At 41.1% G+C, this 144179-nt stretch overlaps 4 protein-coding genes across 16 annotated transcripts; 2 read left to right on the forward strand and 2 right to left on the reverse strand.

The window, feature by feature from the left end:
- Window positions 1-14130: 14130 nt before the first annotated feature.
- On the reverse strand, window positions 14131-30777 carry MLC1 (modulator of VRAC current 1). 4 transcript variants are annotated; one of them, XM_069850062.1, is made up of 12 exons: window positions 30640-30777; window positions 29785-29968; window positions 27504-27593; window positions 25398-25451; window positions 25201-25302; window positions 21490-21591; window positions 20491-20562; window positions 19908-20024; window positions 18935-18991; window positions 17954-18076; window positions 16351-16518; window positions 14131-14704 (listed from the first exon to the last, which is right to left on the reverse strand). In XM_069850062.1, the coding sequence occupies exons 2-12, from the start codon at window positions 29962-29964 to the stop codon at window positions 14630-14632; spliced, it is 1140 nt and encodes a 379-aa protein (XP_069706163.1). In that variant the 5' UTR covers window positions 29965-29968; window positions 30640-30777; the 3' UTR covers window positions 14131-14629. The 4 variants fall into 4 exon arrangements, with proteins under 4 accessions (XP_069706163.1, XP_069706164.1, XP_069706165.1 ...); XM_069850063.1 differs by lacking the exon at window positions 25398-25451 and having other exon boundaries at window positions 25201-25287; XM_069850064.1 differs by lacking the exon at window positions 25201-25302.
- An 8033-nt stretch (window positions 30778-38810) lies between these two features.
- On the forward strand, window positions 38811-69378 carry MOV10L1 (Mov10 like RNA helicase 1). Of its 4 annotated transcripts, XM_069850085.1 has the most exons (25): window positions 38811-38978; window positions 43247-43403; window positions 43807-43919; window positions 44703-44893; window positions 46327-46467; window positions 47355-47596; window positions 47727-47922; window positions 49754-49954; window positions 50647-50761; window positions 52148-52325; window positions 52914-52984; window positions 53560-53651; window positions 54369-54427; window positions 54960-55072; window positions 58459-58555; window positions 59584-59762; window positions 60323-60469; window positions 61125-61246; window positions 62063-62162; window positions 62607-62771; window positions 64281-64454; window positions 65194-65343; window positions 66650-66757; window positions 68315-68452; window positions 68759-68854. In XM_069850085.1, the coding sequence occupies exons 1-25, from the start codon at window positions 38814-38816 to the stop codon at window positions 68852-68854; spliced, it is 3510 nt and encodes a 1169-aa protein (XP_069706186.1). In that variant the 5' UTR covers window positions 38811-38813. The 4 variants fall into 4 exon arrangements, with proteins under 4 accessions (XP_069706186.1, XP_069706168.1, XP_069706167.1 ...); XM_069850067.1 differs by lacking the exons at window positions 38811-38978; window positions 43247-43403; window positions 43807-43919; ... (9 more) ...; window positions 54369-54427; window positions 58459-58555 and adding an exon at window positions 69342-69378 and having other exon boundaries at window positions 54609-55072; window positions 68759-68850; XM_069850066.1 differs by lacking the exons at window positions 38811-38978; window positions 43247-43403; window positions 43807-43919; ... (10 more) ...; window positions 54960-55072; window positions 58459-58555 and adding an exon at window positions 69342-69378 and having other exon boundaries at window positions 59542-59762; window positions 68759-68850.
- A 23030-nt stretch (window positions 69379-92408) lies between these two features.
- PANX2 (pannexin 2) lies at window positions 92409-115126 on the forward strand. 7 transcript variants are annotated; one of them, XM_069850132.1, is made up of 5 exons: window positions 92409-92481; window positions 92571-92824; window positions 110032-111483; window positions 112429-112502; window positions 113269-113402. In XM_069850132.1, the coding sequence occupies exons 2-4, from the start codon at window positions 92599-92601 to the stop codon at window positions 112458-112460; spliced, it is 1710 nt and encodes a 569-aa protein (XP_069706233.1). In that variant the 5' UTR covers window positions 92409-92481; window positions 92571-92598; the 3' UTR covers window positions 112461-112502; window positions 113269-113402. The 7 variants fall into 7 exon arrangements, 5 of the variants coding, with proteins under 5 accessions (XP_069706233.1, XP_069706200.1, XP_069706216.1 ...); XM_069850099.1 differs by lacking the exon at window positions 112429-112502 and having other exon boundaries at window positions 113269-115126; XR_011336798.1 differs by lacking the exons at window positions 92409-92481; window positions 110032-111483; window positions 112429-112502; window positions 113269-113402 and adding exons at window positions 100088-100178; window positions 103446-103578; window positions 104021-104108 and having other exon boundaries at window positions 92690-92824.
- Window positions 115127-140623: 25497 nt separating this feature from the next.
- LOC138716584 (tetraspanin-7-like) lies at window positions 140624-141535 on the reverse strand. The gene has a single exon (XM_069849749.1). It carries the CDS (start codon window positions 141507-141509, stop codon window positions 140793-140795), a length of 717 nt encoding a protein of 238 aa, XP_069705850.1. The 5' UTR covers window positions 141510-141535; the 3' UTR covers window positions 140624-140792.
- Between the last annotated feature and the right edge of the window lie 2644 nt (window positions 141536-144179).

Consider the following 144179-nt stretch of genomic DNA (forward strand, 5'->3'; position numbering starts at 1 on the left):
AGAAACATGTGCTTTGATGTTATTTCACTACTTTTTCAATTGTATCAACAGAAGCCTATCTCCAGGTTCTGGACTTTCTACTCACTTGGGAAGCAGGCATGCTTTGCCAAAAAAAGCTGAACACCACCACCTCTGACAGCAGGATAAAAGTGAGCCACAACACTTCAATATGTTTTTTTTTGCATAATAAAATGCCAGGGATGCCTTTCTGGGTGCTACCTTGCCTATTCCCACTACCCATCATGAAGAACAAGTATTCTAGAAAACACATTCTGGCTCACATGTGGGCTATATGTGCTGTGTTATGCCCATAGGCGGAACAGGGAGTCCTTCCTCTAAAGAGAGGTATCTTTCAGCAGGACAGTGTCAGAACACAAGTTCTCAGTGCCCTTGCAAAATCTTTCACGTCACGTAAAGTAGGGAATACACAATTAATACCATCTGGTAGGATCTGGCTTTATCAATATTTTTTTTAACAAACAACTAAAAGAAAATGTCTACTCTGCCAATGTATCTGCTATTCTTGTATTTTAGATACTTCTGTGTGAGTCTGGTTTGTCAATTTTCAAAGAAGCCTTTATTTTTGGAAAATAAAGAGCAGTACCAATCATAGTACTGAACAAATTGTTATTTAATTACTTTGGTGAAAAAAAAAAAACAATTAATTATTGCCATCTATACATAAAAATACACCAGATCAAAGATCTGAACAGTCCACTCTCCTGTGCCTTGCAGGATCAGTAGTAGATGCTTAGGAAAAATAAGAAAGAAGTTAAATATGCTATTTCCGTGGATTATTTTAACCTATATGCAGCCAAGTTCAAAATACCTGGATCTTACAGATTTCTTGGATTGAAAGCCATGTGCACATCACCATTTTTAATAGGGCTTTCTGAATCTTTCTTACATTAATTTGTACGACAACTCTTTGCATCTATTCATTGTTTTGGCTTACAAAAGTTCTTGTGGCAATAAATTACACAGTTAAAGGATTTTTATTTGCTCTGTTTTGATTTTAAAAGTTTTTCCATAGTTCAGCTGGGTTCCCCCCTTGTTCTTGCTTTAGAAGAAACAGAGAATATGCATTTTCATCTCACTTCTGCCAAAACAGTCACTATTTTATTGATTTCTAGTATATCTCCCCCATTTTTTCTAAGATTAATAAAGTATCGCCTCACCATTTTTACTGTACCCTTTTATAAGACAGGGGGTCCCACACACAATATTCAGAGGTGAGCAGATTAAGGATCATTTTACACAATAGCATAGTGATGTTGACTGAATCAGCAGAAGCATGATGTCCCTCTACCAAAAAAACTTTCTGATTCTCCTTAGTGTATCATTTACCCATATGTCTACTGCAAGCAAGGCAGTTCAGCACACACTACAGTTAGCAGCTTTGCAACTTCAATTTCAATCGTAGTTTATGGGACCCTGCAGAATTCTGTTTCATTCATTAGTCTTATTCTTTTGGATTATTTGTTTTAAACTTAGATCTGAGACAATTCCTCCAACTTACCCTTCGTTAGGTTCCCCTGTAATGGACTCCACTGCAAGCAAGCAAAGACTTAATTTTTTTACTGTGTCATTAGATTCCTTGAGCAAAAGATGCCCTTTCGTATCTCTATTACCAGTCAGCTTCATAGACTTCTTAGAAGGCTTCCTCCTCATCTTCGGTTAAAAAGATGGCATTGACCTTTCTTAAAAATACTGTGTCAGGAGCTCCAAAAAGATGGTTTCATACAGGTGGCATTTTTGGGGATATTTTATACATGCATTGTTCTGAGTTCTTCCTACATTACTTTTAAGGGAGCTCCTTGTGCCCGGAAAGTTTCTGCCCTTTCAAGTGCTCTCTTTAATTTCCTTTTGGAGACTTATTCATTTTATAGAGTTCCTTTCTTACTTATACATTAGCAGAGCACTTTTTTTAGATCTTGAACTTGTGCCACTATTGAAGAGCAGCTTTTTGAGTGGCAACTTGGAAAGGGACCAAGAGTTCTGTCTGCTCCTATGGGGTCTGTGATTACTTGCTCCAAGCCACAGTTATTTGTAGCGCTTACAAATATAGTTTCTGCATGAAGCCCTAAGGTGACACCCCCCACAGTTTCCACAGAAATTACTAATGTCACTTACTTACTATGTTTTCTTCTCTTTTACTGTTTCTGGTATTTCTTAGCACATCTCTGTCACCATCCAAATAAAGTGATTAGTAGCAGTGCTCTAACAGTACACCCTTTCTATGCAGGAACGGTGTTTCAGTCCAGTTTCTGCAATACCTATTAAGTTCAGTAGGCAACAGCCTTATTGTTGTTTATTTCTTATTGTTACTTTATTTGACAGTAAGCTAGTACAATCTACTTTATCAGTCCTACATAATCTGTACAGGATCCCCATTAGGCTAACATTTCTGCTAAAAGCTGGGCAGCACAATAGACCCACGCCACGTTTCTTGAAAACTATCATGTATGCAGAAGCATTTATACTTGTGAAATTTATATGAGCACTATCTTGTAGGCTCCTTGCTCAAATGGGACTCTAATTATTAACAATAATTCTTTAAAATAATTTCTTGATGTCAGATTTCTAATATTCCTTGTTCCTCTCTGTACCTTAACTATATTTTAATCAACATTTGCCTTTTGTTTGGCATTTTTATTACTGCATCCCTGAAGAACACATGATAGCAAATTATATACTATCCTGCTTTTACTAATATTCCTCCATCTTAAGAATAAGACTCTCAAGAAAAACTTTAATAGGAAGTGCCTCCTTTTGCACCTTGGTAATACAGATACATGATGCCCTAAAGCTTTATTACAGCACTGATCAAGGATATAGAGAAGTCAAAATCCAAATATTTCTCAGTCCAAGAAGGTTTGAGTCCAAATCTTGGACATTTCAGGGTGGTAGCATGGCTGCACAGGATTTTTTAATAAAATGCAGAGGTAGTCCCTTGAGTACAGAGAAAAATCTAGTATTTCCCATACTCCGTTTTCTCTTGTGTCAAGTCTGATCTCTGGACCATCAGCCCAGATCCCTTCTTTTTACTTGTTCTCTGGCTTCACAAATTTTGCATGCCCGGCTACACACTTAGCCCATTTCAAGAGAGACCACTAATAGAATTCCACTGTTGCTCAAGTGTGGTCAAGGAGCATTACATGGAAATAAAAGTTAGGACAGGTGTATCACCAGACACACCTAAGCAGCTAGACAGATTTTATGGCTCGTTGCCTAGGAGTTTAGGCACAGAACTCCACAGAGTTTTCTATCTTGACTACATATTTAGTGACTTTGTTGAGATGAACACGTCAATGCCTAGGCTGGAAGGCATGTCCCTGTCACATCCATGCTAGAGAAGTCCCAGCCTTCTTGGGAGCACAATAGCCACATTCACACTACATTTTGCAAGAGTATCCCATGGTACAGCACTACATGCTCTCATGTCTCACATACAGAGGCACACATTTATTATTACTATTCCAACTGTCTTGAGGTGAAGGGCCACGGCCAGCATAGTCCCACGGCCCCTCTTTTAACTTAGTGTGCAGTCATACTGCCAGCGCCAGGCAACAGACATCTTGCCTTAGGGCCTCTCACATCAACCACAGGACAGCTGAGTGTTCATAACTTAACAGCTTCTTGCCGTGTTTGGCAAGCTGTGCAGCAGAGCCCTGCAGGGCGCTACTGTCATTACAACAAAATATTCACAACTATGCAGGACTACTCTAGAGCCGCAGTTTTTCAGGAGTGTGTCTACATCTCCTGTCCAGAGGGAGCCTGCACAACCAGGGCAGGTAATCAGCAGAGGGTACCAGCAGGGCACGTAAGTCTCACAGAGCCACAAGACAGGCTGGTGAAACGGGAACTGCCCAAGTGCCCCTGTATCCAGTGGTTTACTGCTTCATTGTCTATAAACCATCACTCCTTCTTTCATCTACGCTATCCAAGGGGACACTCACTTTCTTCCCTCATGTCTTCCCTTTCCTACAAAAGTGACAAGCATTCAGCAAGGATGGCAAATGTTACAACAGGTAGCACCTTGAGAGCATTGCCTACAACCTGTACAAGCCATCAAAACAAGGCCAGAACTGCAGGTAGAGGATGGAAATGTCATTCCTGCACAAGTCTGCAGCACAAGGGGCAAATTAAATGCTCTGTGGAATTCAAGAAGACTGCAATTTCACCTGGCTCGTGCTGTACCATAAACAGGTACCTACAGGTAGGCCCGATGTTGATGAGATCACACAGTTTTTGCAGTTATCCTGTATTTGGGTCCCTTTGGAAAATGCAACTGGCAAAATCTAACCTAAAGCAGAGGCAGGTCAGGTGCACCAGACACTTAGGAATTTTGTGCTTTATATGCAGCTACTATTAAAATCATGCATACTGTATCTGGGTGGCAATGTCTAGTTAAGAAATGCTTTACTTCCAGGTGGTAAGACTAGCCATAGTATTGTATCTAGCGTTCCTGTAAGGAATCAAGAATCCCTCCTTGAATCTATTTCTTCTCTTACCACCCACAGTGCCAAGACAAGACAGGAAAAGATAAAGCATTGCTGGAAGATTGTCCCTGCCCTCACCCTTTTCCCTGCACTGGCAAATACTCATATTAACACCCTTGTCTCCTGAGTATTCTCAGTGGAGTGCACCAACCTGAACAGACTCACTGTTGCTCCTCTGAGCTGGTATCAGCAATGTTATATTCACTAACACGCTTTTTACGCAGTACAATCAACCAGGATCATTCTCAAAGTTGATGATCTCTTATCACCATGGGTTTTTCCTGTATCTGATTAATTTTCCCCTGTCCCAGTTGTTCTGCTTCTTTTTGGATATTTGTTTAAATATCAAAACAGCATTTAGTTTATGCTTTTCCTTTACATTTTTTCTGAATCTTCCCTGGTCTGTGTGTGGCTGGCTGGTTTCTGTTTGCCAGCAATCCTTAGCTTGTCAGCGGGCTTTCTTCACTTGTGATTGCCCTGCAGCCGATCCTGCCGCAGGGGGAAAAGAGGCTCCTGGGAGAGAGCTGGTGGCTTGAAGGAAAGGTGCCAAGTCCAAAGCTACCTTACTTCCACAACATTCTTGCACAGCATTAATTCCCTATCAGCTGAAGAAGCGGAATGCAAGAAAGCCAAATCTTCTGGTAGGCTCTTCAGCACAAGAGGAAATATCCATTTCCTCACCCCTCTGCATCCAACTTGTTCACCGTATCAGGGTCCAGCAGCTCCACAGACATGTTTGTCTGCACAGAGGCCAGATCCTGCACTGGAGTGGTGTTCCTTAGTCTCCCTGTCCTGCTGCCTTTGCTCAGACAGCCAGCAGCTGGCTGGGGAGGAGGCACAGACGCAGCTTGGGAAGGTGCTCACCTGCCTACAAGACAGCAGGGAAGGGCCATGAAGTCCCAGCAGCACAGAGGGTCCCTACAAGCCCCATCTCAAATAGAGATACACTAGGCAGCTCCGAAGCTGTGCACGTGGAGCCTCTGTCTTGGAGACTAAGACACAGGTCTTTCCCATGGTGAAGTCCCGTGCTTCTAGTGAAGCTTGCCCAGAACCAAGGGCTGAAGCCAGGCCGGCGCTCCCTGTGCCATGCTTGAGTTCCTCTTTCTTGTACCTTTAAGGTGTCTGCGGCCAGCCATTCTCTGCCCCAGCTGGCACAGGGCACCTGTGTTAGGTCCCTTTAAAAGGTCCTAATAGGTTCATAAGTCCCGTTTGATCCAGGGTAAGATGATAACACCACCAGGGATCCTTTTCAATAACTGATTTTATCTGACATTTATAGTTCTAGGCTGCTACTGTGACTATTAGAAAATGTGTTGGTATGTAGGAGAAAAGAGGCAAGAGAGAGAAAAGAGAGAGAGGGGTCACCACCTTTCATTCCCACACCAGTCATCTGAGATGTCCATCTGTCATCGAGGTTTCCAGGGTGGTGGATATCTGTGACAGGTCACCTGGGGAGACACCTTTTATGCAGCACCGCTCCAAGCCCCATGCTCCCCACTAGCATCTGAGGCAATAAGAGGCGTGAACTCCCTGTGCATGTCAGGCAAGGGTCTCTGAATGTCCATGAGGGCTTTTTCATTAGTTACCCCAAAATGCTAGGCAAAGCATTCATGAATTGGTCAAGTGCAGCCTCTCTTCTGCTCTGATTGACTGGTTTTCAGGAACTCAGTTCTGAGAACAAACCCAACTTCCATCATTCTCAGGTGCACTTCCAATTGTCACAGCAACCAAATGGCAGAACATGATGTTTGGAACACCCTAGCTATCCGAGCCAAAAATGTTTGGGACTTTATAAGCAACATAGTGCATTACTACCTGCACCAGGCAAGTTTCTGTCCCTGTCAGTCACATCTGGAGACAGGGACTTACCTATTGGGCCACTACTTACCTACCTGTGGCTTCACACTGTCATCACAGCAGTGGCAGCCCCAGAGGTGCACTGGAAATACTCTCGTCAGGAGGAGCACCGGTATTTCACCTGCAGGAATAATGTCTGGAGTGACTCTGCTTAAATTCATTAGGGTGAAGTAGCCCAACCAAACCCAGCAGCAGCAGAGCACCTGCAGCAGCCTAACAACTTGCTGAACACTGAACAGAGCCCTAATGAGGAGGGTTTCCATAAGGAAGCAGAGGATTTTGGTGCAGAGCCCCAGGCTGGTCCTCACTGATATTATGAAGTACAACCCAGCACTAGAGCAGCCTTTGAGGCTCCAGAACAACTGGTTTTCTGCAAGGGCAGCTCACTGCAAAGTTAGCTCAGACTTTGGGGAGCGGGGCTAAGGCTGCCAAAGGCCAAGGTGTAGCCTCTACCAGGCCACTATTAGTGAGAGCACCGGATGGCATCTTGGCTTGTATCAGAAATGGCATGGCCAGCAGGTCTAGGGAGGTTATTCTCCTTTTGTACTCAGCACTGGCGAGACCACATCTCGAATCCTGTGTTCAGTTCTGGGCCCCTCACCACAAGAAGGATGTTGAGGCTCTGGAGCGAGTCCAGAGAAGAGCAACAAAGCTGGTGAAGGGGCTGGAGAACAGGCCTTATGAGGAGCGGCTGAGGGAGCTGGGGTTGTTTAGACTTAAGGAGGCTGAGGGGAGACCTCATTGCTCTCTACAACTACCTGAAAGGAGGTTGTAGAGAGGAGGGAGCTGGCCTCTTCTCCCAAGTGACAGGGGACAGGACCAGAGGGTGGCCTCAAGCTCCACCAGGGGAGGTTCAGGGTAGACATCAGAAAAAAAAAAAATTCACAGAAAGGGTCACAGGGCACTGGAAGAGGCTGCCCAAGGAGGTGGTTGAGTCACCATCCCTGGAGGTGTTTAAAAGATGGGTGGGTGAGGTGCTGAGGGACATGGTTTAGTAGTTGATAGGAATGGTTGGACTCGATGATCCTGGAGATCTTTTCCAGCCTAGTGATTCTGTGATAACCAGGAAGAGAATCACAGCGAACCCAGCACATGCTGGGAGAAGCTGACACGCGGGAAGAACTCTGTAACTCAGGAAGTACTCAGGGTGTTTTATTTTGATGCATCAGCTGCAAGGGGGATAGCTCCACCTAGCTTGTGCACCGAGAAACAAAACAGTCACTTATTTATTACATTAAAGCACGCATATTTGTTAAATTTCCTGGAACAGCTGTGTCTATTATAATCATTCCCCAGAATTTATTTACTTAAGTTCCCTCCCCTCGGTGCACGCACTCTGCCCTCTGGGGGGCTTGGGCTGGGTGCTTTTGGAGGAAGGCTCCCACTCTTCATGGTGAGCTTCTCAACTCTCCTTGCGCACGCTCTCAGGCAGCTGGGGCACCTCTTCAGGGTCGCATCCGGCCCTAGCTGGTTCTTCTTCCTCTTATCCTGGTCCTAACGGGTTCTTTTTTCTCTTATCATCGCACTAGTCCTTATTATCTGGCTTAACTGGCCAGGCACGGGCAGCAGAAGTTCATTATCAAGAACAAAATACGGTTGTGTAAGCGAAGTAGCCACCTTAAAACTTAAACAATCAAAACACTGTTATAATGCAAGTGAAACAGACACTTTAAAACTTAAACTAGCACGGCACAGCTAAAACATGTTATAAGCTAAATCCTTTAAAGGTGAACAAACACGGCGCAGCTAACCACGTCCGCGCTCCCCTCCGGGGCTGCCGCCGGGCAGCCTCAGCTGAAGAAGATCTCCCGGGCGTCTCCGAGGGCGTCGTGCGGCCCCGGGGCGGCGCGGGTCCCCGCCGGGTCGCTGCCTCCGGGGCCCCGCGGCGGCGCCGGCCCCCGCCGCCCCGCGCCCGCCTCGGCCTGCGCGGCCAGCGCCGCCCGCAGCAGCTCGGCCTCGCTCATGCAATGCAGCACAGAGCGGCTCTGCTCCGGCTCCGGCCCCGCCGCCGCCGCCATCCAGCCCGGCAGCCGCCGCCGCCGCCCGCCCGCCGCCATCCCCCGCCGAGCGGGGGGAGGAGAGGGGCGGGGAAGGGGAAGGGGAAGGGGAAGGGGAAGGGGAAGGGGAAGGGGAAGGGGAAGGGGCGGCGCCAGCCCCGGCTCGGGCCCGGGGGCAGCTCGGCACGGGGCTTGTCTGGCCAGCGGGCCGGTGGCCGGGGCTCTCAATCACAGAATGCCCAGGCTGGAAAAGACCTCCGGCATCATCGAGCCCAGCCGTTCCACTAAATCTCCTATTAAACCTTGTCCCTGAGCACCTCATCTACGCGTCTTTTAAACACCCGCAGGGATGGGGACTCAACCACCTCCCTGGGCAGCCTCTGGCACTGCCCGATGACCCTTTCTGTGAAAAATTTTCTCCAGGTGTCCAGTCCCCTGGCGGAGCTTGAGGCCATTGACCCTTGTCCTGTCCCCTGTCACTTGGGAGAAGAGGCCAGCTCCCTCCTCTCTACAACCTCCTTTCAGGTGTAGAGAGCAATAAGGTTTCTACAACTACCTACACTAAGAGCTCTACAATAAGGTCTCTAATGCGACCATCCAACCAGTTTCTTATCCACCAAATCATCCACCCATCAAATCCATACCTGTTCATTCTAGAGACCATGTCAAAGGCTTTACAGAAGTGCAGATAGATCACATCCATTTGTTTTCCCGTGTTGACTGATGCGGTTACCCCACCATAGAAAAAGCAAATACCTGCTCTTTGTCATGTGTCTCATTCTCAGCAGTGTTTGGCCTATTGTGACTGCTTAGCAAAAAAAATAACTTTTTTTCTGTTTTGGTGGGGAAATACAGGAAGACGATAAGGGCAACCCCAGAGGATTAAGAAACAGGCAAGAGATTGACATTTCCTAAGACTCTGTACAACAGCAATATATCCCAGGCTAGTTCAAAGTATCCCAGAGCACAGACAAAACTGATTTTGCCACCCTGAGTACAAGGAACCACGCTGCTCTTATCATAGAGATGGGATGGTTATGCCAAAGCCTTAGCCAGACTGGTTTGTAACTCTTCATCTGCTAGACAGCAAAGAAAATAATCACTGCTGTTGAAGGAACTACCATCATCTGTAAGCAAGCATCCCAAATACATCAGATCATTTAAAGGGCAAAGATGGCATTCTGTGGCTCTGGAAGAAACCCACAGGCCATGAGGTCAGTTGCCACTCAGGTCTACTGCTCTATATCTCTCTGACTGTTGTGCCTGTAATTAGAACTAGCACTATTTTGCTTTGAAAGAGATACTTTGTATTTTATTTTATTTAAGACTCTTTCTCTCCACATCCAAATACAAAAGTTATACTGAAGGAAGAGACTGAGTTCTTTAACTTTTGAGGCTGAAGTTGCAATGTTTTACTTCAAAATCAAGCTGGGAATAATATATTTTACACACGCAGTGTTCAGCCCCACAGTCTCCTGACAGAAAAGTATGCAGAGGGATTTCTTTGCACAGAACAAATAACAAGAAATTGTCTCTAAGGAAGGCAGTTGTTTAAAACAACACTCATTTATTACCACTCACTTTTCCAGACACCTTTCCAATCTGCAGTCCCATGCTGCAACATCTCAATCCTTCAGTTGAACTGAGGACACACTGTGAACTGAGGACATGTTGTAAACTTAATAAAGAAACCAATGCAGCTTTAAAACTTCTTCAGATCAAAGAGTTTTTCTGTGATTTGAGTGATTTGGGGGTTTTTAAGCAGGTCAGTTTGAAGTATCATGAGAATCCTGCTAGAACTCAGCATAGCTGCAGATAGTGTGAAGTAGGTTGTAGTGTTAATGCTATCTTTTTTCCTTCCCATTTCAGTCTTGAACTTCATTTTTTTATATAATGCAGATAAAATTCTGATTTTGTTTAACTTCTTATATAAATCAGATGTTGGAAAGAACACAGAAATAATTGCAAAAATTCCAAGATGAACCATATTGAAATAAATTAGACTCTTTCCATATACTTCAATGGAAATGGGTAAATGAGCAGCAGAACACAAATAATTTAAACCAGGATTGCTGGCAAAGAGAACATATCTTCAGAATTGAGCCTGAATGAGTCAAGGCCCCTGTCTAGAAAAAAGTCTCCACAGTAGATGATATTAATCTTGATTATTTGTTAAAGGGCAAGCCTGGGAACAACCAAGAACCAGTCATGATCCCTGCATTGTCAATAGGGGCCAGTAGGAAAGACAGGCTGCACCCCACACAGATAGTGTAGAGGTAATAAGGTCGGAGATAGGTAGCTAGGACCCCCTCCACCAGCATCTGCCCTTTGGTGGCAGTTCTAAAACCAAGCAATGTTGGGGCAACTGGAAGCAACTCAGCCCCTGCAGAAGCACTTAACACCTCTTGTGGCTGCTGGAAAGCAGAGCCAGCAATACAGGAACACATTTCCTAATTCCTTCTGGATGTCCAAACTCTGATGGCATAAAGCACAAAACCATACAATACAAATCAGCAAAACTTTGTATGTTTTAACACTCTTGTTTTCCCTTTCCGGAACATAGAGGTGGTAAGAATCCCTGTAAACTCTGGCTATCTGGATTTCAGCCTCCATTGTTAACAATAAGTAGAGGGGAAAAAAACAGGCCCTGTGTAAATCCAAACTCTCTGCACTCTTTTTTTGAGCAAATTGCCACTACCAAGCATCTGTAGAAAACATGTTTCTTGGATTAGGATCTATGTTGGATTTTTAAAAGAGAGCCAGCTGGGGGAAAAAAAATCATCCCCCCCAAAAAATCAGTATTGGTTTTATATTTTTCTTCAGAAACAGTTTATATTTATAGGACAGAACAGAATAATTATAACCTGTTCTCTAAAGAGGTGATACCTTTTGAACAAATGAAAAAGGAAGTTAAGGAGGAAATAAAAGTTTAAAAACATACTCTGAGGAAAACTCCAGTAAGCATTACGTAAGGACATTTTCTACCTGTAGGGCTCTCCTGTCCTGAAAAAGGCAATATGAAAAGCAATTCTTGCTGATATTTGATAATCATAATTAGACATTAACAAAATGCTGATTAGAAAGTAATTGGCTAATACTAACTGTATTCATGGGCATTTCTTCATTGCTTAAAGCTAGCAGGCATCGTTTTCCTTTCACATGAACCTGATTAATTGTAACACATTCAGCTTTACCACTGTAATTTCATTCCTTGGCTGTTTTCCCTATAAACATACAGGCAGAAAAACAGTTTACTGTGAAATACCTCATATTAGCATTAGACAGGTAACACCAGATAAGGGGGGAAAATAATCCAAAGCTCATCTTTGGAAGATACTTTATCTGGGATACTACTACTCGTGTAATGGATGATACTAACATTTTCTTCTGATTGTCAGTTTCACACTTGGGGACTTCCCACTCAGTAACAAACAAAAGTACTTCTAGCATTTGAAGAAAACAGGAACTTATTATAAAGCCACATCAGTTGTCAGGGAAGCCTGACTACCTCAGTTTCTGAAACTAGTTTTGATCTTATTATTTTGATCTCATGGATTCTCTTCAGAAACACAAGACCCAGATCACAAAACATGCAATTTTTAAGAAATCCCTTTAACTCCAACCTTAATTGACAATGATCTACACACAGACCAACTGACTACATGGTCAGTCTAAAGTTGTAATTCCTGGTACGGATCATGTACAAGTCTACTCTCTCAAACAGGGAGTGGAGAAGAAAAGGGATGTATGACCAAGGCAAAACATAAGCAAGGAAAGTGATGAGAAGAGGCAAAGGAAGTACTAACTAAAGACAAATACTGTGTTGATCTACCTTCAATGAGGTAGAAGTCCAGTTCTCCCTCTAGTTGGTATGAAGTCATATCCAAGATCTTAAAGAGGGCGACTATGAGTTTGCATTGTGCTAAGCTGGCTAACTCAGTCAGTGGGAAACTATTCATTTTTTTTAATCAATGCATTTTCTGCCAGTTAAATCAGACACTAGCCATGGCTAGCACAAAGGAAGGGGCCAGAGAAGCAACTCCTTTCTGCACTGAGTTAGATTAGTTCATTTGCCTTGTCAAAATCTCCCCTTTCAGATGCTGGAAATGAATGAACCTATAAAAATCCTATCAACCCAAAACTATCCACATGTAACATATGTGGACATGTGAAACCACTTATTCACAGTCAATTTGACACAGGCATTTTTGGATACAAAAAGAGGTCTGAATTCCTATTAAGTGGGAAAAGGCAGCGTACAACTTCTTCCAGATCTCTCAATAGAGTTGAGCATTTTAAGCCCAGGTTCACAACAGGACCTTAGGTCCAACCGAACTACAAACATACTGCTTTCATAACCATAACTAGGCACATGTCATAACAGAAAAACAATAGATAGAAGCACCAAAGGTGAGATTTGATAAATTGGATCCAAGTGCAGTTTCCTTCCTCACCTGTCTGTTGTTATAATGCAGGCTACTACCAAAAACAGAAACAAAAACCCTACCAATAACTCAACTGTGTTTTCTCGTTTCTTGTGAGATGCTATAAGAAATTTGCCTGCAGGTGTGGAGGATTTAAAAAAATGCTCTTACAGCTGCAATTTTCCCCTTAGGCTTTCCTAGCTTTTTTCTAGCTAAATCAGTAGCTGACAAAGGATCCATGCACCAGCTGCACACGATTTTACTTTTTCAGAAGATGCTTCAGTCAGATTTGTTTGCTCATTTTACCTAGGGCTATTTCTTTTTCTTATAAGCTAGGACCATAACTCATGGTATAAACTAAGCATAGCCCATGAATTGTACCATAGCCCACAGTATAAACTAAGCATAGCCCAGTGATTCATGAAGAACTCCTACACTAGCTACAGTCCTTGTTGAATTTCAATCCACATGTGATGTTTAGAAACTTGTTTGGACATTCATTTTTAGGTAGAACTGTCGCTATTTCTTTGCAACTTTCAAAAAAATAGTGTACAGTGGAAAACTAAATTTTCTGTTTGTAATAAGGGTAAGACCGTGGCAACATTTAAAGAAACAACAGTTGCATCCCCTGGTTGTTGATGTATTAGTCAGGACCAAAAACACACACAGTTTTAGGTGAATGGACTGTTAGGCTGCTGTATACATGCTCTTAAGAAGCACTGCTGTAAACTTGAGGGAGAATTCTCTATGTACTGAAGTGCCATAATAACTGTCAGCTTTCCCAAAACCAAAAGAAAATATGCTAGCATACCTGAAGGGCTCACAGTGTATGTACCATCCTCTCTTTATTTCCCCTTCCCAAAAGCAAAGAGGTAAGCTTTGCAGCATGCTCTGAACAAATTACTTGGGTTATTTCAGATTAAAAAAGAATGAACTTCAAAGTCTAGAACCTTTCAAAAGCCAACAACAAAGCAATAAAAGGAAAAAAAAAATAACCCCCACTACCATGTCAGCATCCATCTCCCTAGTTACACCAAAAAGACTATAAACATGGACATTCTTACAGTGTTCAAAATATACAGGATCATACACATAATTCAGCTAGGAGGAAAAGAGGCAGCTAGGTTCTGTGAGTTCTAAATATAGTTAGGAAAATAAATACATGAAAATGAAAATATCTAAAAATACCTTTTCATATGTTGCTTCTGTTATTTTTTTTTTTGCTTTGGCCAGTAGATTTTGTGACTGGCCACTCAGAAAAGCCCCTTCCCCCATTTATAGCCCAGAAATGGAAGCTTAATGGGAAAAAATATTCTGGTTTCACCTCTCCAATTAGAATGTCAATCCACATTGTTGAGTTTCCACATAATAAAGACTTGTATTTACATAAAAGCAATGAGATGCAAAATAACTTTACAACTCCTACAAAAGTGAAGTATAAGCAAAAATATCAATTATGACTTGTACTCATAACTTTACAAAAGCATTTATCAGTTACACTGCGAAACTGCAGTTATAACAATCTCTTGCAAATATATGTAGCCTATCACATCTTGCCATATTTTACTTTGCCATCAGCATAAATCCATGACTCGTTACTTTTTTACTAAAGGTTATCTTCTAAAGCAACACTAGAATACACTTAACATCAGAAAAGATGAACATGTTAACAGTATTACCAATATATTTCAAAATTATTAGGAAGACATAAATACACATTTACTGTGTTATTCCTTGGCTCCTACTGCTGTAAATATATTGCATTTATAAACTGGAAAATTTTGAAGCTTTAATTCAAACAGTTGATTTACTGTACTGTACTGAGTTGGCTGCATTTGCACAATGCAAACTACTGAGCCATCTGCACCACAACTGCTTTCCAGGCTTTGTCTTTGTCAAAATCCTTTAAGGTATTATTGGAAACCTAAAAGTAAACAAATTCAGACAAATGGAAATATTAAACAGTGCTTTAGTTAAAAACTGAAGTCCAAGCAAATAAATATCTCAGAGAATCTAGAATGTAAACATGAATAGTTACAGTCTGAGCTATTAAAATATTCTATACATTGTAAACTGTATAGTTTTGTATATTTTATAGTATACATTTATGATATAACAGTGTAAATTGTATAATACTGGAGATGCTTGGGTCAAAGAAACTTGGCCAAATTCCTATTTGAAACATGTTACCTGGGACATTTTTTAAGATTTTTTCAAAATGTGACCACATATTTATACAAATAATCCCCAGATGAGACCTGTTTAGCCATGCCACAAGCTATGCCCCAGGGTCTCTCTTGCAGCAGTGGAAGGGCTGCTGTGCATCATCTTTTATGTGGAATGTAACTCTCAGGACACACATCCAGAAATAAGCAACTTACACTAAATGCCCTCAGCAGCCTGAGAAGACATAAATCCACTACCAGCTGTATAACAATGTGACTAAATTTCAGTCCCTCCTCCAGTTGCTTTCTATCCAATGCTGTTTCCACGCATATGCTCACTCTAGAGCAGGGACTGAATACAGCACCCTCTCTTTGGTGCATCCTGCAGTAAACATCCAGCTAAGGTGGGTTTTTAAGGATATAGTGCTTTGCCCTGTAAAGAAGAGGTGAGGAAAGCCTAAGGGCTACAGTGGTTTGCTAGGAGATGGATATGGCTAACCTATACGGGGCCGAAGAAAGAGAGGTTCCCGCAATCCCTGAAATAGCAGTCTAGTCATGAGTGACTATATGAAAAGTGACAACAGTAATACTGGCACTAGAATGCTCTAAAAAAAGTATTTGCCAAACCTTTATCTGAAAGGATGGCTTGAACATTTAAGTGCAAGAAGGGAATGGAGGGAAATATCAATTCTGGTCTTTAATCACCAACTTTGGTAGTGTAGTTAGGACATGGAGAGACCTGGGGTTCCAGGCACCCTCCTCTGCACACCTCTTCGTACTGTCCAGCACAGGTAGCCATTCATTCAGCTTGTCCATTGTCGTTCCTGTGCTCCAGGCTTTTAACTCTTCCCATCTGAAGTTTAGGGAACTTAAGACAGCTAACTCAGCTTAGCAAATTCACTCCACCACAGCAGATCTTGGTAAAGTACAATTATATCAAGTACTCTCATTCCATAGCCAAAAATTCCTTCTCACATTGAAAGGGTTCAATCTATTCCTTTGTTAATTATCAGAAAATGGTTATCCAAGGCCCATTACCTTTTCTGCAACTTCATTCTGACACATAAATAGTGATTATGGATCTGCATCCTGTGGAGCAGAGCTGCCATTTTTTCTTAGTACAATGATGAGCCTTGTCTGTAGTTGTAAGCCCATACTACTAATAACAAAAAAAAAAGGGGCTTTAACCTTACAACTATTTTTTCTCTTAACAGGAATTGTCACAGATATATTGTTTGTCATGCCCCAGTTATCATTTAAACAGCAAAATACTATCTCTTTATTACAAAATTCACCACTGCATTGACATCTTCACAGTTTTACAAAGCAGCTTTGATTTAAGTAACATGAAAAAAAGTCTTTTTAAGTACAGACTTTAAATTTTATAATGGGTATAAATATGTACCTCTGTTGTTCTGTATTCCTGTTTTTTAACCTGTGATGCTGTCCATGATAAATCATGTAGTTTCATTTTTGTCTTGTAATTTACACACTGTATTACAGTTCCAAGAGTAAGGCATGCTTGAATTAGCAGCATCAACATCAGAAGTAACAGGAGTACATCATAAGATTGCTGAAAATAGAGACATGAATATGTTGTTAGCTGCCTGAATAAAATATTTTCTACTGCTCCCACTCATATTCTTGAGATTTCTGTCTAGATTTCATTTTTTTAGCTCAAAATATAATTTATATTTTATTTCAGCATGAAGCTTCAGTTGAAATTTGAGTGCCAGAGTTTGCTCAGAGTAGAAGAGATTGATAATTTTTAATAAAATGTTCATTTCCCAAATGATCTTTCCCTCTAGAAACAGAACAGAATTGACAAAACAGCCCTCTAAAATACAGAGCCTCACCACTGGTTCTGACCTGAGGAACGTCACACCTCTGCCTGGCCCCGGCCCTGTGCCTTGCTGGCTCTGACCTTGCCCTGCTGACCTGAATTTCTGGCTGACCTTGGATCTGAGTCACTACTATGGACTTGTCTGGCAATCACTGAACTATTGGCTGAACCTGGTTACCATGGCGGGACCTGCCTCATTTTTCTTTTTTTCAGTACTGTAGGAACAGAGTCCTTGACAATAAGGTCAATGCCGCTGTCTGCCTTGCTGTCACCTTCCACTGCATTGTCTGCCCTCCTTTGCAGAGCAGCCCACTCTTCCTGCAACCAGACACAAAGCAGCATAGGAATGTAGGAAATGCTCTGCAGAGTCACACCAACTGTCTGGACATGTCCAGTCTTCTGCCTCCGATATGTGCCACAGGAGAAGCTACTTCAAGAAAGCATGTTAGCTAGGCCCACTTCCTGAGGTCCAACAACACACTATGCTCCTCCAGTATCAGAACAGGATCACATATTCAAAAGCTGGTTTCCCAGTCCCTAAGATCTGTTTAACAAATATTTTCCCTCTCTTCTAAAATTATAAGACTACTCAAAGACTAGTGGGTACTAAGAGTCAAGACTCTTATTGACACTATTTTAATCTCTAAAAATGGTTCTTTGAATATCATCATGTAAGCATAGTAAAGCCATAGAAAGCTCTTCAGCAGTGCACTGCTAACACTTTATACTGAAATGCTTTAAGATACACAAAATTTTTCTTCTCTGCCCCAGTCCAGGCTTTCAATGAATCCAGGTGTAAACTTATAATCCCAACTGTTGGTAGACATCCTAAGAAACAAAAAAAATGTATTCTTCAAGTAAACCTAGAATTTTTAATTTATATACTATAAATTTATAAAAACGTCAAGGAATCCAGCATATTACATATTATTTTAACTTATTCTTTAGAACAATATCCCCTGGTTTTGAAAATATAATTCCAGGGTATGGACACATTTAACATACTTAAAATTATATCATTACTTAAACAAGAGGTTTCGAATAATTTCTGTAACAATTTATTCAATCTTTATAATGTGGTAGCTCATCTTCTTATACTCACTAACTAGTTTTTGTGTTGCTACTGTAATAGATGCTAATTTTTCAGTTGCATAAAAATACATACTTTAACAGCAGGTGGATAAATTTTAAAGATGTCAACCACTTGCATGATACTGAAGGATAAGTATGCAGAAGCAGTGAACAATAATGGAGAGGTAACACTGCTAATGGCAATCAGGACCTCAACCTAAAAAATAAAATAATAAATGTTAAATAAGACTATAAACAAGTTAACACTTTTGTGTCTGAACTATACCTCCCTGAAGCAAGCGTAACTAAAGTGTGTACATATGAGACAAATGTTGTCATACACATTGCACAGAGATACAGAAGTAAGCTTTGAATAAATTAAGTTTCCTAGCCAAAGCACTATTGTCTTGTAATTCATTCTCCACTTGTATGGATGATGGATTTTTGGTTTGATTTTAAAAGTGCATTTTATATGCAGAAAGAGGAAACAGTACCTAATTTAGAGAGCCAATATAGTTTGTACAAAATAATGAGAATTAACAGCAGATACTGCAGACTGACAACCTAAAATGACACTGCACGTAAGTTAGTGTTTTGAGGCAAATTTATTGCAATACAATAGCAGCTGAGTTTTCATTCAGATATCCCTATAGGATCAAATTCTGACTTCAGTTATGGTCACACATCATTGTTGACTTAAATATGGTTAACTAGAACTTAGAAGAGGTGATTTAAAGAAGTCACTGCAAACTTGCTGAGGGTGCACTCGATCTCACTGTCTATATAACTGATAAAAATCTTAAACAGCACCGGTCCAAGTATGGACCCCTGAGGAACACCACTTGTCACGGATCTCCATCAGGACATCAAGCTGTTAACCACTATTCTCTGGATGCAACCATGCAACCAATTCCTGATCCACCAAACAGCCCATCCATCAAATCCATACCTCTCTGGTTTAGAGAGAAGGATGTTGTGGGGGACCATGTAGTCTTCACAGAACTCCAGACAGATTACATCCATTCTTAGCATTATTCCACCCCAATGGCAAAATCCAAGAATTGTACACACTTACCAGACATTTACTTGGATATTCAGCAGCTACATGACTTGCAATAGCACTTGGAAAGCACTGAACAAAAAAATGTTACAAAGTAAATATTTACCTTCTTGAAAATATCAAAAATTGCGAACATTAGAACTGAGTTACAGTGATTCCTAGTAATCACAGGTAACATCCTTATCCTGAAAAGGTAAAACCCTATCAACTAACGGCAGTATTAGGAATCAGTTAGTCAAATGGAGATAAAACTAATCTTCATTTAACTTGCATTTAATGATTATCATCTATTAAACCTACACATATGGAAATATGATTAACCTCATAGCTTGCCGCTTCTGCCTAAAAACCTAACAAACTTTACTGGACTTTATGAATTCTGAATACTGAAACCCTTCTTTGTGAGCTTTTTACACTTCATGCTAAGGGATCTTCCAGACACAGGAGCCATACATAAGTCTAATATTAATTGTTCTCTTTCTCAAGTATTTCACTTTGTGGCAAGCAGTAGCACAGTGTCTTTTATGAATCTGCTACTTCTAGGCAAAGGCTGCTATTAGTGACAAGGGTTATCAATCATAGTCTCAGGCTTTTAAGATAGTTAAGGCTGACTGGTTAAAGGTGATGTTCCAAGGATTCTACCATGCTGAAATTAAATTCAATTTTTAATTTTGCAGCCTGAAATATTCTAAAACCTAGGACTTGTTTGACAAAACAGTTTATGTATTTCAGTTTTACTGAACTGAGGACTGAAAATGTATCAGAACATTTTATATGAACCAAAGTATTGTAAATCAAAATGAAGCAAGCATATTGCGTAAGTATATTAATTACATTCAAGCATTAATTTATTTGCTAAGCAGCAATTTCCAGTTAGTATTAGGGCCAAATAAAAATTTCAGTGGGGAGCTGAAAATTCAAAAACAAAATAAAATTTAAAAATCAAAGACATTGTTTTAAAAGAGTACCTTCATCTTGCACTACTTACAGCAACTAAGATCCAAAAGAACGTTACTGAAAGATATGGACCTGAGACCAGAACATCCATATTCAAAGCAATTATCCCACCAAATACTGATGAAATTCCAATAATCACCTCAATTACCTAAAACAAAGAAGAGCACACAAATTATTAACAGTGCATTTGAACACAAAATTTCCTATTTGCATATAGAAAGGAACTTGCTGGCAAGAAAAAAATGCATTTACGCTATTAGCTACGCATGAAATCAATGTTTTTCAGATCTAAAATATGGCAAAACTCCAGCTGGCTTAAATGAAAGCAAGACCAACCTCATTATACATATTTATGCTCTCCTTTATTAGCTCCACTGAACAGCAGTTCAGTTTACACTATTTATCCATAAGTCATTAAGTAGTCTCCTTCTTTGTACATTGCAGTTATTTATCTTGCAATATTCTAAAAGGAAACATTTTGAGATACATCGTTCATTACTGTCTTTACTCTTTCTGCTCTTACCTACACTAGTCTCCTGGCTCTAAAGAAGCTTAGCACTTAGATAGATGAAAGAACAGATTGATTTAATGAAAGAAAATAATGCTTTTCTTACTGAGTATGACTTCAGAATTCGAGTAGGAAAGCTGACATTGCTCAAAATAGCAGTACTGTCATATGCAGTATTCTAGAGAGGAATGAAAAGTCATGATCAAAAAAACTCACAAAGCAATACATTTCTTTCTAATATCATGTACAACCTGTTACAGATTGTAACAGTGGCATGTAATGTCTGGTTGGCCCATCAGAGCTGACAGGGGCACACCACGGAGTTCACCAGTGTCAGACCACATCAGTCACATTAAAAATAAATGAGGCAGTCCCAGATTAGCTGCTATACAACCACCATTCAGCAATGAAATACAGTCATCTCCCCTTTCCACCTTCAAAATATATACTTTCTTCCTGAGCCTTCAGATGTTAGTGATGTGGATAGAGAGCAAATGAAGGACAGTAGTACTACACAACTGTACCTAGCAAGCAATACTTTCTCTGAAACACAAAGTGGCACAGCATGTTTGTTCCATTATTATGTAAAAGCAGTACAGTTTTAAAAAAATGAGGATGGGATTTGGAAGAGCACCTGTGACTAAAGAAAATTTCACCAATAGCCCCAAATCCTGAAACCAATATTTATTGTCCAAATACCACCAAATCAGCATACATGACAAATACTTTCTGCATCTCAGGCTTCAAAAAGGCATTGCTTGCATACATACAAGTCACAGTATTCTAATGTTTCACACACCATTAAGTTTTATTCTACAAAACTGAAGTAAGACATTTGCCATGTCTGTTAATAAGCTATTCAACAACCCTGTGCTGTATAAATGCAACATGTCATTTTGCAGAGGTCCTACTGCGCTCTTAAAGATAGAAGAGGCTATTAATGATTAGTACAGTATTTTTATTTATTGTTCAAATCTAGTTTTACCATGTGATATGAAGTTACATACTGGAGTCACCAGTAACTTGTCCTGCATGTAATCTAGGAAAAAAGTCAATATTTGTTAACATAAAAGAAAAGGCATTTTTAATCCTTAGGGGTACCTACTTTCTTTCTTGCACAGCAGTCTTCAGTAGACCTAGCGGAAATGATCACAGTAGTTGCCATGAAGATTTCCAGCAGAATAAGCAGAATCAAGTTGAAATTTATCTGTCAGTAAAATCCCAGACATAAATGAGTTACACCTTCCATACTAAATATAAAGGAGGAGGAGGGATCTACCAGAATCGATCAGGCTATCTATTTTCTGTGTCGTTTAGATGTATCTATTAATTAGATGCCTTGTTAATAATTTTGGGGGGGTTGATTAATTTCTAAGACAACACAGCTATCTACATAATACTCTGAATACCTAACCTAAGAGAAAAACATTTATTTCATTTATGGGAATATTCTGCCTTATGATTTTATCACTGTCTTCCAGAAGAGCACTTAATGGCAAGGGAGTGATTGTTGGGTATGTCTGCATTTTGCAGGACCTCCCATATGAAACCAGAATGCTGCTGCAAATCATGGGAGATTCACAGGAACAGAAAAAGGACAAACAAGAGCAAGCCTGACTAGCCCAGGGGCTAAGGCAATCCACTGTGGGGCAGAAGGAGGGCCACAGGCTCCCAGCCCCTAAGCTGCAATCAAAATGTCACAATACAATGCCTAATGCTGAATGAAAACACAAACCAAAGAACTGGGCCAAGAATGCCACCTCTGTGCTCTACCTAGTGCTAGTAAAGCATTGATGAACACTCTTTGTGTTTTTATAATTCTTGAAGGTCTAACAGACCACATTATTGTGCAAAAATATGGATGCTGTCATTCCTTCTGTCATTACTCATCTCCAAGAGACAACTGTAATGCATAACATTCCTCTTTGTTTCCTCATTACCTTATGAAAATATGTAGATAAGGTAGTTGCCTACTCTACAGGGGCTGAATAGTTTTCTAGAGGCACAAAAATTATGCAGGGTGGATCTCCCTCTTGTCTTCAAAAGCACTGTGTTTTTGTACTGGTAGCCCAAGAAAATATTTGGTGGTTAGGTCCTTTGGGCAAAGCACTAAAACTTAAGGGAGAAGTGGCTCCATTCAGAACTGATACAATTATAGCAAACCGTTATTAAATGACTTAGAACAGAATTATATTGTTCCCTCACATCAGACCTGGTTTGCAGATTATTAAATCTCAGTTTTTCTCTGACACGTATCTTGCAGCACACATCTTTTGAAAAAGATCGTAAGTGGCAGATTTGAGAGACTTTTCTGAGTACTGAAATTCATTCTTCTCAGGAAATCATAATTGGAACTATGTGCCTTGCATTACACAACAGACTGTAAAGTTATACTAGAGCCACAAACAGCAATAAATGTCACAGTGGTAAGCTTCTAGGGAAAGTGCTAGCATGAAGAATAAAAACATTATTTGGCAAAAGAAGAGGTATCAAACATGTGGCCTGCAGAACAATTTAATCCAGCCTGCAAATTACCATGATTTGATCATGTTTTGACGTGCAGTGCTGGTAGTGATGTGGGCTGGCATGGCCACACTACACAGTGCGGTGCCAAGTAGCCATACCAGTTTGAATCCTGAAGCACTATAACTACGTTGATGGACTAGCTGATTTAGTTCTGGCTATAAGAAGTAAATAACAGGAATTGAAAAAGTAACAGTAAATAAATAACATTTTAAATTTTATCTTTCCAGTGTTTTTTTCTGATACAACACATCTAGAATATCATGCAGAGCCTTCTACTTATAAGATCAGTTCAATGCCCCTAGGCCAAAGTAAAAATAACTCATCTCCAGTGTTGGAGTTTGGGTGGGTTTGCTGTTTTCATTTTTTTTAAACAGAAATACAGCTAAAGATAGAAGTACCTCTTTATACCATCTGTAATGACAGGAAATTCAATATTAGATTTCTAAGCACTAAAGAATATTATCTCTACAACTACCACTATAGATAAAATCTACCACTTGATGCAGAGAACCAAGTAGGATGTGTCCCTAGTCCTCTTTTATGACTAATATGCAAGTGCAGCTGGGTAAAAAGTGCTAGATTAGCACAACCTTAATGCAAATTGCTCTGATCCTGCACCGGGTATTAAAAATGTGGTTCACTGAAACAGGACTGATGGGAGACTCTCACTTATCCAGAGTGGAAGCAGCAGTCAGCCAGAGTATCTCACAGCACATTTAAAATAAGAGATGTCTGTTCAGGCCACAGAATCCTGACTTAACTATCTACACTGAGGCAAACAAGATTGATTTGCAGGGTTACAGTCACTGGATCATCTCAACTATAACAGACGTACAGCCAACTCAACAGAAAATAAAAGCATGTACTCGATTTGGAGTTAATTAGAATGCTGTTCAAGATCTGCACCCTTTCAGTTGCAGCGTTCAGCATGCATGAAGTTCCACTCATTTTTGTCCATCAGGCTTCTTACTCTGAGAGCTAGGAAGGAACACAGTGGCAGCAGTGGCAGTTTACACCTTTTACACATTGCATCCTTCATGTTGATGGCATACCAGCTACAGAACTGCACACTGGAGTGGTGTCACACAATCACAGTCTGGGACATGGCTTGTATCTTGCATTCCATTTATCTCTCTAAAGTAATTTTGTAGAGTTATCCATCAACACGAGTAACGCTAATGAAGAATTACCCAGGTCTTTTATAAGTAGGGGTGGGAGGGTGGTTAAACATTGTCTTACTTGGATAACTTATCCTTTTTATGAATATTAGTGCTCTTAAACCACTGGCAGCAATTTCAAATCAGACCTATTATTATTTTCTTGTGCAGTTTCCCATGGGAAGCAAAAATAAATATGATGATGAAAGAACAGTTAGAGAGATGGTATTCTACATTTCCTTTGTACCACAAGCGCAATGGAAAACAGCTGCCAGTGAGCTGCCAAGCAGTGAGACTGTCTCACAGAAACAGTATCCTTAAAAGAGGACAGCAAGCAAGCAAGCACCGTGTCTTAAGACAGAAAGGTTCAAAAAAGCCTCAGAGCCAACTTTGGACTTCCAGTTATCCTGAATTATCTTTATTCAGTGATCAACAACAAAGTATGGAAATGCAATAGGCAAGTGACAAGAATTTAACCACATAGAATCATAGAATAGTTTGGGTTGGAAGGGACCTTAATCATCTAATTCCAACCCCCCTGCAATGGGCAAGGACACGTCCCACTAGATCAGGCTGCTCAAGGCCCCATCCAACCTGGCTTTGACCACTTCCACGGATGGGGCATCCACAATTTCCCTGGGCAACATGCTCCAGTGTCTCACCGTGAAGAAATTCCTCCTTATGTCTAGTCTAAATCTGCCTCTCTCTGATTTATAGCCATTCCCCCTAGTCTTATCACTACAGCTCTTTGTAAAGACTCCCTCCTGAGCTTTCTTGTAGCCCCCTTCAGGTACTGGAAGGTCACTATAAGATCTCCTTGGAGCCTTCTCTTCTCCAGGCTGAACAAGCCCAGCTCTCTTAGCCAGCCCTTGTATGGAAGGTGCTCCAGCCTTCTGATCTTCCTTGTAGCCCTCCTCTGGACCCATTCCAGCAGTTCCATATCCTTCTTATGTTGAGGATTCCAGAACTGGACACAATAGTCCAGATAAGGTCTCACAAGAGAGGAACAGAGGGGTGGAATACTTGGGTACTGACCACACCATAATTACATGTGACCTCCACCCACCTCATCTCCCCACCATTTTTAAACAAAGATAAATGTAGCATTAATTAGTAACTGTCTAGTAACTTACATTTATAGCTGATGGATTGAGGACAAGTTTGCATCCAAACCAAATTAAACATGTTGTTGTAACAGCAAATGTAGAGACAAACAGAATCTGAAAATTTGGTATCTGAAAAACAGATTCAGAATTGGTTTCTCTCTAATTTTAAGCGGGGAGGGTGGGGAGAGGGAATATTCAACTGTGAATAAAAATCTTATACTTACCACATTAATTTTATTCCTTGCTATAGCAAAGCTCACAACTGCTGAAGGAATACACTGGAAAATTAAAAGAGAAGACTAGTGGGATATTCTGCACAAAGAATTGTGTACTTATATGTCTATACATCCATTTTATTTGGTCTGAATTAATATTTCAGTTAACTTAGACAAACAGAATATCAGAAAATCTGAGGGAAGTCTGTCTCTTTTGCCTGAGCTTATTAGTTGCAATCAGTATCTGAGGATTACAAGAGGTTTAAATATGCCTTCCATACCCCTGTTTTGACTGGGTACCCAGCAAAATGTGACAAGTAAAGGAGAGAAAGAGTTTCATGAGGCATTTCACGCCTTTGTTAGCTTAAATTAACTCTAGAAGGCCTGAGATGCTTGAGCAGGAAAAGAAAAACGCTGCTACTCCAAAACTGGGCCTCCACATTACATCTGGCCAGCTGTAACACAGTTCTGAAGATCTTTGTAAAAATTGATCTGTTGAGTCAAACTACACTTTCAGAATTGCGCCTGGATTCTCTGTTATGTTCACTAGGGACCAGTGCTTCTATACTTCAGGACAGAGCTAAATGGAAAATCATGCATAAGTGAAAATTTTCATAAAGCAATTCCTCTATCCCTTAGCTGTTCCCCACCACAATGGGCATCATATCATTACAGATCCAACTCTATTTTACACAAATACATAATGTTACAACATACTAATGAGCAAAATAAAAATATACTCAACTAAAGTAATTAAAAATTATTTTATGTTGAGTCATGAATCATGTAAAAAATTGTGCATTTCTTACTAATGTTTTGACACATCTGAGCACTGATGTTTTAACAAGGGAACCACTGTAACTAAATTAATACTGACATTTAAAATTCTTGGCAGATCTTTCTTAACACCTAAATGAAGTGTACTTAACATAATTAAAACATCCCTTTATGTGCAAGATACCCTACAGTCTCTAGAACAGTACCTGACTATGTTTAGGCAACTGAATCCTGTTATTAGTCAGGAAGATCAAAGAAGTCTAGAGAGCAATTCAGTTCATGCTAAACCAGACACTTATTGGTCAGCTGGCTATACAGCTCTCTAGGCTCTTCCAACTATATTGACTTTGTTATATATAACTGTAACGCCTCGCTCACATACAGACACAAATGTGCACATCCTTACCCCCAGCAACGTATCCAAACGCAATGTGATAACCTTCTGCACCTATCAGATCTTTGAAAATTCTGAATAAATACAAAGTTCAAACAGACAAGATCTGAGGCAGAAAAGACAGTAACACTAATGCTGCAGAGAATAACACATCAGTGAAGATATTAACTTCAAAAACTGCTTCAACTTTATTTTAACTCCTCTAGCAGAAAAGTTAAGAAGTGGCAACTCATCCACAAAGCAGCTCCTGGGACTTGTTTGCTTGAAGTAAAGCATTAGCCCTGCACCTAACTTAAACCAAATCTGCAAGGTAAGTTGCAAAATAACAATGACAGTACAGAATCCTGTCATGAACAAAGCAAGTACATCAGACTCATCTTATGCAGGAGGATCTAAAGTGTAGATTAAGTATATATAATAGAGCAAAACAAATACAAGTCCCTAAAAATACAGTAAAAAAATACTGGACCTTGGGAAACATCAGAGATCTTTAATATATACTTACTAATAAAATAATAATATTCAAGAGAACTTGTTAGTCTGCTTCAGTACTTGCATATTATGATAAAATACCCTAAAAATGTAATGCTTTGAAATATCATCTGAAATAGATCCTGACAGCATTTAGCCATGAGATTCCTCAAATACATAAAAACGCAAATTTTCTTAAAATTAAGCACAGAAAAACTGTTCATGTGGGTAACTACTACATGCCAGTAGTGAGCTGGTTAAGGAAAGATAGTAGCATAAACATGTCTTCAGGACAACTGTTATTCCCTTAATCATGGTATGAACACCCATTTAATGAATTGTTAAACAAAATTAAATCTTCCATGAAAAAAGTTAGTAAAAAACACAGAATAAAAAGATAATAAACCCATAAAAGCTATTTACTATTGATTTTGCTGTCAAAAAAGCCACAGCAAATAATTAAGAATGCTTACTGAACCTGCTGCACAACGTAAATAATCCATTTCAGATGGAAAAATATTTCCCAGATATAGTGAAAAGCCAGAAGTAATAAGGAGACAAGTCTGAAAAGCAAGAAATAAGATAAGTTAATAGAATAAAACTATATTTTAAAAAAGCAACTGATCAGAAAGAAATCAGTAATTCCTTTCAAATTAAGCTACCGATGAACATTTAAAAATGCAGTCTTTGTGTGAATGACTTTGAAGCAAAATATGAAAACATGCTGAGTTCTGAAGAAGATGTTTTCCTGGTTACCAAGACTTACTAATCAACGACATAGTCATGTTTGATTCAAGCTTTGATTGTGCTTTGAATTGGCCTTGAATCATGTTTGAATTGTGCCCTAACTTGGCAAATATCTAATAAAACGCTCATAAGGTAACTGCAGTGTTTAGTGGCAAAAAAGTTTCAGAAACCTCAGCTAAGCCTCTACTTTGCATTCCCAAATGCTTGGGTCAACCAATATTCATTATGCATATGGGCAGCTGGGCAATTACTAAGTAGTACGCATCAACAAAAATAATGTTAGGATAAATTGATGAAGACTCTTCCACCTATATTCCTGTCTTTCTCCAAACTCTCTTCCTGCTTTGGTCTAGTGGCACACCCATTAAAGCTCAAGTCCTTTGTCGCTCCCTTGCTAACTATTCCATTTATTTCATAATTATCAGTTACACTCTCAGCAATAAATGATTAGTGTATTTCACTAACAGTTTTTCTCTTAGCTTGTTGTTTCTCTGAGTAGGCATTTCTTTGAAGAGGCTTGAGAAGATGAGAGACAGAATGGCTCCTTTGTTTTATTTGTTTTCTTCTCATATTACAAAATTACAGGGGTCTATAAGAGGTCCTTGTCAAAAAATGACAGAAAACAAGGATAGTGTATGTGTGTGTGCAAGCACACCCAGAGAGAATTCTGGCAGGCTGGAAAAACAGTATTTATAGAACACAACTTGAAATTGTGCTTGAAGCATATTGAATTGCTCCTGCACAAGAACAGCCCATACTAACAGCCACTTTGATGTCACCCTATGGCTTGCAGCTGCTTCCTGAAGCGGCTGGTCTGGTTCACTGTGACTTCTGTTGCTGAGCATACAGACTCTCCTCTCTGCACACTGTCTTTAAGAAGAGTTGAGACAGATTCATGACTATAATACTTAGGAGAAAAATCTAATTTGAATTTATTGGATTAGTTTATTAATAAAATTGCCCATTCATATCCATATTACATCCATAAAATTCATGCATCTTGATAATGACTTCAGCAAAAGATCATTAAACATTAGTACCTCCCATCACTCACAACAACTCAGTAGAAAAGTAAAATCTAAAGACAGCTGCCCTTTCTGACAATTAAGTTTGAGGAAAAAATAATGCAAAGAGAGCCAGCTCTACTTTTCCTCTCTTTTATGTAAAATTACATCTGAAAGGAAATCCAATTCTTGCAGATTGTCAGGAAAAAAAAGTTCAGCTGCTTCCATAAAAATATGACAATACTTTCATTTCCTGTGAAAAAATAAGTACTTAACACATTAACAGTGTAACATTTTTAGCTCTTAACAGAAATTACTCCTCAAAACACGTGAGTTGACAGAAAAAGAAAAGATCAAATTCTAATTGCTATAGTAAATTTCAGTCAACTTGGCTCAGAACATGAAGCAGCACATGTTGTACATGCAAGATCAGCATACTATGATTCTGGCAGTGACACAAAAATTCGCATCCCTTGTGATGTTGCTATAAGAAATAGAAGTATATACCTCAAGACATGAAGATTCTGCCAAATAACTACTGAACGCTGAAAGATGAATGGGGCACTTATGTACCGTACATATTTTTAATGCCAAAATGCTATCATGGCAAGTGGAGTACTTTCAACAGTTAAAAATATGTTAAGAGTACATATGATCAGGATACTTTTCATCCTTTACCAAAAGGCACTGCTCATACATACATAAGGGTTGATATTTACACCTACTGCACTTATTCACTGATGATGTTATATGATTAATATTAAAGATAAAAACCAGCCTTCATAGAGCATTTTTCACTAGCACACAGTTATCCAAAGAATACCATTAATCACTTAAGTGTTAATTCTAAATTTGCTAAGTATGTTCCTTTCTGGACAAATATTTATATTCAACAATATCAGCAACAAAATTGTGAGTCCCCAGATGATATGAAACAGAGCAGATTACTGGGCACTGAGATCTCAACTACATTTTTAAATTTTGTATCATTTCAAGTACTTACGCCCATCAGCAAAGAAAAGATCCATGTTCTGTAACTAAAGCAAGGATGCAGCCTCTTTGACAGCTGAAGATCACTGGATTTAGTATCTGGTACATAATTTCCATTCTCCTGTTTTCCCCGCTCCAAAGTTGGCATCCTGTCATAGCTAAATTCTTCTCTGTAACCTTCTTCCCTGGTCATAACACTTCACAAAGGCGATTAAAAAATAATAATGGAAATGCAAATGACAAAGACCAAAAATACAATTTAGATCCTTCACATACTCAGATCAGAGCTCAACTAGGTTTCTATTTAAGATAAAATAAATATAAGCAGTATTTAGCAAAGAACTGTATTTATATTTCAGAATAAGCAAGCATTCTAACAACTTACTTGCATGAAATAAGTAAATTACATCCTATAGCCACAGTTCATAATAATACAGTATATATACCAACAAAAGGAATGTGTGTATCCATGACACCTTTACAGACTTCTATTTCAAGCTCTAAGAACAATTTTTGGAGGTGTTTAGTTTGAGGGTAAGTCTATAGCCAAAGCTTTTTTCTTTTTAACTCTAGGACAGAAGAGATGTTTAAACATATTTAGATATTAAATTCCATTTGATTTTTACACTTCTTATCAGGTGTCTAAAATGACAGGCTTCACTAAAAGTCTGACGAACTCATACACTTACAATAACTCAGCTACAGCAAACTTTTTCTAATTTACCCAGTATTAACCATTTTTCTTATTCACTTAGCCCTTTTTTGTTCATATCACTGCTAGCCAATCTGTTTAAATATCTTGAGGAGTATCTTATATCAGAATAAAGTTATTGCAGATTTTTCAACAATTAAAAACCTGCGGGCTTACCTTCAACTGAAAAGTTAACTGTCAGTTTAAAACAGTCTTGTGAACACAGCTGCCTGTACACTTTGTGATATTCTCACTGTTCAGTGAGTCATGACGTCTTTGAAAAGTTCTCCCTTACACTTTGGCTTTCAACAACATCTATTCAGATATGGAACAAAAGCACAGCAAAAACTTCAGTTAAGCCAGGGAACAGGAAAATGCCTCCTGAATTTTAATTAACAGAACACACTAGAAAATGACTGTACTGCATTCTCATAGGGCTGCTTCCAAATCAGAACAACAAATTAAAAAAGTTTCAAGTCTCTTTTTGTTTGAGTACTACCCCTCACTTGGCATCTTAAATAAAATCTTCCTCATCAATTATCACTTTTAGTTATTATAATAGCCAGTAAAAACAACATTCAACAACCTAGTTCTTGTTTCAAAAGGGTAGAATCTACTTACAATACAGTATTCTCCTGTAACAAATACAGATAAAAACTCAAGGATTCACATATTAAAATATCCCAACAAGCTGAGAAGGTAGAAAGTTAGAGGTTAGAAAACTATCATGAACATTACCTTCACCATAGAATACTTCTTTATCTACTAACCCTAGAGTGTTCAGATAAACCCTGCACACTTCAATTGTGCTGGCATTCTTACTTACAGAACATTATGCTGACTAAACAACATATTTTAAATCTAGCAGGCAGCAGTGACATGCAATGGCCAGCGTACATTGGATCCAGTCCTCCTGCTTATTATGCAATTAAAAAAAAATAAAAGGAATGCTTTTATCTTGAAGATGCTGGCACTTTGACAGCTACAGCAATGACAGGGTCTTTTGTATACACTTTAAACACTGTTGTAACCAAGACACAATTAAATCTTCAGTTCTCTGAAGGGCATCACCTTTAAAGCACGCTAGAAAAACTTTAGAAGCAAGCACTACTTCTCAATTTGAAGGGACTCTAGATTTTGCTATTTGCACAGTGTCAGCCAATACTGTTAGAATATTAAAATGTTACAGTTGTTTTAAAAGAGTGAAGCATGGAAATTAATACACAATGTACAGCACTAGACACAGCTGTAAACTGTGTTACAAAAGGGGGAAAGAAAGAGCCTGTGAAGCCAAGCAAAACCGTTTTAATTAATTAACCCCTTCTTTTCTCCATTCAAGGAAGAAACACTATGTAAATATTTCCATTAACTGCAACTTTTCAAATACTATGTTTATTGGAAAATGAGTAATCATAGAATCATAGAATGGTTTGGGTTGGAAGGGACCTTAAAGATTATCCAGTTCCAACCCCCGTGCCATAGGCAGGGACACCTTCCACTAGATCAGTTGCTCAAAGCCTCATCCAGCTTGGCCTTGAACAATTCAAGGGAGTGGAAGTGTAATTATTGCTTCCACAACTTCACTGGACAATGCCTCACCAGTCTCACTGGACAAAAATTCTTCTTTATATGTAATCTAAATCCATCTTCTTTCAGTTTGAAGTCATTCCCCCTTCTTCTATCACTACATGCCCTTATAAAAAGTCCCTCACAGCTTTCAGGTAACCCCCTTCAGGTACTGGAAGGCTGTTGTAAAGTCTTCCCAGAGCCTTGCCTTCTCCAGGCTGAACAAGACAAACTCTTTCAGCATGTCGTCATAGGTGAGGTGTTCCATCCCTCGTGGCCACATCCTTCTTGTGTTGGGGGCCCCAGAGTTGAACTCCAGGTGGGGTCTCATGAAAGCAGAGTAGAGGGAGGGGAATCGCCTCCCTAGACCTGATGCAGCCCAGGATACAGTTGGCCTAAGTTGTGAGGGCACATTGCCAAGTCATGTTGAGCTTCTCATTAATCAACACCCCCAAGTCCGCCTCAGGGCTGTTCTCAATGCATTCCCCGCCCAGCCTGTATTTGTGTTTGGGATTACTTCACATCTTTTCCAATCAATACTAGGTAATGGTTTGCTCCAAGAAATTACAATAGCTAGTATATAAAATAGGATCACATTTTATCCCTTCTGACCAATTTAGGGAGACCAGCTTAGTTTTTACGCACATTTGGTAAGATATTCAGGTATTTACTCAATCTAGTGCCTTTGAATAAAAAGAAATTAGGAAGTTCTCTGCCACTGAACAGAGCAGGGCTCAAACTATCAAAATTTTTGTTGCCAGTTCCAATTTTTTCAGCCAGTACTGTATCTGAAAGCTCCCTCCCTCAAGCATAGCACTGTAATGTTTTATCTTGTTATGGTGCCACACAAGTGCAGCAAGAGCCTTCACCCCAGGTGAGACAGCAGCCTGCATGTGGGTTTTGCCAGCTCTGGACTCCTTGCCTACTGAAACACTGAAAACCCGTCATACATTATGACCACAATTCCAGACAGCATCAGCAGACACCAACACGCTGCACACACTCCTTTGCTTTCAGTTTTTTGTGGTCTTGAGAGGCTAGAGAGCTGGACAGAGAGGAATCTAATGAAGTTCAACAAAGGCAAGTAAAGAGTCCTGCACCTTGGGAAGAAAAAACCCAGGCACTAGTACAGGTTAGGGGTTGACCAGCTGGAAAGTGGCTCTTTGAAGAAGGACCTGGGAATCCAGGTAGACAAACCAACCATGAGCCATCAATGTGCCCATCAATGGCTAACAAGGCAAATAGTAACCTGGGTTGCATTAAGAAAAGTGTGGCCAGCAGGTCGAGGGAGGTTCTCCTACCCCACTACTCTGCCCGAGTGAGACCACACCTGGAGTACTGCATCCAGTTCTAGGCTCTCCAATTCAAGAAATAAAAGGAACTACCACAGAGAGTCCAGCAGAGGACCACAAAGATGATGAGAGGACTGGAGTCTTATGAGGAAAGGCTGAGAGACCTGGGTCCGTTTAGCCTGGAGAAGGCTGAGAGAGTATCTTATCAATGCTTATCATGATGCCGTGAAATGTAAGACTCAATAATCAATGCCAGTTTGATTATTAAATAAGGTATCCTTTTATGCAACATCAGGCATGCAGGTGATAGCTCCACCTAATGTGCATGCGACTTCTAGCACAATTCACAAAGGCTATATCCAGCCAAAGCATACATATTCATCACTTTTCCTGGAACAGGTGTGCCTATTATCAACAGGGACAAGTGCAAGGTCTTGCACCTGGGTCAGGGCAATCCCGGTTTTCAGTACATGATGGGGTATGACGTGATTGAGAGCCGCCTTGCAGAAAGGGAGTTGCGGGTGCTAATTGATGAGAAGCTCAACATGAGCGGGCAATGTGCGCTCGCAGCCCAGAAGGTGAATCGTATCCTGGGCTGCATCAAAAGAAGCATGGCCAGCAGGTCGAGGGAAGTGATTCTGCCCTTCTACTTCTCTCCTGTGAGACGTCATCTGGAGAATTGTGTCCAGTTCTGGAACCCTCAACTTAAGAAGTATATGGAGCTGTTGGAAAGCGTCCAGAGGAGGGCTACAAGGATGATCTGAGGGCTGGAGCACCTTCCATATGAGGACAGGCTGAGAGAGTTGGACTTGTTCAGCCTGGAGAAGACTACAAGGTGATCTTATAGCGACCTTCCAGTAACTGAAGGGGGCTACAAGAAAGCTGGAGAAGGACTATTCATAGAGGCTTGTGGTGATAGGACAAGAGGGAACGGTTATAAACTGGAGGGGGGCAGATTTAGATTGGACATTAGGAGGAATTTCTTCACCATAAGAGTAGTGAGACACTGGAACAAGTTACCAAGGGAGATTGTGGCTGCCCCATCCCTGGAGGATTCTAAGGCCAAGTTGGATGGGGCCTTGGCTAACCTGATATAGTGTCCCTGCCCATGGCAGGCAGGGTGGAACTAGATGATCTTTAAGGTCCTTTCTAACCCTAACTATTCTATGATTCTAATCAGTTCCTGGAATTTATTTAAGTTCCCTCCCCTTGGTGCACGCACTCTGCCCTCTGGGGGTCTTGGGCTGGGTGCTTTTGGAGGAAGGCTCCCAGTCTTCTTCATGGTGAGCTTCTCAACTCTCCTTCTTGCGCATGCTCTTAGACAGCTGGGGCACCTTGTCAAGTTTGCATTGGTCCTAGCTGGTTCTCCTTTCTTTTATCATTGCACTAGTCCTTGTTATCTGGCTTAATTAGATACAGTCACATTCTTTCCTTTTCTTTCTAACTGCAGCCTTTTTAAAATTCCTTATGTAAGGATAAGTATCCAGGAGCAGCCTAGCTAAAAGTTATTTTTCAAGCTAATCCTATCTTTTCATTCTAAAAATCACAAAAAACTATACATAATATTCAAACAAATAATAGGTTGGTAACTTTTAACAAATAATTTCTTCCTTCAATCAGTATCTAAAGAGTGGACATCAAGAGGATGGAGCCAGACTGTTTTCAGTGGTGCCAAGAGACAGGACAAGTGGCAACAGGCACAAGTTGGAACACAGGAACTTCCACATGAACATGAGGAAAAAGGTCTTTACTGTAAGGGTGACAAAACAGGTTGCCCCGGTCAAGTCACCGCCCCTGCAGGTATTTAAAGATGTGTAAGTGAAATGCTCAGGGATATGACTTGCTAGTGGACAGGTATGGTTGGGCTCGATGATCTTAAAGGTTTCTTCCAACCTAGCGATTCTATCATTCTACGAAAACCTGCCCAGTCGTGCCCCAGTGCCACCTGCTGTAGCTGAACCTCCTTTAGCAGGGGGGCTGCATTGGAGGATCTCTAGACGTCCTTTCCAACCCCACCCCCACCGTTCTGCGGTTCCGCCTCCCCAAGCCCTGCTAGCCTAGCAAAGGGGATACTCCCACCCTCCTTCCTGCCAGCGAGGGGCCTCCCAGCCCCCGCCGTGCCCCGGGCGATGGGGCCGGGACCGAAGGCGCGAAGCCTCCGCGGGAGAGAGGGAGAGAGAGAGAGAGAGAGAGGGAGAGAGAGAGAGAGAGAGAGAGAGAGAGAGAGAGAGAGGGAGAGGGAGAGGGAGAGGGAGAGGGAGAGGGAGAGGGAGAGGGAGGGAGTAAGAGAGAGAGGGAGGGAGGAAGAGAGAGAGGGAGGGAGGGCTCGGCGTTCACGTGACCCTCACGTGACGCAGCGCGCGCTCAATCCCCCGCGCGCAGGGGAAGGAGAGGCTACACGCGTCCCCAGCCCGCCCCGCGGCGCGCGCGCTCTCGCTCACGTGACCCGGGGCGAGCGGAGCGATTGGGCGGCGGCTGAGCGGGGGCGCGAAGCGCGGCTTGGGGAGCGGCTCCCCGCGGGCGTCGGGCGCTCAGGGATGCTCAGCCTCTTTTGGAAGGTGGTCTCCTACTTTTGGAGACGCCTAGATGACGAGGAAGGAGAGGAGAGATGGGCGGCCTCAGGTAGGCGTTCCTGGGCCGGGCTGCTGGTTCGCAGCGCCAGAGGCGGTGCCTGTGTGCGGCCTCAGTGCCTCGAGGGCGGCGGTGGGCGAGCATCTGCTTCCTTAGGAAACAGAAGGCTACGTGAAGAAACGTGAGAAGGATATGGAGCTGTTGGAACAGGTCCGCGGGAGGGCTACAAGGATGATCCGAGGGCTGGAGGACCTCTGCTATGAGGACAGACTGAGAAAGAGTTGGGGTGCTTCAGCCTGGAGAAGGCTCTGGGGAAACCTTACAGTGACCTTCCAGTGTCTGAAGGGATACGTGAAAGCTGGGGACGGACTTTTTACAAGGCCATGTAGTGATAGAAGAAGGGGGAGTGGCTTTAAACTAAAAGAAGGTAGATTTAAATTAGATATAAAGAAGAAATTCCTCGTGAAGAGGATGGTGAGGCACGGGAACAGGTTGTCCAGGGAAGCTGTGGCTGCCCCATCCCTGAAGGTGTTCAAGGCCAGGTTGGATGGGACCTTGGGCAGCACGAGCTAATGGTAGGTGTCCCTGCCTATGGCAGAGGGGTTGGAATTAGAAGATGTGTATGGTTCCTTCCAACCCAAACCATTCTATGATTCTATGAAATCAGGAAAAGAAGGCAACTTTTTGACTCAGAGCACAAGGTGGTATTCCTAGCAATACTTTTTTTGCTCTCTGTTTTCTGTAGGACAGGTTACTGTTGCGGCTTACGGTATGGCATGAGCTGTAAGAGGAATATGGTGGTGACGGGTGATGGATGTTTTAAGCTTTTCCTTGCGCTACTATCTTAATAAATAAACCTCCTTCATCTTCCAAGGGGTGTGGAATAGAGATGATAATGTACCAGTGATTTTTTTTTTTAGGCTCCAAAATGGTGTATGTTTTAGGTACTTTGAGTAGCATTGTTCAGTGTAGTAAAAAGTGCTTTTCCATATTTATGAATACAGAAAGCAAAAAAGATTACTTACTGTAGTAGTAGTCTTGATTGTGAGTGTAACTAATAATGTTAATATGCTAAACTAGCATACTTAAGTCCAGCTTTGAGCCTGAAGTTGTAGTCCAGTGCTGTTCAGTGAAAGTTTGTGTGCTGTGTAAGTAGATACTACTTTTAATACAAAAGACTTGAAACTCCTAGGTCTCCAAAGAAAAAGCACCGCATCTCAGTTCAGAAGCGTAACAACTATAATATTATATAAACAAATTTGAAGAACTAATTTGTATAATTTGTTTACTTTTCTTGCTTTTTCGTCATGGAGATCTTAAATGTGTTGGATTCCTTGTGCAAACATTGTTGAGAACTTTTTTTTGGTATGGAAAACCTTGAAAATAGTTGTTGGCCCAGAGCTTTTGAGAGAAGCTGTGTAGCTTGTTGTTTGGTTATTTTTTTATATATATCTCAGGTTTTTCAAGGTATTTGAATACATGTAATACATGTATTGAAGTGCTGGATTCTGCACTTGAGAAGGGGTAATCCTTGTTGTACCTTGAAACTGGGGGATAATAGACTGGAGAGCAGCCCTGCACGGAGATCTGGGAGTTTGGGTTGATGGCAAGTTGAACATGAATCAGCAGTGTGCCCTGGCTTCCAGAAGGGCCAACCATGTCCTGGCACGCATCAAACGCAGCATAGTTAGCAGGGTGAGAGAGGTGACTGTTCTACTCTACACCACCCTGGTGCGGCCCCACCTTGAGTACTGTGTGCAGTTTTGGGCACCTCCATACAAGAAAGACATCAGACTGTTAGAGTGCATGTAGAGGAGGAATCAGAGAATCACTAAATTGGAAAAGACCTTTTGGATCATTAAGTCCAGCCATTCCTGTTTGCCACTAAACCGTGTCCCTGAGCACCTCGTCTACCCTTCTTTTAAATACTTCCAGGTATGGTGACTCAACCACCACCCTGGGCGGCCAGTTCCAGTGCCCAATGACCCTTTCTGTGAGAAATTTCTTTCTGATATCTAGTCTGAGCCTCCCTGGTGCAGCTTGAGGCCATTCCCCCTTGTCCTGTCACCTGGGAGAAGAGGCCAGCACCCTCCTCTCTACAGCCTCCTTTCAGGTAGTTGTACAGAGCAATAAGGTCACCCCTCAGCCTTCTCTTCTCCAGGCTAAACAACCCCAGTTCCCTTAGCTGCTCCTCATAAGACTTGTTCTCTAGCCTCCTTCACCAGCTTTGTTGCTCTTCTCTGGACACGCTCCAGAGCCTGAAAGGCCTTGAGGGAAGACTTAGGAGGAGCAGCTGAGGTCGCTTGGTTTGTTTAGCTTAGACAAGGCTGAGGGGTGACCTCTTTGTACTCTACAGCTTCCTCAAATTGCACATCAGAGGGGGAGGTGCTGATCTCCTCTATCTGGTGACCAGCAATAGGACACAAGGAAATTCAATGAAGCTGTATCAGGAGAGGTTCAGATTGGATGGTAGGAAAAGGTTTTTCACTGAGCACATCAGTCACTGGAATAGGCTCTCCAAGGAAGTTTTCATGGTACCAAGCCTTTCAGAGTTCAAGGAGCATCTGGTTGATGTTCTTGGTCATGTGGTTTAGTTTTAGGTGGCCTTGCAAAGAGCAGCGATTTCCACTTGATAATCTTTATGGGTCCCTTCCAACCTGAGATATTATGTGATTTTTTTTCACACAGCTTAAAAAATGTTGTTTTTACAATGTAGTTTGTATTTAACAAGCTTTCTTAATTGATTGAAAACATAACTTGCTGTAAGACTTCAAAACTTAAATGTGAAACTAATCAGTTGGCAATTTTTTGATAGAAGGTATAGCATTTCTAGTAGCATTCATTACTTGTTGCCTAGTTCTGTAAGCTTGTCTCTATGCCAGTTCTTTTCCTCTGGATGCAGGTAACAAAGAGTTAAAAACCATGCAAGGAGTGGTGACGAGATTTTGCCATGATTATGGGTTGATAGATGACATGATAATCTTCACAAGGGATGCTGTTACAAAAAATCTGCTGCTGACTGTTGGACAGGAAGTTACTTGTCTTGTTGAAGAGGATAAAATGTCAGGTGGCTTGAAGGCCATCAGGGTAAGTGGTGAAGAAAAATAGTTGTCTAACTTTTTTCTTTAAAACTCTTGAGATATTCTTTTGGAAGTAACTTTAGTTTTAGCCTCCTCAATTCTACAAAATAGGAGAAATTGCCAGTACTTCACCTAGTGTAGGTAAGTTGTTTTGGGTTTTTTATTATTTTATTCGATCTCCTTTAAAATGTTGTTCCTTTAATACTGATTCTGAATATAGGTGTAGATGTAGGGAATATGAAACTATTGTTTAAGATAATTACATCAGAATTTGTTAAATCATAGCCAGTTCTGATCTGTGTATTAATTTTTTAAAAGACAATTTTATATTATTGATATATATGGATAAGAAAATAAAAACCGTCGTAGCAAGTTTACTCTTTTTGCACAGAATTGAATAAAAAGATAAATTTTAAAAAGTCCTGTTGTAAAAAACATCGGCGACTTAATGTCATTGAAGTTTATAAAAGTGGAGATACTGATACCTTTCCTGCTTTTAACTCTTTGTTTGTAAGCCTACTTCAAGCTTGACTATGTGTTGTAACAACTTTAAACTACTGTAATTTTTCTAATTGTATAAGCTCAGTTCTCAGGTGTCTGTGATAATTAGCTAAGAAGCAGAGTTAAGTGGCTCTTCTTCGTTTAGGTATCATGTAAATATGACTGGTGCTTCAAAGACTGAAAGGAGTGCAGACGAAGTTGATAACAGGGTGGTACAGAACCCATCTTGCTGGCTTGCACCTGCTTGGCTTAGCTGCTTTCTACTCGAAGCTTAGCACTCAACTGGTGTGCTTCATCTAATAAACTCACCCTGAGCACAACTCTGAGCCAAAGCTTATGTTTTGAAGAGCTGCCCTTAAGGCAAGTAGTGTTTCTGTAGTCAATAAGCAGATAGCATCATAGTCCGCCTTGTGAGTGATCTCACAAGCAGTTTAGTACAATATGGTTCCATTTATTGTCATGGTCTTCCTTTGAGTATGACTATGTGGATGAAGGAGAAGAAAACATTTGTCTTTGCTGCCAGAAAGTTGCCTTCTGTAAAACATATGGCAGTACAGGTGGTGTTCATCTAGAAAGTTAGTTTATTACATTTCTCAGGTGTTTTGCCTTTAAAAATCTCTCTGGGATTCAAAGCTCTGACTTCATCGGCCCCTATAGCTGTTGGTCATAGGGAAAGATCTTTACATGATTAAGCTATGAATAGGAAACCAGCAAAAAGATCCTCGATGCCTGCTGAAAGCCTTTTATGTAATTATTATTTGTCAGGAATAAATATGCTTTTTATCTGAATGTGATAATAGTCCATGAGTTTGACTAATGGGGAAGACGGGTTTTCTGGCTGAAATAATGAATTGCACATAAGCTTCCTAGAGGCTGGACTAAGCTTAAAGTAAATGCATACATCTGAGAATTTTTTTTCCTTTAATGATTGAATTGGCAGTAACTGTACTATGTCTGACAAAATGAAGTTGTCTAGAAATGTGACTTCTCAAGTAGGAGTAGGTAGAAAATAAAAATACTAGAGGAGTAACTTCATATCCGTTTTACTTTGGAGGTTTAAATGCACGTTTTGATATTTGTGAAATCCATAGACTACTGAGGAAAGTAGTTGAGTTACTTGTATAGAATTTTTCAAGCTATGTTGCTCATTTGGTATTAACTAAAGATCTCATTTCTGAGATGTTTGCAGTTAATAACAATCAGCTGGATGTTTGGTTTGGTTTCTTTTTCATTTGGGTTTGTTAGGGATCTGTTTGTTGATACTTTATTTCAGGAAGATGTAAAAAGTTGCTTGCATGCTTATGTTTTTCTCTGTTCTGTCCTCCCTGAAACTCAAAATAGCAACAAGGGCAATTTCTGAAGACAAAAGTAAATAACCTGTTTCCTATTAAATTAGAACTATGTGAGAAACCAGCAGTAAGTCATAAAATGAACTCCAGTTACATACGACATTTTCAGGGGAACTTTTCTTGGCAAATCCATTTCATTTTGGAGTCAACATGGTTTCATTGATTAAATAAAACAGAGGATAGAATATTAGGGGGTAGAGTTTTATTATATGATATAAAATTAAAGCGAAAAATGTTACCAGCTCTCTTGCTATCTAAAACCCTGTTGTCTTGTAAGGTAACCTTATGTTTCTCTTTTCAAGTGGGGTGACTTCCCTACATGAAAACTAAATATTGTCAAGTCCGTCAGCGGTTTCAGTAATTACTTTACATCTTGGCTCTCCTTCTTTGTATTCCTTTTGATTGACGTCTTTCATAGTACTGTTGAAATATTGTTGTCATTCCAAAATACATAAGCCTGGTTCTGAGAAACTACATAAGGATCTCCAAAACAACTAGGATGTTTTAGCAATTGTGGGATGCTTTCCTGTATATGATGGATAATGGCCAGCGTATTTTGTAAGCCTTCTGAAATAACCCAGTCTAGACTAGAACACCTGTTGTTGAGGTTACGTTTCACTTGCTTAAACAGCAGAGTGATCTTTAAAGTGAAGAGTATAGCAGTCACTGCGATGCAGTGTGCTGGCATTAGATCACAGGTCCTGCTGGTTGCCCCGCAGCAGGTATATATGTCACCACAGCAGGTGCATAGAAGTTATCTATGTCCTAGCTAAGGTTGAGTCTCTGCATCAACACTATGTTAATTTTCAGCAAGTGCTTTTGGGTGGAAGTTTTTGCCTGTTCCTTTGCTAAACAAATCTGCATTGTAAAAGGACTTGCAGGCTAGTCGAGGTAGCTTCTTTCACCAGTTTTTATTTTGGGATAATGCCTCAGCATCTGGAGTAGGATCCATGCAGTCAAGACAGAACAGTTAATGTTCAGGCTGTTTGTTCTTGCTTTGTAGTGTACGTGTTATTTGTGAAAACTGTGCCTCCAGGAATTGCACCACACAAAGTCAGTAATAGTATTTAACAAATGTAAAATTCCTCTTGATACTTAAGAAGTGTGGCTAGTGGAGGACTGTTTTCCATATGTGCACAAGTGCTGATTTGTTAGAGAAATGACACTGTACAGAGTCTTTGATCAGTGTGTTACTTCTTTTCAGAGTGTGTGTTCTTCATGTAGAAGTGAAAACACTACAGCTTTTTTTTTCTTTTCTGAGTTATAATTTCTGTAGTTACTCCCTTATCTTCATTATTCTAGTTTTCCGCTCAGTTGCTTTATTTTGTTTGTGAATTTGTAAACACTTGGCTTTCTGAAAAAAAAGTTAATTTAATGGTCTGACTTGAATGCTTACACTACGGTTTAAGGAAAAAGTTGTCCACGGGCATATTATTCATTCCTATTTGTTTAATCACAGCAGAGATGCCTTGCACACTTTCTTCGTGCTTTCCTACATCCTTATCCTCATAAGCCTCACAGAAGAATTTGATATCACTCCTTCTCCTGCTTCACTGAACAGTGTACTTTCTCCACATACCATCTGGAGTTAGTTAGTAATTCTTGCTTGACAGTAATAGGTGCTTCTGTCCAGCGGCACTGGTGTTACTGGCCCTGACAGTCCTTGTAGAAAGCAGGTTAGCTCTGAAGAACAAGTGTTTGAACTGTGGAGTAGAGACTCCTGAACCCATGGTGGTGGTGGCCCTTTGGCAACAAGGAAGAACAACTCACAGTTGGAAGAAGTGTAGTAATTAAGAGCAGAGATGTTGTATCCTTGGCCCAACGTAGCTGTGAGGGGCAGGGGAAATGGCTTGTATACATTGATGATTCGTAGCTTGTGTTCTGCAGAGGGCTGTTTAAGCAAGGAAACTTAAGTTTGAGGTGGTGATATGGGCAGTCTGTAAGAAACAGCTCTTGGGTGGTTTTTTTTTTCAGTAAAAATATTGAAGAATAAGTGAGAGGCAGTCTGAAACATATAGTGTTTAGAAATAGCATCTCAAAACTTTTTTTTTTGCTTTCTGAAATACTGGTGTTCTAGTTTGACTTGTGTACGCTTGTCGTTGGTGGGGGGCTGTCCTCTTAGCAAATGAAGAAAATGCTTAAGCGGACTTAAGGGATGCTTGGGAAAGGTATGACAAATCGAAGTGTAATTACAGTAGTGGTCAGTGTTGCAGCACACAGCAGACTTAAAAGAGAAGTTAATTACACTTTACTAGTCATGTTTTCTGTATGCAACAATGAATAGCTATGGTGAGTAGAGAATTCTCTGATAAGGAGATTGACTTCTGTAAGCAGTTTAAATTCTGGTATTTATTATAGGAATATACATTTAACATAGAATTCTAACTATCAGTTGTTTGAATGTTGAGCTTTTCTGTATTTATAGGTAGATGCTGTCCAGGATACATGGGGAGACTTCGATTCTACTTGTAATGCTTCTGAAATAAATATGAAAACATTAATTGGCAATATTACTGCTCTTTCTAAGAATGGTGGCTATATTAATCAGAATACATTTTTTGCCATGGAGAGCGTCTGTGAAGGTGTGTAGAAGCCTTCTTGTTGGCTCTTTGATTTTTTTTTTTTTGTTCATATGTACAATGGAAATATTTTCTGATAAACTTGCTGTCCCTATCCCAAATAGTGCTAATAAAAATATATGTAATGAAACAAATGTAGGGATTTAAGAAGCTTTCTCTTCATTCTTGCTAAGTATAACTTGCATGCAGTCGCGTAAGCGTAAGTTACATGTGTATTTTTCCAGTATCATTTTACGGATTTGGTCATAATCTACTGAGGGAAGAATTGTGAAGAGAAGTTTGAGCTCAGTGGATCTGAATAATTGTTCTGGATGGTCATTTTACTTAACTTGAACTAGTTCTGTATAAGAGTAAGGCAAATACCATCAGTAGCAATTAAACTTGAGAAATGTTCTGCTTTACATAGGTTTCAAACCTCATGAAGGTGACTGGGTGCAAGCAAAATATTTTATTAACCCAACAACATGGAACAGCAAGGCAGTTGCTGTAAAGCCTTTGAGATATAAGCAAGTAGACAAGGTAAATGTTCTGCACCTTGCTTTTGGCAAGAGGAATCTTGTGTGAAGTGGGGTTTTGAAGGTGGGTTTAAGTTGCTAAACAGAAAAAGAAAACATTGATTCATCATTTTATAGGATTATTTCTAGAGTAACAAAGCTTTTTGAAAAAGTATACATATTTTGATTAGAACAGGAAGAGTAACTGACTGACTTACTAGCTGTCAATTATTGACATGGATGCTTACTGTTATTTTAGTTACATTGGTTGTTAATGAGGATGTGTGGATTTTCACACTCTTGAGGTAGTAATGAATGTGAAATTTAGTATGTTTGCTTCAATTTATCCAAGTATTTTGGCTTAAAAACAACAGAGTTTTTATTGTGATGAAAATATTTGTTCCCTCTAGGAATACATGTATTGAGTGTATTGTACTTAAGTGTATATATTGAATAATATTTGCTTGTCAAGTATAGGAAAAAAAATGTCTTCTCTTGTGGCTGCTAGTATTGAAGCATGAATGTTGGCAAGTAGCAGGGCACGCATCGTAAGTTGAATTGTAGTGTGCACTTAAGTGGAACCCAATGGTTATCTGAAGTACTTGTGTTTCTTCACGTTTCTAAATCTAAAGAGAGGCATGGTAATTCTATGTTAGAGCTCTATGTTTACCTCCCACGAATAACTGTAATGTCAGAATTCAGCTCTGTTAATGCTAGAATGACTGTTGTAGGGAAACTGTGGAGTAATAGTATGTCTACTAGCTTAAGCAGATAATATCAAGTAACACTGAATAACAAACTATTACAGGTTCGTATTTCCAGCATCTGTGGAAGAAGTGGTACAATAGATGAGAGTATATTTTTCACTTTGGATTCATTGATACTTCCTGATGGCTATTCACCTTGTCGACATGATTTAGTGAACACGATTGTGGTGGAGAGCAATCAGTCGTGTTATATTTGGAGAGCTCTCTGCTTGGTGCCAGTCAGCCAGGATGGGTAATATTCTTTAATTCTTCTTCCACTTAATAACAATCAGAGATGAATTGTAATTATGAAGCTTAAATTTTATTGCATCTGTTAAGTGAGAAATAATGTGAATGCTTCACTATTTTACTAGAAGGCATGATAGGTCATTGAGAAGATCAGTGTGATATGTTTCAGTCCTTGCTTTTTCTTCCTTTTCAGATGGTGGGAGCATCTGTGCTTAGTAGAGAAGAAAAACAAGTAGCAGCTGAGCTCAGGGATATTGTTATGCAAGGAAGGAGTTTTGCATGGTTTTGTTAGAAAAATGCCAAGCTGATGTTCTTACCTTGTGTTTTCTCTAATCTTTGTTCTTCTAGTGAGGGCTTCACTGTTCAAAAACCATTCTCTGAAAAACTGATGCAAAATGGAGGTTTCTTTAATCCATTTTGCTTAAGTTGTAGTTATTCTTCTTGTCCTTAGTGATTCTTCTAGTTATGTCCTAAACAGTTGGACCTATTTTTAATGATGGAGTTTATACAGAAAATTATTGCTAAAGTAAACCTTAGGGTTGATTTTTTCAGTTTTAGTGTATTTCCTCTTGCATCAAAAAATTAAGGCAGCTTAAGCTGCAATGGGAGACATCTAGTGGGCTTTGCTACTAAATTGATGTAGCTAATAAAGAACAGCTGCAGTAACCTTCTACTTTATTGTATTGGATAACTAGGGAATACTTACTGTATGTAAGTATTGGTGAGATTATTAAAATATTCCTGAGTGATTTTAAGGCTACTGTTTTACCAAATAGTTTCTTAATTGTAGATTAGAAGCAGTTTTTAAATGTTTCTACAGATAGCTGAGACTGAGAGGTTAGAGCTTGTCTCAGACAAGGGGGAGTGTGTGACTTGGGTTTCATAAGCATTTTTTCATTGGCACTATGTGTGCCAGTAGTTTTGGAGGGTGCTTTTTGGTTTTCAGCTTTTTAAAAAAAATTCCTCTCCAGTTTGCTACTTTCAGGTTGAAGCAGTAAGTGAGTGTTAGGGGTTCATGTTGAAATCCTTGCAGTCTAGTCATTTTACCTCTTAAGCTCCAGTGCAAATCAGGACTCTTACTAAGGACTTGCTTTGTTGTGTCTTGGTTCAGGTCCCAAAGAGATCTGTAACAGCTTCAGTCACTATTTGATTCGGCTCTTCAGCAATGATTAGCTAGCTAATAAGTTTAATCTTGTATCAAAGTTTTACGCTGGTTTATTGTGCTGATGGGAAAGGGCTTGTAGTTTTTAATTTGCTGCTTAAATTGGTAAAGGTAATCTAAATGTCTTTGAGGTATGGGTAGCTGAGAAAGTGAACCCCTTTACCTACTTCTCCCTAAATACTGTGACCATGGTTTGGTATAATGATTCTTAAACTTGTGCTGAATCAAAGTTACTTGCTGTGTTTCAAAATTGCCAGTTAAAATTATATTTACAGACAATCTCAGTTTAATGAAACCAGTCTCCATGAGACTTACGAAGACTTAACGACAGATAAAGGAGGGTTGGAAGTATCAAGAATGACTAATTTTGGAACCCTGAAGCAGAGGGATTCTAAAAGAATGATCATTTGGATAGAGTAAGCCTTTCTGACTGTTATAAGCTTTCTCCCTTTCCATTACTTGATAGTCTGTAAACCTGTATTTCTGTATGAAAGCCTATCATATTTGAATCTTGTGATTCATTGTCTTCAAGTAATCCCCAAATACTATGGATTTAAAGAGAATTTCATGTTTAATTTACTTACTTGAGGATAGTCTTTTTACAGAGCATGTCTTGCAGACAGTGCTTTGAGAGTCCCCAATCCCGTTGGGGTTTTTTTTTGGGGTTTTTTTTTTTCAATCCTAATAAAACCCTTCTTGGAATTAGGATTAAAGTAAAGGCTTTTACTTGTAAGCATGTTTAATTTAAATTGCAGATACGTTGTCATCTTTGAAATCTTAGAACAAGAGTACTGTTGCATACTCATGTATAAAAAACAGACCAGACTTTTTTTTTTTCCCTGTTTTAACTTGTATGCTGAAGAATGCCGGTGTATCCTCAAGGGTTTTGGGGTTTGTTTTGGTGGTTTTCTCTGCCCCCCCCCCCCCCCCCCCCCCCCCCGCACACATCTGGGCGTAGAGGCTCAGGTGAAGTCACACCTGGATACTCAGTTTCTTGCTATGTGTTCTTTCCAATGAGTTAGTTACATACTGGTAAATTTTAAGTTACCATAACTTCTTTTTTATACACAGTATTTTTTGCATGCTTTGTATGGTAGTTGATACTACCTACAAATACTAACATTTAACAGACATTCTGGTCCTCATTAGTTAGAAGTTGCAGTGCAGTTTCTTTCTGATAGCAGTTCTGAAATAATGAACTAGCCTGCTACAGACAGTTGTGTTAGGCTTAAGGTAAAATTAAGCTTTTCAAGAACACAAACTGTGGTTTTGATTGTGTAACTATTTATGTAATTGCTTCTAGGAATAAAGGGAGTGAACCACAGTCCTTAATCAGCTGCAGATTAGCTGGATGGGTGAAAGAGAAGCAGTTCAGTTTTCAGATTCCTCAAAAATGTGAGGACAGTCCAGAATCGTATCTGTTATCTTTTCCAATAAATCAAGAAAGGTTCTCAAAACCTGCAGTTAATTCATATAACAACAGTCAAGGAGCAACATCTGAGTCATTGGATAATGTATCCATTTTGAAGAATGGAGTCATTCCAGGTACAGTGAAATGTTAGCATTTGAATGCTGAGTGTTAACTCCTCAGGCCTGCAGGTTTGTTTGAGAAGTCTTGCCTCTGCTAGCCATAGCAGTTGTGGTAACAGAATTTATTATAATCTGTTTTCTGCAGAAGGAATTAGTTCTCAGGATACAAATTTATCAAGGGCAAAAGAAAACTCTTCTTTGGTGAAAGATAAAAATCTACACAATGGAGAACATGAGCAAAGAGAAGATGTGGAACAGTCAATAGCACATTTCAATATTACTGGAGAAATTGTCATACCACCAGGTGGAAAAATATTCATAGTGATGATATGCACAGCTATGTAAGTACTTCTTCCCATTGACCAACATAATGGAAACAAGTCATAAAAAATTGACTTAATACTACCTTTATTCTGGGCACAGTTCTCTCTGGTGTACAATAAAATAAGCAAGCACATATTAGTAAATGATGTGGAGACCTCTGTTAGATCTTGCAAGTACTTAGCCTTTTAGTGCTTGATTCTGATTTTAGCCAAAAGAAAGTGGTAGTAGTAAATGGAGAAACTTCTCTAAAAGAAGGCAGTATGGTGGAGGTAATGTTTACAGCTGGTTATATTCTTTTCAGGAAACCCATTGCTCCATAAGTGCTAGAGCTAATGTAGATTTCCTGGGAACTCTGTGATGTCTGGTATGTTTCCTCCAGTATCAGTACCCTGAGGTCATATAGATTTTGTTACACGCCTGGATTCCAAACCTCCCTGTCCTGTGATATTAAATGCAGATTATCTATATTGAAAAAAAAAAAAAAGACTTTGTTCCTTGAAGGTGAGGTTTATAGAGGAAGTGGTTTGCAGATTTTGGAAAATCAAAACAACAAACATGCTTTGCTATGCAAAATATTCCATGGATTTAGTTAAGAATCAAAAGTGTGAAGTCTTTGAGAATTCAAGTAGGAAGCTCACGCTGGCAAACTTACTTTCATATACTTTTCAGTTACTTCCACCTCTAGCCCTACAAACTTTGTGTGCCACTACCATTGATCCTGATGTTCTCAATTCAAAATCTGGATAGGGAAAACAATGTGAAATGGTTTCATTCATCAAAGTAACACTGCATTAACTTTCAGTCTACTTTTGTTATCACTGTAAGATGTGTAGAAAAAACAATTTATATTTCGCTGTAGATCTGTAAATTCCACAAAGTCTGAGATCATTCTAAAAACACAGAACAACCCACACAATTTCATGGGAGGCTGCAGCATGAAGGTTACATGTGTTTTCTGGCCACTTAAGAGACCATAGAGACTGAAAATTAAGATCACAAACCTGGATAGCTTAGTGTCTGCACAGAGGACATTTCTCAGATCAAAACAGGCTGTAGCTTTAACCGAGCAGGTGGTGTTACTTACCATGAAGAAGTGGTATTTCTGCCAAAGAGAGAGTAAGCCAGAATCCTTCTGGATGCTTTTGTTTCAAGAACATAGTAACAGTGTCAGGATGCATAATTAGTGCTGAGGAGAGAATCTGGCTCCGTTTAATGCTGGGATAATTTCAGTAAAGGTCTTCAGAGGAGATGGAGTGCACTATGGTCTTATGCCTTTAAGTTCCTTAAACTGATCTGAAGAAACTGTTCCCTCCTGTTTTTTCACCTCTGTCCCTCCCCAAGCACCAGTTACACGTATAAAGTGTGTTTTTCAGAAATGAAATAGCTTGACTACTTTCTTGTCTTGATGTGTTTTAAAGGTAGGGTTCAATTCTGAGTAGCTTTAAGCCAGGTGTAGCAAAGCTGTTGCTGCAGACAGTGAAGGGGTGTTTCAGGTTCCTCTGATGGAAATGTTTGGCTAATCTTTTTCAGTAACAGTAATTCCAACATATTCCTTATGACAGAAGAATTCTGTACCTACTATTTTGAGGAGAAGGTTTTGCTCTTTACTGAAGCTTTTGATTAAATTGGGCTTTGGGTTTTGAGCTTTCTTTTTTTTTTTTTTTTTTTTAAAGTTATCTATGATACCTGAATTGAACTTGAGGTGAGCAGTGTGTGAGGTATTACCCTATGTAAGCAGTTCTCATGTGTTACTGAAATGACAACCTAAAATCTGACTTCAAAAATATGTATGTCTGGGGAAACTAGTGTGGACATGGTTTTAAGAATATAACTTCTTCTTACTTGAAGAAATCTTGGATACAGTAAAGAACTCCTGCTGCTTGGTTTTTCTGATTTTACTATTGGACGTTATATTGAAGCCACCGTAACAAATGAAGAAGAATCACTAATAGCACCTATGGAACCGTTTTGTCCAAGAAAGCCTAAAATTGTGCCAGAATCTCAGCCAGGGAAGATAACAACAACAGTAGTTGCCTCTCTGTCCAAAAGGTACTGGTTTTTTTATAGCAAAAATTAACACTTACCTTATACTACTGTATTTGGTGTTGCTCTATCTGTTCTGTAATGTGACAAAAAAAAAAAAATATGTGAAACTAGGAGAGTCCATACGTGTTTATATATGTATGTTTTAAACAAGGTAATTCTGGACATTGCTGGTAGAAGTGGTTGTTTCAGTAATTAACTGCTTGACTTCTTTGTACATTTGTCAAACAGGAGCTCTTTCCAGCATGTGGTGTGGTGATCAACAAGATAAACACTGTTGCATAGGAATCTAAAAGCAATAATTGTGTTATTAAGAAAAAAGCTGCAAAATCAGAAATAGTTTTCTGACAATCAGCTTCTTAACCACCTTTGACATCCATATCTGATGTTTCCCATCTTTCATTTAGAACTTTTCCCTTTGCAAATAAGCTTCTGTTGTACTACAGTACTTGCTTATTTATAAAAATATCCCTGAACTGAAAAAGACGACACATGACACTTTCAAATAATCTGGAACTGGAATGCTTGTTTTTCTTCCTAGTAAAGCAAACCTCTGAACTGTTGCTTTGAAGGAATCATTGGGTCTGTCGTGTGTGTGTTTTGGCTTTATAGCCTTGATGATGTGGCATGGTAGGTATACGAATTTCAGGTATATAATTTGAGAATGCTAAATGATGTGTTGTATGTTTTTGTTTCAGAAATAACAGAAGGCAATTGCCAAGCTTTCTTCCACCTTACGTCATACCAGATGAGTTAAGAAAATGTGTGGAGCAGAAGTTAGACATACTGACCTTTCAGCCTCTCCTAGCAGAGGTATGCAAGCGTAGGTTTATATAAGAAAACACGTTTTATGCAAGTTCAAGCTGGCCTTCATTTAGCAAAAATGTGTAGCCCTTAGTAGCTTGCTTGGTAAACAGTATTACATCATAGACTTTAGCCTGTATCCTGTAACACTGGTGAGTTACAGAATGTCACAGAATCTTAGCTTACAAGACGACAAAAGGATAAATGTGAAAAACTGGAACAGGAGTAGAGGTAAACTGTGGGGCGGGGAAGGAGGGAGATATTGCAGAAGCTGAACAAGGATTTCTCTTCACCTTCTTTTTTTAGGCATTATTGGAAAGGGGTTTTGGGCTGTCAGAACAGCAGTCCAGCAGTTGCTTCGTAGCAAGTGAACACAGGAATTTTTAAGTTATTGCAATAATAGAGGATTCTCTTCTGGTTGTCAAAACAGTTTGGGGGGGCTGTTTGTTTTTTGGGGTATTTTAATGCTCAGATTTCATTATCACACATTCAAATCTTCCTTGCAAGCAGAGCGATTGCAGAGTGTGGTTAAAAAAATCAAGAACAAACCCTACAGCTGAAGTACAACAAGAACATCACAATGATTCCTCTCCAAAGTTTTGTCCTCATTTCTGGTAGAGCATTGCTGCAATTTGCTTTTTTTTTCCCACCTAGCTTTTTAATGATTTGTAAACTGGGGCTAATACTTAGTTCTTCAAAGACAGGAAAGGCTATGTTATTTGCTTCCTAAACAGCTCACATAGAACCTGAGATCACAGCATTAAAGTAACAGGTTAGTGATCCTCTCTCAAAAAGGAAATAAAACTCTCTAGTATTTGAAATAATGTTATACTGAAAGCCTGCTGTCAATTGTAACAGTTTTTAACCACAGCTTATATTCTGTCTTTTACTGATGACTATTTCGAGAAAGCACTACTCATTCGCCTGTTATTTGAGTGAGATGATATTAAATAGAAAGCATTCTGTGCTATCAGAGCTTTGGGCTGTTGGAGAATACCTCTTCAGTCAGATGTATTAAGCCCTGAGGGAGAAAGTACAGTTTCTTTCAGATTGCCCTAAGTTGTATGATCATCAGCTAGGACTGAGACTGACATGACTCTCTCCACCAATCTCTGCCCAGCATATTAGATTTTATGCTTTCTGGAATTGCTGAGCATAGAATTCGGATGTCGAAACTACCACTGTAACAGGGAGAGACTTGGTTAACTCTTTAGCTGACTGGCTGTTGTATCTGAGCTCCAAGGACTCTACTAATTCTGCTTTGACTACTATGTATAGATACGTGTATCTTGGTGCCTTAATTGCAAACCCAGTAGCTGTGCAGTCTCTTGAGAGGTGTCTGAATAACTTTAAGAATAGTGAGTTTCATATAACGTATGCTGTTCTGTTTTTCAGCATCTTAATCTAGGTAATTATAAAGCTCGGTTTTCTACTCTTCTGTGGCTTGAAGATATCCATGCAGAAATGGAGCTAAAAGACTTGAACATGTGTGGGGTTACTTTGAAAAGGAATGGGAACTTGTTAGTGTTGGAGGTGCCAGGTGTGGAAGAGGGCAGACCTCGCCTGGTTGCAGGTAGTAATTAACATGAGAAAAAGCCAAATAGTGTATTGATTAGCATTTTCAGTGCAATACAAACTCCATTGGTTATTCATTTGTTTAAAGAAGTCTTTAATAACTTTATATCTGAATACATTAATTTGGTTTACTGGACCAGCAAGCTATACTGTTAGTGTCTTGGCGTGAGTCTTACAATGCCTGCTGTCTGAAGCAACATTGCAGGTGTCTTTTCTGATGCAGGTTCCAGTATTGTAAGATTTTTCATGTACAAAAAAATGTTGGGGGTTTTAGCAAAAATAAACTGTCCAATGTAATAATAACCTAAAAGACAGCCAGTATGTGAAAAGCAAAAGCTGGCAGAGTGGTTAAAAGGGAATTCAGAATCTCAAGTTGTACAATATGAAAGAAGCAGGAGATGTTATCTGATAGTGTCCATATTAAGTGCCTTTTAAAATTTAATATACAACTGCATATGGCATTTCAGGACAGGTACTCAGGGATACAGCAACTCCTAGTTTAACCATGCAAAAGAGAAAGAAATGCGGGGAGGATTCTGCTATTCCTTATAACAATGTGTTGCTTTTTAACTTTGTCTGCAATTAGGTGACAAGGTGATACTGAAAAGTCAGGTCTACTCTGAGCATATAATAGAGTACGTTGCCTATGTTATTGAGGTAAGCAAGATGTCAAGTCGTCTTGAAATACTATGGCCCATAAGTTTCAAAGGGGAATCTGGCAATTGCATCAGGATAAAATATTTCACAGAAAGGGTCATTGGGCACTGGAACAAGCTGCCCAGGGAGGTGATTGAGTCACCTTCCCTGGAGGTGTTTAAAAGGCCGGTGGATGAGGTGCTGAGGGGCATGGTTTAGTGATTGATGGGAGTGGTTGGACTCGTTGATCCAGTGGGTCCTTTCCAACCTAGTGATTCTATGATTCTATGAATTTGTGGAGTTAAAGACTAGTTTAACCTGACTTTTGGGAAGCTAAACTTTTTATCTACGTTCTGACTCGTGATTTTATTTTTTTATTGTATTTTTGGAGGCTTTGTTTTCCCTATTCTGTAATTTTTACCTGCTCTGAAAGCATTCGTAACGTAATCTAGATATGCAGTATGTTGATGGCAGGTAAGTCTAGGTATTGTTTTTGGAGATGATGAGAGGATTTGATGCTTTGAAGGATACTTTGTTTTTAAAGAATTAAATCTGCATCAGTAAACTGAATAAACTAACTTTTTTATCTACAACAGATATGTAATGAAGATGTTGTTCTTAAACTTAATGAAGACTTTGAGCAGGCTTACAACTCAGAACCCATGGATGTGGAATTTGTTCACTCTAGGTATTTTTATAAGTTTCTAAAAAGCTGCATGCAATGGTTCCTCTAGTAAAGTAACTTTAAATATATATGACTGTCAGGTGGTTGTTTCGGTGTATGCAGGTCAGAAAAGGACGTGATTAAGATCTTTCCAATTTTTCACCTCTTTCCCCCAACACAACTTTGCTGCAACTGTAGTCACTTCCTACAAAGAATTGATGTCTTAAGCTTCACTTTTAATGTGTAAATGATTTCACCAATGCCAGGCAGTGAAATAGTAGGAGAGTGAGATGGCATGTTTTGGTTTGGGGGCTGTTTTTTTTTTTTGATTGTTTATTTGTTTAAGAGAGAAGTATACCAATATGCCTGCAAGAATATGCAAAATAAAAATTGGTGTTACTACCCATCTCTTTTTGCTTTTGTTTTATTCATGGGGAGTTATTAGCTGTATGTAGTTGCTCAGCCTTCTTCATCCTCTGCGCTTTGCAGAGGACTTCCTTGAAAGCCTAAGTCTGGAACACCAGGACATCTCTGTCTCAGTGAAGACCTAGAGAATATATATATCAACGTTATTCATACCAAAGCTGTTGATTGACACTTGTGCAACATATTTCTCAATAGGTGCTTCTCTATATAAAAATCCTACTTTTATAAGCACCAGTTCATAGTAAAAAAAATACCAGATACCTTGTAGGTGTATGCTGTTGTTAATTTAATGTCTGATTTTCATTCTGATAACAGGACTACTAGCAGACGGTGCCAGCTGGCAGTTGAGCAAGCTGCCTACATGAGTGAAAAAGGTAAGCTTCAGTTGACCTAAGATGGCCAGAGACTGGAGTTTTTTTGTGAGGAGACTTGTGTTATATATTGCTCTCACATCAAGGCATACTGGGAACAATGCATTGTAGTTTGGTCTTAGAGTTTTCTGTAATTTTTTTTTTTTTTTCAAAGGAAACAACTCTGAACCTAAAGTAGGTCTCATCAGAATTATTTCATCTGTTGGCCATCATGGGGGAGGGTAATGAAAAACTTTTGTGAAGTTTTTGAACCAATAAGAACTGTAGAAATCATACTGTTATAATAGCAAGTGAAATGACAGTGTTTTGTGTTACCTCAGGATTTATTGAAAAGCACTGATTTCCTGTTTTGTGGTTGGGTAGAACAATCCATGTGAACTTCATATCTTTATCACTTTCATGTAATTTCTAATAAATTAATTTTGGCAAATCAGAGCAAGCTGATCTATTGGCAGTAATGTAATCAGTGAAATGTGCGAAGTATTTGTGTGGCTTTCAAATTTCTCTACTTCCTGTTTCTCCTCTAAATTTGAAGTGTTATTTCCGGAAAGGCTTGTCTTGCAATCACCACAAGTTATCAAGACCCAATATACTACTGCGTGTTGTGTTGTTGATGGACTTGAACAATGTTCCCAGCAGGAAAGTAAGGTATGTATTCTGTAAACATTCCTTAAAATGTTGAATACCATTCAGGCTCGTAACAGGTACCTACTGTGCAGCTGTTCTCAGAAGGGATTTGCGTGTAGCAGTATCAAATAGTCCAAGTTGCATTCTGCTGCTTTCTGATGACAGAAGGGGATATGATAACTGATACTATTAAGCTAACACTTGCATCTCAAATGTGAAGTGTTTATGAAAAAACGTATTATAATTGGAATTGTCAGATTTGCCTTAAACTAGTTTTCATAGCTACTGCTGAGTCCTGTCTCTGTGGCCAGAAGTATTTTTTATGATACAAGGTTATAATCCTGTTCTGAGTACATTTAACCAGGTTTCTTAACTGCTAGTTAAATTAAATGGAGCAAATGTAGAAATCTTTCTTAGAAAGAACTTGAATAGGTTTCTTGGTCTTTTTGCATATTGGAAGCAGTATTGTCACCAACACAAAATAAAGTCAGCTCTGGAAGTGGGGGCAGAGGCAGTGTTTCTTTGTTTTACTCTAGAGGTTCCACAGCTTCTGCATAACCTCTTCTTCGCCAACTTTTTGCTCAAGATATTTTCCTAATTCCCTCTATGAGTTGTCCATCTGCAACTTGTGGATTTAGTCCCTCATGTTTCATGATATGATATTTGACTAGAATGAAGAGGTTTTTGTTTGTTTCGTTGGTGTGTTTTGGTTGTTTTTTTTGTAATGCTGATTTAAACCATCATAGGCTACTAGTCTGCCTCTTTTTCTCCTCATGGCCAAAGTAAAAATCCAAGTGCTCCCAGCCTCTTGAGTTAATAACAGGAACAGGATATTGACTCTTGCACAGTTGTAGTATCCACAGTAGCCCAAGATCCTGAAGCCTGAGGATTACTACTCAGTCAGCAGGTTCTCAACCTGTTTTGGTTCACAGTTATTCAGTCTTTGGTGTGGAACTTACCACTTCTTTGTACTGAGTTTCATGAGTCTTCTTTTGGCTGTGTTGCCAGGTTTCTCATGGTCCCTCTAAACTGAAGATGCATCATCAGGCATTTGAGGTGTGACTTAAGATTTTGTGTTGAAAGCATAATATAGTCTCATCCTAGTCATTGATGAAGATATTGAATAGTATTTATCCAAACAACCACCCTGGGGTTCTTAGCTTTTGACCACCTTCCAGCTGAATATCAAACTATTGATTAATATTCTTTGAGCCTAGTTGTTCAGTCAACTCATCTAACTGTCTGATCTAGTTAATATGTTCTCAGGCTACAAGTAAGAATGATGTAGTAAGTAGACCACTTTAAAAGCCTTGCTGAAATCAAGGAGTATTCCAACAAATGCTCTCTTTTGTCCATGTAACAGTCTGTCTTAGTCATTCTAGAGGAAAATTAGGTTACTTGTGAAAGATCTGCCCCTTGGTTTAGCCATGTTCACTATTCCTGGTCACCTTGTTTTCCAGTCACGGAGGATATGGAATCCGGAAGGGTGTGCTTTGTGGTATTCTGATGGATTGGAGTGATGCTGATGAGCATTCATTCCCCAGATAGTCCTTTTCTTAATTGGAGCAATATTAGCTTTTTCCTGCTGTCGGAGATATTCCGTGTTGTGTCATAATTATTTTTTATTGTAGATAGTGAGTAGCAGCATCCACAATAGCATCAGCATAGTGAATCATATCTACCCTATTCAGTGTCTCTAAGCAGTTTGTAGCATGGTCCTCCCGTTTTGTTACTTTTCCCTTTCCCCTCCAATAACGTTACTTTGCACAGGAGTCTGGAGACCTGTACATGAGGCAAAAAGGGCACAAAGTTCTGTCTGATACTATTCATCAATGAATTGTCTTCTGTCATCAGTCTATGAGCCTCCATGATCCTTGAACTGTCTTCAACCCCAACGGTTGAGAAATCTCTTCTTACTACTCTGTTCTTGCCCCCTTTTAGCTTCAGCTGTACTATAACCTTCCTGGTTTTGTCCAATTGTCCAAGCAGTAGTTTTGTATTTTGCCTGTCTTTGTTTTTGCTTGTAATGAGCTGTTTATGAATTCATGAAGATGCTACAAGCTAAGCTAAGCAAGCCTTCTGTTGAAACAGTGATTTGTTTATGCTCTCTCAATAAGCAACTTTTAGCTTTCCCAGGCACCTTCTTCCTCAGATGGTAGCTTCACAGAGGACCTTGCCTGGTGATTTCTTATAGAAACTGAGGTTTGCTCTAGAAGGGCCAACACTCTTACTCTGCTGCTTTGCCTTCTTAGACTTCCTCTAGTCTCACAATCTCTGCAACAAAAGCTGGCTTATGAACACATGCTTTTACCTGCATATGAGCAGCAAGTCTAGTAGAGTGTACTTTCTTATCAGTAAGTCAGCCAGTTATGTTAGGAAGCCATCACCAGCAGAGTCTAGAAATTTTAGATGTTTCTTGGGTGAATTGAAACAGGTATGTGAATGGTTTAAATCTCCAGGAAGCTGCATAACCTGTCATCAGGACACTGATGACAGTTATTTGTCAGAAGTCTCATCCATGTTGTCTGTCCTTCTGGCGGGGTTTGTTACAGACCACCAGACAATATTGCTACTATTCCATCCTCCTGTGGTAACAACTCAAACAGGTCTCTAGTTTTGCAATTAATAATGTGCAGTCGAGGAGCTCCTGCACATGAACCCAGAGCCACAGTGGTGAGAGCAGCGCAGCTAGTTATTGTTCTGAAGATGCTTCTACTGAGGCCTTTCTGCCTCATGAGTGGGATAGTGGAGGACATCACCTGGACCCATCATGCTTGCCCAGAACCTATATGATCCCCTCCTTGATCTGTTCAAGGTGTCACTAGTACCCACACGGCTAAGCAGCAAAAGGGATTGTCAGAAGGATTAGATGAGTCTTGCAGTCTTTCCATGACATCATGGCTCTGGGGAAGCGACAAACATCTCTGGATGATAACTTTGTCCTTTACCAGAAGCAGTAATCAACCTCTTACAGTCATCACTTCACTGGATTAGTAACAGTATTATAAAGGTGATTGAGGCATGTGGTCCAGAACCTTGCATGCATCACATTCCCTACAAGCAGGCTTTTTTTTCCCATGCTGCAGTCTGAAAAAGGTATCATCTTGCTTAGCAGTGTGGAATGTGAATGTTAGCTTTTCAAAATCCTCATCTGAGCTGGCAAAGTATTCATGAAATGAATGTTTAATGTTAACATAAGACAAACTTTTATAATCAATTAAATTTACAGTGAGAATTCCTAGCACCACCTTCTACTACTCTTTGTCTTCACAGTACACATTCTGTCTAATGGGATAGTGCCATTTAATGGGAAATATTAAAAGCTAGCAACTTAAAAAGTGTTAATTAAGTTAGTTGCCTGTCATTTAAATGTTATAAATGTATTTTTCCTCACTTTCTCTTTCCAGGTAAAAAAGCTGCAGGACAAGCAGGCAGAGTGTGTGTCATCACGGGAGGAGGACATAGCAGATGTGATGAGAGTAGCTGAGCTAACAAGCCAACTTGGTAAACTTTAATACTTTGTGTGCAAGTATAGACGGTTCATGATTGCATTAACTTCAGTAAGCCAGGGCTGAGTTAGGGTACCTGTCCTTGTGCCCTGTCTTTTGAAGACAAATTCTCAAACAATGCTGTTAGGAAGTTTCATTGGAGTCTTTCTGCAGATCGCTTAATCATCTCCAGTTCACAGAATTATAGAATGATTCTAGGTTGGAAGTGAACCTAATGATCTTTTAGATCCAACCCCCACTTCCACTAGATCAGGTTGCTCAAAGTCTCATCCAACCTGGCCTTGAACTCTTACAGGGTTCAAAGTGATATATTTTGTACTCAATAGATTATTATTTCCTGGTCATTTTCTCAAATATTTTGGTGATTTTCAAAGTTTCCAATTTGTTACTGGAATGCTGTGTTTCATCCTTGGGGTATAGCTACTTTGGCAAAGATGCTAAAGCTTTAGAAAAGTCTTCAGAAAGTCAAGATCGTTCCTCTGCTTTTCTGGAAAGCATGACTTTGGCAATTAAGTATACTGAAATTTAAACAGAAGGATTTTACTACTTTGTAGCAATAGGATGCCTAAAACAATAGGGAATGTATTACCTAGAGTGCACTTCATCCCAGGGGTAGTAAGATACTACCATGGAAAGCTAAGGCTAGGCTAATTGAAAAAGGTTTAAGAAAAAAATGCCAATAGTTCTGACTTAATACTGGTTGTCGAGTATTGGTAGTATCCCCAGAGTACCAGTTATTGAGCGGTACTGAAATTTTGCTGTTCTAGGACAAAAGGGTGAGCATGATGCGAAAATTACTAAATAGAGTTTTTACAGTTTGATTTGTGTAATCATAGTCACTTTCTGAAATATTAGTGGCTTATTTTCTACATGCTATTCTATGAAATCAGACTTTCTTAGGTGTTCATAAGTTCTTCCCAAAAAAGGAAAATGAAACTTTTTTCAAAACAATGTGAACTGGAATTGTTTTATTCTTTAAAAATAGTTATGTGGAATTATAATATATGCTTCTCTTGATTATAGCTGTTGAATCTGTGATACCTAAACAGAGAGCTGGTGAATTTTTCAATCCTATGCTGAATGAGCAACAGAAACTAGCAGTGAAAAGAATACTCAGCGGCGAATGTCGTCCAACACCTTATATTCTCTTTGGACCACCAGGAACTGGAAAAACATTAACAGTAATTGAAGCTATTTTACAGGTAATGGTGGATGACAAATCAATCGTCTCTATCTTATCATTGTTGGAACACTTACAGGAATTCTGTAAATGTTGTCGTTTTCCCCCCCTCCCAAGGAGTCTTCAAAATACTCTTTCATCATTTTTCTGTAGCTCCATGAAAGAGGGAAGGTCTTGATAGGAATTTAACAAATTCTGTTAGGTTTATTTTCAAATCTTCTTGTCTTTGACTTTAAAGCTTTAGTGAATAGTATCTAACTTGTGACTCTAGTAGTGCATAATATACTCATGAAGCAAAGGTATACATCAGTATTATATATTATATTATTATATACTGATTTATACATTAATATTATATATTAATACCATTAATAAATTTTGCTGCTGATACACTCAGTTTGAGAGTACTTAGTACTTAGTCATTACTGTCAAGGTCAGTGCTCTTGAACTGTGAAATGATGGATGAATGAATATAACGTGTGTGCGAAACTGCTCTGAATTCTGTATTCAGTGAAATCAAATGAGCGACTATTGTTACTTCTCTAAATAACCTTTCTTTAATGTCCATCTTCTTTAATGTAGATACACTATACTCTACCAGATAGTCGAATTTTGGTTTGTGCCCCATCAAATGCTGCAACAGATATGATTTGCTTGCGGCTGCATCAAAGCCATCTGTTAAAACCGGGAGCTATGGTCCGAGTTAATGCTACCTTCAGGTCAGCAGAGGTAAATATTAAAAATATCTGTTAGTTAATATTTCCAATTTAATATTTTTATATGAATATTGATTTCATAATGTGTCAGTGGTTATTAGGTTGGTTATGCTTGTTCAGGATCCAAAGTACAAACACATTACTTCAACTTTTCCAGAAGATTAACTGCAAAATGTTGATCATAGTCCTTAATTTGATTGTATGACTGCAGAGTCTTAACGTCTTTCCTGCAGTGCTTCACTCCACAGCTAGCAGATATGTATTGGTGGGATTTTTAATGTGGTAAGATGCTTTGACTTAAAAAGCAAGTCAAGCCTTTGTCTCCAAGTTAAGACTACTTGCACAGAAAAGTAAGCAAGTAGAATTGTCTTCTTTATATAGTACACACATAATGTGTGTGCACTTTATATATATTATGTAATATATGTATATGAAACATCCTTATGCTCAATTTTCATCATAACAGTAAAGGGAGCGCAGCTGTCTTGCATATGTACTGCTTTGTTTAGGCAAATTAATGAAGAATTGGTTTAGATTTAGGCTCATTCATGCACTGAAATGTTTTGCTCAGCTTATAAAATAGTTTTCAATGGGCTTTTTAATTTAAATTAAAACCTTTAATTTTAGAGCGACATTTTGTTTGACAAAAAAACTTTTTGTTTCTGCAGCATATTGATGACATGGTGAAACCTTACTGCAGAGATGGTGAAGATATTCAGAAAGCATTGTGGTTCAGGATAATAATTACCACATGCAGCAGTGCAGGAATGTTTTATCGACCAGAAGTACGGTACAGTACTATAGATAGATAGGAATATCTCTGAGATGGCTGCATGGTACAAAACCCAGAGCCTTTAGATACCTTCTGTACTGTAACTTGAGCTGTTTCAATACAGTTTGTTGCATGTGCCTCTATTTTTAAATTGTCTTCCCAGCAAACCACTTGGTTTTAGTAAAGTTTCAACAGAAGCCCTCTCCATGGTAAATTTAAGAGTTATTTTGAATAATGTTAAAAATATTTGACACAATAACATCACCTCCACTGCCGGTGGGAGTCTTGGAAATTATATTGTTGTTAGCAGTCATTCTGGCTCAAAAAGAAGTGTTGTGTTTGGTTTTGATGTCACCTTTACAAACTAACCACCCACCATGTCGAGTGCTGTTAAGTAAAGATTACTCTGATTTAGATTTTAACTTTGTAAAAGGACACTCTGAAGCCTAATTGGATGGAGTTGTTTGGTAGAAACGGGGCCTAGGGATTCCTTACTATGCCAGGTTCATTGTTCTAATTAAGTAACTGAAGGAGATTGAGAACAAGCAAAGCTTTTCTAAGTATCTTAACCTTGTTACAAACAATGCTTTAATTAAGATAAGACGTGCTTGTGTATGTCAGAATACATAAGCAAAATCAAAGATAACAAATTCAAGTCACTGGGTTGTTTTTTCTGTATTCTGTGTTGAAAATATCTTTCTTTGCTCTTTGTGTGTGCAGTTGCCTGGTACACTTGACAGGGAAGTTAACAGAATTGCTGAGGTCAACCGCAAGGTGGCGGAATGAACTCATCTGAAAACAACCCTATTTTGGGTTCATGTTATTTAATTCTAGGCTTGGACACTTCACTCATGTGATTCTGGATGAGGCAGGGCAAGCAAGTGAACCAGAGAGCCTGATTCCTATTGGATTGATTTCAGAAGCTAATGGACAGGTAGTTTTCTTAGCATCATTTACCGAAAGGAAAAAAAAATTCCTTTACTGTTTTTGTTGTTGTGAATGATGTAAAATGCAAGCAGCCATTTCCTGGAAATGAGTATGGAATTCTGAGTACTTGTAATAAATATAATTCATACACAATATCAGCTTCTCACAATTAAATTAGTTGTTTTACATCCAAAGCAAATCTACGTTAGTAGGACAGGATTCATTGTATTGAAGATGTCAAAATAAAAACATGCTTTCTAAGTTTAAGACAACAATATACTTCTGTCCTGGGCCTAACTCTTTTTCACAGATTAGATGTTTGGAGGAAAGCAGAATGCTTGAAAGCTGAATTGACCTTTGAATTCTGAAACTTGTATGTTGTTATTGAAATTATATTTTTTGATAAATGTTTTAATACAAGATGGATTTATTTCTTTAATTGCATATACAGATAATTCTTGTTGGAGATCCAAAGCAGTTAGGGCCAGTAATAAAATCTAAAATTGCAGTAGCTTTTGGATTAAGTGTGTCCTTGCTAGAAAGACTGACATCAAGAGAGATGTATCTGAGAGATGAGGATGCTTTTGGTACCTGTGGAGCATATAATCCTTTGTTGGTAAGTAAAACTGCAGTAATAACTATTTTTTTTTCATCTAAATCAAAAAAAAAAGGGAAACTGTGATTCCTACTGTTTCCTTATTACCTTTTTGTTCCCTGATGTTCAGTGATAAGTCTAGCTTAGCATTAGTACTCTAGGAAAGCTTGATTATGTTCAACATAGACTCTCAATAGCAATGGTGCTGAGCCCTACAGTATGTTAAAACCTTTGTTTGAAGGGGTTCTGTATTCTTAAGCAGAGTAAGTAAAAAATGGCGCAGAAAGCGGAATTCTGAGTAGTGGCATAGAATTGCCTTCCATCTCTGCTAACCATAAATTCATAAATTAATTTTCCATAAATGAACAAGTACAACTCTACTTTTAACATAAAAAGGCAAATAAAGTTTCCTCTTCAGTTACAGCTGTAATCTTGCAAACATCATATTTCGGGAAGGGAAGAAAGAAACTGTTCCTGTTTATCGCCCTTTCCTCTGAAGGATAGCTCACCAAAACTCTTGCATTGTGAAATACCTAAAGTCTGTGTCAAAAGGCAGCTGAGGTAGCATAGTGTATAAATGAGCACAGATGTTTTAGCTGCTTTAAATTGTTTGTGTCTGAAATACAGGGCCAAAATTAAACTTACTAAGATGCCTCCGTTCTCATGGTAATATACTGTGAAGAATTAAATTGAGTCAAATACGACTAGATGACCATGTAAGGAGAGGAGGGAGGAAGGCTGATGGCAGATTTATGGAGGAAAGCCGGGGTGTTTGATTATAGGCTTTAGATTGCATTCAACCTGCAGAAAAACTTGTCGTGCTTCCGTGTTACAGTGAACTTGCATTGTATAAGGAACACAACAATGATCAGGGATTGGTGCAGTGAGAGAGAAGGAAGGGAGAAACCTTTAAGAATTCTATTGGACTTGAGTAACATATGTTAGTCTTTTTACAGGTCATTTGGGGTTTTTTGAGGTTTTCGGTTGGTTGGGGTTTTTTTGGCGGGGGGGTGGGGCGTGATTGAGCTGGTTATTACTGGAATGTTTCTTTAAGGCTGTTCTTTCATTTAAAAAAATACATTTCTGTTTTTTAAGGCCAAGTCCTATCACCTGTTCTGATTCCCTCTTTCTGCCTGTCGAGACTCCCTCAAAAAAAACAGGTTAAATCCATGGAAACCCCATGACAAGTATCCATCTTACCTTAAAAAAAAAAAAAGAGAATATGCCTATAGATCAAATGTTTTAAGAAGCTGGAGAATGACCAATTGATCTGTCATGTGCATTCTGTTCTTTTTTTCTTTTTTCCTTCGGAGAGGGAAGAGATGGTCCTTAAAAAAATGGTTTTAGTATTTACTTATAGAAGATCACACTTGCAGTTTTTGCCTTTACTGCGTTTTTTCAATTCTTCAGTAACTTTGGTAAAGCTAAATGCTGGAGAATGGTAGGATAGTATCTACTTGAGAGCGGTATAGTGAAGTCTAATGAATAATTACCTGTTTCAGTTATGGATTTTGGTTTTTGTCTTTGCAGATCACAAAACTCGTAAAAAACTACAGGTCACATTCTGCATTGCTTGCCTTGCCATCCAAATTATTTTATCATAAGGAGCTAGAAGTTTGTGCAGACCCTTCAGTAGTAACTTCTTTGTTGCATTGGAGGAAATTGCCCAGGAAGGGGTTTCCATTAATTTTTCATGGAGTAAGGGTATGTAAAATATTGATGTAGTGAAAGTATGAATGAGGAGACCTTGATAGAAGTTTGCTGATGTTGTAAATGAGTTTTCTTTAGAGTGAACTCTAGAAGAGATATGAAAAAAGAATAAACTCTCTTTTGCAAGTAGTATGACTTCTTGACCATGTGGTTTTAGAAAAATATACTGAAGTTAAATGTTTGCTAAGAACTTAAGCAGCTGTGTATCGTGGAGACACTTTGATAGTCAGCTGCCTTTAGATTGTAGTAAACTCTCATCTAAAGTGTTAGAATGACTACAGGCCTCTAAAAGTAGAGGATTATTGAGGCTTAAGTAAGTGGGGTAGGGGGTGGGAAACAGTCCTTTGGAAAGCTTTTCTTTAGTCTTCAAAGAAGTTAGTAGAGAGTGATGATATCCACTGCTTAGAGAGGTTTGGTTTTGAACTCTTCTGGCTTGCACAAAAGCAAGATACTAACTTACTAACACACGTTATTCTGGGTTGAGATTTAACTCCTTCGCACAGTTAAAGTACTGTTGCCATAGAAATTCTCCAGCTTGAAAAAAAAAGCAGTATAAAATGTTAGGTAATGCTTGTTTATTGGAAAGGGTGTATAATGAAGAAGAAAACTTGTATATAGCATTGCATCACTTCATTCTTAGACACCCTAAATGCAAAACAAAAACCTATTAATAAAAATACAAGTCAGTTCTGTACCTGATCTTCACCTTCTCCTTTCCTTTTCCTTAATACAGGGCAGTGAAACACGTGAAAGTAGCAGTCCTTCGTGGTTTAACCCAACTGAAGCAGTTCAAGTAATGCAGTACTGTTGCCATCTTGCTAAAAATGAAAGCGCTGTAGTGTCAGTGACTGATATTGGAGTGATTACACCATATCGTAAACAGGTATAATTGATGCCTAAGAACTTTCAGCTTGCTTTATTCATCTTGTGATTTTCACATTGTGACTGTGGTTTGTTAAAGCAGGGAGGAATGTTTCTAGGGGGTCAAGGTATTGAGAGGAGTGCTGTGGAGAAGGGCTTGGGGGATACTGGTGGGTGAAAATTGAGGGAGGGGATTCTGCCCCTCTTCTTCGCTCTGGTGAAACCCCACCTGGAGTACTGTGTCCAGCTCTGGAGCCCACTGCAGAAGAAAGAATGGACCTGTTGGAGTGAGTGCAAAGAGGAGGGCCACAAAGATGATCAGATGGATGGAGCACCCCTTCTGTGAAGAAAGGGTGAGAGAGTTGGGGTTGTTCAGCCAGGAGAAGAGAAAGCTTCAGAGAGACCTTACTGCTGCCTTTCAGTACTTAAAGGATGCCTATAAGAAAGGTGGGGATAAAAAGATGGGGCTTTAAACTAAATGAGGGCAGATTTGGACTACGTAAAAAGAAAGCATTTCAGCTGTGAGGATGATGATGCACCGGAACAGGTTGCCCAGAGAGGTGGTAGGTACCACATCCTTGGGTCACATTCAAGGGTTAGATTGAATGGGGCTCTGAGCAACCTGATCTTGTTGAAGATGTCCCTGCTCATGGCCAGGAGGTTGGATGAGATGTCCTTTAAGGTCCCTTCCAACCCAAACCATTCTGTGATTCTGAAACTTTGCTGGTGCGTCGTATTACACAGTGTATTATTATCATTAGTGATGCTTCCATTTAAATCTAAACATTAGGACAGTAGTAATGCTATTCTACTTTCTTCATTTTTTAAAAAAACGAGAAATTATTAAGGAGAGATCTGTTTGCAGTTTTGGAGACAGAAGCAGATTTTTCCATTGTTGGAAGTAAAGAGTGCAAGTCAGGAATTTCACTTCTGTTTTTCACTCTGCATGATGCAGCTGAAAAGCAAAGGTGGAATCTGCTGCTTACCCTGCCATGTGTGATAAGCATGGATTTGGATATAAGGCACTTTGGAAGAAGAGGACTGTGGATCAAAGTTGTTCTCATTAAAATCTGGATTACCAAAAATCTCTTGATTTCTGTTTAAATGATGGTAGCAAGTACTTCACCTTCTATGTGTAATAAATGTGATACTTGTCAAGAGAAGTTACCATTTATTTTAAAACCTTCCTAGTGGATGATGGCTAAGCTTTGTGTAGGCATTCCCTTTGACACATTACATCACATGCTGGTATATGTAATATGTTTTCAGTTTTGAGGTAATCCACTCTCAAATGTAAAACTAAATTCCTTCAAACACTTTATTTGTAGGTGGAAAAAATTAGATTTCTTCTGACAAGTATTGATTTGGCAGACATTAAAGTTGGCACAGTAGAAGAATTTCAAGGGCAGGAGTACATGGTTATCATCTTATCAACGGTATGTGTATTTGTTGTGGTCCTGCGAAGAACTTTTCGTCTGAGTCTTTGTTTCCTTTTTTATGTTGGGCTTTTAAAAATTTTAAAGCTGTATTTCTGTTAGTCTGTCACAATATTTGAAAACAGTGCTTATTTTTAAGTGCATGGAAACAGTACACCGTCTGTGGTTTTTGAGGTGAACGTTAAACCTTTGTAGGTACTCATGTTGCATTTATTTTAGATTTCCCTGCACATAATGTACCTTTTATTTAAGTGTGCATGGAGAGAATGGAAACTGAATGCATTATAAATATTAAAGACACAATGGTGTAAGTCACAGTATTGAAAAGTAATTGCTATTTGACTTATAAGAGCTGATGTAGGTTCTTAACATTGTTTTTCACCTTCAACTTGAGAATTGTTACTTAACGACATAGAGCTGATGACTTCCCAGACACCAGTGCTGACTGTGCCTAGAAGCTGAATACCCTTCATGAGAATTTGTTTTGCATTAGTAGGAGAGAACTTAATAGTCTTTTGTGATCATCTTGGTGGTGCACTTTAAGCGCTGTGCTATCTGTTTTAACAGGGATGTTGGTAAAGGTCTTTTCTATGTGCTGGCTGAATCTGAAGTGTTCAAATGCCTTGAAGGAAGGGTCTGGGAAAGAAAATCACACTGTTTCTACTTCAGCAATGCACTAGTCACAGGCAGTGACAGTACATCACCTTGATTCAGAGTTGGGTTTGGTTGACTGGTCCATGTAAATGTGAAGGTATAGGGGCATAAGCTGCATCACTAGAAAATTTTAGATAACCATGAAAATGCTGAGGTATTTGTTTTCACTCTTTGTAATAAATGGGTCTTTCAGAGAAACGATGGCAAAAGGGAGTAAACATGGGAAGATGGAAGTGTTTGGGAAGGTGATGTCCGTGGATTTGTATTGAGCTGAACCCTTGAGTCTGACAAAGGGGGAAAATGAGATTTGTGTCACAGTACTGGGAGGGAGTTGCTGTCCTATTTATAAGAACTCTATCTAGTTCATGAAAATTTTCTTTTCTCACAGATGGGTTCAAATACAGATGAAATAGAGGTGATAATTTAATGGGCAGTAGTTATAGCACACTAGTTGCTTTGGCTGTTTTATCTAAGCTAAGTCAAAGCACCCTCAGACTACGGAAGATGGCTTGCAGTGAGACACACTATGAATTGTCATTCAGTTGTAGGAATTAGAATACTAGCAGCACTAGCATTTCTTCTACTGAAAAGATAAAATCTCTGGGTTTTAGGAAGCAGTTCTAGTGTCTTGTGTTCTGTATAGTCCTGATGCTAAAATTGGTACACCATTCTCTTGAAATTGCCAAAGCTGCATTTGCAGCCTGTTGGAAAATAGATCTTCTGTGGGAAAGCCAATGGTGGAAAATAGGTAGCTGAAATTTGTATTATGAAGCAAACTTGTGCATGGCTGACACTAAGCCACGGATTGCTGCAGTAAGTAGATAGTATGTTAAAGCTACACTGTGGGTAGGTAAGTCACTTTCTTATTATTCTATTTCTAAAATTATCCATCATTAATTTTAGGTGCGATCTTATGAAAGCCTACTTGATGATGACAGATACTGTTTGGGCTTTGTCTCTGACCCAAAGAGATTTAACGTAGCAATCACTAGAGCAAAAGCTTTGCTGATTGTCGTGGGAAATCCTCATGTTCTTGTGAGAGTAAGTTTTTGGTTTATATCTTTGAATAAGGGTTAGGGTATCTAATAAGACATTATGTCTGATTTTCCAGATAAGGAAAGTGGTATTTCAGAAATAGTGTGAATAGAAAGTTTAGTCTCCCCACATTGACATGCAACAAATGTAACTTGCAGAAGCTATAGATATTTTCTGTGTTACACCATGCTTGCACCGCTTTTTCTGGAAAAGGTCCGAATTAAATCTGCACTCATGTGCCATGTTATTTTGTTTGAAAATTCATTTCACAGAACGGCATGACTTAAATTAAATGTTAATCTTCTCTTGTAGGATCCCTGTTTTTGTGCACTGTTACAATACAGTTTAATTAATAAAGCTTATGTGGGCTGTGACCTGCCTTCAGAGCTGGAATGCCTGCAGAAGTGAGTGTCTGGTTTTCATTTTAAGCTTGATAGATATGGACTGGTTTACAATATTGGTAAAGCTAGTATCATTTGAAAGACTGATAAATACAACAACCTATGACATCATAGTAGGATTTTATTTCACATTATTAAGTACTATAAACTTAATAACGTGTAATGTAACCGTATTTTCTCACACCCTATAACAAAATTCTAAGCATGAGTAAGAGCTGTTGCTCACTTTGGCATTTTACATAACCCTAAATGGTGCATTGCATATTTGATGACTACAAAGATTCAGAGGGGGAGGAGTGCGGGAGAAATGGTTAAGATGACTTTACTGTAATTAAAGAAACTTACTTGAAGATTGGCTTAAATATGTCCTTTCCAGTAACATGTGATATGTTGCTAAATGGGTATTATCTACTAAATGAAACGTTTATTAATATCAAAATTATTAGTCGTGGAATGATAAGCAAAAATTTTATCTTATTCTCTTTAACTGGCAGGCATGACTAGTTTTTCAGAGTTCAAGATGCATTCAGACCTCATCTCCTTTGAAACAAATAATACTTAACAGAAGTTCGGTCTCGAGCAAATCCAGCACCTTTTGTACTTGGAGAAAGGCATGTGTCCTGAAATAGTTGGATGTTTTCAATACTTTTATTTTAAGAAGTTAAAAAGTTGAAATTTTACTATAAAAGAGCAGTGGCAGCTTATTTGTTTTTCTCTTTAAAATGTGTATGACTTCGACTTTGCATATTACAGTATGCCTCAGTCCTCCGGGCTTCAGAAGAAAAATGTCAATTAACTCATTAAGTTAATGTTTTGTTTTTCTGTAATTTTTTTCTTCTTCTTAATTTATTTTTTTATTGTGCCTTCTAAAACTGGCATGTCCCTAGAACATGTTTGTGTTTTGTAATTTTCTTATGGTAGTGTCACAGCAATATATCCACAGTGTGAACTGAAAAGATACATTAATGTGTCTGCTTGTCTGATGTTGAGTATCTTAATCAAGCATGCTTAAAAATCATATTTCCAGTTTTTAATGCCTCTGTTTATACACCTGAGATCACATGGTATTTTCTCAGTTTTCTACTGCTGCTTGTTGTGGTGTCAGAATAGTGCCTCAAATGGTGGGTTAAAAAAGAAAAAATTAAAGCAGTGCTTTTTCTTTTTCTACAAGTACAATATAGAATGAGGTATCTTGTTTTATTCTGACAACATTAAGAATAACTGAAGGGCTAACAGTATTGCTGCTATCATCTTCACTGGATGCTGTGCTGTCCCTTTAAACAAGTTATTTTTCGTGTACTCTTCTTGGTGGTTAAGTCTTGCCACACGGTGCTTTAGGAATAGCTGGACAGGTAGCCTCTGTGTTTAGGAACTGCCAGTACAACAAGATGGCTTTCTAGAACAGATAAATATTTTGGATAGGCCTATAGCCTACAGAGAAACAATTAAAGGGGGAAAAAGGCACAGTAAGCTTTTGTTTGCTTGTTTACAGTCTATTCATATCACACCCATTCCTGGTATGCACTGTGCTAATTTCCTCTGCAATGCAGGAATGCAATGCACAATATACTGCAACTGGTACAATGGCAAGCACAGTAAAACATCAAAGCCAGGTACTATGTAAGGGCACACTGTACTGGATTCTCTTCACTCTGTCACAAAATTAGCTCTTGCCCAACCTACATTGTGTGTATCCACTCTGAGTCACAGCTGTATTTGAGCAGCACTCTAGGCTGTTCAACCCAGCCTCTTTGGTATGGCATTATGCTGCTTAAATTGCTTTCACTCATGACAGGCCAGAATAGATGGTTGGTGTTGTTGCAGTGTGATGCTGAAAATACCATGCTGATATTCTACATCAAACAAGGGACATTGTTTAACTAAGAATCTGTCCTAATTTTTGCCTATTGAAAGGCTTTTTGCTTCAGGACTGCATTATGATGTATCACATCTCAAAAACCACTGCTTAAGCTTGCTGCTGACCTTGCTCTCCATCAGTGTGCTCCTGCTCTTTCTAGACAACAGTGGAGAGATGGTAATAGAGATGGACGACATGGCAGAGGAGTGATTGTATTGCAATACTTAATAGCTAGAAGTTAATAATCTTTTAATTGTGGTAGTTTGCATGTTGACATCAGTTTCTGCAAATATAAACTACTTATTTCTTAGTATTGTGCTTTACTCGGCAGAAGTCAAATGATAAATACCTGCTGTCATACCTGCTGTTTATTTTTCTGGAAGAGTTCTGCATTCGAAGGGCAAATATACATTTTTGAGGGGCGGGGATGGGGAGACAAACATTTCATCCAGTGGCTGCATTTTGCCAATGGACAAACTAGAAACTTAGGTTGGATTCTGCCCAGTGCCATGCTTCAAGGCTATAGTTGGGACCTGCGCTCAACACACTGTATGATCATTTTTTTTTTTTCTATAGGACCCATTATCCCAGTAAGGGCACTAGATTAATAAGGCAGGAAATAGAATTATTCAGAGTGCGCAGGCAACTGCACCTACTATTTACTGTCTTCTGCAGCCTTGATTTGTCAATGTTACGAAGTCTTAAAACTTTTCCCCTCTAAATAAAATAGCGTCAAGGTGTCAAGGAGTATTGTGCTGCACATTTTTGGAGCTCAGATACCAGAAGAATCAGTGTTCTAAATCTTAATAAAGAAACAGACTGTCTTAAAAATCAATAGTGGTTTTTTGCAACTAACTGGAGAGGACATCGGCATTCATTCACAGATTCAGAAACAATTAATTTATATCAGTTTTACCAGACTTGTTTAAAAATTTATTACTCTGATTATTTAAACAGTTGGCTTTTTTGACAGCAACAGTAAGGAAAAGCAATATGCCTCTAAGCTGTGGGGGAGGTTGTTCTTCCAGCCTGTGGAAGACTTGGAGTGTGAAATAATCCTTTTAAACTGCTTAACTTTCCTTACAACTTTTAAGTGTTGTTATGTCTCAATATTTCTTTAAAGATATTTCAGTACCAGCTTCTTGAGAAATCCTCCAGAAGAGCAAAAGGAAACTCTTCCACCGTGGTGCCTCACAGAAGTACAGTATGTGAGGTGATGTGCTGTCAGATAGAAGTCAAACTGCAGACCAAAGAACTGTATATAAAGTGCTGCTGAAAAGTTGTGTTTGGAAAGACTTGAGATTTGTTCAAAAGTCATAAATGAATAGTTTTAGTCTAGAACTAATAGTTCTTTTAAGGAATACTCATGTCAAAGAAGAAAAAATTAGAAGCCAGAAGAGAATATAGGTAATAAAAGAATACAGTAAACAAAGGGACTGTATTGGGTTTTTTAAATTAACATATACACACACACAAAACCCAAACAAACAAAAAAACCCACACCAAGAATTGGTTGCTTTTCTAACCTTTACTTGTTTCTGTTCAGTGCTCTTTGTACATGATTTCCCTTGCCTCTCTGGAAGGTGCAGATGATGTGGAAGTGCTGGAACTGAACAGTAGATTCCCCTTCATCTGGGGCACACGCAGCTGGTGGTGTAAATGGCTGAGAGTTATGTTTCATCTAGATTGTTTAGGCTCCCTCTCCAGCTGATGGAGAAAAATTACTCTAGAAGGTGGTTTGCTTCATCCTAAAATGCATCCAGAATATGTGAATAAATCCCTGAGGGTACCAGTCCCTCACCCCTGACTGGAGAGGGAGCCTAGAAACTATGACTAGGCAAGTTCCGGATAACTGAAGCTCAAGGAGGGGAAACATGCCCTAGCTGCCTGCAGCATCTTTTCCTGGGAGCGCTGGAAGCGGCTCTTTTCCTGTAACTAACTGACAAGCAGTGTAGCTAAGAGAAGATGTGACAGTGTTGGGGAAAATAAACCAACTGCAGTTTTAATTTTTTTTTCTCTTGCTGCAGAAGTAGAGGTTGCTGATGTGAAGTGGTTTACATCTGTGGAATAGAGTAGCATAAATGCTTTAGTGGTTGCTAACCTACTGAAAAGCTACATTAATAGCATAATTCTGAGTCATGATGGCAGAGCTCGGTACACCTTAATGTAACATGAGGTATTATATGCAATTGATAGTAAACTAATCTCAGTAGAAACAGTGATCACATGGAGAATACGATCTTACTAGGACTGTGAGTAAATTTCAGTTTACAAAAGCCTGGTGCTGAAGACCTCAGTTTATTGACAAGTGGGGAGAGTTATTCATCATGGCAGCACTCCTCAAATAACACACATACTGCAAGGCTAAGAGACTTGCATGGAACATCTTAGATCACTTTAAAATGTATTAATAAAAAGTTAGAAGTGTTTGTGATGTGAAGTAAACACAAGGGTTTAACAGCCCTTCAAATACATAGCCTTTTCCTAATGAGAAATAACATTCCCATGTAGTCAAGTCCAGGAAAGAACTTGGGTCCTTTTTCATTTGCTTTTGGTACACTTTCATGTGATAGAATGCAGCTACCATCCTCAAGGAAAATTCTGTTGCTTTCTTCTTACACTTTGGAGTATGCACAATGTAAAAGTATGGTTCTCTCCTTGCATAGTTCTTTCAGCTGTGGAAAAAAAGTGCAGCAAAATTGACAGAAGAAGTAGTAGAAATTCAGAATAGGAGATGAATAATAGAGATTAATGATAGAGAAGTATTTCCATGTGCCCTCTCCTTAAGAAGAGAGATCTGGCAGTAGTGTTGAATCTGCACGTGTGTCTCTGAAGGTGCAGCTGATGCTGTTCTAGATGGTGGCCAAGGGAGCTTGATGGGGAGTGCTTTGTGACTACTCAATTCTTTCATAAAAGTATGTAGGTGATAATGCAGTGGGGAGGTCCATGAAACATATCCTGTGTGTTGGGTTTTAACATGCTTGGGCAAGTCTTTAGTGGCATACAGTAATGTTAGGATACCAAAAAGTGTAGCTTCAGTAAAAACTGAGGTCTTTGGCTGCTTTTTTCGTGAATGAAAATCTCTCCCTTTATGTGCCTTTTAGTACAATGATGCTTAGCAGTACTATGTGTTTGTGCAAGAGACCCATATATTCCTAATACATCTGAAAAGCAACAAAATGTATCCCAGTATGTATATGGGGAAGATGATCCTAGTCACCATCAATATGTCAGGCAATGGCAATCACAATATTGAGTGTCTTTAGAGGGGTCATAGCAACCAGAAGAGCAGCCCTGCTTGTGTAAGAGGCACATAGGAAGTGGATTGTCCCTAACAGCAAGAATTTTCAAGCAACCACGTATACCATGTTGACTCCAAAGGAAAAGCGCTAATACTAGAGCCTCTGTTATTTCTGTTGTTCTTCAGCAGCATGGTCCTGGGGCAAGGTGGGGAAGGTAGCTGGGCTGCAGCAGCCCTGCAGAGCAACAGATGCCCGAGTGAGGTGAAGTTACTGCTGTGCTTGAGGTTCTGTTAGCACAAAGTGGAGCAGCACCCGTACAAATCCTGGGCAGCAGGGGCATTGGTGGAGGGGAGAAACACAAAAATATGTGTATTGTCAGCTCTTGGCAGCTTGCTGAAAAATATTTTTGTGAAGTCAAAGGCCTTGTGGTGGTTTCCATTCTGTTTTGTACAGCCATGCCCTGGGGCAATGAAGAGAACAAGATAGCGAGGACAGAAGGATAGTGAAAATTTCCCTTTCAGCCTCCCTTAAATTAATGAGCAAACAGCGCAGATGGGATAAGTGAGGCAGAAGAAATCCAGCATAAACATTCTCTGTAGAGTGCTTGGAATGAAGACGTTCTTTGTGTGGAACAGAACAGTGACCAACAGGCATTTTCATCTCTATCACTTCTCTTTGGGGAGAGCTCTCTGAAGACTGTTTGGGTCTTGCTATAGAAAAGGACAGTGACGCTATCTGCCCCGTACTCATCCAGATGTGTAATTTCCTCCGTGAAATAGCGTGCTGCTTTTCATAGGTGCCCTACCCCTGCTGCTAGCACAGCAGGCTGTGCTGGACAGAAAGGGATGACTGTAGGACACCTCTACACAGCCAGCTCTGTGCAGGGAACCCTGAATGCCTGACAAGGTGCTGACAACGTTCAAGGGCTTTGCAGAGTTTGGCACGCACAGGGGTGGGACAACCTTGGGCCTTTGCTGGACCAGTCACTGCCAGGTGCTCAGGGCTCCCCATGGAGCCAGCCAGGTAGAGGTGTCCCACAGAGCTGGCCATGGACCCTGTGCTGGAAGGGGTAGGTGCTGGTGTGGGCAGAGGCAGTCAGGTTCAGCGCGTGCTGTACTGTCATCATGGGTGAAACAATTCATTTGACCTGTCCAAATTTCCAGAGTCTTGAGGTTGTGCTTCAGTTACCTGGCCTAATACTTGACATTTGTCAGATGTGGTGATCTTTAACTTCAGACCTCTGAAATTGCCAATAATAGGCTAGGAAATTAAGTTTCTCATCCTGTTCGTTACTTTTACTTAAGCCACCGCTTGTTTATAAAGCAATTTGTTTGAGAGACTTCAGTCTGATTTCTTCGTGCAGTATAATACTATGAAGCTTCTATTTTAATTCTTTTGTACTAGGTACTATTAGCTAGGTAATAAGTCACTCACAATATACATTCCAGGTGAATGTTACAGCGCAAATGAGTTGGTAACATTACTCCTTTGTACATTGGTTTGTCCTGAAATTAAGTCCTAAAAATGATTGTGTGCTATAAGCCTATGTGGCCGTTATTATGGTGCCCTGCACATGAACCTCATGTGTGTGGAGTCCTTGCTGCCGCTGCAGAACAATCTAGCAAGGGAAAACTTAAAGAACGAGATTTTTTGAAGTGACTTATTGCACAAGTACACATGGAAAGAAAGAGATGACAAAAAAAAGGGGGGGGAAGAATTATTTTTTATTTAATTTAGTAGCAGAAATAAAAATAAGTTCATTACAGGCAGGTTCATTAATCCTGTCATTTGTGAATTGCTATGTAATCTTTATCCAGATTAAACTGCAGATCTGCCTGGGATTGAAGTTAACAAGATTGGGTCTGGATTCTAAAGCCAATTTTTCTCATCCTGCTGCCTGCTGGTAGAGATATCCTGAAATAAAATAAGTTAACATTGTTTCCTCTGCATGAGAAGAAGTGCTAACTGCTCAAGCTGGCTTTTCCTTCTGGTTTTCATTCTTACATCCTAGTGTTCGTACCGCTCTATGTCGTGCCAGGAAGAGCAGAGTCCCACCTTCAGTCATACCCTCCTAAGACAGGCAAACACTTAATGAACAAGCACACACCGTACATGAAGTTATGTTAGTGAACTATCAGTGACAGTGGTTGGAACTACTCATTAATGTGGTCTTAAACATCTTCCTTTTATAAATGATGTTTCAGGCATTTTAAGAGTGAATTATTCAAAACACCAGCTGGAAATCAACTTGTGCCTCACACAGCAGGTACACTTAAAAAAATCTCTTGAAGACAATGAAGTGTTTTAAAAGTACATTTTCCTCTCTTCTTCTGTTAGTCCCCAGTGCATAAGCTTGGTATTTCCTACAAAGTAAAATGATGTTTGAGATCCTGGGGCAACTGTGTTCCAAAAATGTCTATTTTAGTAATTCCTTGTCCTCCTACTGTGAAAGGAATTTGCCATTTTCAGGTTTTTATCATGGGAGGTTTTGTATTGAACTTGTGACTGGAAACCCACAGCAAGCCCCACCTTGTAATCCACAAGCCCAGGGTAGCAGGTATTTGTATCCAGACAAAATTCCAAATAAAATTTGTGTCAGCAAGCCTTCGGCTGGATGACAACACAACTCCTTAAGGGATTATTTGATGTAATCTGAAGACAGGGTCTAGAAACAAAGAAGTGAATTACTCATGTGAGCAACGCCATAGCAATTCACACGTTTTCCTAGACAGTGCTGAGCACTCCATGCTGGAAGGTAAATGTAATTTAAGCTTGTGAGTGACCTGATGGGCTACACAGACTATTTGAACATGCTCTGCGAAGCAAAGGGAAACTGTAAATCTATTCAAGAGTTCCAATCTTTTATTCCCCACATCTCTTTTTTTGTGCAGTAGGTTAGGGATGTATGTAGAAAGCCTCACAATGTCTGAGGAAGATGCCGACTCAGTGTCTCAGGTGTCTGAATGTAGACAACTACTAGTCTGTCAAAATTGTGAACAAACCCACAACTTCCATGCAGTCAGAGCTGTGGGGCTGCCACTTAAGTCATTTAAAAGATTTGGAACTGCAGATCTGGTCTAGAACACAAGAAGTTAAACCATTCCAGTTTCCAGTTAAAGGTTATCCCAAACTTTAGCTTTTGGAAAATATCTCTACTGTTTGCATCTGGGAAGTCAAGTCCTTAATGAGCGTTTTTTGATGCTATGAAAAGCAGATGCTTTGTGTGGTGCAGATACAGGCTCTGTATAAGGACATCATCCACTCTCCACTGACTGCAAAGGAAGGAATCCCATTGAGAGCTCAAGAGGTAATAGAATTTAAATAAAAATAACATTTTCAGGCAGTGCTTTGTCTTTACATCAGTGTATATTTGCATCCATTGGGGTTGAAAGTCCTTCAATGGTTACCTTCTGTCAGGTACTCATTAAATCTCTCCCTTTTAACAGAATAGTACAGATTTAATGTGAATTTTTGAAGAGTTGCTGTGTATTTTGTGGTAGGGGTATGTGGTGTTATACTCCGTTAACACCTGAGCAGCTCTGTTAGCACAGACAGAATGAGACAGGTACCTCAGCAATTCTTCCACCTCACTGGCATCATCTGTGTCAGCCGTGCCTGGAGAGGCATGTGCCTCCCTCTCCCTGGCAAAGTGAGACATACCGCACGCCTTCTGCAGTGCCTCAGACTGATCAAATCCATTGCATTTACAGAAACTGCACAGCCTGATTTAACTCCCATTGCCAGCAGATTCATGCCTTCTAGTTTAGGCTTTGGTAGAGTGACTCCTGCTTTTACTGGGTGATGCAGAACAAGGTTTACACAGGTACCTTGTTCCTGTCTTCAGGTAACAGTCAGGTTTTTGCAGATCTAATCAGGGTAACTATTAAAGATTGTTGCCACTATGACATTCCTTTAATAATTTTCAAGTTTCCTTTACTAATAAAAAAAGTATACATTTACCCTATGTTCAGATAACGAAATATGACATTATGATCTAATGTAGCAAAGACTGATTTTCCTTTTGTGGCTTTAGGACCATGATGAGCAACCACAGCCCACGGATACTAAGCTGAATTCCCAAAGGGCAGCATCAGGTTTTCTGCAGATATTGCCTGCCTTATTTGACTTGACTCTTTTTTTACTTGACTTTTCCTTCTAATGTGAGAATGTCTTTATATACTAACTTAATTCTCCTCCAGCAGAAGCTTTATTGCATAACCTAAGCCTATAAGCTTTTTCAGTCAGAACTCTATGCTGTTGTTATTGCCCCATATCTAGCAGCATATGAATCAGTATCAAAGCTATTCACATGCTGTAATATTCTGTATCAAAAAATGTACATGTACTTATTTAATATCTTACAAATGCCTTCAAAATTTATTACAGCAAATAATTATTTCAGAGTTTACCAACTAGACTTGTATTCCTGTCCACATGTATTTGATACAGTTTGCTTCAGGTGTGGATTTTTGGGTTCCTGGTGTAATACCTCATCTTCTCTTTGCTTTATCTGCAAAACACATCAGTTATAAGAAGCTACAGAGACATCACAGGACTGCGCACAGCTGGAAAGCCTTTGGTTCCTGCCAGCTGCAAGCATGATGTGATCTAATGTTAGCAGGGTTAGGAAGAAGCTACATCCATTGCAAAGCCTTCATACTGGGGCAGTGCCTGCCCTTTTCTTCTTGACTGGCATTAGTTATGATACTGCACACAGCGTGTTCTCTACGGTTTCTCCTCGGGGCAGACTACATGGCCTGTAGTTTCCCATGTCATGGCACTCACCCTTCTCAATTATGGGTCAAATGGTAGGTTTTTGCCAGACTAAACAGAACTCCTTCAGGGTCCAAGCAGTTGTTTAAATGCAAAACTATTCAGACTATTTTTTAATTAACTCCTTAATAAACTGTCTACAGTTCAACTGGTTCCCTTAATTTGGTGGGGTTTTTTTCACAACTGGTTTGTTTGGTTGGTTGGTTGGTTGGTTTTTAACAAGCTGTAGTAGATAATGATGTAATATATTTTCCCCTTACTGCAACTTATTAATTTTATCTTCCTGCTGCTTTCCAAAGAAAATGCTCATTTAGTGTAACTGTATTTTGTGCATCGTGACTGACAGCTTTACCCTCCCTGCCCACTACCTGATCTGTTTGGCTGTTGGGGTTTCATCTGTTCCAACTTTATGTTAGGAATTTCACCACTTATCTTTATCCCCACCAACAAAGGGGATTTGATTGATAATTTTAACTCTTTGCTTTAGCCATACTCTAGCTTATGCCAAAATTAGTGTTTTATAAGTTCATCATAATGGGAAATTATTCAACCATTGATACTCTCCATTCGTCAGTAAGCAGCTCAGTGCAGACAAGTTAATATCGGAGACCCCCATGTTATTACACCTACATGACAGCAGAGCCCAGCGAGAGCTTGGCGGGACCACAGCCCACTTGTGCTAAATGATGTGCAAATGCATCCCATTTGCAAATGTGTGCAGTGGCTTAGCCTAACTGATAGAAATATTTCACCTTTTTTTAGTATGGCTGACTGTAGGACAATAAAATTAAGAAAGTGTGTCAGAGTTTACAGAACCAGGGACCCGGGCAGCAGCACATGCAGGTTTGCCAAAACTAAAAGAACAGCCCAAACATGTTTTGCCCAAGGCTAAATCAGTTACATTTGTAGGATTACAAGATAAACCTGTTAGGTTGATAGATGCGAATCCAGCTCTTGAGTAAGTGCATTGCATGTAACCTTATCCTAATAGCTCTTACTCAAGACATCACTTACAAAGCAAAATGTTTGCAGTCAGGAATGGAGGGACGTGATTTGCAGCAGCTACACAGCACTTGCACCACAGTAGCTCTCAGAGGCATATTTTCTTTCTGGGTTTGGGCATCTTTCCAGCTGTAACAGAGACGTTAAATGCTACCTATGTAACATAAGGTTATAGAATAGGTTTGGCTTGGAAGAGACCTCTGGAGATCATCTGGTCTGTCCCCCTTGCCCTGAGCCCGTCCAACAGGGTCGGGTTGCTCAGGGCTGTGTGCAGTCAGGTTTTTAATAGCTTCAGGGATGGAAAGTCCACGGTTTCTCTGGGCAACCTCCTCTGGTGTTTGACCACCATTACAGTAATTCTTTTTCTTACATCTAATTAGCATTTTGTTCAAACTTGTGATCTTTCCTTCTCATAGGAAAGGAGAAGAGAAAAATGTTTCTTCAATAATCTTCGGAAATAAAAGTAATAAAATAAAGCCAAATAAATAATTTATCTAAAAGCTCAGAAATTCCTTACAACATATCTGGGAGGACCTGTTTGCAATTTTGTCCTTTACCGGAGAACAGAAAATTACTATCTCTGGAACAAGATAGAATTAGTATTTCTTCAAACCTTCATCAGTTTCATTTGCCATGTGATAATTTTAGGCATCAAATTTGTTTGCACACCATTTTAAGGTTAAGTCAATAGAACAACTCAGGGTATGTGAATTACAGAAAGTATATTTATTATTCAGGTTTTGAACTGTAGTTTTACTTTGTTCAAGGGCACAAGAGGCTAGGATGCTCCAGATAGATAGCCCAAAAATCTAGATAACACAGATACAGACAGCAAAAATGAACCTGCACGACATTGCCCAGCCCTCCCGGTTCCTGGGGAACCAGCTCCAGTTGTTTCTCAGGCCAGGCAGGCTTCTTGCCATTGTCGCACGCCACACCTGAGCTAACAAAGGCCTGTGGAGAGCTGGGACAAGGCTACTGGATGGACCAGAAGGACTTTTGTCACTTACTTCTGAGCGTTTTGCAGTTTGGCTGGAGCAATGGTTCAGATCCAGCTGCTGGACATCCTGAAGGAAAGATTGTGTGCAGATCAGATCTGAAACTGAGGACAGTGGGTCTGCAGATGCAGACTCTAGTGCACAGACAGCCTGCTAGCAGATGGCAGACCTGACTTAGTGAGGACATACAAGGCTGGAGAGGCAATAGGCGTAGTGGGCATGTAGAAGCAGTGAGGAGTCTTGTCTGTGCCAGATTTCACGTGCTTCAGTCAGGGAAATCGCAGACACAGCAGTCCCACCACAGGGTGCAAGGCAGATGCAGCTGCTGGACTCAGACAGGCTCCGACAGGGCAAAACCATGTTTTCTCTGTGCTACATAAGGTAGCGTCTGTGGCACTGATACTGATTGTTGCTGTTGAGAACAGACTCTGTTTCTCACATGTATATGGATTCTCATATTGTTGAGAAATGCTGCAATTGTTTTTCCCCTTGACAGCTCTATACTTCAGTCATTTCTAAATTTCTAAGCTGAAACTAAGCCAAAATATTCATGTAAAGGCTATAGTCAAAACTCATTCAAAGAGGAAAAGATGGGTATGAGTTCCTGAGCAGTAAAAACAGATGATTTTTGTATTTTAACTCATTCTTTTTATTGTTACGTTGTTATTAAAAACAGCTTTATCATTAACTAGGCAATTCACTGGGTTTATTTGGAGTTTTTTTCCAGTCTTCTTGTCCCAGAAATTTATGTTTTGGCATCCATGAGTAAGTAGGCCCACATCTGAAAATTGTATTCTGGTTCTGCATTACTTTTATTGGGAGATTGTGTCACGTGAAGAATGAAGAATGTCACCAGCTGAAGTATTCTGGACCCAAAGTCCTTCCAGTATCGGGTTCAATTTAGACTGGAACATCTCATGTGGACAGGCCGATGCCCAAATTCATACCCAGCAGCATCTGCCAAAAGATGTGACAAAGGCTGCCTGACCCCTGTAACTAAATACACAAAAAATAATTGACCTTTCAAGGCCAGGTACGTATTGGGAAGTATCCACCCGCCTGCTCATGTGGATGCTAAGCTTGAGACGGGTAAACTCCCTTTGCTCCCACACATGCTGTCTGGCCTAACAGGCTCAAATCAACAGTTATTGGTGCTCACACTGTGCCTAACAGTCTTATGGCAGTTGGTAGGGGCAAATCCACCCTCTCCATGGGAATGCAGAGCTGTTCTCAGGAGGACGATCCACTGTGGTTCATTGTGAGACTCGCTGTTTCTCTGCAGGCTCAAGGGCAGAGGCTGTGTTAGTCTGCCAAGGCACACGGCTCTGCAGGGCCTGCACACTGTTTGGTGCTGTGGTTGCTGGCAATTGTGGCTTGGGACAGGACATCAGAGGGACACTTCATTGTGTGAAGGCTTTCAGTATGGAGACTGAACAAAAAGCATATGATAAATCTGGCAAACCAGATGAATGCTGTGTGTTCACCCATCAGCACTTGGGGAGCAGCAGAAGAAGACACAGCACAGTAGGTGGGATTAGACTGCTTTGCTGACACGGGATGACCAGCAGTGGCTCCACAATGTCTGGAGGATGGCATGGCTGTAAGGAAAGTATTGCAGTCTTTCAGGACATGACTGAAAAAGTCCATTCAAGTACTGAAATGGTTTCTCAGCAATTTTACTTTGCCATTCAGTACATTTAGAAGATGCAGGGTGGGATTGGCCTGTGCATGTGGAACACAAAAGCAAAATGGCACTGGCTTGAAAATCACCTGGATGTCAAGATTGCAAAAGTATGTGTACTTTGAGCTGTGATTTTCTTTTGTCAGACTGTAAGTGGAAAACTAGAAGCAAATAATTTCTGTGGAGCAAAGCCTAAATACTGATGGGACCATTAACCAAACAATGTGCCCGCATAAGAACTACAGACTTAAGGTTAAAGCAGGCAACAGAAACTGGGGATGCCGTGTGTGCTCAAATCCATGCCACGCCTGACAATTCTGATGAGTAATTACTCACTGTGCTGTTTTGTGGATTGTGAATTGTTGTTAGACATGTTGTACTGACAGTTTACAGATTTTGAAGTGCTTCTTTTGCCTTTTGGGTTGGTTTGGCATTTTTTTGAGTGCTCCTGGGATGAGGGCACTGTTAATCTTCATGGAGTATTTTGTGCCTAATTAACTGTAATGACTTAGGTAGCTGATGACTTTTATTTTTCTTTACAGAATAAAGTATCAATTAAAATGTAAATCTCTGCAATTGCTGGCTTGGGGACATGGGGATCCCTGTAATTGAACTGTGTAGATTACTTAGTGTTTCCAAATACATTAATAATAATATGTTGGCACAGCTGCTCCTCATTTCCTTACAAATAAATAGACAATACCAAGTGTTAAAAACAAACGTTGACCTGTATTAATTATTCCAATGCATACCAGAGGATTAAAATAATAGTTTAGTTAGAACAGCTGATTGTTAATAACAGCTAATGGTCCCTATCAAAAAGACTGCAACCTGCATATCTTATCTTGCAGATCTCAGCGCTCCACGCAGAACCCAGCCAACTAGAATTCCTTAATAAACATGCAGACGAAGGAACCCCTCCTGTATTGCTTCTGCATTGCAAGACTTAGGGTTAAAACCTTTTTTTTTTTCTCTTAATACACCATTTATCTGAATGCTGATGCACAGAAATAGCAACACAACAATTAAGCATAATTGAATGGTCTGAGCGACTGTAAAATTACAACATTAGTGTTTTCCTTTATTTTTCATTAAAGAAAATTCTGACATCCAAAATAGCAGAGGAAACAGCATGATATCCTAGGGGTTAGAGCAATTCCCTGGGAAGTGAAAAATCTGAGCTCTAGGCCCTCTTCAGCCTGAAGAGTTTGGATACATACTTCTTCATAGAACACCTAATCATACCACAAAAGAGGCTACAAGAGTGTTCCCCATCCATCCTGCTGAAGCAGAGCCAATGTGCAACAGAGAGCGCAAGATTAATGGGACCAGGGAGAGGGGGTAAGTCACAGGGGACCTGTATGTAGCACAGTGAGACAAGGACACCCAGCAATTTATAAGTCCTGGGGAGTTTTGTTTCTTGATCTAATTTATGTGGTTTAGCTTGTGATGCTCAGAAAAGCAGGACTAGCTGCAGAATCGGGACTCTTACCCCTTAACTTAGGGCTTAATGGGAAAAAAAGCCAATATCATTGCATCTGTATTTCCTTGTTCATTCACATTAGGAGTTTACTTTAACTTTAAATGCTCCTTGCTACACTGAACTGGCATTATGAGTGCCTTCCATGTGATACTTAATACCCGGGCCTGGCAGGATGAAGCCTTTACTTTGTAAGCTTCAGAGTGGAATTTGAAAGAATGTTGGTGATTGCAATCTGTATTGAGCAAAGCAGTTCTGCATGTGCTTTGCTTTCCTTTGTCAGAATTTGACATTTGGAAGCAAGAGAATAAAACAAGAAACAAGCTGTCTTCTGGCAACAGGAAGATAAAAGTAGAAAGACACCATCGATTCAATACACAATACATTTGTGTCCTTAGTCTCCTCTAGGTAACACAAACTGCCAAAATGAAATTCAAATGTAAGATGCTGTTTTCTTTCTTTTTTTCCTTGGTGTTAGTTTCTGTACTTCAGTGGACTCTGTCTAAACGTCTGTTCAGTCTCACTGGTAATTTCATCTCCAAGTCCCACGCTCTATCATGCGCAACCTCTCTAATACCACATGCAATTCCTGCCTTAAGCAATCAGTATGCAGCAGCAGTCTCTGCTGCTGAAGCATTTCAGGACTGTGTCTCACTCTTCAGCCGCAGCACTGAGCCCCCACAAAACATCCATGCTTGGACTCCACATCGCCTTTTGGCTTGCACCACTGTAAGCTCTGTTGACTCAACAATGATCAATGCCATGATGGCATCGGAACAGAAGCACTAGGTCAATGCTGCAAAACGTCCCACATCACAGGATGCAAAAGTACTCCCAGCTTCATTTGCTTGGTTGTTGTGGATAGTTGGGAAGCCTTCAGGAAATTAAATGGTTTTAGCTTTTAGCATATAAAATAGGTTCTGAAATAATGATCATAATATATTATGTGCCTGAATTCTCCTTTAGACTGGAGACCTAATACGTAACTGATTGACAGTTACAATGCTTATTGATTAATCAAGACATCTCTAAGAGACTGATAATACCTTAAATGGCTAATGAACAAGTGCCTAGTATTAGCAGTGCCCATTCACAGTTGTATCACCACAAATACAACAATTCTGAATTACAATTATATTGTCTGTTACTAGCGGCAGCAATTCACAGACAAGAAGAAATCTGTATCTGTATCTATATCTATGTCTAATCTCTGCAAAGGGATCTGAACAGGCTGGACTACTGGGCAGAGTCCAATGGCACGAGGTTTAACAAGGCCAAATGCCGGGTCCTGCACTTGGGGCACAACAACCCTATGCAGTGCTACAGACTAGGAGAAGCCTGGCTAGAAAGCTGCCTGGAGGAGAGGGACCTGGGGGTGTTGGTTGACAACTGACTGAACAGGAGCCAGCAGTATGCTCAGGTGGCCAAGAAGGCCAATGGCAGGTTGGCTTGGATCAGAAACGGCGTGACCAGCAGGTTCAGGGAGGTTATTCTCCCTCTGTACTTGGCACTGGTGAGACTGCTCCTTGAATCCTGTGTTCAGTTCTGGGCCCCTCACCACAAGAAGGATGTTGAGGCTCTGGAGCGAGTCCAGAGAAGAGCAACAAAGCTGGTGAGGGGGCTGGAGAACAGGCCTTATGAGGAACAGCTGAGAGAGCTGGGGTTGTTTAGCCTGGAGAAGAGGAGGCTGAGGGGAGACCTCATTGCTCTCTACAACTACCTGAAAGGAGGTTGTAGAGAGGAGGGTGCTGGCCTCTTCTCCCAAGTGACGGGGGACAGGACAAGAGGGAATGGCCTCAAGCTCCGCCAGGGGAGATTTAGGCTGGACATTAGGAAAGAATTCTTCACAGAAAGGGTCATTGGGCACTGGAACAGGCTGCCCAGGGAGGTGGTTGATTCACCTTCCCTGGAGGTGTTTAAGGCATGGGTGGACGAGGTGCTAAGGGGCATGGTTTAGTGATTGATAGGAATGGTTGGACTGGATGATCTGGTGGGTCTCTTCCAACCTGGTCATTCTATGATTCTATATTAAGAAATCATATAAATCCATGCAAGTTTTATGACATTATAATTCTATAGCTTTCCCTTCTCCACTGAGTACTAAGGGATAAATCTGTCCCCTCTCACCTCACCCTTGCATGCTGTGTATTTTGGACATAGACCTGATGAGAATCCAGTGGGTTGTCCCAAGGGTGTTGTCCAGTATCCTGGGGGCCTTGGGGCCATAAGTCAGCTTCACCACTGTAGGTGTCCACTCTTCTGCAACCAGAATATCCCACCATTCTTTGTTCTCCACTGGATTATATCTCATTTCTATTATTTTCATTATTTCCTGGAGTATTTTTTCCCTATTGAATTATTTTTAATTCCTAGTGTTTATTCCTTATTTTCTTGAACACACTTTTTCACTAACCTTAGACCTCCCTTCCTCTGCCTAGACTCCTAGTGGACAAACAGGACCTATTTAATAACCTGTCCCTAATTATTTTTTCCTCATTGGTCCCAATTCTGCTACATTCACACCCAAATCTGGTGTTTCTAACACTTATCTAGACAGTTTTGATCCAAAATTATATTAGTCATACTGTTATTTAGATAGTCCCAGGACTCCCTTCAAACCCCCTTTGTTCAAGCTGGTTACATTTCACCTACACCACACGCTTTTAGGACAGAATTATCTTATTTGACTTTAGCCTTGTCTTCCCTCCTACCTCTGATTAAGCCAAGCAGTTTCTTGTTTTCTGCAGACAGCTTGCATACCAGAGCAACAGAATAACCCATTTTGTGCTCACACAGCCTCTTTGCCCTTGAACAGTTTCAGTCACCCCCCTGGCTCCCACGGCAGGCGTTAGCTGGTTTCAGAGCTGTGTTTGAGCAGGGCCTCTTCCTCACAGCACGGCCCTGTTCATGCCAGTGCTACCACACAAGCGCATCCGTGCACGTGGCAAGGAGACAGTGCACGATGAGGATGTCTTGCTACTCGAAAGCCTCACTACAGGCCTTTCTTAGTACCAGAGGACTGGAGAAAAGAAAGGCAGAAATCAGTTTCCTACAGCCCGCACTGCTGACACAGTGGCAAATGATGGCAGTGGGAAAGAGCCCAGGCCACACCGTGTCTTCCTGCAATGATCTCTTTTCTCCTCTGTACAGCAGAGAGAAGCTAAAGGAGAAGCGGCAGGAGGGTAAGTGAGCAGCTAGCCAGCCCAGCTCCCTGCCTTCACCAGCCAGGCCTGCAGGGCCAGCACCGTGTGCTGCCGCCTGCACGAGCCTCTTTGGCTTGAACGTACTACCAACACCTGGTAGAGAGGAAAGGGGGAAAAGGACAAGGAATCAGTACTCCTTCTCCAAGTATTTTTATGAGGCTGGTTGCATAATCTTCTCATACCTTCTCACTTCATCTGAATGGAAGGGAGCCAAATTTGCTTTTGATTGCTTACTTCTGCTTGAGAAATAACATACAGCACAGTGAGCTGAAACTTGTAAGGTCTGGTTGAATAGGATTCCCCAGGGCACCGCAGGACTGGGAGGACAAGAGACATTAATAAGTCCCAGGAGAGATCCATTAGCAAGCAAGGAGACATGTATCGCTCCAAAAAGTACATCACAACAGTGTGACATCTTACTGCCAAGAGTCACTTTTCCTTGTAGGGAGCCTCCTCTTACTGCCAAAGTCTCATCTTGGTGTCAGCAGCCCCAGCTAGGCTGCATTGCCAGCTGCCTCTTTTCACCATCATCTGGCATCTTACTTCACTTTACTGTCAAAGCCCTCACCTGTGTGCTAAGATCCACTGTCACGGCTCACTGCCACCTCCCAGCTCCCATTGCCAGCACGCAGTCCCATCTCACTTGGTGCAACTGCAAAAGCACGTCTGCTCTTACCAAAGGCATGACTGTAGCTCGCACAGACCTGCAGAGTTGTGGCAGCACCAACTGCCAACCTATCCTAGTGAGAGCATCCGTGCAACCACAGGAGTGGCTGCACTGTGCAAGGGCCACACTGCCCCACACCACTGCTTGGTGAGTAGTATGGTTCTCCAGGTGGGCTGATGGGGTAAGGGCTACCTGGATTAGAGTCACAGACCTGCTCTGAAGGTAGCCCCACAGCTGCTTCCCAGTCCTCCTACTTCTTGCCGACGTTATCAGGGAATCATAGAATCACCAGGTTGGAAGAGACCCACCAGATCATCAAGTCCAACCATTCCTATCAAACACTAAACCATGACTGCATGAAGGAGTTGTGATAGCCTGATCAACATTAAAACCACCAGTTTAAAAGGCAGCAACTCCCAAGTGGCTAGGAACTAACAAGGACAAGGAGAGCACACAGTCACCCTTGGGGAAACAGCTAAGCAGCGACAAGCTGTAATATAAAAGACAGTGAGTGGGATTCATGTGTAAACTCTGGACACCTACAAAGTGGAAAAGCTTCATCTCATTTTGAAGAGGACATCTGCATTTGGTCACATGAACTGTACTCTTATATTTAACTATTTCTCCTCCTACAGCCAGCAGTGTGCCCAGGTGGCCAAGAAGGCCAATGGCATCTTGGCTTGGATCAGAAACAGCATGACCAGCAGGTCCAGGGAGGTTATTCTCCCTCTGTACTCGGCACTGGTGAGACCGCTCCTCGAATACTGTGTTCAGTTCTGGGCCCCTCACCACAAGAAGGATGTTGAGGCTCTGGAGCGAGTTCAGAGAAGAGCAACAAAGCTGGTGAAGGGGCTGGAGAACAGGCCTTATGAGGAGCGGCTGAGAGAGCTGGGGTTGTTTAGCCTGGAGAAGAGGAGGCTGAGGGGAGACCTCATTGCTCTCTACAACTACCTGAAAGGAGGTTGTAGAGGGGAGGGTGCTGGCCTCTTCTCCCAAGTGACGGGGGACAGGACAAGAGGGAATGGCCTCAAGCTCCGCCAGGGGAGATTTAGGCTGGACATTAGGAAAAAATTCTTCACAGAAAGGGTCATTGGGCACTGGAACAGGCTGCCCAGGGAGGTGGTTGATTCACCTTCCCTGGAGGTGTTTAAGGCACAGGTGGACGAGGTGCTAAGGGGCATGGTTTAGTGTTTGATAGGAATGGTTGGACTGGATGATCTGGTGGGTCTCTTCCAACCTGGTTATTCTATGATTCTATGATCATTCGGGAATAGCACGCAGCAATATCTAGCTCAGACGCCTTCGCATTTGTATAGCTAAATCTCACCCTGCACCTAGAGGTAGTGTTCCCTCTGCTTAGAAGGCAAACTCTGGAGGCTACAGGTCTCCCTGCCAGAATTTGCAAGCAATCTCTCATGTTTACTCATTTGCTTTTAAATTTCTGAACTTTCAAAGCTTCGAAAACCAAAAATTTTAAAAGCCATACCTTACATTCAAGAATCAATATTCTATATGATAACACCTAATGATTTATTCAAACTGTCTAAAAATACTCCTTTTCTGTGATCTGTTGTTAGAATTAATTAGAATTCATTCACATGGCTTTCCACTTTGATCTGTAAATCAGTTTCTGACCCTACCAGAAGTTTATGAGTTACTTATTAGCACAGGAGTATTATCACAGCCTGATTATTTAGTATCTTATCCAGCATCATACATGCCAGCATGTTATTGCTGAGAAACCTGGCTATGGTGTTTGTCTATCAATTATGACAGTAATTTTCCACGTCTTAGTCTCTGCCCTGCTACAGGTTTCTGTTTACCCACATGTTTTGGTCTGACAGTACCATTCCATCTTAACAGTCTCTTTGGCTTGCTACACAGACATCATCTTGCCAAACAAGATTACAAAATCGATATGATTAAATCAAATAATGGTATTATAACGAAGCAACCTTCAAAAGAGAAATTTAAATTATTCATGGATGTCATATTCATTTTTAAAACAGAGTGTCTGATTTATGGTTACTTTTCTATGCCTGTAGGACTTCTTGCATATTAACTGTGGAATTAGATACAAATTAAGAGGAAGATATAATAGATGTCCGCAAAAGCCTATACATCATGGAAGAGATGGATAAGGATTGATCCAAATACCTTCCCATAACTAGGACCCATCAAATTAAACTGTTTGAAAAAAACAGAACAAGGTGGCTTTGATATAACAGGTTTTAAACCTGTGGAATTCCTTAACAAAAGATGCTGTGGGTGCCAGAAATTCGTACAGTTCCAAGGGGAAACCAGAAAAAATAGTCTGAGAACAGACCTTTTGGAGGTTATTACACCATAACAAGCCCAGGAAATTCCCTGAATGTACTTGTAAGCCAGGAAAATGTTGGGGAATAAGGCATCAACACAGGTTGCCTCATTTTCACACTTCCTAATTGTTCAGTTACAGCCCCACTTGGAGATATAATATGGGACTAGAGGGACACAGGATGGCTGCTACCATGTTCTTAAAGTTTTAGATGATTACACCGAGCTTCCTCAGAAACGGTTACTACAGGCTGGCATTATTGCCTCATGGGAAAATATGAGGAAGCACCTAGAGTCAGCATCTAGATAGCAGACAAGTGGTAAAGGGGAAATGGTAGCAGGGGAAGATAGGAGGAGAAATACCACAGGGAGCCTCTGAAAACAAAAAGCAAGGAGCTTGCTTTGAATTAAGTAACTGGGCAGGGAAAAGAGAAGATTTAAAAAGGAGATGACAAAGTGAGGATTAGGAAAATGGTCTTTCAGCGACATTCTCAATGAACAGGGCAAGATTGTCAACAGCAGAGAAAAGCATGGTGAAATGAGTACAATGTTGAAAGTCTGAGCAGAAGTTCTGCAGAAGATTAGATGTATAGCCTCAGGCTGTCAGTCCACCTTGCTCAATATCATCCCTCTGGTAGCAGCAATATTAAGTGTTTAAGGAGTTGCAGATGTTTGTTGTTGAAATGGAAAGCCTGTACGTTAGGCGCTGATAAAATACATTCACAGCCCAAATACAACTATGGCACGAGAATTTGGTGCATCCATCTGTTCCCGGAGGTGGGAAGGATTGTTGAGGCTTGAAGCCTGACCCAGCGACCGTCCTCTCCTCATGTATGGGAACAACACAGGCTGTACTCCATTTCCAAGTTCATCACACCTGGCTCCTCACTGCTCTGCCTCCTCCTACCTTGCCCTGCCTGCTCTCCTGCCTGGGAATACAGCTGGGGACCAAGAACTTTCTGCTGTGCTACATCTCAAGTACCCACTGTATCTGGGCAGGAGCGTGAGCAGATGGTACTTCTCCTCCCAGTCTACTGCACATTGGCTCTTACGGAGAACCAGCAGAGCCTATGGAAGGCAAGGAGCAAGGAAAATGAAATGAGTGAATGTGACAGCTTCAGGTTTAGGCTCTTCTGCTTTCTTATCCTCAGTGCTCTTCAGGAACATCAGGAGCATGCGGCACTGACAGTTCTGTGCCTGCTGCCTGGGATCCTTCATCAGGGCTGTCACTACCAGGACACCCTTCTTGCCTCGCTTATTATTACATCCCTGCCTGGATGGAAGGACCCCTGTCAAGAAGTATCATCGAAAGCTTGTAACCATTATTTAACCTTGAACAGCAACCAGGACCATCGTATTGTTTGCAGTGACTGGGGAAAGGGAAGGCAAAAATGAAAATCTGCCTTACTCATGCTGCGTTGAGATGACAACTGCAAATCATTGAGGGAAACGTCAGCAGTATCTGTTGAAGCGTACCTCTGCTTTTCATCTAAGTATTGCTAAATATAAAATCCGGAGATAACTTGAGAAAGAGGATCTGTGACCCGGGGCTCCGGTCTGAACGCCAGAGCCTCTGGCTGCGATGCAGCATGTATGTTCTCGATGCTGAACGGTCCGGCTTGTTCCCAGAGAGCGATGGAGCTCTGTTCCCAGGCTGTTCCAGGGATGGACAGCGAGGTCCGCTCAGTCCCGAGCCCCGGCAGCCCGAGGCAGGGGGGCAGCTGTCCTCTCTATTTCTGGCGAGCTCTCTCCCCCTTAGGCTGTTTTATCAGGCGCAACCAACCCCACGCGAGCTTTACAGCGAGAGCATCCGCAAGGTTTGCATAGAATCATAGAATCACTAGGTTGGAAAGGACCCACCGGATCACCGAGTCCAACCATCAACCACTAACCCATGTCCCTCAGCGCCTCATCCACCCGCCTTTTAAACACCTCCAGGGAAGGTGACTCAACCACCTCCCCGGGCAGCCTCTTCCAGTGCCCGAGGACCCTTTTTTTCCTGGTGGAAGCCACCAAATCCCGACCAGCGCCCCCGGCTCCCCCTGCCCGGTGCGGTTCCCCCCCCGCCCCCCGCGCATGCGCCGCCCCCGCGGGCTCCGCCGGGGCCGCGGCCGCGACGTGTTGCTGGGCGCAGGCTGGCGCGTGCCGCCCGGCGGTAGGCGGCTCGGCGGCCGCCCCGTTCTGCCCGCGGGCGCCCCGCAGCAGCTCCGCGACCCCCCGGGCCGGGCCGGGCGCTTCCATGCGAGCGCCGCCCGCCCGCCGCCGGAGCCGCCTCCCGCCCCGCGGCGCTTCGCTTCCTCGCGGAGGCGCGGGGACCTCGGTCGGGGCCGGCGGGCCGCTCGGCGCCGCCGCCGTTCGCGAGTCGTCGGTCCCGCTCGCCGCCCCGCGGGAGCCGAGGGGAGCGGAGCCGCCAGGTAAAAGCCCCGTCGCGGCGTGTCGGGGCCGGGGGGGTGGGGGAGGCAGCGCGGCCGCGCCGTCACCGCTGTCGCCGTTGTCCCCGCAGCCGGCCCGCAGCGCGCCGCCCGCCGCTTATGCAACACATCGTCGATAACCACCCCGACATGGCCACCGCGCTGCTGGCGGGCGAGAAGCTGAAGGAGCTCATCCTGCCCGGGCAGCAGGATGACAAGGCGGGCGCGCTGGCGGCGCTGCTCCTCCAGCTGAAGCTGGAGCTGCCCTTCGACCGCGTGGTCACCATCGGCACCGTCCTCATCCCCATCCTCCTCGTCACCCTCGTCTTCACCAAGAACTTCGCCGGTAAGGCCGGCGGGATGGGGGCCGGGGGGGCCGGAGGGCGGCGACCCGAGAGCCGCCGGCGCCGAGGGGGCGGCCACCGCTGCTGCCTTCACACCTGGGCAGCAGTGTCACCACAGCAGCCACTCCCTAAGGGCTACTAGCACTGAAGGTGCAGCCGCCACTGTTCACCTTCACACCTGGCCAGGTGGGGAGCGATGTCACTACTTCGGACACCCACCAAGGGCCACCAGCACTGAAGGCGCGGTCACCACTGCTCGCCTTCACACCTGCGCAGGTGAGGCAGTGGTGTCACCGCAGCAGCCACTCCCTGAAGGCCACCAGCACTGAGGGGGCAGTCACCACCACTCTCTTTGTAGACTGGTGGGCAGGAGGAGTGGTGTCACCACTGCAGCCACTTCCTGACAGCCACCAGTACTGGGGAATGGCTACCACCGCTCGCCTTCATGTGTTGGTGGGCTGGAGAAGTGGTATCACCACTGCCGCCACTCCCTATCAGCTACCAGCACTGAGGAGGTGGCTGTCACCCCTTGCCTTGGCAGGTGGGGCACCAGCATCACAGCTGCAGATGCTCCCTAAGGGGCACCAGCACTGAGGGAGTGGCCACCAATGCTCGCCTTTGCACCTTAGTGAGCAGGAGAAGTGGTGTCTCCACTGCAGCCACTCCCTATCAGCTACCAGCGCTAAGGAGGTGGTTCGTGCCCCTTGCCTTGGCAGGTGGGATCGTGGTGTGTTGCAGTGGCCACTCCCTAAGGGCCATCAGCACTAAGGGCTGGCACTACGAAGTGCTTGCCCTCACACCTTGGCAGTGCTGAGTGGATGGCCACCACCCCTCATCCTGGCAGGTAGGGGAGCACTTTTCCCTGGTGGTGAGGAGGGGACCCCAGCTGCATCTGCCTGGCGAGCAGCCCTGGCTCTCTGGCCCTAAGGCAGCCATGGTGCAGGGAGGCGTCCACTGCCCTGAAGTAGCTGAGAGCTCCCATGAACGGCACAGCATGAGGTTTTATGTTCTTTTATGTGGATCACAGACAGCTACTGAGTTGAACCATGACTGACTTAATGTAGGTATTTATATCTACAACATGAATGTTTAACTGGCCTGCTAGGGAGAGGCAGATGCTATCATGCAAACTGATACAATAATTTATATAAAGGCACATGCATGCTGTGATTTGCCATATTATGATAGTGGAAATCACCAGGGTGTGTTTCTGTTGAGGGCCTACATCCTGCATACAGCCAGAAACCATTTAAAAAGCCCAGCTTGATGCCCCTCACCGCCAGCACGGAGTCCTTCCAGCCTAGGAAGGTCGAGTTTTGATGAGCCCTGAAAATTACTGACCCAGTGAAGTGGTATGACACCTTTAATCCAATAGCAAATATGTAAACATTGTTTTACTTTCTGACGTATAGGCTCCATGAGTGTAGCTGCCAGTGCCTGACCGCATTTAAGGTTCCCTTAAGCTTCATACTAAAGATGTATGTGAGATTATTAGCGCTTTAATATACAGGACTGACCAGGCAGTCTGCAGCATTTGGGGTTAGTGGGAACTGGCTGTATTCAGTCAGTCTAAACATTCCAGAGTCAGGATCTTGCTTTGCATGCTGCTTTGGCATTGACACCTAACACTTACATACCCTCAATACTTGTTTTCATTATGAGATAAATTACCTAGAAGAATAACTGCTTGCAAATGGAATCTTGAGATTTTTTCTTAATTACAGTTAAAACTTCTTCAATCTACCTCAGTTTTTAAATATACTCAGATTTTTAGTTTATATAGCTCAACATCTTCAGTCACAGACCCTCATTTTTTGGATGGTTATTGGGAAGTATCTCAAAGGGACCATGTTTTCAGGGCGTGCCGAGCTTGCTAAACATATGAAAACTGTCTCTTTTATAACAACTGAAAGGCAAGATTCCAGGTTCACCTTTGGTGATCCTCTGTAGAATTCAGAAGGGGTCCCTTCCTCTATTTGGTCAGTAGAGAAATAAACTAATAAAAAAGCAATCCTACAGAAGCTCATGAGACTGTGTACCTATACACGTGCCTTAATACTGTTTGAGATCTACAGGTTTGAACCTCAGCAGGCCTAAAGGTAACCTTGGGTGCAGGAAAGGTCATGCCCCTTCATGTGTATTCCTTTACATTTTGCAAGTTGCCCAGCAGGAGTCCTTTGATGACTCACAACTTGTGCACACAGTAGTAACTTGTTCTATATGAACTGATCTTCCAAGAATGGAGATTGCAGAGGAAGCCCAAAGTCAAGGAGACTCGGATTAATACGATGGATATCCCTCCACAAGTCTGAACTGTGAGCTACACAATTTTGTCGGACAGAGAGGGTCTACTGAATTTCTGCATTTGAGTTTATGTTACGGAAGACCATTTTGCAGGCTGATGGTTGGGTTCCAGATTTGGTTTTCAGAAATACCAAAAGCAGCATCATTTGTGTCTACTTATGGACCATGTATGCTTATTTGACCCGGTAGTAACCTGTTGTGTCCTGCCAGGACAAAGCTTACAAGGCAACACAGGAAACAGCCTTATGTCTTTGAAAAAAATGTAGGCCAACGTACTTTTGTCATATAACATAATATGGTTGTTCAGATGGTCTGCAGTTAAAAAATAATATAAGAAAAGGTAAAAAAAAAAAGATATACGGGACTGTAATAGAAACACTGTAAGGGTCTGATGAAATTAAAGAGATTTCTTTTTTGAGTGGAGTTGAAGAGCTCAGGAATAGTGGATTCAGTTCTGCTTCCACAGAGTTCAAGAGCAAAACTCCTGTTAATCTTAATATGACCTGAATCAAGTGTTACTCTGTTACCAAAACAGTATATATTCGGGCTCCTTTACTAAGTCAAGTGTCCAGAGACACCAACAGTGGTAATAACAATAGTCCAGCTGGATACGTGCTTATTTGTAATTCTGCAGTTTGTGTAATGTTTTACCCATGTGTTGCCATTGATCTTTCAAAAATCTATCTTTGTTTACTTGCTTTGGATACGGCTCCTTGTGTGCAATTTAAATAATACATATGAAAAGTGCAAGCAAGCTTTTCTGACAAAATTGGGTAAAGTACCTGCTGCCCCTTTGGTTGTGAATATCATAATAGCTTCCCAAACTTTGCTTTTGGCCCTTGTGTGCATCAGTTATTGCTTCAGAACAGGAAATATAAACTGATGCTTATAATTATTCCTGCTTCTGTTAATGATATCCGATGCAAGCCATGGAAAGCGATCATCACGTCACTAAAGTGACAACATACCCTTTTTCTGAGGTCCATCCTGTCTTATTAAATCAGTGTTGGTAAAGCTCTTGGAAAAGTGGTATGTGCACTTGCAACATAAAAGCTTAGTGATAAAAAAAAAGCAGTGGTTTCTCACAAAACCTTTTGCTCTGCATTGGCAGAGTCTGCATGATTAGTGCATAGAGGAGATAAAAGCCTGTGTACTTCTCTGATCTACCTTTGAGTTAATTCCTGCGGGATCAAGCATAGCTTAAAGTGTAGTCAAGAGCAACTGTATGGTCCAATGCCAGCATAGTGAGAGCGGCTTGGCCAAACAGAGCGGGTGTCCTGCCCTGAGGCTGTACAGAAGGCAGCCTGTGGGAAGCCTGGGTATCCCAGGGCGACACTAAGCCTTCTGGGGCCAGAGATTGCAGTGAAGCATGTACTAAAGCAGAGCTCAGCCCAGCAACACAGGACAAAGAAAGAGTGTAGTGTTTATTTAAAAGGTTATAATTAACATCCCTAAAAATCATTACGTCTGTAGTAAAGTATATTGTGTACTGTAGTTATCCTCTGGGTGAAGATAAAGTTATTTCATTAATTATGTTGTTTTAGTGCCGTGGGCAAAGTCATTGTTTAGGTTAATGCATTTGCTATTCATGTGACTGATTTGTTTGTCCTTTTATTGGAGTACTCTGATCTTTCCATCACTTTTTAGAAATTAAATCATAAATCTCTGTTTTAGTTGCATAAAAAGGCAAGACCGAATTGTTTAGCAGTACTATGCTGATTTTCTGAATAAATCACAATCCAACTAAACTTAGTGTGTTACAGAAGGCTTTATATTAGGTATTGGGCTTTTCTTCTATTACATGTATCATGGAATCATAGAATGGTTACGGTTGGAAGGGACCTTTGAAAATTATTTAGTCCAACCTGCCTGCCATAGGCAGGGATACCCTCCACTAGACCAACTTGTTCAAGGCTCTGTCCAGCCTGGCCTTGAAAAATTACAGGGGTGAAGCATTCACAACTTCTCTGGGCAACCTCTTCCTGTGCCTCACCACCCAAGGAATTTGTTCCTTGTTTCCAGTCTAAATCTACCCTCTTTCAGTTTAAAACTGTTGCCCCTTTTCTTGTCCCTACAAGCTCTGGTAAAAAAATCTCTTTTCTGTCTTTTTTTATGCACCCCATTTAGATACTGGAAGGCTGCAGTAAGGTCTACCCAGAGCCTTCTCTTCTCCAGGCTGAACAACCGTAACTATCAGCCTTTCTAGGTGTTCCATCCCTCTGATAATTTTCATGGACTTACCCTGGAATTGCTCTAGCAGATCTTTCTTGTACTGGTAGCCACAGAGCTGAATGTAGTACTCCAGCTGAGGTCTCATGAGAATAGAGGGGGAGAATCACCTCCCTCAGCCTGCTGGCCATGCTCCTTGTTATGCAGCTGCAGATACTTGCAGTATCCTTACAGTCTGACTCAATGTAGAAAAAAAACCAGCTGTCATCCTTGCTTCACTTTTGCCTTATAGAAGAATCTGTAACATGACTAAAATACATTAAAATATTTCTTTTTCCAGACTTCACTACTAGAGAGCAGTGCATTTGGGGTGTAATTACCGTCCCTCTGCAGAGGGAAGGCGTAGGGCATGTACACCACTAGGACATACTCCTGAGGGTTAAATTCTGGCTGCGAAGGAGTTGGTAGGAGTTTGTGGATTTCAGTAGGGACAGGACTGCACTCTGATGGCTGACATAAGATACAATTCTTGCACTGGCTTCTCTGCAAAGAACTGCATACAGCCCTTCCTTGCACTTCCTAAATTTTCTTTCGAAAGAGAAAAGGAAGTCAATCAGCTAACCTCTTAGAGCATCATTTCTGAGTCTCCCAGTTTTCCTTTAATGTTTTTCCAGCAAACCAGTATGATTCTAGAAAGGACATCCCTAGAAAGTTAATTTAAATAAATCCATGTGCCATATTTGTACTGGGCATGAGATCATCATAAAGTCATTTAGGAGCAATAGTCAGCTACTCCAGACAAAGAAAGCCTACACAAGTACCCACAGGAGAAGAATGAATATTGTTTCCCTTTCTTAAACTCACCTGTGGACAGACTTCATATAAAACCAAGACATCCTGTGTTTAGGGGCCCATGTATGTTGACCTTGAAGATAGTAATGAAAGTTTTGGAGTTGTGTTTCTCTGACCCAGCAGATGGATCTATGTTTAAGTGGAATTGGCTTTCTGGAGCCAGAGGGCTCTGAGCCCTAGTGAAGGTGCCTACTGAAGGCAGCATAGGCTGAAGGAAACCTCTCCCATAGCAATATTCTTGTTGAGAATAACAATGTATGCAGTTGGTAGACCCAAGGGAACTTATTTCAGTTGGCTCTGTTTTCATTTGGAAATTGCTGTGTTAAAGATGGCAATTAAATTTTTTTTATTTAAATATGAATGTGTTTGAATTTCTGTCAGAATAGTCATGTGACACCCATTATACCTTGTATGTGCTTAGGCAACTTCTCCAACATTTATGCAGTGCTTTGCAAAGACTCATTCTTATGTTTTACTCATTAGAGGTTTGAGTTCTCATACCTGAAGATCCAGAAGCCTGAGTTTTCATCCCCTAGTGGCTTGAACAGTTAGATATTTGTGTGCTAGCCAGAAGTAAAATACAACCAATATTAATGGAGAGTTCAAATTTGGTGGTACTGTGCTGTCCAATGCAGGAATAGGTGGCTATAGCAGGTACTGGTGGATGGAGAAGCAAGTTGTAAGCCTGTAAGCACACGTTATCACTATTGTCCTTCCATTTTATTTGTGTTGGAGACTGCTGGATTGTTGCCTTTTTTACAATAAAGAGTTTGGGGTTCTTTTTATTTATTTAACTATTTCCTTTCAAAAAAAACATTTCAAGTGGTTTTGTGTTGAAGCAGACTAGCCTTAGATTTATATTTAGTGAAAAAATGGTAAACCACCAAACTTTTAATTAAATGTTAGTACGTGGGACTCTTAAGATGCTAGTTCCAGTCCAGCTACAGCCTGTGTCAATGTTCAGCAGTTGTTTTTAGTGATGATGTTTCAGTATCACCTATAAAGTCATGGTCCATCTGGGGAGGTATGGATCTAGATAAATAGGGGTTGATCCTTTAATGCACTGTCTTTGCATTTTCACTTCCTTTCTAAAATGCACAAAATGCAGACTCTTACTAGACTGCAACATTCATTATCAGTTTAAAATGGTTCTGTTTGGTGTTCCATGTTGGTTTCTTCCTTTCCGCCACCCTTACTGTGTTTACCATGGAACTAGTACACACAGACCACAGCCATGAGCAGGATGCTGTTGGATACTTGATTCTGCTCTTCACCAACAAGTCTTTTATTTTGCCCTTTGTGAACCTCAACAGTGCTACCAGCAGCCTTTTGTAATGAAACGTCTCATGGCATTTGCTGAACTTCCAAGGCACTGTTCTACAGTCCAATAAATAAAGAGATTCTTGTCTATAATGATGTGCTGCTTTGTTTGTATTGTTTAATGTTCTTACTAAGTGGTTTAAGTGTTCCGATTCAGTGCTGTGCTGTGTTCAGAAGCAATGCTGTCAGTAATGTCTTTGGGAGGTTCTCTGTATGGAGCCAGTGTGGTGGGCCCGAAAGGAAAATATGTTGCTGTTTCTGTTATGTGTTATCTTCATGATACTGAAATATTTTGTTTTCCAGGCTTTCAAACGGTTTAGGTCTGATGTGGTCAGTTACAGGGATTGTTAAGTCATATCCCTCTTGTACAGTGCCTCGTGCTTTCTATTCACAGTCAGTTATTCTTTGTGTATTGCAGTCATGTTTGCTTTTTCCTCAGAAGCTGTTAAATACCAATACTTTATAAAAATAAATCAGAATGATAATAAAAATACTAAAGTATGATTTTCATACTTTCGTCAAAAGCCAAACTTTGGCATTGATTTTCTTGTTAGGTTTATAAAACAGTGCCTACACAATAAAAAGATTGCTCATAAATACTGTATTTCTATGTCTCTTAGCAGTTACATAGCTCAGCCCTCTACCACCCTTCTGCTAGAAAATTCTCATGAGGAAGTAATGGAAGGAGACAGTAAGTTAAATGACTGAAGGGTCAGTTCAAGTTTTTCTGTTTTCTGATTTGTCATCATTTTGCATAAGCAATGCTTATTTCACCGTGTAGTGCAGTATATGCGTGAATTCAATGTCTTTTTATGCATTTCATTCTGCAGTCTGTTTGAAATAGTATATATTGAAGATTTCTATGCTGTAAGATGAAGTTTTATACTTCTGGTCAACTTCTCTGATTTGTATTTCTGTTTCAAGTTATAGGCAGCATATTTACATGTGTTCACTAACATGACTTATCTGCTAGGTGGCTTTTGAGCTTCTTTTCCATTTTTTCTCTTTAAGTGCACTTAAAGCCACATGCAGTAAGAAAGTGAAGGTGACATTATTGCATAACTACTTGGAAAAGTAATTCCAAGTAATTATTATATACTGTGTTAGTGCTAGGAGTACAGGGCTGGATTGTTTTATGCACATGATGACACCTGTGCAGAAATCGGTTCTGAGGTGGTATTAGCTGTGATAAGAGCATTTAAGCAGTGTCTCAGTACCACTTGTCTTTAAGTGCTTTCTAATTATGTATTTTTAAAAAGAACTGAAACAGTACAAGCAACCACAGGCTGGCTGCAGTTCAGCCGCTGGCTGTTTGCACTGCTGATGGAATTTTTCCCAAAGAGCAATTCATGTACACACACAAACATGAGGTGTGCACAAGATACATAAGCTGGCTTTCTGTAAGTTTTGGTTATTTAAAGTTTTGAAGTTACACAGTTGAATGTTAAATAGAGAGCTAATCTTGCAGAAGTGCATGAGCTTCACATGTAATCATTCCACTGCAGTTCATAACAGCTACAGGAATTTTTCTTTCATTGATTCTGTTTCTCAAACTTAATTAGCACATATGCGTCATCCTTTTTTTCATTTGAAATGGAAATGGCAATATTAAACCCTTCCAAGTGTCACATTTGTGAAGAGGTCCAAAATGTGGATGAGATTTAGTGTAGTACATGCTTTTAGGTAAGTTTTGCAATTTGAATAGATGGTAAAAAATATTTTTGTTCAAGAGCTACATAATTCATTCATCTTAGTCAAGAGGGTATCTTGTGAATTAGTAAGTGTGAGGTCAAAACTGTTTTTCAAAGCTATGCTGAAGTATTTTGAAGCTTTTTTCCTCCCTAAACTGGGTAGAAATTATGCATCCAGGATCTAGAAGAAATCCAAGTTTATACTGTTTCTTAGACCTGTAAAACTCAAGAAGAATCTGCATCATCACCAAGTTCTTTAGCTTTTGTCGGCACTAAAAATTACTGCAGTGGGCACCTTCAGTAGGTGTGCATATTTATTACAAAAGCTGAAAAATTTCACAGTAGACTGGCATGATTTTTGTAGAGGTTTTCTTTGTTTCTGTGATACAGGATTTGTTCTAAGAAAAAGACTGAAACCTGTGCAGATGTTTCGATCATCGGGGATTTTGCCCAGGCTTCTGTAATACTCTCGCATTTGAATGGGGGTAAACAGCAGTTCATTACAGTAGCAAGGTCTGGGGATTTTATTTCTTTTCTTTACTGGCACCATGCCTGTTCTGCAGATTCTAAGTTACCAGAGCAGCAATGCAGCCAGGTGCTGAGATGCTTGGTGGTTTTGCAGCTTAGAGCTCAGTGACTATTTCTGGAGCGTTTCAGTTACACGATGAAGTAATTATATCAGCATTTTGAAGACTGAAGTTCCTTGTGTTCTGCAAGATCCATGACTTGGAAGAGGGCAGAGGCCCTGGGAGCCTTAGAAGGCTGATTTTCCTGGCTCCGTTCTAGCAGATCAGAACAGTTCTGATACTTTACACAGCCCAATTTCACTGCACGTAGAGGAACCAGTTTTTCAAAAAGCAGTAGACCGGCCATCTGCCTTCTAAATACTATGATATTAAAATAGCGTAATTACCCAATGAGCTAACTGTTGGCATTTTTCTTCTTTTTCAATATGAAGTTTTTGAGGTGCCATGCTTATGCCAAGAGGTACTTAATGCATGCCATCTTTTTCATTTCTAGTCATTAAATAATGATAATGCAATAGAACAAACTTGCTGTGTCCTGTTGCTTCCTGTATTTGCATTTTGCATTTGACTTAAGGAGCCACCCTGTATCATCAGTTTCACTGGCTTTTCATAATTCATTTCACTTTGGCACTTACATGTTCTTGCAGTTTACTTCAGGTGTTACTCTAGTCCACATTATCATAGTGTCTGGGACCTTGTGTAGTTGCTTTGGGGTTCCATCTCTAGTGGGGAATTTTTGAACTGCCCAAAACATTTTCTTGATCTTTGGAAAACATTAAAACACTTACATTCACATGTGATTTCTTCTTCTATGCAGAAGATCTGTATACCACCAAAATTCCACTCACCTCCTCACGTAAGCACTAAATTTAGAATATTATTCAGATCTCTTTTGTAGGACTGTCTGCATGGCTGAATTTCATTAATTACACTTTCATGAATACATTCTTTCTATTCAGGTCTAACATTTCTTCAAATCTTACCATAATACAAAGCAGCATTATAATATAGAAAGATACCTTTATGTACAAATACAAGCACTGTAATTTTCTTCCAGGTGTTTTCTGTGTTCTCACACAGCACAGGAAGAAATGCTTCTAGTGATGTTCAACAGTACAGTCACTATAAATAAGCTCTCTTTTCAATGTCATCACCACCATACTGCGTGGCCGTCACATGGTGGATGGTGCTCATGACTGAGCAAACATTCCTCTATAGGAGCAGCCTCAGGGACTTCACTTAGATGTTTGTGCACCTTCTGCGTAACAGTTGCTATTTCTGGAATAACTGTCTCCAAAAGACTTCAACGTATCAACCAAGTAGGAGTAGGTATCTTTCTCTCCTGAATAACCTGGGCAGGCGTTACAAGTCTTTAAGCCTCAGATTGCTGGTAAGTGAACATTAGCATACCAGCTAATTTTAGAAGAGCCAATGCTCATTGCATACAGGGAATATAATTCTGTAAATTTATATATACACTAGGTGAGCACATTATTAATTTATTGCTTCTGCAGATCCAAAATATATGCAGATCAAGCAACAGTCCTGCAAGGAAAAAAGACCCAAATTGTAATAACGGGACACCTGCTACTGCAGTTACCCTTGTGGGTGACCCATTACTTATCAATCTTTGAAACTGGTTATCTCCATCTCACCTATTATGACTAATCATTGTATAGGCCAGTAAAACTTACTAGCAGCAGTGGTTTCCTGTCTCATCTCTTTAGGGACTTTCTTTTCAAGATTTTTTTCTTAAACAGGACAAGTGGTTTCAGAGAGTGAGCAAAAAAGGCTATACCTTACCTTGTTGATCATGGAGAAATTTGTACCTTAGGAAGACTTCATGGGCATGGAACCTATATTCAGATTTGGAAAGAATATTCCCTAAGAAAGGTAAAGGTATTGTCTTTTTGTTTTGATAAAAGTAATAATAATTAGTTTGCTAAGTTAAGACTTGGTTTGATGAATATTTTTTTTTTCTTATTCATATGAGTAAACTCAGTGAGTTAAATAGGACTGTATGACTACAGCTGATACACAAAAGTAATTTCAGGAATCCATCCTCATGCTGTACTAATTTCTAACCTTTAAATACTCTTTAAATAGAGTAGTTGAAGTAAACCAGTTAAATTAAGGGAGTTTTTTCCTTTGGCTGTATATTAATTTGGGTATTAGCCAGCATTTCGTAAAGTCACATTCAAAGTAGAGAGTTACGTATTCCTTGTGGATTGTGTGACTGAGATGGAAAATCTGTGTACTGTTCAGGTAATGTTATACTGTCTTAGACTACATTTTCAACCTCAGTAACACGAGTGCTTTTTGTTCTTTTTTCCAGAGAGAAGAGGATCCAGGACATTTTTTGTTTTCTATTTAATAATTGCTGGAAAAGTACTAAATAAATTATTTCTGTTTCTCAAAATGAACAGTTTGCTGCCTGCTTTCTTGTGCAGTTCTTTTAGTGCCCAGGATGTATGTCTGATTGCTTACACATATGTGACACAATGTAAGGAAAGCAGTATGATAAGGACTACCTTTGCCAAATACTGGCATTTATTGCTGAGTATGGAAAGTTTTTCAGATATCTTCGCTGTTAGAAACTTGTTTTCTGGCATCTGATGGGTAAGGAGATTCAGAGATTCTATATAAATGCTGAATTTCTTCTTGGAGTCAAGTGGAGAGGACTGTACAAGCAGTGCATCAGAGAACTTGAAAGGAATACAGGCAGATTGGGCACCAGCATGAGGATAATTTAGCCAGCCATCCTCTTCAAGAGAGCAGAAAGCCAGTTGCTGGGAAGCACTAGGCCCAGGGAGAGTCTGTAGTGTATTTAACTCTATAAGTATACTGTTAAGTATACTTACCTGATGCTTAACTCAGGTCTCCTGCATGCGGGTTTAAGCACTTGTCTAGGAGCTGGGAGATCCAGCCTGTTCGGTAGCACCTAAATACCACGGCTGCTGCCTGTACCCAATGTAGGGCCAAGGTGGTCACGTTGAATGTTTACTTCTAGATCCTTGAAGAATTTTTTGCACAAGAGGCATGCTTACCTTTGTCTTGGTATAGCAAGTATAAGGATTTTCATCTTTTTTAAATTTGTGAGTTGTATTTTCTGAAAACTGGGTTCTTTTGTCTGTCTGCTGTTAGAAAATTGTGCTGTTCCTTCTGCATTTCTGAATTATTGCACTAAAACGCTGAAATCATGTAGTTCAGTTGGACAATTAATGAGGTGTGATTTCTTTTTCCAGAGTAAACTGTAAAAGCTGAAGGTACAGCAGATGTACACAGGTTTTTATTATGGTTTATATTTTGCTTTGGGTGGATATACTTCATTTCCTTAGGAATACAGTAGGTGTGAAATTCATTTGCCTTTTTACATAGGGGCATATACTGTTTCTTACTAATATTTTCCTCTCTTGCTTTTTAATGTCTACCCAAAGCATTGTAAATGTGTTGTCCATATTTGTTATAATAACTTTTGCTCATAATAATATTTTAGAAGCTTGACGTTTTCCCCCTACAGCATCAGTTCTTCAGTGAGAGGTGGACATGCCAAATCTTATGCACTGTGAATAATCCCATTGGCTTCAAGGGAACAGCCCAATGCATGAAGTCACTTAAGTGCATTAGAAGCAGGTCTAATTCTTTACAGTGTTGAATGCTAAGAGATTGGCATTGTTATCTTTAGTTTGAAGGGGCAAGTGAATGTTTATGCTAGATGCTGTTCACTCACTTACCCAAGAAGACTGGTAAAGGTAATGCAGAGTGATACAGGTCTACCAGCTTCACCATATCTTCTTGAAAGTATCATTTCTGCATACGGTACACCAGCTCACAATTTTTGTATTTTTTTATTAGTAGATACTCACAAACACATGCTCGTGCACGCACTGTTTCCTAGGTGACCATGTTGTTGATAATCTCTTCCTTTGATTGAGACACAATACTGTGGCTTGAGCTCTAGCCACTTGAATTGCAATGACAGCCTTCCAGCCATATTTTGCCTAATGTGTTCCTAGTGCAACTGGCCATTGCATTCGTTCTTGGAAAATGGCCATTTCTCAAAAGAGAAAAGAGTAACTCCTGCATGAATAAACGTTCTTGCTGGACATGACCTAAAAAAAAAAAAGCAAGTTTGCCTTGGGGATAATCAAACATCGCAGTACATTGCACAGTTGGCTCATGTAGTCTTTGGAGGTTTTTGACAGACAAAGGTCTAATCAGGCTGGTCTGAACTGAGTCTTGACCCTGCTTTGGGTGAGACATGAGACTCTGTAATTTCTGAGGTTCATTCTATTATTTCCATGATTCTGCATTGGGATATAACTTCAGGGGATGGTCTAGAACAACAGTTATCAGATTTTTTGCATTGGTAACACTATTCCTAGATTTGAGGTTTATTTTTGCTGGGGAAAGTTTTACAGAGGTTCTGACCCCAAATCTCAGCACCCCAGCTGCTTGCTTAATGAATTTCAGAACTTACAGGATTGTCTCTTATGTGAAATTATGCAGGATTTATTTAGCTAACATATAAGGACCACAAAGCTAGTGAAGGGTTTAGAGAGGAGGTCATATGAGGAGTAGCAAAGGTCATTTGGTCTGTTCAGCCTGAAGAAGAGGAGACTGAGGGGACACCTCATCCCAGTTTACTGCTTCTTCACAAGGGAGCAGCTACTGATCTGGTGACCCATGATAGGTCTTGAGGGAATGGCAGGAAGATGTGCCAGAGTAGGTTTAGAGTGAACATTAGGAATAGGTTCTTCACACAGAGGGTGGTGGAGCACTGGAACAGGCTCCCCAGGGTAGCAGTCATGGCACCAAGCCTGACAATATTCGAGAAGCATTTGGACAATGCCCTCAGACACATGGTGTAAATTTTGGGGTTGTCCTGTGCAGGGACACGAGGTGGACTTGATTGTCCTTGTTGGGTTTCTTCCAACTCAGGTCATTCTGTGATTTCATGCCTAGCACTTGCAGCACGGTGTTTAAACGGTGTTTGAACCAGGACCTCTCAAAGAGGGCAGTTGCATGTATGTTGAAGTGTATGGAGGCTGGGAGTCACTGAAAGAAGGTGGCTGACCTTGGATTGGGAACAGTAGGAGTGGGAGCCTGTGCCTGCAGGAAGCCCACAAGCATTTCTTGGAGCTTTACTAACAGGCAGCAGACTTGGTAGCTCCTAACTTCTATGGTTTAGCTTTACCACTCCTTTCCATACAATTTAGATTCTTAATAAACAGTTCTTTGAGCACAGCCCCTTCTTTCATCTCTCCCCCTACCTTGGCTATCTTCTCACAACGATGCACTCTCTTTCATTCCCCTGAAGTATGCCCTGTGTAACACAATACTTCTGCAAGTCATTTTTCTCCATTTCAGTAGTACTTAAGCTGATAGAATGAGATGGTACAGAGTGGAGCTTATGGAAAAATATAGCTGTGAAGGGATTTTAATTTTTCAAGTGGTGTAACACAATCAAATATATTGCACAAAAAAAAATGTAATTTTGCATTGATTATTTCATCTTCTTTGCATGTCCAAAAACTATAGTGAGTTGTCTCTCATACCTTATCTGCTAGACTAGTTTTGTGGACTTCTAGAAGCTACTATTGTACACAGTGAGCAGAATAACTATGCATCTTTATGCTCTGGTTGGTTTAAGTATAATATACTTCATAATATAGTTACATCAAGAACTTTTTTTCTGATGTAGTAGTTGTTTCTGCACAGCATTTGCTCAGGGTTACTTGATCTCTTAAACATTGTTCAAAAGGAGCATTTCCTGGGAATGTAGGGAAGTATTACCGAAGACAGGATTTGTTCTTAGGTATTACTAGTGATTTTTTTCTGAAACTATTGAGCTTCATATTCTAGCATATAGTTAACAGATTCATGCAGGTGTACCTAAGGGCAGACCTTCAGACTTTGAACTTATTGAGTTTTTACTCTGAGCATCAGAATTTAAAGCCTTGCAGTAGGTCCAACACATGTAATACACAGAAGTTGAGTTTAGTGTTCCAGCCACTAATAACGATGGCAGGTTATTTATCTTACTATTTTTTGCCTTTGATATAGATGCACATGTGTACAAATCACAGATATACGCGCACTGTGAGACACCTTTTCATTATTGCTTGGAACTGGCAAAAGATTATTTTGGACATGATGACCTTGCTCCTTAGCAGTTTTTGTAGGAGTTTCTGTCTCCCAGGCTCACAAGAATGTAGCTGTTAAGGAAAGTGAATGGATAGTTTATGTTTATGGGCTTAAGCCTAGACAACATTGAGAAGACAACCAATCGATTCAATCATAATAATGTCCCTTAAACTTTTGAAAAAAATTTCCTGACAGCATTGGCAGGTTCTACTGAGCTTAGGAACACTCAATTCAAAATATTTCTGCTTATGAGAAATACACCATGCTGCTCTGTCTGTTTTTTTCCCCATGAGAACATTTTCACACAGGAATCTACTTTGTCTCCTGGGAAATCATGCAGTAAATCTTTGATAGTAGTTTTAGGTTTTTTTATATGCATCCCTTCACGGGTAGGGGTGGGAGGGTGTGTAATTACCAAATACAAGAGAGTCAGCATTTTTTGTGTAACACATAGCTGTAAATACAAAAAAAAAAAGTAACCTAAATAGGAAGCTGTGTAACATTAGAGTGCTTTAAGCTCTCCTCTGAGGTTGAAGTTAGATGTTTTTAAAATAGTCTTCAAATGTGGTTTTAAAGAATTTGCAGGGCTTACTCACTTTACATGCTGTCTTTATTCTGACAACTCAGTTTGAATTGATTGTATTTTTAGAAAAGAATCCTCACTGAATCATTTTTTATAAGTCCCAGGTTTTGTGCAGTCCTTGGCATGTAGATCTTTGTAGGTCACAGGTGAGGTTTACATATCAACATTTAATCAAAGAAATGCTTTTGATTTGCTTGCATATGAGAAGTAGTTGGTCAAGTAAGGAGTCCTCTGTTAAGCCAAAAGGACTACGGGGTTTGCCTACCTATTGATTTTTAATATTTTATTTATTGTTGTCAAACAATGTAATATTTTATTATTCCTCTTCATTATTTGTATTACTAAGAAAACAGTACCACCACTGTCTTCCAGTGAGCTGTTCTCGATCTGAATAGTAGACTGCGTTCAGAACTGGAGCAAGCTTGCATGAACATGCCTTCTTCCTGTGGGTCTCATTTCAGGAAGTTTTTTAAAGGTACACAAGGACACTATAGAATATATTCCCTTTGTTATACCTGCCAAAAAAAGAAAATGTAGTCTTCCTCTTTGAAGAGGGTGATTTGGTAATGGTCATTGTTCTTTGAGCAGTTACTACTATTCTAACATAGGTTTCTATATTCTATATCCTGCATTCTGTACAAGATTTTCTATCTTAGTTTCATGTATTGCTAGAAAAAAAAAGTAATTGTGTAAGATCATAACTTATCTGCTGGGTCAGAACTGAAATTCTTTTAGCCCAGTAGCCTCTCTCTGATGATGGCAAAAAGCAAATACTTAGGAAGGAGTGTTAAAATAGACAAGTGTATGGTGTTACTTTCTTTGATAAACCCTTCCATTCACCTGTGACTTAAACAGGCTCTGAGAGAAAAATTGCATCACTGTGTATTTAAAAATCCATGCTATACTTTTTCTTCCATTACTTTGATTGCTTTCTTGATCCACATTGTTTGTTCTTTCATAATGCTGTATGAGTTCTACCATTTGGCGATGTTACAGTTTCAAATGTAGAATTAGATTTTCAGAGTGATAAATAGAGTTAATAGATTGTGTTCTGGTCAGTCACACTATAATTCAAGAGTGTGAGCTAGGAGGGACACAGTTGACTAAGTGTTTGTATATCTCAGTTTCCATGATTTTCTACCATATCCAATTAGTAGAATTTGTTAATAAGGATCAAAAATTTTGCCTTCAGCTATATCTTAACATTTTTGTATTTAGTAGTATACTTAGCCGGGATGAACCTTCAATTTCATCTAAATGAGCCTTTCAGCCTTTGCATATAACATCCTCAGCTACTGTATAGTGGATATCAGATCTTCTAGCTTTACAGAGGCCACAGTTGCTTAGGATTTTGTTCTCAGAAAGGTAATTAAGCCCAAATACATGCGGGGTTTGTGACATTTCTAGCTCAAGTTAATTCTAAAACTTCAGGTAAATAGTTTTGCCTGGAGGCTTCTGAAGATGTGTGCAAGGCTGAGCTGTCTAATAGACATGGAGGGCTTAATTGTCATGTAAAGATACAGTAAAATAAAATTGATGTAATTTGAAATGTTTATTTTCCAGAGCTCCTTTTGTAGGTTAAATGCACAGCAGTGACTTTTCTCTCTGTTATACAGAGGAGCCAATATACTGTTACACACCACACAACTTCACCCGCGATCAAGCCTTGTATGCCAGAGGATATTGTTGGACAGAATTAAAAGATGCCTTGCCAGGAGTTGATGCCAGCCATTGGCCCTCCTTGTTTGAGCATAAGTTCCTACCTTATGCATTGCTGGCTTTTGCTGGGATAATGTACATTCCAGCTCTGGGCTGGGAATTTCTGGCCTCCACCCGACTGACTTCAGAGCTTAATTTTTTGCTTCAGGAGATCGATAACTGCTACCACCGTGCAGCTGAAGGGCGGGCACCAAAAATCGAGAAACAGATTCAGTCCAAAGGCCCAGGGATCACTGAAAGAGAAAAGAGAGAGATCATTGAGAATGCAGAGAAGGAAAAAAGTCCTGAACAAAACTTGTTTGAGAAATACCTGGAAAGAAGAGGACGAAGTAACTTTTTGGCCAAGCTTTATCTTGCGAGACATTTGTTCATCATCTTCTTAAGCATCATACCAATTACATACTTATCCACCTACTATGCTACACAGAAGCAAAATGAATTCACATGTGCATTAGGAGAGCCTCCAGACAAAACGAGCAGCTCCAAATTGCACATCAGAGTGAACTGTAAACTGCCATCTGTTCAGCTCCAGCGAATTATTGCTGGTGTCGATATCGTTCTCCTCTGCTTTATGAACTTGATAATCCTCATCAACTTAATTCACCTCTTCATATTTCGCAAGTCCAACTTCATATTTGATAAACTGAACAAAGTTGGAATAAAGACCAAGAAACAGTGGCAGAAATCCCAGTTTTGTGATATCAATATTTTGGCCATGTTTTGTAATGAAAATCGAGACCACATAAAATCATTGAATCGTCTGGATTTTATTACAAATGAAAGCGATCTCATGTATGACAATGTGGTACGCCAGCTGCTTGCAGCGTTGGCCCAGTCCAATCATGATGCCACTCCAACCATGCGTGATTCAGGTATCCAGACGATAGACCCAAGTGTTGATCCAGCAGACATTGATGCTAATGAGCAGCTCGTCATTAAGAGACCAAGGAAAAAGATTAAATGGATCCCAACTACCAATCCCCTTCCTCAACCATTCAAAGAACAGTTAGCCATTATGAAGGTTGAAAACCATAAGCCTGAAAAACCAAAGCCTGTGCGGAGAAAAACAGCAACAGACAGCCTTATAGCTCCTTTGTTAGAGTCCACTGCAAAAACCTCACAGCAATCATCTGCGCATAAAACCGAGCCAAACACCATCCCAAGCACAAGCAATGAAAAGAAACACACACGACACTTTTCCTTGGATGTCCATCCATATATACTTAGTAGCAAAAAATCCAAGCCAGAGATTCAAGCCATCCCCTCGATGCCTACATCTAAAAGCCAAGAGGGTGGATTTTTAAACCAGGATGAGAATGTCGTAGTACATGTTACCTCCTCTCTCAAAGGTACAGTATGCAGTAATTCATATACCTCCTCCACAGACCATAACTTGATTAGTGGTCTTCAGGAACTCTAAGCTTATTTGAACTGTTTGACCTACCTTTCTAGATTTTAGGATAGCTAATAATATTAGGGCTTGCAAGTCTCAGAAATAGGGGTTCTCTGTCTTTAACAGCTATGTGGAGGATAAGGATTATTACAGGTAGGGATGTACAGGACAGCCTGCAGACTGTTGGTGCAGGTAATTTTTCAAACATAAAACAGTTTTTTGCAGTTACAAATGTGACCTTGCCAAGGAAATGGGGAGGATTTGGTCTCCGTGATACCACTTCCTGCTTAACCAGCACCTGGCACATGTCAGATCTGCCTTATTTTCAAGTTATATGGAAACCACCATGGTAGATGACCAGTATTCTGACCAGTAATAACCACTTAGGAGTGTATGAGAAACTGTGCTAATGGCAGTTAAAGCTGCCCGGAGGAGTAAATCTCTTTAACTACCAATTCCTAGGAGCTGGCATGTGTTTGTCACCTAGGAAATCACAACTGAGATCATTTATATTGTTCTTCATGAAAAGGACAATTTTAATTGCTTATGTGGACCAGAAGATGGTCTGAAGTATGGGTGCTGGTCAGGGAATTCTGCCATTCCCTTCCTGCGTGGCCTTGCAGGAGATGTTCTTTCTGTGCCTCAGCCCCCTGTGTGTGTGTCTCGGAAATCCTGTCCATTTCTTACTTCAAAGGAGTATTTCAAATAACTGTTAGGTTCTAGAGTGATGGGGAAAGCCATGTGAGCACCAAGAAAAGTGATAGATCAGTAGGTAAACTGATAGGTAGATATCCTCTTGTTTATTTTTGTAAGCTACTGACATGAGAAAGAAGCACTATGCAGTTGAAGTTATAGAAAGATTTGTACATACTTAAAGCAATGGCTCTCATCTCATTACAAGCTAAGACCTCCCTCTGGGCTTCGACAGACTGACAGCTACCGTCACCCCACTGCCCAGCAAAGAAGTGATTTGAGGTATAGAAGTTTCTGTCACTTCCAAATCCTTGTGCCCCTTAGAGCCCTCCAACTCCCCAATGTGCATGTGAGCTATTCTGTAGCATTCCTTATCCAGTCACCTGCTCCGATTTCAACTCCTCAAAACTACTCGGGTATTCTGGGCTCAATTACTTTCATCTAAATTAGTGCTTGAATATTTTAAGGGAAAAAAAATAATTAGTTTTGGGGCTCTGTTACTCCCCATTCCCATTAAAAAAATTCAGCTTTGCTTTTGAGTTAGGCCTTCATTGCAGACCATCAGGTAAGGCAGACTTAAAATTTCTGGAAAGAGACATCAGTTAATGTCAAATTGCTGAGTTCTTTCTAAAGACTAGTGGCTTACAATGTGTAACCACTATTTTTTCCCATTGAAGATATCAGTGCTTTTTGTATTCCATCCTGTGGATTTCAACATTCATTATGTTTGTCAAAACATGAAATCGTAACATCTCTAGAACACCTGCCAGACTGTAGAGGAGAATAAAAGTTACTTTTTGGTTGGGTTTTGTTCATTTTACAAAAATACCATTCACTTAAGGAAGCATGAGCATGCATATAAAAGAGCAAACCCATTTGTTCTTTGCCCTGTTTCCCTGAGTTTACAATCCTGTTGTTTTGAAACAGTCCCACTGAAATCAGTGGCAAAACTGCCAATGAGTTCTATTGGTTCAGGACACTCCTCTCTGATGGACTGGAAGGGTGAAAGACTACCTGTCTTTTAATTGGCTATTTTGTTTTCTTCTAGACACCCCTCATCCTGCAAAAGAGATCCTATACTCCTCTGAGACATGCAGAACTGTGCCTGCTGCCGGGGCTTTCGTCACGTGTAACCACAACCATATAGCCACAACCACGGCTGCAACAAGTGTGGCTTTGAACCAAGTCAAGCCAGAGCCAACACCTGCACTGAACTGCAACCCAGCCCACCCCTTGCTGCACATCAACACGCTGTACGAGGATCATGAGGAGGAAGTTTCAAACATAATGGACAACGGTATTCACTCACCGACTGACGCCGGGGAAATTCTCTCCATCCCTACCCCGAAGCAGATAAGGTTGGCAACATTTGATGAACCAATGGCAATCGTGAGCTCGGTGGAGTACTGAAGATCCTGGGCTGCACGGCTGCGCCTTCGTGGCTGGGCCCAAGACACTGCAGTGTGGAACATGATCCCTCCAATGATGCAAGTCACTGCATGAGCATGGAGAGTTTTCACACAGGCTATAGCTTTTGGTAATAACACCAAGTGTTTTTTCAGGATCACATCATGAGCACAGTCAGTTATTTTCAAAATAGAATAAAGAAAGTCTGGTGGAAATAAACCTTTTAACACCAAGACAACCATTAGCTCTAGCTCCAAAAAATAGCTTCCTGATTTAAAGAGGGATTAGCACAATTTATGAACTTTTGAGAGTCTGATGGCATAACACAGTAATTTTAGTGAGTGTTTAAATCCTTTGAATTCAGAATCACTGATTGAAGTTAAAACAACATGGATGTGAGGTATACTTTTTTAATGGCAGCGGTTAAATAAGAGTTTTTTTCTAAGCAAAGAGGATTTTTTTTTTCAATTCAGGATTATGAAAAAGCTATATGCAAGCAAAATTTTTGTTTGTTTGTTTCTTTAGCTCACTAATGTTGGGCTTGCTGGAGTCTTAGCTGAAAGGGCCTCACTACCACCAGCATATAAGTGCAAAAAGATTGATGTATTCAATCTCTTGCACTTATAAATGAAAATACCTGAGGTGTGCCCCGCCCTTTAACAAGCTTCTATGTTTGATGGAAGATGATGAAATGAAGAGTTTATTTTTTTAAATATATTTTACCATGGGAAAAATTACTTTAATAACTTTTCAACCAGGTGTTTCTTTTAACAAAACATTTAGAAGAGAGTCATTGTAGCTGCTTATTTTTTCATAATGTATTTATGAACCAGGTTAGAAACTTTCATGGGTGCTTCACTGATAGGAAAATCTTAAAAAGGTCATTATAAAATATCTCTACAAAATATGAAACCAGCAAAACTGTTTCCAAATAACACATAGTTAAAGAAGTCTATGGATTTAGGTCTGCAGGCTTGGCTAGTCCTAGATTCAGCAAACACTTGAGGCCATGGAGGGCGCTGAAATGACTCATATGTCTAAAGCTAAGCACACACTGAAATAGCTTTGCTGGATCTGGGCTCTCGAGCAGGCAGACAATAATCCTGCAGTACGTGCTGTCACTCCAATTCAATATTTACCTTCCTTGGCTCAAAGCACATCTTCACGCCCATCTTCCTATAACTACGATATGTGTGATTTAATAGAAAACTCTAGTATAACTAAAACATCTATTAAAAGTGTATCATGCAATAACCATTCTCAGCAAAATTATAGTGAAACAAAAAGTGACTGTGTTAAAATAATATTCCTAGCTGCATTAAGAATTATGGACTATGTGTGTTTGCTTCAAAATTATGTGTAATGATAGAAAAAATATGCAGCACAAATATGGGACTGAAATCTTGAATTTATTTTTAATTTATTACCTCAGACATGGATATATGATACCAATATTTAACGAAAATAGCACTGAAAATAAATATCTATTATTCTGAATAGTTTAATGCGTACTGCTTCCTAGCTTAGTTACGTAGAATGGGATTTTATTATAAGCAGTAGGTGGGACGTGTAAAGCCACCATTCCCTCCTACATTACTTGAGTTACGCCCAAAGATTTTTGGCCTGAACAGTCAAATACCAAAAAGGTGGCAAAGCCATGGGGCACGTGCTGCAGACATGGGAGGGGATGCTGGGGCAGCTCAAGGACCCGGCTGTTACACCCCGAGGTCTTGGCATGGCGCATGGCAGCGTGGAGTTGATGGGGGACTTAGGGCTTGATCAAGGGCAACTGAGAGATGCTGGCTGCAAAGGCTCCTCCTGGCTTGTCTCCTTCCAGCCTTGGGGCTGTCCTCACTCCCTGCAGCCCACGCTCCAGAAGAGCCGGCTGTGTGAGGCAGCCGCAGGATAAGCAGGGATTTGAGTAGTTTGTACACTGCCTGTGGCTCCAGGACCGTAGGCTGATCACCCCTCTTCTGGTCCACTCAAACACGAGTTGCGGGATGTTCAGCACCACTGCCTGCGTGACTGATAAACTAGTGTGGCTTTTAAGTTACAAATCTGCACCTGTGTAGTCAGGGCCTCGCTCTGCCCCAGGTACAGAAGGAAGCTTGCCAGTGAGGCAGCCTAGGAGGGGAGCATCACCCTGGCCTGATGGGTATACGCCATCCATTCAGATTGCTCTGAAAGCAATGGCACATCGAGACTCTGGAGGTGAGCAAAATGCCCCACTACATCCTGTTCACTGGGTAATCCAACACTGTGGTTAGAATTAATTTGGGGGGCAAATTAAAACCATTATAGTTAAGTACTTCTCAAACACTGATAAATAATTAGAAAAATAAGTAGAAATTGTCTTTAGAAGAATAATTGGAAATTGTCTTAAGAAAAACAGGATCCTGTTAATGACAGCAGAGAGAAAGAATAGGACACTGAGGCCAGATCTAAAGAGATGCAAATCCCTTATGCCACTGTACTTTCAACTGCCAGAAGGCAGCATAGTGAATTTCTTACTGGTTGCAGCAGCGCATCTGGCAAAGTTATAAGTGCATGAGGAAATCTTTGGGGTTTTCTGTTCACTCTTCACTTAGTATCACACATGAAGCAAAATATCCGCCACGCTGGCCCGAGGCTAGTGATACCCCAATATATGTATATGGGTATCAGGCAAACCAGATCATGTCTGAAAAACTAAGGGTCAGAACTTTGTGTAGTACGTTGAAAATAGCAACATTCAATAACTAGAGGTATTTTCATTATGCATAAAATGCAAGGCTGGGTTCTCAGGCAGGTACACGTACTGACCTAATGAGGGTGGTGTTTCCTAGAAAGGGTGGCCCACTAAGGTGCATGTGTCCCCTATTCATTCAAGAGCAAAACTCAGGTCTGTGTGGATTCACTGTCATTCTATGTGATGCTGCTGTTTTCTACTGATTTAGGATCTGCTGGTGCCCTTGTAGAAAGCAGTATCAGGCTTGACTGGGCCAGCTTAAGGAAAGAAAAGTGTATGGACAACCTTGAGACAACCTGGACTGCTGAACAGTCACTTTACTGATCTTCACCTGTTGCATTGCAAGACTGTTGTACCATCCCCTTTTCACAAGCCAGAGGCTGCAGATATGAGACCTCATCTGGACTATGATGTCCAGTTCTGGAATATTCAATATAGGAAGGATATGGAACTGATGGAACAGGTCCTGAGGAGGGCTACAAATATAGTCAGAGGGCAGGAGTACCTCCCATATGAAGAGAGGCTGAGAAAGGTGGGGTTTTTCATCCTGGAGAAGAGACGGCTCAGAGGAGACCTTATAACGAACTTCCAGTACCTGATGGGGCTACAAAAAAGCTGGGGAGGGACTGTTTACAAAGGCTTGATAGGACTAGGGGCAATGGGTATAAACTGGAGAGAGGCAGATTTAGGCTAGATATAAGGAAGAATTTCTTCATGATGAGAGTGGTGAGGCACTGGCACAGGTTGCCCAGGGAAGCTGTGGCTGCCCCATCCCTGGAGGTGTTCAAGGCCAGATTGGATGGGACCTTGAGCAGCCTGACCAAGTGAGAAGTGTCCCAACCACCATGGCAGGTGGGTTGGAACTGCATGATGTTTAAGGTCCCTTCCAACCCAAACTATTCTATGACTCTATGATGTTGGGCACCCAGCTGTGAGTGTTAACACACCAACTACTTGCTAAGGGCAAGATGGTGGCCCAGACATGGTATTTCACTGACCAAGCAAGTAGGTAGAGGCTACAGCTTAGTCTTGGTTGGTGTGGAGGTAGATGGATAAAGCTGAGGAAGGCAAATAGCAAACACTGCCTCTCTGAACCAAAAGGAAAATGTTAGTGCCCTTCTCACTCAGAGGAATTTACATAAACCGAATGACCAAAGATGAGAAACATAAGACAAAGCCTCGTTAGTTAAATGTGTCTTTAGTCTGACTCACATTAGCACCTCCTTCTGCCCAGTCTTTGCCTAATGGTTTCAGCTTGACAGATCAGATGACTCACATTCTCCAAGGCTGCTTTCCCATCTATTTCTCCAGGAAAAGACCACATGTTGAGAGCACAGGAACCTCTTTCTTCAGGGTACTTATTTAGAGTATGTTTGATAACCGAATAGGAAAGACAAGTGTGTCAGAAGCATCTTTTAAGCTATATTTGGGCTGTCCAAGCCCAGCCATTTCTGTCTCACAGCCAGCTAGACAATTGCTTCTGCTGGGAGATTTTTAGGGCAATAATGCTTTTTAGTATTGATGTTACTAAAGTTTAGCTGTAATAAGTACGTGTACACGTGTATAGACATACACACACAGATTTATATCTATCAACTGTATACCTACAAATTCTGGATATACATGTAAATACCTGTCTGTCTCATGGAAATGTTCAATTCTACTTTACCTTGTCAGTATATTATACTTAGTAATTTTTTTCTCTTCATTTCCCCTTATCATTTGTTAGGCCCAGCCCAGCAACACATTATGGATCTCTCTGACTCCACTTGGATTTTCTGCCTCTGGCCATGCTGGTGAGGATGGTCTGCTCCCTGCAGAGCTAGATGTGCTGTGTAATTCGTATATTGATATTGGCAGTGAGTCAGGCCCTGATCTCGGGAGCCCTTTTCTTCATGTTGCTTCTTATGACTCCCTGGCACCAAAACACAGGACAGAATTTATTTCTGTACCGGGGATGTGGGTGGTATAGCTGACAGCTATTTTGCATATCCTTTGTATATCCAGAGCTGGCTTCCAAAGCCAGTATTGGACCCTGAGGCAAGCAAAGCAGAATTGAAGTTCCTCTCGCTTGTCTGTGGCTACCAGCCACCAGGTTATTTGCCAGTTAAAACAGGGACAGTGCTCACAGGCTCTATGTCTGTAAGAGACAGGTGCTGCTCTGAGGGTATTTCTATTCCAGCTTTAAGAAAACTTGTCACTGCCCTTTCAGGCTTCCATCAAAAGGAACACTAATGAAAACCTAAGTCTGAGAGCATGAGCCCAGACTCCTAAAGCCACTTGTTATCCAGAAAGTTGAACTCGTTACCCAGAATGCAAATGGCCCATCTTACAAGTCAAGTTGAGACACTGATGTTTATTACAGAGTTGATCAAGTCTGGGTGCAAGATGGGTTTCCACAGATCTTAGCACACCTGACACGAGCCGCTGCACTCGATACGTTACAAAAGTCAGTGGTGATTGTATCACACGGGTTATCGACTGTGCTTGTTCAGTGAGTAGGGGGCCTGCTTCTGCAGGTAGGTTTCTTACATTTCTTTGCCAAATGGGCAATCTTGATGACAAGGCCTGATTTAATACGTCCTTCTTCAACAGATTATGAGTGCTTTGATCTTTTACTTAGTACAAATTCTGCTATCTCACTTAATGTTAACAAACATTAGTCTGTTCTTTTGATTGCTTATCAAGATGTTTAGAACAGTGCACTCTCTTTGCGACACACTGATTCAGTGTAAACCGAAAGCCTTAGAAACACTTGACTCACGCAGGGGAAAAATCTTCCTTTCATGTAACAGAAGAGTATTAATAGGAACAGTAAAAACAAGTGAAGAACCCAGCTTTAAGCTTTCAGTCAAAAGATTCAAGAGTTTCTAGAAGTGGTCATCATCAGTTGTCCCCATCTTATGGATGTAGACACTGAAGCACAGGAAAGTGAAACATTTATCCCAAAGCTGGGTCTAAGCTATCTAAACTAAAGCTAAGACAAGCTAAGATAAGCTAAACTAAAGCTAAGTGCCACAGGTGTGGCACTACCCTACCTGCATGCATAAGCAAGTGAGGATGGATTTGGGTGCTGCGGGAAAGCTCTCTGAATTCTTCTCCTAGCAGAAGAATTTTTTTATTCTACCAGAAATATTATGGAATATTGATCAAGGAATGTTTTGCTTTAAAGAAACAATGGCTTTTCCTATTGTAATAATTCTGCTAAAATATAAAGCATGGATCACTCTGGTAATTTTAATCAGGACGATTATTTTTTAGGCATCCTCCGATGTTTTCTGGTTTTTAATGAGGAACATTCCACTTTGTCTGTAAACAGACTGTAGCTAATGGGAAAACATTCTGTGAACATTATTTATAAGCAATAAATTTTCAGCTTTTGCTATTCTCTGAGCAGTTTTAAAGCATTTCTTAGCAGTTTTGCAACATTATACAAAGAGAAAAATTTATGAGTGACTCTGCCACATTAATGAGGACTGCAGGGCTCTGCAGGTTACACTCAAGGAAATGCTGGCCTGCCAATCCTGTTGTCCTCAGTGATTATCGATGCTTCTGACTTAATGCTTTACTGACTTGCTGTTTGTTCACAGAATGAATTTGCTTAGAGTCAGAGCCAGCTTAAGCTGAAAGAAGTTGTTGGGGCTCATGCTGGGCTTGAGAGCAAAGAGGTTTACTGACTCTCTTAGTTAAATGGAAATAGTTTCTCTTTATAATCTCAGAGCTCTTAGCATTTACTGGTCTGGCTTTCTGAAAACACATCCAGGATGTGCAGAGAATACAATAAATCCCAGGAAGAGGAATGTATGATTATGATTCACAAGCAAAATCTGATGTCTTGCATGAAATGAGACAGAAAACTACTCCATACTCTTCACTTGAGATACCTGCCTGTAAAGAAGAATTACATGCTTAAAAGATTATACTGGTTTTGCTCTTATACAGAACTTTTATACTATGTCAATAGACCCACATCACTTTACTGCAGTTATTGCTCTGGGATGACAAGCCTGTGCCCAGATCCTAGGGTGTGCAGGAGAGGAGATGGGTGCATCTTGTTGCTGAGAGAAGAAGCTTTTGAGAGCAGCTTGGGAGCTTCTTTTGCAAAGTGATGGATGTGTTCATCCATGCAAAGTCGGGAAAAGGATGTGCCAGAATGAGGGCTAAGAAAATTCTTTACTATTTTTCTTCTGTGTACAGTTCTGCAGACTTCACATTGATGGATTAATCCTGTTATTTGTAAGGCATAAACAATGTAAGGGAGTGACTAGATCTATAGAAGAAATTAATAGCCTGGAGAAGAGAAGGCTCTGGGGAGACCTCATTGTGGCCTTTCAATACTTAAAGGGGACTTAAAAGGAAGATTGGGTCAGACCTTTTTAATAGGGCCATTTGTAATAGGACAAGGAATAATGGTTTAAAACTAAATGAGGGTAGATTCAAGTTAGATATAAGGAAGAAATAGCGCAAAGCACCAGAGCTGAGAGCCTGAGGAATCAGGTATCCCAGCAGAGCAAAGAGTTGTTGCAGATGACAAGAGAGGCAGAAGAGTCGAGGCAGCTTCTGGGAGAGGCTTTAAATATCATAAGAATGACTCCAAGGCAGCAGCAGAGATCCTGGGATGAAGACATTGGGTGAGGTGCACAGAGACGATGGAGGTACTGAGCATCTCTCCTATAAGGAAAAGCTGAGAGCTGGAACAATGTATATAACCTTTTGGCTATAAAAGGGACAGCACACAACACACCTAAGGTCTCTGCCATCATGCAGATCCCTAACTCCAGGTTCCGTAGCAGCCAGGCTGCTTTCCTGGAAAATCCTTTCAGACCACTTGAAATTAAGGGACTCTCTGTTGTGGAAAGGGAGCATCAGCCTGGGAAAAGGCAACAATGAAATACATACTCAGATATGTATTTTTCCCCCTGAGTTCCAGGATCTTTGCAAACATCTGTTTAACTCTTTTTTTTCCCCACAGATGTGTGAGAATGTCCCTCAGCAGCAGTCAAAGTATTTTTCTGCAAGCCTGTCTTCATTTATAAGAGTTGTGGGCTTGGCCTGCTGCTGCCTAATTTGCTCTAAATCATCAGTTTCTACTCAAGTGGTGATGAGACCTGGTCTCCTGCCATAAGTCCTTTTGTTTAAACCAAGTCTCATATTGAAGTAACCACAGGATGGGAACCAAGGTCACGTCCAAGAGAAAAATCTTGGGAAGAGCCAATCGGACATAAAGTAAGACCTATTTCTTTTCCTTATTAATCCCTTTTCCCACCTAAAAGCAGGTTTATGCACACTGAATCTGTGGGAAACACTAGAGGAAAAGTGGGCTGGAAAATGAAATGTCCTCTGCAAGCAAACTCCTTTTTCTTACAGCAGACCAAGTATCTCTTGTGGAGCTTCTGGCCCTGGGCTTTATGCCGTTGTAATTAAAACTTCATGTTTTTTTATTGTACTGACTTCTTCAGCAAGTACATGTTAAAATAGGAATGTAGTTTTCACTTTAAATGGGAATTTGCTTTTTGATTTTTACCCTAGGCATTGAAAACAAAATCCATAACAGATTATCTAATTTCTGCAAGTTTCAAGTTGTGTAATTAAGTTTTTCAAGTTGCGTAGTGAACTGAGATGTGTAAATCACTAGCTTTTATTAAAACCTTTCTTGTTTCTGTTAACAGTAAATTGCAAGATACTTGATGACAGGTTTCACATGCCAAATCAAGGCAGGAGACTTCTGATGAGATAACTTGCTAATTTATTGCATGTTACTACCTAGTGCTTAGGCAGCAGTGACACTTGGGAGCTGCTATCATACACAGTGACACAATGGCAGCTCCAGCCAAGAAGGCAGCACGACTACAGCCCTTGTGCTGCTCCTGCGCACTGCTTGGGCTTACGTCTGCCCTTACTTGGAGGGCTCCTGGGGGAGCAGTGAGCAGCCTCAACTTTTTATTCGTTAAAACACACTCTCTGTTCTGGAAGGTTTCCCACTGCTTTGTTTGTGCAGGCCAAAACGTTACCCACTGAGAAATGAGGCCCATGAATCTGCTGCCTCAGCTCTACGGTGCGTGGGGGAATGGGAGACATCACTTCACCTGCTGTTTTTTTCGAGAGAGAAGGCAACGAGGGGAAAGTAGGTGAGTCAGGGCCCAGAGTTACCAAAGGCAACAGTCATCCTCCACAAAGGCAGACGCAGCCAAAGACCATGCAGCCAGTGCTTGTCCTTTCTTGGGAAGGTGACTAACTTCTTTCTGCTCCCCTTTACCCCAAGTCCACAATCTGCAACACCTCTGTTACTGAGACCTCCTCTGAAATTCTGCCTTCTTTCTCAATCGTATACTTCTTTTCACATAAAAACTATTCTTCTAAAGCCAGTTTTACAAATACCGTGCGTAGGTTTCACTGGCTACCTCTCCATTAGCCAGTAACATAGTGCCATAGGAGCAGATCAGTAAATTGAAACAGTCAGGGCTGTTTTTCACAATATACCAGTATATGCATTCTGTGAGTTTAAATTCAAACAACATTTAGCGTGTTGCCCTGAACCAAACATCCCTGCCAGATATGCATGTGAGATCTGTCATGTGTCTAGACCCTTATTTCTCTGTCAGTGGCTGGTTTGTTCCTCAGCTGGAGCCTGTAGGGCTCTGTTTTCTCCTGGAGAAACTGCAATCACAACCTATCCACTCTCAAAATGAACCAGTGCACGGCTGGCCAGTCCACCAGGGAATTTTATTCAAAACCACGCTACTCCTCCAAGCCAAAATGCCAAAGCTGATGCTGTTATACTCTCTTCTCCCATATTGTCCCTGCCCCAGTCATCCTCACAACATCTTATTCCTAGAGCTACAGATCATGTATTGGCTGTGCAGGACCTGTGCCAGTCCAATTATCTCCTACTCTTGGAGAAAATATTCCTAATGTTTAGCAGAACCATTATTCCAATGATACTTTACCTCCAAATGTTTCTGTTACAATGTCTTCCTCTTCATAGGTCCCTTAACTGCCTTCTGAAATGTTAACATGTATCTGCCTTTCTGTTGATACATTAAATCCTTTTCTTTTAATTGATTCTTCAAAGACAAAAGCTTTACAAATGAAATGGAGTCAGCTCTCCTCTACATTATCCTGGACCATTTATTTTGCAATCATGTGGGTGGGAACAGTAGCTGTTCCTGCTGTCTTGCCAAGCATGAGTCCTGCTTAGGCAGTCAGGCTGGGCTCTCTCATATTCAGCAAGGCAGAAATATCTTGGCCCTTGCCCTCAGAAAAGCTGTGACTGAAAGGCCACCCACCTGTTGAGTGCCCTTCACCACAGCAAACTTGCTCAGCTGAAGCCTGTATTTCAGTGGCACAACTGAACTGCTAATCCCAGGCTATAGAAAATCAGGTGGAATTTAATATAAACTGCTTTATTCAGTCACTACTGGCACAGGATATTTTTCATAATGTAAATTATTCTCATCATTTATTTATTAAGGTTAGCCAGAGAGAGCTGAGAGATGATTACTTTAATATGTGTCAGGAGAAAAAGAAAAGAAATAAAAGCACAGTTGTGAAATACAATCCCAAGCAGTTCTCTTTCTCTGCCTCCTTCGAAAATGCTGGGATGAAAACACCTGACGCGTATACAGAGAAAGGGATGTACAGGACTGAGAGAGAGAGGGCAGCAGGTATGTGCATGGAATTACTAAATAAAACCCCAGTGGTGACATAACAGAACTAGCTTGAGTTATCCTGATGTAAAAGCAGCCTGTGCAAAATTGTATTTTCCCCTGTCTGTTAGACTGAACAGGTGAAATAAAGAGATGCTATGTGCTATACCTAAACTAAATGTCAGAATCAAATGCCAGGCTGCAACACTCCTCTATGAAATAAGTTTTTCTTGACCTTCCTGCATCACTCACCTACAGGAGCCACCCCAGAAATGCTCTAGCTACTATCTGAGGCTGCATAAAAAACAGACCATTTTCCACTTCTGAGACTATGAAGAAAGGAATTCAGCTAATTTCTTACATTTCCTAGAAAAATATATAGCATTAAAATGTACTTGGCAAGTTGAGATCAATGGAAAAAAAACATCAACGCAGACAAATCTTCTCCCCTTTTCTGAGACTTTAGTGTTTTGAAGCTGGGTGAGGTTCTTTCATCTCCAGCTCAGCTTTACAGTTAAATCTGTCCTGATTGTTAAGAAACTTGCAATGAGAAAGATTTTCTAGCTAGTAAGACTGGTATCTTACTAAGCCAGAGAGCAAGCTGAGGATCTACAGTATGAATTGTGTTGAACTAAAAGGTGCTGTTCAATATTCGCTTGCTGCTGAATGGGAGTCGGACAGGTCTGCTCAGCGAGAGGCTGACTGACTGGTGCCCTGTGCATGTGGTAAATATAGATAACATCGCATTTCTACACACGATGCAGAGCAAGCAGTTCTAATTAGCTGATGCCAGCTCCACCCGCTCCGCCTTTCTCCAGGAGATTTTTAAGTGTCAACAGGTACTACCTTCAGTACGTGCATGGAAATGTCTCCTTTAGCTTCAAAATTGCCCTTGGTCACCATCATGAGCTGAGGTGAAAAAGAAAGGTTCGGAAAGGAGCAACTTCCTATTCCCTCCAAAAAACTGCCAGAAAGTTGGCATTTCGTATGTGATTTAATCAGTTCTGAATTAGACTCAATAAATATCCAGTTTTGTTGGTTAGTATTCCCAAAGAATCCATTACTAACGTCATTAGGGGAAATAAAGTATTATAATTCGCTACCTTGATTGTAAGTGATTTTAACATTTAGTAGCAAGTGTTTGTAACAATCTCAGCCATTATCCACGTAACTAAAATCCATAAGTCTTCCTTAATGAACTACAAGAACAATTAATCTGACAATGTCATAATTGCATATTGCACTAATTATATTCACCCAGTGACAGCAATTAAAATTCAAGCCTTGCCTAAAGGTAGACGTAAGAATCAACATCTACAATCACCTATTTTGTAATGTCTTATGAAAAGATGATCATAACATTAGACTTGCAAGTAACTTGCAGACACAGTCATGTATCTGTATTTTTCTCACATATATGCAGTTTTTGTTGTTAATCATTTGTTACCATCCAATGTATTTACACATCTTTGCACATGTTGCACAATTTTATCTATCAAGAAGTTTATAATCAGTTTTTCAGGAAGCAATTTTAAATTCCAACATTACATCCAAATCTGTAGATGACAGAAATGGAAAAAATATGTTTCCAAAAAGATTATATAATAGGAACTGGATTAATCTCAGTGATGGACATAGAGTAAAAATTCTTTTACTAAGCGTTCTGCAAGAAACACTCTCCTTACAGTAACCAATGTTCATTCTTCTGCTTTCACAAGTCTTATGTGGCTAAAATCATTCTTTCCTGACTGTGAGCCTTCACTCACAGCTTCAATAAGTAACATAAATCTTACTCAGAAAGGACTTGGAACAATTCTCCATGTACCTGTCATGTGTGCTTTGTGTTTATGCTAATTTATGTCATGGATTTAGAGTGTTCCCAGTGGTACTGCAATTAAATCAGTGCAGTTATTGTAATTGGATTTACCTTGCCAGAGGAAAGGTCAGCTGTCAAAGCAGAAGGAATTATTTTACCTTTCCCTTCATCAGCCAAGCTTCTTTCTGATGTGTACAATCCCCATCTCCTTTGTTGACTAACAATTTTACTGCATTCTACCTGAAAAAGAAAAGCCAGAGTAACCCCCAGCAAAAGCATTTTCAAGCTGTGTTTAGAAATCACTTTACACTCATCTGAAACGCAATCGCCACCAGTGAAGTAACGTGGTATTTTCTAATAGGAACCAGTGGCAGACAATTTCAAAATGAAATTTCAGGGGATGGAGAGAAGTCAGGCTGTAATTACACCTGGTGAAAATTACCCAGGATTGAAGGCTAATAGAGCATCTCTTTTTAAGTCCCACAGGAATGCTTAAGGGACTGAAGGCAGCACAGAATTCCCTGTGGGGACAGGAGTGGATGAGGTGGAACAGACAGACAAGAGTAGATCTGCTGAAGGGCCAGAGATGATGTAAAATATTTGGGCAGTTAAAATGCAGATGTTGAGGCTGGATTTGTGTGAGCTACTTCTGAAGTGCTGATCAAAGTAGCTCACTGAGACACGACACTGCATCTGTGGGCTGTGCTGCTCTTGAGGCCCAAGCTCTTCTCTGTGCAGCCCCACGGGTTCTTACTTGGTCTCACCAGCCGCAGCCAGTGCTTACTGAGGAGTTTCTGTGCAGTCTGTCAGTCTTGTGCTCTAAGTATCTGAATAAGTACATTTATAGCTATCCAGGGACCCCAACAGTTCCCAGGGAAGTTAAACAGCTTTTTCTAGGCAGGCTTTGTTGAATCAGTCTAAAGCTAAACTTCTTTTTCAAAAATACTGACTTTGTATGAACCAAATTTATAGCAATGTGCTCGGAAAGCAGTTTCACAATGGGCATATGTGGCTGCAGGTAATGTAGCTGGCACCGGAGTGCAGCTGGCACCTCAGCCCAGGCTCAAGGTGTATCCACAGTGTGCAGCAAACACATTACTGCTGGAGCCGGTCTTTCCCTCAGGTCTCTGTGTCTCTAGCTGCAAGAAGGATTAAATATTTTTTACTTGTATAGTTTCTGATGGGCAAGGTCAGTCTCTGAAATGACAGATACTGGATCATGTCACGCCTGAACACAAGCGTAAGTGACCCATGAAATTAAAGGACATTTTCTGGCATTCACTCAGAACAGCTCAAGTTTGCCGAGGGTACATCAGCCTGTAAAGTCCTACTAACTAAGGAAAGATATTAATCTCTAGGTGGAAGAAACATCTGAATTAAAAATACATATACAGGAAGAGCTTTACTTGAGTCCAATTAAAGAGAAATGTGGTGATGATTTGGGTCTTTTTTCTCAACAGAGAACAAAATACAAAACCTTTATAGATGGGCTTTATCTTAAAATCTTTAAGGAATTAATACCATATGACATCAGTGATTAGGGCAGCTTGCAGGGAGCATCGGACAACAGCACTGCGGAAGCCGTGGAAGCCTGGACTTGGACAAGAATTTCAGTCACCCGAGTCTTTGTGAGGAGAGACTAGCCTCTGAGGAATCCCTTCCACAGCAGCAGTCACAGAGGAGCTTCTCTGATACATTCTCTCATTCTCAGGTCCAAGACTGCTTACTGTGAGGTTTCAGAAACACACAAGTCTGCTGCCCTGCAAATCTGAAACTATCTAGATTTGGTGATGCACTGAACAAGGGCCTACATAAGACACCTAGGGTCTGCCTCAGTTCTACAGGGCTTTGGAGGGGCTTCCCAGAACTTCCAAAGGATGTGACGTGATATCCAGCTGCCTGATCTGCTCCTTGAAAACCAACTTGCTAGTTTGATATCCACTACATTTTGGTTTTCACTGTGTCCATTGCATTGTTAAAAAACTTGCTGGAGTGCCTAGAGCCATATAGGCATTTCTATCTTTTTAAAAACATTAATAAATACATTTTCAGAAAAATTAATATAGCAACATCAAGCTGTAACAGTTCAGTCTTGCCCATTAGACCAAAACTTAGGCAGTTACTGGGTGACTAAAAATTTCTCTGCCTGATCACTCCAAATAAAAGGAGACAAAAATTACTTTTCAAACACAAAATCTGTAGATGACCGATGTTTGCACCAAGCAGAATATTCATGTCAGCTTTCTAACAGCTAATACAATTGTCACACACTGACTTTTTTTATTGTGTGAAAAGGTCCCTTTATGAAAATGTGCCTATGCACCATTTTAATCTGAATGACAAGCACTGTTGCCAAGCACTGCAGTGATTTCTCCAATATACCACACCTGCTAGGCATTTGGAGCCTTCAGTTATATTCACGGTGCCACCACAGGGTATGAGGTGGACATTTGCCACAGCAGGAAAAAACAGCTTAGTGTGAAACTGTTTAGTACAGTTCTTGTTGCCAGAAAGGCATTAATAGTAGTGATATAGCTGCTCTGTCAAAGAGCGAAGATTTTTTTACAGTCAGCTTTATAAAACACATAAGATGATCTGCCTAATAACGAGATGCCTGGGATTAAGGCGAACAACTGATTTCTTGTGTGTTCTTTACATAAAGGGTTTTCCATGCCCTACTCATTGAAAAAAAATGGTTTTTGAAGGTGGTAATTGCATGTTTTAAATGCAGAAGTTTATTTAAAATATAAACAGAAAACCAGGAAATCATTACATAACGGCATTATGAAAAAGTTTCTGGCAGTAATAAGGTAAATTACACAGAATTGATGTTTTCTCTAGTGTTCTGTAATCATGTTTTCAGAGAGATGTTCCACTAATCCATTGAATTACACTCTTTGTTCCAAACTTTAACTACTGAGCTAAAGGATTTATCTTTTCCTACTTAGTAATTCCTACCAAAAAAAAGGGCTGGCTGGTTTTCATGATTTAGCATTACTCACACCCAGTGAAGCCAACAGGGCTCTGTTAGTAAAGAAATCAGGTGTGTGATGCCTTATACTTTGATTTCACTTTTGAGCGTCCCAGGTTTTCAAGCAGTGTCAGATGGCATGTCATCGATGAGAATAAATCTGTCAGAACAACTCTAGTTTTCGCTAACATTTTCAGTGCTTCCAGGAAGAAGATCTGTGGCCCAGAACAGCCAAACTGTACCCTCTTCTTGCATTCTTTGCATCTTCTTTGTAGTCCACAAGAGCTGAAGTCTACATGACACACGGGTTTCTGGTCTTCTGTTATTTATAGCATAGAAAATGTCTCTTACTGCTCTCCCAGTGTCCTCTAAGCCTCCTTTATGCCTCCGATCTGTGAGTGGGGTAAAATAAATATCCGTATTACCAATCTCTTTTCCTAATAGGGATCTGAGACTTTGCTAACCAACAATGTCCTGATAATTTAAAATTTACTGTTTTTTGAAGTACTTGTCAATTCACAAAGCCCTCTAGATATTAAACTCATTTTATTTGTGTTAGAGATACAGCTTTGCCACTTGCCTCACCAGACAAACAGCAAGATTAAGAGTATGCAGGCTGCCATTCTCTCACTGCACTTTCTTTCATCAGATGAAAACTGGTTTAGAAATTACTAAACAATTCTGGATATTGGTGATTTTTTTATTATTTACTTCTCCCGTAAAGTCAGGAATCTTCACTGTGCATTTGACAGCCATCTGAAATGCCCAGCACTGAACATGTGAGAAAAGGTGGTTGTATCATTGCCTCCAATTTTGCAGGTGTATGCAAATGTATACCTGAAAGGTATGAATCACTTTGGAGCACCACTTGCTGTCACAGGGCCATGTGTAATGTAATTCAAGTGTAAGTAAGTGTAATTCAACAATAAAGTTACTCCCTGAATTTTCTTGCAGCCTACTGCTGCACAAAGTGCTTAACTGAAAGGAAATCTTCCTATTGTGTCTTTAAAATTCCTACTTCAAAAAAAAAAAAAAGCATTGTCCTAGCAGGCAGTATATTTCACCAGAGTTCTGAAGGGTAGGGTAGGGTAGGGTAGGGTAGGGTAGGGTAGGGTAGGGTAGGGTACCTCCTGAGATGATACTTCTGGTCTCCTGCTTCCTGAAATATGCCTGCACCAATAAATTATACAACCTCAAGACATACTATTTGTTGAGTACAGTACCATGATGCGAGCATCCAACAATTCTATTGAAGATTATTGTAAAAAAAAATGTAGCTGAAATGTGTCAAAATGTATCGTGGTGTATTTTCAAGATCAAGTGTCTCTTATCAGGTTAGAATTTATAATGCATTTGTAAGATGCATTTTTCCTCTTCAGACTGTGTGGCACATTTCCATGATACAGAAAATAAAAAGGCAGGACTATGTCTAGTCCAAAAGCTGCTGCATGGCAAGACACAGCCTCAAGAACACTTGACTGCTCTAGTCACATCTGTTACTGCTCTGTGACTATTGTTTAACATTTGGTTATATTTTTCAAGAGGTTTCATTCAATCCTTCTATGAATCAGCAGTTTGGCTGGTGTACACAATGAGTACAGACCCATCCAAGCTGGTAACCACAGTGAGTAAACCTCAGAAGTGGCATGCAGAGATGCTTCAGTTAGCTCTGCGGGAGCCATCGCTGCAACCACAGGCAGGATTAGCTATGCCAGTGTGTGCTCTGTCCCAGCTGGACAAAACTGCCAGGAAGCTCTGCAACCCAGGCTGGCAGATTTACATGGTGCTGAGCTACAGGGACTCACCATCTGGGATGCCTGCTCTGGACTACTCTGGGTTTTAGCTCCTGGCCATGCCATGGTTCTTCACTCCCTTCTAAGTGAAAAACCTGCTCAAGAACGGGTGAGGGAAGGACAAGTTCACAACAGGACTCATACCACTTGATCCCAAGTGCCTCCACTCAGCATAGTCTCAAATCAGTCAAAACCCAGTTTGAGAATAGGAATAGGAGATGATAAATGATGTACACAGTCTCTGGACATAAATATTAAATGAGTTGTCCTAAAATGACTGGATAAGGTAGTGGAAAAAAAAAATCACTGCTTCTTGTCTCTGATGTAGTGGGACTGGAATGAAGTGTCTTCCTTCCAAGTGAAGAAAGGTTGCCAGGATCTGTCTGGAGGTGTGATGCAGCAATATCCTACACACGATGTTTGCTTCTGTAATGGTTATTCTTTCCTCCTCGGTTTTGCCTCAGACCTAAAGTGTGACTGTTGTGTCTCAGTTCCTATGAGTGACCACTGTGTGATTAAACACAGGAGCGCAGGATCCGTGAATGTAGACAGCTCTGATATCCAAAGAACTGCATATTTGGCACCCTAAAATAAAGTTACAAGACAGGTGAAGATAGCAATTTGATGTGCCACCAAGCCTTTTATTCTCCAGGCTGAACAAACCCATCTCCCTCGGCCTCTCCTCATATGTTATGTTTTCCAGCTCCCAGACAGAATTGGTGACCCTTGGCCAGATGAGTTCCAGCTGGCCAACTCTTTCTTGCCCAAAACTGGACACAGTACTTCAGACACAATCTCACAAATGTCAGAGATGGAGAATTAATCTTTTTTCTGGTCCTGCTAGCTACAGCTTTAATATAGCCCAGACTGTGTTTGACCACCTTTGCCACAAGAACACCCTGCTGACTTGTTCAACTTGTCCTTCATGGCTGCCAGGTCCATTTCTGCAAAGCTTCTAGAGCAAAAGTAATCTCAAGGAAAATGACTTCATATTTTCTTCTTGTCTCTAGTGTCTACACTTTGATGATCTGATATCCTAAGTTAACATTCCCATGTCACATTAGCTCCTTATTTCTGAAGATGCACTCAACCATATCAGCAAACAGCCCTGACATCAGCTATGATAGCTCACAGTGACAGCATGAATCAGCTAAAATTGCATTGTCCCATTCCATGTGGGATCTGTTTATACAGGCTATAAAAATACAGCACTAAAAGCTGTAAAATCAGCCGGAGGACACTGCTCTCACAAACCCTGAATAAATCATCATGGCTTTGATCAGCTGTGACGGGATAAAAAGTGAGGTCTGCTTTCTCCTTGTTGTCCAGCAGATGGGGATGCATTCTTCACAGAAAGGGTCTATCCAAGCAATTGCTCCACAGCAAGACAGATGCAAACACTTCGTTTTCCCTGCTGCCACCTATGTACAGCTCAGTAGCAATGTTCTGTGGTGATTAAATTTGGAAGAATGACTGAAAAAGTCTACTTTGCTCTGACCAACACTGGTACTGTAGACATTAGCAGAATGGGAGAACAGGAGAAGTGAGGCTTCACAGAAATCACTTGAAGCAGATTAGAGAAATCTTTATAGAATTATAGCATTTGAAATAATGTTTAATTTGATGATTTTAATCCTGTAGCCCAGATAAGTTTCTTTAGTAAATTCTATTACATTGATTTAAATCGTTAACGAAAGATTTTCTCTCTACAGTAGACAGTACTGAGTGTTCATGGCAAATGAAAGCTAATGTCAAGGACAGAATGATATGTTACTTAGATAGCTCCTTTTTTTTCTTTTGCTGTATCATCCACAAGCAAATCCATATATCTGACTACAGAGCTTCTGAAAAAAGTGTATGTGTGTGTGTGCATGTAGGCGTTCTCTTTGATAACACAGGAACACTATATCCTTTGACATTTGAATTGTACAGGCCAGGAAAGCAGATCAGGACAGTAGAGGACACAAGAAAACAAGATTAAATTGTGGTACTTTGTTGGTTTCTCAGCAAACTACAAAGACATATTGAAGCATGTATTTTTACCACTTTGAATCATAATGGATGCATGACTACTGAACTATAAACTGAAGTGAAATTATACAGGTAGTTATGTCTAATCAATTTACACACTGATGTAAAAAGTCTTACCTTACAAAGATGATCAACCCCTGAAACAGAAAGAAACAGAGAAGAACCACAGGACACCCTACCACTAGGTTGTTTTGCACTCCAGTTTGCTTTGCATGTCTTGCCATAATATCATCTTGAAAAGCTTAAAATTCAAGGATATGATGTGACTCCAATCAGCTTTCCAGGTTGCACAAATTGGGCAGTGGCATTAAAAAGTAAACATGACATGTATTAGAAGGATAAAGGCAAAAGGGATTCACCTATTGTTAAATCCTTTTTGCAGTTCTTCCTTAAATTCTGCTCAGAAAATTGTATCTTCACTGCAGTGCAGAACTTACCACTGTTTTCTCCTCCTTTGCAGTCTCACTGTCACCACATCTGCTTTCACTTCTGGGTTTTTTTCCCACACTCCTTCAGGTCTCTAGTCTGATCTAACTTCTTTCGGCAGTACTTCTGTCTGGAGCCATTCCTTCATGCTCTGGCACTGGACCAAAAAGCCCAAGAAAGAGTACGGGTGCAAAATAAACCAATGTGACCTCTCTGCTTTCCTAGTGAAAAAAATCTCATCCCACAAATAAACTTCAAAATAAATAATAAATTTCCACAAATAAATTTCATCAGCCATTCGAGACAGAATTGGGGATCTTATGGGGAAATGACTTTGATAAGCTCCCTGAGGTAGAGATGTGTGGCTGGATGAAGGGGAAGGACTGGACATGTAACATCTTTATAGATGCTTTCCTGATCCTTATAGATACCTTTAGAAACTAGAGAGGTCTTTTTAAGTCAGGGGTATCTTTTGACTTGTTCTGTTCAATGCTGATGCCAGGACAGCTCAGACAAATACAGTATCAAATCCAGGGCTACCTTCCTGATGGTACCAGCTACCCTTCTGGGCTGAAGAGATTTCAGATGCAAAGCAAGTCTCAGATTCTTTTAGTTTTGTGGCTTATGTTTAAGGTTCTGACTCTTGTAGCACTTCAGAACAGAACTGTGGTAAGACTTCTTTACTTGTCCACCCAAACTTTCCATAGACATGCCTTTTTTATTAGAATCAAAAATATTTGATTAGGAAAACACTGAATTTTCAGCTCTCTCCCCATGCTATCTCATTTATCAAAATCTCCTGTGGGTTGATGGACCTATAAAAAGGGCATCTTTACTGTAATTTATGAGTGGAAATAGAAGAATGAGTACTCTTCTTGTCACAGACTTTACATAAAATCAGCTGCTATGAGTGGAAGTCGCAGTGGGATTGTGTTTCCTCCAGAAGAAAGAAGATAATGTTGTAATAAGAGAAATGCATAACGTACATGAAAATTGTTTTTTAATGAAAGAAATATTTTTTCTTCTCTGACTTACTCAGTCCTGCTTCTTCTTTACTCCTTAAGTTTTCTGATCCCAGAAAAGACATCTTATCTCTAAAAATTTACAACCCATTATAAAGGCCACTACTAGTTCTGTCAAGTTCATCTACATACAAGTCCAGTGAATAACTGATGTCAGACAAAATCTCAAAACAATTTTGAAGTCTGAAAGAGTCATATTCGGGGTATTCTAGATTGATGTTATAAAATAGTCCTTGTTTCATAACACCCTTGTTTCACCCTGCTAATCCTAAATCTCAGTTTGTCCGAACAACTGAGCTATTGTTTCTACAACTGAAACACAGCTTGCTTCTACACTTAACTTGGTGTGGCTTTTAATTGATTAAATAACAAGTGATGTTAAAACTGAGATTAGCTTTTTGTAAAAGATGGGATCCGATTTTATTAAAGTATATCATTTTGATGGGTGACTTTGATGGATGACAGGAAAAAAAAATGTATATTCCAGTGAGGGGTAGATGGTGCTGTCCAGTGTAACATTTTCCAGTTACAGCCAATCTGATCATCCAGAACAAAAGTAAAATTTAATCTACTTAATTTTAAAAATTAAATTAAAATTTGGTCACTGAGAACAAAGAATTCAAGACAACTGAAACAGCTACTGGGAATCTGCTTGTCTGGGAACTTGTTAGAGAAGAATGACATTTCTTCCACACATCCACAAAAGTTAATATTGTTAATTATTATTCTAGGAACTAGCAATAATCATTCAAGTAAAACTTATGGCCAGTCCATGAAATCCTCAGTGGTGTAAGTATTCTTAACACTTACATGGTCATTGCCAAGGTTTACCCTGCTTCAGTGAGTGTAGGCCAAGAGTGAGTGATGGTTTACATCTTGAACTACTCATTACGCTAAGTTGATGTCCTGAGATTCAGGCCTGGCCCCCACACAAACATGCACAGGCATGCTTAAAATTTGGTCATATCATTCCTATTTTCATATTCCTAGCAACTTAAAACCAAACCAAATTGAATTAATTGAGTATCCACACAAAGTTTTTGGTTGACTGTGTTTTAACAGCACCTTTTATTCCGACTGACTGCTATGGGTCATATAATGTAGACTCATAGAATGGATCATAAAATCACAGAATGGTTTGGGTTGGGAGGGACCCTAAAGATCATCTAGTTCCACCCCCACCGCCATAGTCAGGGACACTTCCCACTAGACCAGGCTGCTCAAGGCCTCGTCCAACTTGGTCCTGAACACTTCTAGGGATGGGGCACCCGCAGCTTCCCAGGACAACCTGTGCCAGCGTTTCACCACTCTCATCATGAAGAATCTCTTCCTTATGTTTAATCTAAATCTTCCCCCTCCCCCCAATTTACAGCCATTCACCCTTCTCCTATCACTACAAGCCTTTGTAAAAAGTCCTTCCTCAGCTTTCTTGTAGCGCCCTTCAGGTACTGGAAGGTCGCTATAAGGACTCCCCGCAGCCTTCTCTTCTCCAGGTTGAACAACCCTTACTCTCTCAGCCTGTCCACCTGGGAGGTGCTCCAGCCCTCCTCTGGACCCATTCCAACAGCTCCATATCCTTTTTATGTTGAGGATTCCAGAACTGGACACAGTCCTCTAGGTGGGGTCTCACAAGAGTGGAATAAAGGGGCAGAATCATCTGTCTCAACCTGCTGGCCACGCTTCTTTTGATGCAGCCCAGGATACAGTTGGCCTTCTGGGCTGCAAGCACACCTTGCTGGCTCATGTCAAGCTTCTCATCAATGAGGACCCCCAAGCCCTTATGCACAGGGCCTGTCTCAATCACGTCATCCCCCATCCTGTACTGAAATCACCAATTGCCCTGATCCAGGTGTACGACCTTGCACTTGGCCTAGTTGATCCTTATGAGGTTCACACAGGCCCACTTCTCCAACTTGTCCAAGTCCCTCTGGATGACATCCTATTGTTCTGGTGTGGCAACCGCACCACTCAGCTTGGGGTCATCTGCAAACTTGCTGAGGGTGCACTCAATCTCACTGTCTACATCATTAATGAAGATATTAAACAGCACCAGTCCCTGTATGGACCCCTGAGGGACACAACTTGTCACGGATCAATATCTGAACATTGAATTGTTGACCACTTGTCTCTGAATGCAACCATCCAACCAATTGCTTATCCGCTGACCGGTCCACCTATCAAATCCACACCTCTATAATTTAGAGAGAAGGATGTTGTGATGGACCATGGCAAAGGCTCTATAGAAGTCCAGAGAGATCACATCCATTAGTTTTCCCCTTGTCCAGTGACATGGTTACATCACCACAGAAAGCCACTTGGTTGGCCAGGCAGGACTTGCCCATGATGAGGCCATGCTGGCTGTCTCTAATCACCTCTGTGTCCTACCATTACTTCTAGGAGGATCTGTTTCATGATCTTCCCAGGCACAGACGTGAGGCTGACAGGTTGGTAGTTCTCAGGGTTTTCTTTTCTACCCTTTTTAAAAATGTGCACAATGTTGCCCTTCTTCCAGTCACCAGGGACTTTCCCTGACTTCCATGACTTTTCAAATATCATGGAGAGTGGCTTGGCAACCACATCTAGGAATTCCCTCAGGACTTTGGGATGCATCTCATCAGGTCCCATAGACTTATATATATTCAGGTTCCTCAAGTGGTCAAGTACCTGATCCTCTCCTACAGTGGGAGGGACTTTACCTCCCTGGTTCTCTTCCTGTTGTTCATTGATGTAGATGGGATGAGGAAAGTGGTTGCCAGTGAAGACCGAAGCAAAAAAGTTGTGAGTACCTCGGCCTTCTCATTGGTGGATATGAGGTCACCGTTTTCATTCATCAGCTGGGGCACGCTTTCTTTAACCTTCCTTTTCTGGTTGACATGCCTCCTTGTCAGACTTCACTTCTCTTGCCAAGTTCAGCTCCACTTGTGCCTTGGCCTTCCTGACCCCATCCCTACACAACCAGGCAGCATCCCCATACTCTTCCCAGGTTCCCTGTCCCTGCTTGCACTGCCTGTGTAATACCCTCTTGCTCTGCAGTTTAACCAGCAGGTGGTCTCCTCCCTTCCCTGCCCAGTTTCCTACATCTGGAGACTAAGCACTCTTGTGCTTTATGGAAAGCATGCTCAACATTTGCCAGCTCTCTTATGCTCCCTTGTCTCTGAGGACCATATCCCAGGGGGTCCTACTGACTAATTCAACATAACCAGGATCAGAAATGTATTTAGCAATCAGTGGAGAAAAAAAAAAAAAGAATGATGCCATATTCTTGTAAATTTTCAGAGGTTATTGATCCAGATAAGGAAGAACATTATGATAAACCCATGCAAATCCTTGTCCCCTTCCCACATTCTCCCCACTGCCCCACTGCCTGTTTTATTGCTTCTTTAATAGATCTTCTGACTAAAAAAAAAATATTATATGCTTCTGTCTCTACATTTCAGTGTATACTTCATTCCAATTGCACTTAGTTGAACCATGTGGAGACATATAGAAATACAAATATTGAATTAGCTTTGAAATAATGACCTGTTTCACTTACAGCACTTGCTAAACTTTATTTCTGAAGTACCGTTTCCCATACACGCTATACTTTTTGTCCATCATTAAAACTATACAACATGACATTGATTTCCAGAAAATAACAAGAGTTCCACTAGTGCAAAACTCAAAAAATATGTGGTGTTAATACAGGAACATTTACAAACAGCAACAGCAAAAATAAACATGTTATGTAAACCAACAAACAAAGAACACCAGAGCTAAGAAACAAAGTGGTCTTCTCTATAAAGACAAGCTCCCAACACATTTTCAAAGTTCATCCACTCAGATGAATAATCAAACAAATAAGAAGCCTCTTTACGTTGCATTCTTTACCTGGAACACGATTGTCATTGTTACACAGACACCGAATCCCTGAGCAAAGGGACAGTTAAGATAAAGCCACTGCTAACACCCAAACACAACATAGCTGCTCACTCAGAATCCCAGGACCTATCCATGCAGACTGAAGTCACTCTCCAAAAATAAAAACCTAGTTTCTCTTCTTCTACTTTTGATCTTGAGAGCTTTGGTTGAGAGAAATGGCCCCAAGGGAATTATTTCCATAAGCAAGGCAAATTTTGCAAAAAATCTGCAAATTAGGCAATTTTTTATAAATTCAGTAAAATCAAATTGTGTGCCTGGACTCCAGCAAGTGCTGGATACTCCCTGCTTGTCTTTGTGGATTTTTACTTGTTAATATTGTTCTGGATGCAGCAGTCCTCAGCTGAAACATCATTTAAACTTTAGACCATTTCACAGATGTGGAGAATAAAACCTCACTTTTCCATGGAAATACTTCTTTACATTGTTTTGGTTTGGGTTTGTTTTTTTTACATTGTCAACTACCAGTAAGCTTGTGCAATTTCCAATATAAGTTGGGGGATTTCCCTTTATGTTCTGTGGACAAGCCTGCTTCACTCTGCAAGATCACTACACCTTTATGAGGGAGTCCAAGAAGTCCAGGGCTGTTATTTCAGGCCAAATTGCAGCACTATCCCCAGGTCAGAAATAATTACAATCTTGCAGGTGGAACAAATCCACTATAGACATGAGCAATCCCTCCCCCAAAAAAGGAAGGCTGGCAGGAGTAAAACAAAAGGGCTTCACTATCACAAAAGGCAGGGAAATGGCAGCATTTCCAGGTATTTTTAAATGGTATAAACTGTTAAAAGCAGTAAAGACATCTGAAGTCAGAATCTTTCCAAGTAAATTCATGTTTTGCCCTGGGTTTACCCACAGGAGCATTGTTAAACAAAATCCTAGAAGCTTGTTTTCAGCAAGGAGAAAGCACAGAAATATCAAGGCAAGGTTCTTTTAGGTGTAGAAAAGGTGAGGATTTAAACCAGTGGGAGGAGAGTTAGCTCTGCATTTGATCTGGTTTACCCCATGGGCAGGTGGCAATGGGTTTGCTCTGCCTTTGCCTGCCTGACCAGGGTACGGCTGCTCCAGAGGGCACGGCCAGCTCCTTCTCCCAAAGTGAGCAGGGGGAGAAGATCTCTCCTCCCACATTGACGGGACAGAGGCTCTGCCTGGCTCATCCTTGCAGCCAAGCAGTTGCTCTTCAATGGGAGGAAAAGAGAAAGGCAGAAATGTAGTCAAAAGCAGTAAAGGTAAGCAACGAAGAAAATGAGTGAAGCCTTGCTCACCCCTCACTCTATGCATTCTTTTACTCCTGCACTGGAGCTTCACTGCTAATCCCCTTTTCCGCAGGGATACTCCACTCCTCCCATGAATCCATCAGTCATCTCTTTCATTCAAGATTTCCATCCTGCTCATATTTGTTGCTATTCAACCATTCTCCCCTACTTTGCTAGCCATGTTCCCAAAAAACAACAAACCCTGGAGTTCCTTTTGTGGTTCTTGCTACTTTAATGAAATCCTCCCTCCTCAATTTGCTAGGTAAGGGGTATTCAGCTTGTCTTTCTGCTGTGAGGCAGAGAAATATGTAAAAGTACAGTTCAGAGGGTTTAAGGATGTGGGAAGAAGCAAGGGTGAAGTTCAGGACCCTCTAAAGCATGGGGCTCACTTTCTCTAAAGCTCCAAGTCAAAATAAATCCTGTAGATTTACCCTGTCATCTGTACTGCACATACTCAGGGCTACACAGCACATCTTGGGGTCCTCTGTTTACTCTCAGGTTTTGTGGAGCTGGCTTAAAAAAATGTGGGTTGGGGCACACTTCAGAGAGATCCTTTGAAAAAAGGGAAGTGTCAAAGAGCCTGATGGCTGGTTTTTAGAAACCCTTCTATGAAACACAGAGTCTGTTCACTTACTCTGAAGTAAACGGCAAATGTCAAAGAAAAAAGTCTGAAGCATTGTGCCCTTCTTTCCTCTTGCCACCCCTAGTCAGGTCCAATCCCAACAGCTTATGCCATCCACTTGTATGACAGGAACACAAGTTTAAGGTCTTCTCAGCCCTGCAAAGACATAACCAGCAAAGAACTGGCTAAGAAGACAGGCACATCCTGAAGGAAAGAGTAGTGCTTGGAGCTGCAGCTCCACTTTTATATGGAGATCAGCATCGACAATACCACAGCAGGAAAAGCACCTGTGGCATCCAGACTGCTTGAATCTGCAGAGAGTAGGTAGGGAATCTTTGCAGCGATGGGATGCATGGTGCTAGGCAGTGGCTCAAGCACACCCTGATGGCAGCTGCTGGCATGGCTACCTGGCTGTCCCCAGACCAGACCTTCCCCTCGTGCACTCCAGCAGCGTCCCTGTTAGTATAATTTTCTAGTCCCAGAACACTCACCCAGTGCAATGCTGAGAGACACCTCTCTTGCTTTCCCAGAGCCTCTCCTCTTTTCTGACTCCCATTTCAGTGCCTTGGGATGTTTATACCACTCAGAAAAGCGTCAGCCTTGACCCAGCTGTCCTCACTGCCCCAGAGTCTGTCCATGCTGCCATCACTCTCTGCAGAAGTGGTCCAGAGGCTTCAGGGGGCAGTGGGGATCTGCTGCCCTGCGGTGAGCACAGCCAGGCCACGAGGTACCATCTCCAAAGCCCCTCAGAGAAGGGAAGATGGAGATGCCTGTGACATTAATGCACCCGACGCAGCTCCAGAGGAGGAATGGAGTCTGGAGGAGGCAGCTCAAGTGGAACTGAGGACCGTGAAGGGAGCGTTTTTCAGATGAGATGCACCCAGATAGACCAAAGAAGGTAGGTGGGGAGGATAAGGGACAGGACTGGGGTGGGTCTCAGCGTGGGGTAGCAATGCCCAGCAGGTGGGTGGGGATGCGGGTAGCCAGCAGACAGGACAGCACAATGCCAACGAGCTGCAGCAGGGCCAATCCTAGGGCACATGTGGCAATGTAATACATGTTGCTGCTGACAAAAACTGACACCTTGCTGAAGCAACCCTCGTGGTGCAGCCCGTGTGCTTTGGGCAGGCTGTGCTGGCAACCCCGCCGGATCCGGCAGCAGCTGAGGGGCACCGAACCGTTTTGCTCCAGCCCCCAAGGAGATGTGAGCCAGTCGCGGTAGCTCTCCACACCGCAGCAGTTCAAGGCGCGCTGCAAAGCATCCAGGGCATCCGCCATCCCCTCATCCTCCCCATAGGTGAGCAGGGCCTGGCGTAGCCCTTCATGAAAACCCTGTGCAATGTTCCGGCGGTAGAGGAGCGCCGAGAGCCCCGCCGCCAGCCCAGCTGCCAGCACGGCGGTCAGGAAGGTGCTGTAGGCACGCAGGAGGCCCCGGTGCTCGGTGGCGGCACCGAAGCAGCCCAGAAAGCCCCAGATGATGACAGCAGTGCCGGTGGCCAAGAGGATGGCAGGGGCACTGGGGTAGTCATTGGCCGACAGTGCCAGGTAGGTCCCCAGAGACACCTTGGCCCAGAGGCCGATGATGAACATGGTCAGTCCCGCTGCCCAGAAGACGAAGCTGAAGGCCATAAGGGACAGCTTGAGCACGGTCATGGTGCCCTCTGGTCCTGGTGCCCGTCGCCGTCAGCACCACAAGGCAGTGAGGGAGTCTTGCAGCCACCAGTGCTGCCAGGCGGTGATGAGGTCCCGCAGTCCTTGGTGCCACCGGGTAACGATGGAGTCCTGCAGCCCTCAGTGCCACCAAGTGACGAAGGAGTCCTGCAGCCGTCGGTGCCACTGGGTGATAATGGAGTCCTACAGCCCTCGGTGCCACTGGGTGACGATGGGGTCCTGCAGCCCTCGGTGCACCCGGGTGACGATGGAGTCCTGCAGCCCTCGGTGCCACTGGGTGATGATGAAGTCCTGCAGCCCTCAGTGCCACCAAGTGACGAAGGAGTCCTGCAGCCCTCGGTGCCACCGGGTGACAATGGAGTCCTACAGCCCTCAGTGCCACTGGGTGACGATGGAGTCCTGCAGCCCTCGGTGCCACTGAGGTCACACAGCTGTCAGTGCCACCAGTTGATGACGGAGTCCCGCACCCCTTGGTGCCACCAGACAGTGACGAGTTCCCGCAGCCTTTGGTGCCACCGGTTGATGATGGGGTCCCGCAGCTGTCAGTGCCACCAGGCAGTAACAAGGTCCCGCAGCCCTCGGTGCCACCAGTCGATGACGAGGTCCCGCAGCCGTCGGTGCAGCCGCTCTCCAGGCAGGAGCGGTCTCCGTGCCCGTGTCCCCGGTGCGAGTCGCGCCGCCCCTTTATGTGCGATGGGCAGCACCCCCCCCCCCCCATTCCCCACCCCCATCCCCACCCCGTCCCGCAGCCCGGGGCTCGGGCGCAGCCGGGAGCCCCCTCTGAGCTTTGGAAACGTTCTGCAAGCTGAAAACTCCAGATTAAATTTTACTGGAGCCCAGGTTTAGCCTGGCCAAGGGAATAAACTTTTTCTTGAAAGCGTTGAAACCCATAAATAATTCTAGGGAAGCACGAGAAACCTGGTAAATGAGAGGATTTATTTTTACTTCTTATACTGCATCGAGTTGTGCTATTAGGACACTTTGTAGAAACAAACATAAATCTGTACCTGAATATTAATGGTGCGGTCGCTCGGTCAGTCGGTCTTGATGTTCCCAGCTGGAAACTATTTTCCTTGTGGCCTGACTCTGTTAAATATTCACTTGGTTTTAGCCCATGATAACACCGAGCGGCAGAGAAGGCAATAAACGGTGGTGCAGGAATGCCCGTGGATAGATACTATCATAGCCTTTAATTGTAAAGAAAGTTGTTCCGTCTGTGTACAAACCCAGGAGCTAGAGGAGCAAAATGAGGCTCCCATGATCCAAGAGGAGTGGTCAGAGCCTTGCTAGCCCAACTAGACACCCACAAGTCTATGGGGCCGGATGGGATTCATCCCAGGGTATTGAAGGAGCTGGCGGATGTGCTGGCCAAACCCCTTTCCCTCATCTTCCAACAGTCCTGGAAGACTGGGGAAGTCCCACTGGACTGGAGGCTGGCTGATGTTGTGCCCATCTACAAGAAGGGTCGCAGGGAGGATCCAGGGAATGACAGGCCTGTCAGTCTGACCTCAGTGCCAGGGAAAGTCATGGAGCAGGTGATCTTGAGTGCTATCATGAAGCACACGCAAGAGAACCGGGTGATCAGGCCCAGTCAACACGGGTTCACAAAAGGCAGGTCTTGCCAAACTAACCTGATCGCCTTCTATGACAAAGTGACTCGGCTGCTGGATGAGGGAAAGGCTGTGGATGTGGTCTTCCTGGACTTCAGTAAAGCCTTTGACACAGTTTCTCACAGCATTCTGCTTTGGAAACTGTCAGCCTCTGGCCTGGACAGGCGCACACTCTCCTGGGTGGAAAACTGGTTGGATGGCCGGGCCCAGAGAGTGGTGGGAAATGGTGTGAAATCCAGCTGGAGGCCAGTGACAAGTGGGGTACCCCAGGGCTCAGTGCTGGGTCCAGCCCTGTTCAATGTCTTTATCAATGACCTGGATGAAGGCATCGAGTGCACCCTTAGCAAGTTTGCGGACGACACTAAGCTGGGTGGAAGTGTCGATCTGCTGGAGGGTAGGGAGGCTCTGCAAAGGGATCTGAACAGGCTGGACCGCTGGGCAGAGTCCAGTGGCATGAGGTTTAACAAGGCCAAATGCCGGGTCCTGCATTTGGGGCACAACAACCCTGTGCAGTGCTACAGACTAGGAGAAGTCTGTCTAGAAAGCTGCCTGGAGGAGAGGGACCTGGGGGTGTTGGTTGACAGCCAACTGAACATGAGCCAGCAGTGTGCCCAGGTGGCCAAGAAGGCCAATGGCATCTTGGCTTGGATCAGAAATGGGGTGACCAGCAGGTCCAGGGAGGTTATTCTCCCTCTGTACTCGGCACTGGTGAGACCGCTCCTCGAATCCTGTGTTCAGTTCTGGGCCCCTCACCACAAGAAGGATGTTGAGGCTCTGGAGCGAGTCCAGAGAAGAGCAACAAAGCTGGTGAAGGGGCTGGAGAACAGGCCTTATGAGGAACAGCTGAGAGAGCTCCGGTTGTTTAGCCTGGAGAAGAGGAGGCTGAGGGGAGACCTCATTGCTCTCTACAACTACCTGAAAGGAGGTTGTAGAGAGGAGGGTGCTGGCCTCTTCTCCCAAGTGACGGGGGACAGGACAAGAGGGAATGGCCTCAAGCTCCGCCAGGGGAGGTTTAGGCTGGACATTAGGAAAGAATTCTTCA

Source organism: Phaenicophaeus curvirostris, chromosome 1 (assembly GCF_032191515.1).
Source record: "Phaenicophaeus curvirostris isolate KB17595 chromosome 1, BPBGC_Pcur_1.0, whole genome shotgun sequence".
Classification (NCBI taxonomy): Eukaryota; Metazoa; Chordata; class Aves; order Cuculiformes; family Cuculidae; genus Phaenicophaeus; species Phaenicophaeus curvirostris.

Excerpts from the sequence above, each read along its gene's own strand:
- MLC1 (XM_069850062.1), bottom strand. The coding sequence starts at position 29,964 with ATGACCAGGGAAGAAGGTTACAGAGAAGAATTTAGCTATGACAGGATG. Across the intron at positions 25,303-25,397 it reads CAAGGAATAAAATTAATGTG|ATACCAAATTTTCAGATTCT; the intron begins GTAAGTATAAGA and ends TCTGTTTTTCAG. Across the intron at positions 20,563-21,489 it reads ACTGCTGTGCAAGAAAGAAA|AATACTGCATATGACAGTAC; the intron begins GTAGGTACCCCT and ends ATTCCTCTCTAG.
- MOV10L1 (XM_069850085.1), top strand. The coding sequence starts at position 38,814 with ATGCAAGGAGTGGTGACGAGATTTTGCCATGATTATGGGTTGATAGAT. Across the intron at positions 55,073-58,458 it reads GTTCCCAGCAGGAAAGTAAG|GTAAAAAAGCTGCAGGACAA; the intron begins GTATGTATTCTG and ends TTCTCTTTCCAG. Across the intron at positions 65,344-66,649 it reads TTACACCATATCGTAAACAG|GTGGAAAAAATTAGATTTCT; the intron begins GTATAATTGATG and ends CTTTATTTGTAG.
- PANX2 (XM_069850099.1), top strand. The coding sequence starts at position 92,599 with ATGCAACACATCGTCGATAACCACCCCGACATGGCCACCGCGCTGCTG. Across the intron at positions 92,825-110,031 it reads CTTCACCAAGAACTTCGCCG|AGGAGCCAATATACTGTTAC; the intron begins GTAAGGCCGGCG and ends TCTGTTATACAG. Across the intron at positions 111,484-113,268 it reads TGTTACCTCCTCTCTCAAAG|ACACCCCTCATCCTGCAAAA; the intron begins GTACAGTATGCA and ends GTTTTCTTCTAG.
- LOC138716584 (XM_069849749.1), bottom strand. The coding sequence starts at position 141,509 with ATGACCGTGCTCAAGCTGTCCCTTATGGCCTTCAGCTTCGTCTTCTGG.